Source organism: Acipenser ruthenus, chromosome 22 (genome assembly GCF_902713425.1).
Source record: "Acipenser ruthenus chromosome 22, fAciRut3.2 maternal haplotype, whole genome shotgun sequence".
Lineage (NCBI taxonomy): Eukaryota > Metazoa > Chordata > Actinopteri > Acipenseriformes > Acipenseridae > Acipenser > Acipenser ruthenus.
In genome coordinates this window covers 15,826,099-15,970,277 of record NC_081210.1, presented here as the reverse complement: position 1 = coordinate 15,970,277, position 144,179 = coordinate 15,826,099, and the positions used below count along the sequence as shown (strand labels likewise).

The 144,179-nt window shown below is 41.4% G+C and overlaps 1 protein-coding gene across 1 annotated transcript; it reads left to right on the top strand.

Annotated features, from left to right (window-relative positions):
* The first annotated feature begins 55,363 nt into the window (after positions 1–55,363).
* LOC117431200 (SH2 domain-containing protein 4A-like) lies at positions 55,364–117,861 on the top strand. The gene is made up of 7 exons (XM_034051915.3): positions 55,364–55,681; positions 56,956–57,297; positions 73,833–73,977; positions 74,729–74,801; positions 85,035–85,176; positions 107,287–107,518; positions 117,482–117,861. Exons 2-7 carry the CDS (start codon positions 57,117–57,119, stop codon positions 117,618–117,620), a joined length of 912 nt encoding a protein of 303 aa, XP_033907806.3. The 5' UTR covers positions 55,364–55,681; positions 56,956–57,116; the 3' UTR covers positions 117,621–117,861.
* Positions 117,862–144,179: the final 26,318 nt, after the last annotated feature.

The window sequence follows — 144,179 nt, the reverse complement described above, 5'->3', positions numbered from 1 at the left end:
CAGTCCACTTGATGTGTCTAACTAGTTGATTAAGCAGGTTAGTCCCCTTGATGTGTCTAACTAGTTGATTAAGCAGGTTAGTCCCCTTGATTGGTCTACAGTAAGTACAGCTGCTAATGCCAGAAGTGAATCATCACAGGTGGATCCTCTGCTAAATCAGACTAAACAAGATCCTGATTGAAGCAGCGTGCCAAATCAGATTCGTGATGATCCTGTTCAAGTGGATTAACTTAGCACTGTGAAGGATAAGACTAACTTAGTATACTTGCTCATCCTAAGCATTCACTGCCTAAAATGTTTTGCAGAGACAGCTGCATTTTTCTCTTGAAATTACTAGTACATCTGTACATTTCTTACAAGAATGGACAAAAAGCCTATTTATGTGCTAAATGTTTCCTAGAAGAATCCCTCAAAGCACAAACAACATGTGTTGATGTGCTGTGCTAAAGTGTCAATACTACTGATTCCATTCAAGTTGATTTCTTACCTACTGTATGCAGTTTATATACATGCGTTTTGTTTCATGAATAATTGTTTGGGCTACCCATCCTCCCTCCCTGTGTCACTGCTTCAGTGTCGTAGGATAAATCTGAAAGATAATCACTACTGTAGCTAAGTACAGTAAGTACTATACCTTCATTTTGCATTCAAATACTTTCCAACAGTAGTATGTTAATGCTGGGCTGGCCTTTTTCCTCCAGAGATTTTGATTGGGAAAACGTTTTGTGAATCGGTCCTTCCATTGTTCTAATAGCAGTGCTTCTGCCTCAGTGAGTCGATGGATGGTTCTTTCAGTATGTCCCTGGAATCCCTGTTGATGAGGTACAATATGTAATCAATATTAGTCAGCTAGCTTTAACAGTTCCATGATAATCGATCAATATTACCTGAACTGGGAGAACCCCTCACAGGCAGGCCGGAGATATGTCAAGTCTCAACTGTCTTGCCCAAACTATTAGTTTATACAAATACAGCTCTATGGCATTACATCACTCCATAAGTCTAGTTTTCATTCCTAAATGCATAAACGTGGCATATGTGGCATAAAGTTATGCCATATATGAAATCATTCTCTTTACCCCTCGGGGCCTTGCATTCACTCATGGAGTAATAACTTATACAGCATGCATTTCCCACAGAACATGCACACTAGCACAGGAAATATTGTTTTATCTTAACTTACAGGATGTATAAATCACCGCCTTTAATATTCATTTTAACCCTTCAGGACCCTATTTACAAATGTTTAACATCTCGTCATGTTTTTTCAAATTGTTTTTCTGAATAAAGAAACTTTGATATTCATGAAACTTTCCAAGATTGTGAAACATTAAAGGAAGGCCCTCTTCTATGCAGTAAAATAGTTATAAGAAGCTTTCTTTCTCATTATATAATTTTCCCGGGGGGTGGAGGGTGGGCTGTACCTGAGTCCGAGGAGCTCACCTGGTAAAATCAAAGCTGTCGACTGACTCATTCATAAGAACATAAGAACATAAGAAAGTTTACAAACGAGAGGAGGCCATTCAGCCCATCTTGCTCGTTTGGTTGTTAGTAGCTTATTGATCCCAGAATCTCATCAAGCAGCTTCTTGAAGGATCCCAGGGTGTCAGCTTCAACAACATTACTGGAGAGTTGGTTCCAGACCCTCACAATTCTCTGTGTAAAAAAGTGCCTCCTATTTTCTGTTCTGAATGCCCCTTTATCTAATCTCCATTTGTGACCCCTGGTCCTTGTTTCTTTTTTCAGGTCAAAAATGTCCCCTGGGTCGACATTGTCTGTACCTTTTAGGATTTTGAATGTTTGAATCAGATCGCCGCGTAGTCTTCTTTCTTCAAGACTGAATAGATTCAATTATTTTTGCCTGTCTGCATACGACATGCCTTTTAAACCCGGAATAATTCTGATTGCTCTTCTTTGCACTCTTTCTAGAGCAGCAATATCCTTTTTGTAACAAGGTGACCAGAACTAAACACAATATTCTAGGTGAGGTCTTACTAATGCATTGTAAAGTTTTAACATTACTTCCCTTGATTTAAATTCAACACTTCTCACAATATATATGAGCATCTTGTTGGCCTTTTTTATAGCTTCCCCACATTGTCTAGAAGACATTTCTGAGTCAACATAAACTCCTAGGTCTTTTTCATAGTTCCCTTCTTCAATTTCAGTATCTCCCATATGATATTTATAATGCACATTTTTATTGCCTGCATGCAATACTTTACACTTTTCTCTATTAAATTTCAGTTGCCATGTGTCTGCCCTGTTCTGAATGCTGTCTAGATCATTTTGAATGACCTTTGCTGCTGCAACAGTGTTTGCCACTCCTCCTATTTTTGTCTGGAAATTTAACGAGTTTGCTTACTATACCAGAATCTAAATCATTAATGTAAATTAGGAATAGCAGAGGACCTAATACTGATCCCTGTGGTACACCACTGGTTACCTCACTCCATTTTGAGGTTTCTCCTCTAATTTTGTCAAAAGCTTTCTGGAAATCTAAATAAACAATGTCGTATGCTTTGCAATTAACCATTTTCAATGTTGCATCCTCAAAAAAGTCAAGTAGGTTAGTTAGACACAATCTCTCTTTCCGAAAACCATGCTGACTGTCTCCCAGGATATTGTCACCACATAGGTAATTTTCCATTTTGGATCTTATTATAGTTTACATAAGTTTACATATAATAGAAGTCAGGCTTATTGGTCTGTAGTTACCTGGTTCGGTTTTGTCTCCCTTTTTGTGGATCGGTATTACGTTTGCTATTTTCCAGTCTGTCGGTACAACCCCTGTGTCAAGAGACTATTGCATGATCTTGGTTAGCGGTTTGTAAATAACTTCTTTCATTTCTTTGAGTACTATTGGGAGGATCTCATCCAGCCCAGGGGATTTGTTTATTTTAAGAGCTCCTAGTCCCTTTAACACTTCTGCTTCTGTTATGCTAAAGTTATTTAAAATTGGATAGGAACAGGTCAACATGTGGGGCATGTTGTCCGTGTCCTCCTTTGTAAAAAAACTGTTCAAAGTAATCATTTAATATATTTGCTATTTTTTTTTCTTCATCTATGATTTTGCCATTTGTGTCTCTTAGACATTTAACCTCCTCTTTGAATGTTCTCTTGCTGTTATAATATTAGAAAAACATTTTGGAATTGGTTAGCCCCCTTAGTAATATTGATTTCTATCTCTCTCTTGGCCTTTTTGACTTGTGTTTGCAGTTCCAAGTACTCTGTGTGCTTTGTTTTTGGTCCCTTTTAAACGCTCTGTAAAGTGCCTTTTTTCGCTGAATATTTTTTTTAATTGATCTATTAAACCATTTTGGCCATTTTGTTTTAGATTTAGATTTGTCTACTTTAGGGATGTAATTGTTTTGTGCCTCCCTTTTTCTGTGGATGTTTTCTCTATTTTACTCCAATCTACTTCTATTAGTCTCTGTTTCATTCCTTCGTAGTTTGCTTTTCTAAAATTGTAAACCTTAGCTTTAGTCATTACTTTTGGGGTTTTAAATAATACTTCAAATGAGACCATGTTGTGGTCTGAGTTTGCCAATGGCTCGCTGACCTCTGTTTTAGTTATTCTGTCTTCATTATTTGAAAAGACTAAATCAAGGCATGCCTCCCCTCTAGTCGGTGCCTTGATAAATTGCTTTAGGAAGCAGTCATTTGTCATTTCCACCATTTCAATTTCGTCCGTTGTGCCCCCCATCGGGTTTTCCCATTTTATATGGCGGAAGTTGAAATCCCCCATTAGTATGGCTTCTGCTTTTCTACACGCATTTCGAATGTCATTGTGTAACAGATTATTTTGCTCAGCGTCTGAATTTGGCGGTCTATAGCATGCTCCTATTATTATGCCCTTTGAATTTGTGTCCATTATTCTGACCCATATTGATTCTGCATTGTTTTCTTTGTCCTGATTTAACACCTGGGTTTGAAGACTATTTCTTATGTATAGCACTACCCCTCCGCCTCTTCTGTCCTGCCTGTCTTTCCTATATAGTGTGTACCCACTAATATTATATTCGTCTCCATCACTCTCAAGTTTCTGTAACACCTTATGTTCTTATGTTCTTATGTTCTTAAGTGCAGCCTGCCTCATTTGGACACCAATAAAATCAAATCTAAAAAAGCGAAAAAAAACTAAACAAAAACCCAGACATAATATTACATGAATACCAAAAAAAATATAAGAGAGCACTTTGTACTATTCATGTATCATTTGCCGAAAATTATTTGACTGCATATACTTTATATAGTAAATATATACATATTATACACATACATATATAATATACAGTAAATATAAGGTGTCCTACCAAAGGTAGCTTATGGTAGTCTATGAACAGAGCTGAAATCCAGCACTTTAGCTTGATATAAAACTATCCAGTCAAAATATTTAGTAGAGTACATTTTCAAAATGCTGGTCGTAAATCTACAACACGTTTCCCTTCTCTCCCACACTCCCCACTACATACATTTGTATTTTATAATAAACAAGTTGTCTTTGGAATGACAGCAGCTTGTTTACGCACTGCTTTTTCCATCCGGCTGAAGAAGGACTTGTAGTCCAAAACATCTTCATATAATAGATTTTTTTTTTTTTTTTATCAATTATTCACATTTGTGTACCTACATTGCCTTTTTCCTGTTTAATGTGCACCTTTGGTACACAGCAGTTTATCTTTTTCAAAGTATTATTATTATTATTATTATTATTATTATTATTATTATTATTATTATTATTATTATTATTATTATTATTATATTTTCCTATTTCTGGATTATCTGTATAGCATTGTTGTTAAATGGTTTGAACCAACTGTTTCCTTTACAGTTTCCTGATGTTTTTTATTGCCGTTTAAATAATGATAATAATAATCATTTAAAATGATCTTTTATTAATAACTTTAACAAAATTATAAATAATATTGTTTAAAATAAATGTGGTTACAATATAAAACAAGGCTACAAAGTTAACGGGTCTGCAGTCAGTAGCTATCCAACAGCGCTGGTTATACTTACAGTATTGTACTTAGCTTGATTTTTGATTCAGCGATCCTGAATTTCTAAGAGAACTATGTCAAAGCTGACTAGTTTCATCTGTTGTTGTACTGTTGTTGTCTGTAGCAGAAAAACTACTGGAGTGTATTTTGAGAAGTGCTAGTATGTTTAGCACACAGGCGGTACAACAGACTAGATGCACTTCTGTGATACTGGAACTCACTTTGACAGCGGATATGAGTAACCCCCTTTCTATCCAATGAACCGTCAGAGTTTTTAAAAAATAAACATCCCATTCACAAGTCCTTCAGTTTGAGTGCTTTGCTATTTAATGCGGTTCCATGACTAATTTTATATTCAGACGATGACCACTACACTCATTCAATCCTGGCATGCGCTAAACCGGTGCCACAGGAAATGAATTCCGGTATGCTAAGAGGGACAAGACAGGAGTGCGATTGAGTGGGATCAATAAGCTACAAACAACCAAACAAGCAAGATGAGCCAAATGGCCTCCTCTCGTTTGTAAACTTTCTTATGTTCTTATGTTCTAAATGGTCATGAAAAATGTGTGTTGCCGGAGTATCCCAGATATTTATCACATAGCCTGCACTTTCTCAATGTCTTCTTGAGAAAGACATCTAGTTGAAATTAATTGTCATTGTTTGTGAATTTAGCACCACTGACTGTTTAGTGGTTCTAGATGAAAATACCATTGCTGTATAACTACTAATAAAAAGTATCTTTATTCAGGAAGGGCAGGGAGGAAGTTTAAACTCAAAAGGACCAGTAAATGAAAATTTCAGCCCACGGGATTGTAAATACGAAATACTTAGAAATACATTTTATTTTAACAATAAGCCTAAATATACCAAATGTTTAGATAATGGAGATTTCCCGTTGTTTTGAAAAGCAGTATTTGGTGTTAGTGAGTGTAAGTATTCACTGGGGTTCATGGTAACTCAAAGATTCATGTCAATTTAAAATAAATGTCTGTGATTGCTATATGCACTACAGTATTTGTATACAGGAGTCCCAGACTCGCTATACAGACACGTCATGCCATACATTTGGATATGCCGAACACAACCTCTGTCCCTGTAACAGGGGTGTTCTGTTACGAGTCTGGGTATCTGCTGATAGACGAGAGAGACACAGGTTGGAGTTGAAAACGCCGCTCGGGCGTCCAGGTTTTATTAACAATTTACAGGCATTTCCAGTAGGTCGGTGAGCACCACTTGGGTACCAGCATTGGTAGCCCTAGTGCGGGAGGACATACACACCAAATGTACATGTATAGAAAAATACAAAACAAAACACAGTGGGTAAAACAGCTAAAAACCAAAGTTTGCCCTAAAGTGTTCAGCGCTGCTCTCACTAAAAGGGAGGTCCCACTCCAGGAACCTCTTTTAAATCCCCTAAAGTCCCTCTGCTACAGTAGATCCCAAGGATCCCAGTTAAACACGCAGTGGTCCTCGGTTTTGGTTCACTCACCCTGGATTTACAAGCAGTCAAGCGCTTCAAGCTAGTAGATGAAGAATAACAAAGGACTTTTCAGCATCTTTTTAAGGTATGTGGTCAGGGTTAATTGATAATCAATTAGTCAATCAACACCTAGCCACATACTGCACATGAAGTTCAATTAAGCAGGGAGGCAATTTTAACCTCCCAGCCCTGCCATATCTAACACAGACTTTATTTTAAACAAATTATATTTATAATCAAAAGAAACATTATTATTAACAGGTGCACATTATTATTAACAGGTGCAGGGCCTCGCCCTGCCACAGCCGCTCAGTCATATTAACCAATTAGGTGTGATACTAGGTCACTGGAATTTGCATGATCCAAAGAGAGACAATTGAAAAAAAATATATGAAAAAAAACGACTGTTATAATGACAGCAAAGACAGGACAGAAATAAACGGAAGAACAAATACAAGTAGCTACTAAGTCAGAAAAAGTAGGAACATGAGTAAAAGAGTGTCTATAAACTCTAGAGAGATTAAACTAACTGTGATTGAAAGGTTAGACAAGGGCGAGAAGCTTTCAGAAATACTGATGGACTCCAGTGGTTCCAAACGCAAGATGTGGACGACAACAATTACACTTCTCAATGTGAAGTCTTTCATTGCTTTTTTCAAAGAAAAGAAAGTCTGACATACCAACAGCCTTACTTGCAGCCATACATACACTAAAATGTTCTATGTAAATTAACAAAAATAAAACAATCTGTAATGTGTGTGCAGTATATGTAAGGTACTGTATAGTATCATAACGTGTCAATGTGTCACTGTGATCTCTTTTGTGTTAATTATTTACTAAGTAGGCTACGGTAAAAAATAAAATGATAAAATTATTTAGTTTGAATTTAAAATAATCTTCTATTATTTTTGCATTGTACAGTAATGTGTACAATGAAGCAGCATGATTTATTTTGTGTTACTGGTAGCCTACAGGCTAAAGTAAAAATGAAATTTTACTACTATACTGTACTACTGTACATATTTATATTTTTAAAACCAGACATCACGTTATTTCTGACAACTTGTCTGTCTCCTGACATGTCCGGTTCAGCGAGTTACTGCTGTAATAAAATGTCACTTGTTTCACCACTAAAATATGAGTGCCTATTGAAGCCATTTTGTATCCATTGGCATAGTAGTGTGTATGCATTACCTAAAGCAGTTTAGACTACATGCACACACCCTTCTTCCCTCCTCAGTGCTTTCTAGCCCTTCTGTGAAATAAACACCCACCATCCTGCTACTACATGGACCTGCTGCAGCAGAAGGGAGGCAGAAATGCCACATGTAAGATTTGAGTTAGCTCAGGCAAGCAAAGCATACATTTAAAAAAGAAAATGTGGTCCTTCTAACATCCACTGAGGGGCAGAGTTGCAGGGGAACGGGTTAATGGTACACGCATGTTTGCTATAATGTGTTTCTTTCAAAACTGCACATGAATGTAGCTTATAGAAGCCCTGTGTAAGAATCTGAAACTGTCTGAATACAGGAGGTGGGCATCATTGCACAATAAAAAACTGTAGTTTAGCTATTACCTGTTTAAGAGTCTGCTCATACCCAGACATATACTCAATAGCATAATCTAAACATGTCAGTCAGGGGTCAGACAAATCCAGAGGTGTGATACTGTGTATATGAATTACATATGTACAAAGAATCTACGTTGCAAAGCATGGAGTGTTAGGAGACAAAACTATACATAGCTGAAGGCACGTCATCTGTCATTTACAATCTGCCAAAACTGAAGTTGTTCATCCAATCAATAAAATATCCTCAAATGTTACTTTCTGTTAGATATACAGTACATAGTTTATAGTATAAAATTGTGCAGGATTCCATTTTTAAAATCCTTGCATAGAATGTAGCTGGTAGGCCTGTGCTTCTCCTAATACTATTCCTGTATTAAACTAGGTGTAAACATGCATTCAGTTAAAGTACTGCAACCATTTTTTCTCATTTATTTAAAACAAGAAAAGTAACAAAAAGGCCTTTCTCGCTAATCCTGTAACATTGCTACAGTAGTTTTATTTTCACATAAAAAAGAAAGAAAAAAAGAGGAATTTTCACACTCTTTGATAACAAGTACAAATAAGGCAGACCTCAGCAACCACAACATGTTGTTCTCCCAAGTGTCCAGCAGATGGCACATCATGCTTGTGTTCAGCATTGGAGTTGAGCAGAATTTGATCCTGGCTTTGTGTGTGTGCTATGTAATTTCACACAAACTCAGCCAGGACAGAAAATATTGCCTTTGAAACTCCTTATCATTCTGTTAGATGAATACACAGCACACGTGTTTCCAAGACTTCCAGAACGTTCAGGAGCAATCTGATGGATAATAAGAAATATAAAGACAATAATGAGCATTTCAACTTGAAAAGTGCCTTTAGAAAACCAACATAGGTTTTACATTATTGATACAAAAACAATTTATAACCATGTAAAGCAAACCAATCACGATTTTAAACATTCACTTAAAAAACAAAGTGTGACTGTTGTCATATGTGATTGTCTGTCCTTAATATATGTTTATATTCAAATATGTTTCTAATATCTAAACAATCAATGTACTGCTGTAATGCTTTATCCACAGGGTTTCTTCTCTACATTTCCGAAAAACACCTGCATTAGACAATGGCTTGGATTGCATGAAGCTTAGAAACTTCTCTCTCCATTGTCAAGAGAATATGATGTAGCACATCCAGTAGGAGGTGCAGACAGTGTCTGAAAAGGATGAGTACATTCCAACCGAAATGCCACGCAATCTTGTAGGTAGTGTTTTTTTTACAGGTCAAGTCTGAAATCCGTACCATATATTTACGTGACTTCTGTAGTTAGATCTCATCGCAGCTTCATAGTAACAAAAAAGGCAAGTAGCACTTTTTTAACAACGGAAAACTGCAAAAAAAAAGAGCCCTTGCAAGTTTCTTTGACCGAATCAAGAGAAGTACGCATACACAATGCCTGTGGGTTACAGACCTATTCACAATTGTTTCATGACATATACTGTGACAATGTGGGGTATATCAGCTTGCATGAAATCACGATGTATAAGAACATAAGAAAGGTTACAAACAAGAGGAGGCCTATCTTGCTCGTTTGATTGTTAGATCCCTGGTCCTTGTTTCTTTTTTCAGGTTGAAAAAGTGCCCTGGGTCAACATTACTTCCCTTGATTTAAATTCAACACTTTTCACTATATGTCCGAGCATTTTGTTGGCCTTTTTTATAGCTTCCCCACATTGTCTAGATGAAGACATTTCTGAGTCAACTAAACTCCTAGATCTTTTTCATAGATTCCTTCTTCAATTTCAGTACCTCCCATATGGTATTAATAATAGACATTTTTATTGCCTGCGTGCAGTACCTTACACTTTTCTCTATTAAATGCCATTTGCCATGTGTCTGCCCAGTTCTGAATGCTGTCTGGATCATTTTGAATGACCTTTGCTGCTGCAACGGTGTTTGCCACTCCTCCTATTTTTGTGTTGTCTGCAAATTTCACAAGTTTACTTACTATACCAGAATCTAAGTCATTAATGTAGATTAGGTATAGCAGAGGACCTAATACTGATCCCGTGGTACTCCACTGGTTAGCTTGCTCCATTCTTTAGAGAGACAATGTGGGGTATATCAGCTTGCATGAAATCATGCATGAATGTTACAAAAATGCCCAGGGCCAACATTGTGCAGGAAGTGTGGGCTTGTATGGTCACCTATGGAAGATGTTTTTGTTTTGAAACCCATGTAAACTGTTACAGTAATTCAATCCCATACTTGAAGAATCTATACATGAGAGCATAAGAAGAATGTAAGAACATGTCTGAACCAGAGCAGGCCACCTGGCCAGCTAAGCTAGTCCAGTTCCTACTAGCTGATTGATCTCACAACTTCAATGGACTGCAGGATTGATTTTTATTATTATTATTTTTCAGCAGGCTGCACATGCAGAAGCAGTGTGGAGTAGTGGTTAGGGCTCTGGACTCTTGACTGGAGGATCGTGGGTTCAATCCCCAGTGGAGGACACTGCTGCTGTACCCTTGAGCAAGGTACTTTACCTAGATTGCTCCAGTAAAAACCCAACTGTATAAATGGGTAACTGTATGTAAAAATAATGTGATATCTTGTAACAGTTGTAAGTCGCCCTGGAGAAGGGCGTCTGCTAAGAAATAAATAATAATAATAATAATAATATATCCACCCAATAATAATAGACTTTTATATCTGTGTAAAACTGTCGGGGGCAAGTTTGCCCCAGTTGTGTCGTTTAGCTACTTTTACATTCCATCTTTACACGGCTGATTTTTTGTTTGTTTTGTAAAACGAAGCCCCTTTTGTAGATATCTTTATGTGGCTAGTCATTCTAAATGTATTGAGACAGATTGTACTTCTTTGTTTAAAGTTGGTAAATAAAGATATGCCTTCCCTAGTTCATCACAATCCCTACACGTATGCAGAGCTTCATGAAGATCCATCTTCGTTTTACCCTCAAGAAGAAGAAGGATTGCACTGCCACCTCTTTTCATGGCTGTGCATTCCCCTCGACCCAGTTCAGTCCTGTACAGTCACGGCACTCTTCCTCCTTCCTTGACTGTTATTGTGGAAGGATCATTTCTCTAATTACATGCAAACCAAAACTGCTGAAATCTTCAACAATTTTCAACTATCTTTCCACAATTAGAACAACACACTGATGGTATTTCTAAATAATGTACAAGTCTTTCCAAACACTTTTATTTTGAGACATTCCAGCTTACCAGAAAAAGTTATATGCATTATGTAGTTGTGTGTATGTATATATATATACAGTGCCTTGCGAAAGTATTCTGCCCCCTTGAACTTTGCGACCTTTTGCCACATTTCAGGCTTCAAACATAAAGATATGAAACTGTAATTTTTTGTGAAGAATCAACAACAAGTGGGACACAATCATGAAGTGGAACGAAATTTATTGGATATTTCAAACTTTTTTAACAAATAAAAAACTGAAAAATTGGGCGTGCAAAATTATTCAGCCCCCTTAAGTTAATACTTTGTAGTGCCACCTTTTGCTGCGATTACAGCTGTAAGTCACTTGGGGTATGTCTCTATCAGTTTTGCACATCGAGAGACTGAAATTTTTGCCCATTCCTCCTTGCAAAACAGCTCGAGCTCAGTGAGGTTGGATGGAGAGCATTTGTCAACAGCAGTTTTCAGTTCTTTCCACAGATTCTCGATTGGATTCAGGTCTGGACTTTGACTTGGCCATTCTAACACCTGGATATGTTTATTTGTGAACCATTCCATTGTAGATTTTGCTTTATGTTTTGGATCATTGTCTTGTTGGAAGACAAATCTCCGTCCCAGTCTCAGGTCTTTTGCAGACTCCATCAGGTTTTCTTCCAGAATGGTCCTGTATATCTTCCCATCAATTTTAACCATGTTCCCTGTCCCTGCTGAAGAAAAGCAGGCCCAAACCATGATGCTGCCACCACCATGTTTGACAGTGGGGATGGTGTGTTCAGGGTGATGAGCTGTGTTGCTTTTACGCCAAACATAACATTTTGCATTGTTGCCAAAAAGTTCGATTTTGGTTTCATCTGACCAGGGCACCTTCTTCCACATGTTTGGTGTGTCTCCCAGGTGGCTTGTGGCAAACTGTAAACGACACTTTTTATGGATATCTTTAAGAAATGGCTTTCTTCTTGCCACTCTTCCATAAAGGCTAGATTTGTGCAGTATACGACTGATTGTTGTCCTATGGACAGAGTCTCCCACCTCAGCTGTAGATCTCTGCAGTTCATCCAGAGTGATCATGGGCCTCTTGGCTGCATCTCTGATCAGTCTTCTCCTTGTATGAGCTGAAGGTTTAGAGGGACGACCAGGTCTTGGTAGATTTGCAGTGGTCTGATACTCCTTCCATTTCAATATTATCGCTTGCACAGTGCTCCTTGGGATGTTTAAAGCTTGGGAAATCTTTTTGTATCCAAATCCGGCTTTAAACTTCTCCACAACAGTATCTCGGACCTGCCTGGTGTGTTCCTTGTTCTTCATGATGCTCTCTGTGCTTTAAACGGACCTCTGAGACTATCACAGTGCAGGTGCATTTATACGGAGACTTGATTACACCCAGGTGGATTCTATTTATCATCATTAGTCATTTAGGTCAACATTGGATCATTCAGAGATCCTCACTGAACTTCTGGAGAGAGTTTGCTGCACTGAAAGTAAAGGGGCTGAATAATTTTGCACGCCCAATTTTTCAGTTTTTTATTTGTTAAAAAAGTTTGGAATATCCAATAAATTTCGTTCCACTTCATGATTGTGTCCCACTTGTTGTTGATTCTTCACAAAAAATTACAGTTTCATATCTTTATGGTTGAAGCCTGAAATGTGGCAAAAGGTCGCAAAGTTCAAGGGGGCCGAATACTTTCGCAAGGCACTGTATATATATACTGTGAGAGAAGTTGCTGTTTGTCATTAGTAGGTGTGGGAAAACAGTAGGGGTTTTAAGCGCTTACTATATAGTATGATAGATAACAACGTGTTTCACATATAAATACAGTTGTCCCGCGTTATACCACCCCCCTTTATAACGCCCACGGTGTCCATATTAGGACAGCATCAGTTAACAGCGTCAGTTATCAGGAATTTCTTTGTCATCGATCTTTGGCGATCAGTTGTCATTTCTCAATCATTTTTTTTTTATGTCAGCCATTATTTGTATCAGGTATCATTTGTATTTTATGTCCGCCGTCACTCGAATTTCACTGAAAACCTCTGTCACTCAAATTTCGAGTCATGGAAAACCTCTGTCAATGAAATTCTCTGTCAACCATCAGACATTTTTTCTGTGACTTAACGTAACAGTCAATCACGTTTCTAAGTTTGCGTATCCTATGATTTAATTGGCTACTGCGACTGTCAATCAAGTGGCGATTGTTCAGATAAGTGTTCAATCCCATAACTGTCAAGGCAGTAGTTGTGAACCACTGTTTTAAATTCCAGCAATACATTTTACAGTCATATATAGTATTAAAATGTGAGCGTGTGTGTGTGTACTTACGATAGCTGAGCTTGACGGGCTCTCGATCGATTACGTACTGTACTTTCTTCCAAAAGCATAAACAAAAACACAGCTTCCATGCTGTCGCCACACAAACCTACCGAATGTCGTGTAATGATGGCCCAAGTTCAGTGGTTTGTTTAAACAGGGAGTCACTCACTTCAGTAACGAAAGGTGTCTGTGTGTGTACAACAAACAACCACACCGAGTGCCGTTTGTAAATACTGTTGTGGGGCCAACTGCAGTGCGTGCGTGCGTGTGTGTGTGTACGTAACCTAAGAGACCTGAAAGGAAGAGTGGGATTAAAAGAAGAGGGGAAATTGAGTGGAGATTTCCCAGACAAACTTTTTGTTTTAAATCCTTGTTTATCTTTTTGTTTAGATTTTTAGTTGGCAGAATAGTGATGGAAAATAAAATACAAAGTGTAAGTTTAGTTAAGTGAGGGTTTTTTTTATTTTCCTTTTTTATTAATTTCAGTATTTTATGTTCTCACCTTGTTATTTTAGAGGAAAAAACAAACACAATTAAAAATGTATTGCTTTATTCATGTATACACAATATTTCAACTGCAAAATCAAATGTCAATCCACATTTGTCTAATTACTGTTTTGTAAGCAGAAGAAAAGAAGAAAAAAGAAAGAAAAGTACGCTTATTAAACGTTTAGAACATTCTCATAAATCATAGGAAGGGGTGAACTTAATCGTAGTCGGTTCCTTTGTTGTGGTTAATGAGAGGAAACAAGGACTGTAGAAATGTGAGTGGAGTGTTTTGTTTATTTGTAACCTGTGGGTATTTGTCTTTGTCAGACGGTTAATACGAAGCCTGGAGCTGCAGCACGGAGCCAGCACTAAGCCCGGACACGCACTTGTAAATACACCACCACGGCTGAAAGCACCGCACCTGCACTAAGAGCACACAGAGTCTGGAGACGTGTTTTGTGTCTGTGTTGAGTGTCTGTGTTTTGTCTTATTTCAGGACTGCAAACCTTTTTGTTATATGCTGGCAATACCCATTGTTGTGTAGAGCCAGCCTTATTATTTAATGGTCTCAAACAAAGGAGGAGGCTGAATTAAATAACTGTTTGAACTGTAACTGTGTGTCTGTCGGTGTCTGGAGCACCTGCATCACCCCTACACCTACGCACTGCAACACATACGTTCACAGAGCTCATTTTTAAAAAATCACAATTTAGAAACATACAAATCACTGTATTTGCAAAGCTTGCTGCTGTGGCATTTAGAATTGCACTGAACTCCCTTGCGCACACAGAAGCACTTCTTTATTTGACAAAAATGAAGCCCCAGAATCAGCTGCTGCTGCTGTACGAAGAGAAAGTTTGTTTTCTTTGGGTACTTCGTCCAAATTGGAATGAACTATCAGACAATTGAAATTGAATTCGACTGTAAAGGCACTCCAGAGGTCCTCCAGCAGACAGAAGACCAAAGTTGTCTCTTCTTTTGTGTTTCATTCTTTGCTTGTTGGGTATTTTACATTTCGCAATTTGATTATATCGCTTTACTCAAAGACAGAAGAAGCTGTCTCTTCTTTTGTGTTTCGTTCTTTAATTGTTTGATATTTAAATTCCGCAATTTGCAAATAACCTTTCCTTTCGTTCTTGGATAATTTGTAAATGCTCAAATCGCAAAATGGTTATTTTTGTTGGTGATTGAACGAATCCTGACTGTGAGTGTAACATATATATCACATACAAAGTGTACTGAAATGTTCTGATATAAAGTATATGGTAGCACCATAAAGTATACAGAACACTGCAATTGGTATGTTTACATCTTTCTTATATTTGAATTCAATTCATATTATACAGTACATTTAAAATACATTTTATTCAGGAACACTATTGTAATCAGCTCAAAAATACTAGAAGAAACTTCAATGACAAAGGTTTCGAAATATCACCCATATTAGGTGTTTAATTGTTATGGAAAACAGCAAAACAGCAAACAGCAAAAAGGGATTGGTTTATCAACTTCAGTGTTACATATTCTCCAGGTTATTGGGAAACCCATGATAAAGTCAGCTCACTTATTATCACCATTTTTACTGGGTATGTTCACAACAAAATACCTTTTAAGCCAACCCACAAATGAAGCTCAGTATCAGAGGAATGCCATGCTTTAAAAAGACATATGTGGAAGACTGCACGTCCTTGACAGGTGTCCCTTGATTATCAGAACACACCCTGTGTGCCAGGCTCTCGGTCACAGCTCCCTGACTTGCATCTGTTTCCAAACAAAGCAAACTGTGTTGAAATCCTGCTGTGACACTATCACTCCCAAACTGGACTGCATTGCAATCCTGCTGTGACACTATCACTCCCAAACTGAACTGCATTGCAATCCTGCTGTGACACTATCACTCCCAAACTGAACTGCATTGCAATCCTGCTGTGACACTATCACTCCCAAACTGAACTGCATTGAAATCCTACTGTGACACTATCGCTCCCAAACTGAACTGCATTGCAATCCTGTTGTGACACTATCACTCCCAAACCTTGTTGTTTAACCCTTTATTTTGGTCCCTGTACCGTGTTATTTGTTCCTGTGTTCTTGTGTTTATTTAATGTATTCGTTTTAATAAACATGCACAACAGCATTTTAATTGCAGCTCTCTGTCTCGGAGTCTCATTCCAGCCAGTAACAGCCATGGGCCATACATAAAAAAAGAGTATGACTAATGCAGAACATGACAATCAGAAAACGCTTCAACAGCACAAATCATACAGTACATGTCACATGAACGTGCTTTTTATAATCTTACAAGTAACTGTAATGGATTACTCATGCAGAAGGATGGCTACACCTTGACAGAAAGAAAACTAGTGTAATATCTAATTCCATACATTTTGAATCTGAGGGTAATGCAACATGCTTGCGCCAATGTGCAAACAAGCAAAACACATATATTGATAAACCAAATAACACCTTCCAAGCTATTCAATTACCCTTTCATTGAGCTGCATAGCAGGTGTGCTGTATTCCTCACAAGGTGTTTCCAAGGGTAACCTAATTTTCTCCCTGATGAAGTGTGCCAACACTGAATGATACAGCAAACAGGCTTTGTTTGAAAAGAAGCCGTGGAAGAAAACCTACATTAGTTGTGCAGGGGCTGCAGTTCTTTGTCATTAAGGAATGGCCATGCTCCTTTTGTCTTTGGAGATTGTATAACTACTGTATGAATAGACAAATCTCATGTACCTGTTTGTTGTGCTAACGAGAGGCTCTGGGTAGAAGCCAGCCTACCAGTCATTGCCTCTTGCCCCTCTCAGAAACCTTCCATTCTATTTGTAAGAAGACACATCTCTCAGCAGGCAACCAAGACAGGGAACCAGAGCTCTGGGGGTTCAGGTAGTGGATGCAGGTGACTCAGAAGTCAAACCCAGTTTAACCAACTTTTAAAACAGTAACATTTTAAAACATAACATTTATCAACATAAATGGACATAACATTTATCAACATAAATGGAGATAACGGATGCAACCCCTGTTCCCTGAAAGAGAAAATAACCATCAAGTATGGGACATTGCCGTCAGGCAGTAGGGATTGGCTGAGCTTTATAGCAAAGCTGCCACTTAAGCCTGGTCCCCTGGGAGCTTACTATACGCAGCGCACAGAGACTCTCTTCCTCTTTTGCTCTTCAGGCCATGAAGGCTTCCGGAGCGACCTCGTGGCTTGATGGTTATTTTCTCTTTCAGGGAACCGGGGTTGCATCCGCAACCTATCGTTCCCTTTCAAGTCGAAAAAACTGCCCGGGTGCGGAAGGCCTGTAGATTCATATGCTAATTTAATAGCATCCACTATCCAATGGGAAAGACGTTGTTTATACAATGGCTGACCCAAAGTCCTAGAACCATGGCATATGAACAGCTGTTCTGTTCGCCTCACAGTCATTGTACGGTCAATATAACACCTCAATGCCCGCACGGGGCAGAGCATGTGTAACCGTTCTTCCTCTGGGGAAGAAAAAGGAGGAGGATGGAACGCCATCAACTCGACTGGTTGGTTCATATGAAACAGAGATATGACCTTGGGTAAAAAGGCCTTAGAACCGTCTCCTGCGAAACGAGTACATGATGAATGCACTGATAGTGCATGTAACTCGCTCACGACGCTTCATGACGGTAAACTGGTTGTCCTTGGAGGCCGCAAGCATCTTGCGCCTTTCAGGAACTGAGATGCCAGAAAATGGCAATCTGGTGATAAACCGTCAATGCGTACATGGCAAGCCGATATGGTGGCTAAATACACCTTAAGTGTAGAGGGAAGACGCCATTCGCCAGCAAGAGGGCCTCCTCTGGATAGCAGATCTGCTGCGTAATTGACTCTGCCCGGTAGGTGAACCGCATGCAGAGAGGTTAAACGCGGTTGTGCCAATAGCAACATCTGTGTTACCATCCGGTGAAGACCGGGGGGACCGCAAGCCGCCCTGGTGGTTGATATACGTCACAACTGTGGTGATGTCTGACCGCACTAACACATGCTTGCCTATAAGCACTGGCAAGAAGTGCCGAAGGGCGAGGTCCACCGCTCTGAGTTCCAGAGCATTAATGTGGGCTGACCTCCAGGGTCCTGACCACACTCCACGGGTCCCTGTCCCGTTCCAGACTGCTCCCCAACCTTGGTTGGAAGCGTCGGTCGTGATGACTTCCCTCTGGAAAATGGGACCCAAGCGTATGCCCTGGTGGATGTTCGACTGAACTTTCCACCAGCGTAGCGCTTCCCAGCAGGTTCGGGATACTCTCCGCGGATGCAACGCGAAGGCATTGAACCAGGCCTGCAGAGGTCTCTGGTGTAGTAAGCCCAAAGGAAGGGCTTGAGAGGCAGCAGCCATCAACCCCAGCATGCGCTGACACAGCTCCATGCTGACTGTTTCTCTAATCCTGAATAGGGAGAGACACCGCTCCATCGAGGCAACTCTTTGTGTCGATAGGGTCGCTTCCATGGACAGTGAGTTCAGATGCAGACCCAAGAATTCGGTCTGTTGGCTCGGCACGAGGCGGCTCTTTTCTGAATTGACCTTCAGACCTAGCCGCTGAAGATGGTCTGTAACCATCACTGTGTGTTGTGCCAACTGCTCCTTCAACTGCGCGCAGACGAGCCAGTCGTCCAGATACTTCAACAGTCGGACGCCTTGAGTCCGCAAGGGAGCTAGAATGGCATCCATAAGGTTTGAGGAGCTAGTGACAGGCCGAATGGAAGGACACAAAATTCGTATACCCTGCTCTGAAATGCGAAACGCAGATACTTCCTGTGACCCGGGCAGATGGGAACGTGAAAGTACGCATCTGTCAGGTCCACGGTGGTAAACCAGTCGCCGTGTCGGACTGACTGGATGATGTGCCTATGCGTAAGCATCCTGAACGATAACACCCGCAGGTATTTGTTCAGTACTCGCAGATCTAAAATAGGACGGAGCCCGCCGTCCTTTTTGGGCACCAGGAAGTATTTGGAATAGAACCCCTGGTCGATCAGAGCAGGGTCTACTTGTTGAATGGCACGCTTCCTGAGCAATGCCTGTATTTCCACATTCAGAGCTGAGGACTGAACCGAGTCCTTCACTGCAGTTACCACCACTCCCCGGAAGGGGGGAGGTTTTAACTGGAACTGAAGGGTGTACCCGGTGAGTATAGTTTTGTGCACCCAGATGTCGTAGGTGCAATGTTGCCAGAACTGGAGCTGTGGGACAGTGTAGGGGTGGGTTAACAGCTGCCTGGGATTTTCAGGGCTGTTTTGGCTGTGTTCGTTCGCGAGGGGCCTGGCCAGAGCCACGAGCGTGTGGCCTGCCGCCTCCTCTTGGGCGCCACCCTCCACGCTGCAGTCTTACAAACGCGGGTTGGCCGCGCGCTGATGCACCTGAAGGGGAGGTTTTATTGCCCCCGTGGGTGCGCCTGCTGCTGTGGTGGTGTCCTACGCCACTGGTGATCCTGTGGCCGCTTTGGCTGGAAAGGCTTATTCGGCCACATCCTAGCCAATTGCTGCGACGCCTCACGCGCCTTGGCGGAGCGTTGCAGCATCTCCTCCACCGCCGTGCCAAATGTGTGCCCCGGTGTGATTGGGGCATCCAGCAATGGAACCTTATCAGGCTCCTGTACCCTCGCCTGCGAGAGCCAGAGCTGCCTCCTTGCCACCACAAGGGATGCGATGCTCCTGCCCTGAGCTCGCGCGTTTAGCTGAGCCAGCTTCACCAGCAGCTGAACGACTGTACCAACTTCGGTCCTAAGGGCAAGGGACAGGCACTCAGGTAGGTCTCGAATGAGTGCCGTCTGGTAGACCGTTAGGAGGCTGGCCACATTTGACAGCCTGACTGCCTCTGTGGCTGCAGCGTACCCCTTTTTGAAGTGCACCTCCGTAATCCTGCATTGTTTGTTTGAGCATGCAGGATCCTTGGTCAGCCCAGATAGCGTTGGCGTCTTCACCAATGCAGCGAATGCAGCGCCTACCGGTGGGAATGATGCCAACCCAGTTTCGCTTGCCCCTTGCATAGTGAAGGCCGAAGCCTTGCAAGAAGTGGCAGGGGCAGAGGCCGGGGCCCCCCAGGTGGACTGCACCTCCTTGATAAAGTCTGGGAATGCCGGAAGCATCCTGGACTGGTGGGGCTGGACTGAAGGCGACTCAAAAAGAGAGCGCCGAGGTTGCTTGCCGGCTGGCCACTCGATCCCCATATGGCGAGTTGCTCACTCCACTAGTGGCCAAAGGGAGTCGTTGGTGTCCAAAACCTCCAACTCATACTCCTGCTCTGAGTGGTGAGACACCATTTCCGCCTCCACGCTATCCTCTTCGAGAAGAGGTTCCCCTTCAGACGCAACCCTGGAGATGACATCAGCGTCCCAAACCTCCTGGGATTGTTGCACAACCTGGGCGGGCAGGGGCTGCAGCGGAACCGTTGGCTGGTTGGCAACTGGTCCAACTAAATCATCTGTGGCCCAAGGCACCCTATTGGCCAGAGTCATGAGCAGAGACTGTTGGCCCATCATGACCTCCATGAACTGAGACATCTAAGACGCCTGAGCTGTCCCTATGGTACTTTTCGCGACGAGGGGAACGGGAGCGTCCCCTTCAGCACGGTGACCTGGAGCGGGATCGTGATGTCCGGCGGGAGCGTCCCCTGTAAGGAGAAGGGTCTCGCGGTTGTATTGACGGGCTGCAGGGTTGCCGAGCGCGTCCGCTGCCGGGGGATCTCTGACCAGCTGGGAGTCACCGCTGGCGGGGCAGACAGGGTGTGAGATGACCCTGAGGGGGGGAGTGATCCCCAACCAGCTGTAAACCACCACCCTGCTGTAAATCACCATCCTGCTGTAAACTCCCATCCTGCTGTAAACCACCACCCTGCTGTAAACTCCCATCATGCTGTAAACTCCCATCCTGCTGTAAACCAACACCCTGCTGTAAATCACCACCCTGCTGTAAACTCCCACCCTGCTGTAAACTCCCACCCTGCTGTAAACTCCTATCCTGCTGTAAACTCCTATCCTGCTGAGGCTGTGTGGTCCAGTGGGTAAAGAAAAGGTCTTGTAACAAGGAGGTCCCCGGTTCAAATCCCCCCTCAGCCACTGACTCATTGTGTGACCCTGAGCAAGTCACTTAACCTCCTTGTGCTCCGTCTTTCGGGTGAGACATAATTGTAAGTGACTCTGCAGCTGATGCATAGTTCACACACCCTAGTCTCTGTAAGTCGCCCTGGATAAAGGTGTCTGCTAAATAAACAAATAATAATAATAAAAAAAGCCCTCCCACCCTGCTGTAAACTCCCATCCTGCTGTAAACCAACACCCTGCTGTAAACTCCCACCCTGCTGTAAACTCCCACCCTGCTGTAAACTCCTATTCCGCTGAGGGTCCAGTGTGTAAAGAAAAGGTCTTGTAACAAGGAGGTCCCCGGTTCAAATCCCCCCTCAGCCACTGACTCATTGTGTGACCCTGAGCAAGTCACTTAACCTCCTTGTGCTCCGTCTTTCGGGTGAGACGTAATTGTAAGTGACTCTGCAGCTGATGCATAGTTCACACACCCTGGTCTCTGTAAGTCGCCCTGGATAAAGGTGTCTGCTAAATAAACAAATAATAATAATAAAAAAAGCCCTCCCACCCTGCTGTAAACTCCCATCCTGCTGTAAACTCCCATCCTGCTGTAAACCAACACCCTGCTGTAAACTCCCACCCTGCTGTAAACTCCCACCCTGCTGTAAACTCCTATCCTTCTGAGGCTGTGTGGTCCAGTGGGTAAAGAAAAGGTCTTGTAACCAGGAGGTCCCCGGTTCAAATCCCCCCTCAGCCACTGACTCATTGTGTGACCCTGAGCAAGTCACTTAACCTCCTTGTGCTCCGTCTTTCGGTTGAGACGTAATTGTAAGTGACTCTGCAGCTGATGCATAGTTCACACACCCTAGTCTCTGTAAGTCGCCCTGGATAAAGGTGTCTGCTAAATAAACAAATAATAATAATAAAAAAAACTCCCATCCTGCTGTAAACTCCCATCCTGCTGTAAATTACCACCCTGCTGTAAACTCCTATCCTGCTGTAAACTCCCATCCTGCTGTAAACTCCCACCCTGCTGTAAACTCGAATCTTGCTATAAACTCCCACCCTGCTGTAAACTCCAATCTTGCTATAAACTCCCACCCTGCTGTAAACTCCTATCCTGCTGTAAGCTCCCACCCTGCTGTAAACTCCCATCCTGTGGTTCCCCTTCAGACGCAACCCTGGAGATGACATCAGCGTCCCAAACCTCCTGGGATTGTTGCACAACCTGGGCGGGCAGGGGCTGCAGCGGAACCGTTGGCTGGTTGGCAACTGGTCCAACTAAATCATCTGTGGCCCAAGGCACCCTATTGGCCAGAGTCATGAGCAGGGACTGTTGGCCCATCATGACCTCCATGAACTGAGACATCTTAGAGGTGAGCTCTAAGACGCCTGAGCTGTCCCTATGGTACTTTTCGCGATGAGGGGAACGGGAGCGTCCCCTTCAGCACGGTGACCTGGAGCGGGATCGTGATGTCCGGCGGGAGCGTCCCCTGTAAGGAGAAGGGTCTCGCGGTTGTATTGACTCCCATCCTGCTGTAAATTACCACCCTGCTGTAAACTCCTATCCTGCTGTAAACTCCCATCCTGCTGTAAACTCCCACCCTGCTGTAAACTCCCATCCTGCTGTAAACTCCCACCCTGCTGTAAACTCCCATCCTGCTGTAAACTCCCACCCTGCTGTAAACTCCTATCCTGCTGTAAACTCCCACCCTGCTGTAAACTCGAATCTTGCTATAAACTCCCACCCTGCTGTAAACTCCTATCCTGCTGTAAGCTCCCACCCTGCTGTAAACTCCCATCCTGTGGTTTTCTTTTTGGGGATATTTACTATAATGTGTTAAGGGTCTGTGACAGGTAGCTGAGTGGGTGATAGGGAAATAAAAGAGACCAGTCCCGATTTTCAATTATAATACTGTACGGCTTTATTTGGCCACAACAGAAATAATAATGGAGCCGGGATACACAACGATGTGTAACCCGGCAACCACAAAGCAAAAGGAACAGGGGGAATTTCACAAAAACCAAAAACAACGAAGAAGGTAAATAACCAAACAAAAACAATCGTCCGTCCTTCCTCCTTCCCCCGAGGTAAAACAGGACGGGACCAGCGCAGCACTTCCGGGTTCCCTCCTCCTGTCTCGCTCCAGAGCGTCCCGTTAGTGCTGTAATGAGTAGAATAAAAACAAGGGGGTTAACAGGGAACCTCTGTGCCACACAACCGTCCTTCTTATTTCCCTTCCCCTCTTTATTTGTACTCCGTTTGGTTTGTTACTGTTTTCTCTCTCTCTCTCTCTCTCTCTCTCTCTCTCTCTCTCTCTCTCTCTCTCTCTCTCTCTCTCGCCGTCTCTTACCGTACCTTGCCAGAAGGAACAGAACCCCAGGCCACGCACCCTTTTGTACGCTCCGTCCCGCTCCCATTGGGCAGCGCGGGCAACCGCCGTTGACCAATGCGCGATTGCCACAGCGCTCCCCGTCTGGGTTGATGACGTTGCGCACCGTGGACCCGCCCCCCTTCCAAGATGGCCGGCTTCCACCTCTCTTGGGGATGTCTGCTCCTCCTCAGAAAGGAGATCTAAAACAAGAATTCACTCTCTCTTTGTCACAGAGTCATAGAGATGAGAAGCATGTTTATTATGAATACAAATACAATCAACTGTCAAGGGTAGCATAGTGTATGAGGGCAGAGTGGTTTTAATAGAGGTGAGAATTGCAGGCCAGGTTTCACGACACTGGCACACAATACCCCCCCCCCCCCCAAAACACACACACCCCACCCAACCGAAAACAAATGTTTCAGAGAACCATTCCATACAAAAAGCACATATGTTTATTCTGATGTTATTTGATCGTTTTTCTTAGCGTCTGAATGTAGGGAGGACATGGTAGTGAGGCTGTGATTGATTGATAGATGTCAATGAATGTTATCCGCTATGGTGTATAGGTTCAATTGGGCAGGTATACTGCTGTAACTACATGCATTCCAGTATGATCATTGTACTTAACATCCTTTCACCGGCAGCCGTCCAGACAGCAACCCTAGTGCACATTACATTGTATTTGTACCATATTAAATACGATACGTTCTGTCCCCAGCGTGAAAGGGTGTAACCTCAAAACCCCTTCAAAAGATGATTCATCTACTGCACATGCACTGAACAGCTCCCAGATGCTTCACTGCATAGGACAGGTGCAATATTCAAACATTTTGTTTAATTGCTAGCTTAAACAAGGTGTTTAGTCTAAATGCCAATGCTATATAGAATATCCACAAACTCTAATGTATTTTCTTGAAATCACTCACCAAATGTTAATATTACAAGGGCCTGAAATCATCTTCAAAAAAATCTACAAATTATATTAAAAATATAAGGTAAAAGTTTCGATATTGCCTTCATCAGTGCACGCTTTAGCTTTTTTTAACAGCAGTTTAGATTAGTTTCAGTTAAAGCAACATTTAAAGAAAGATATATAAAGGTATGTATACAATTTATATATATTAGGAGTAGAACGACTACTAATTTAACGAATGGCTGAGGTAAAAACAGTTGAAAAGGTTGACTAGTCGCCACACAAAAATGAAAAAGTGATGAGCTCTAATTGTAAATGTACTGTTTTACATTGTCAATGTACTGTTTTATATTGTCAATGTACGGCTCTGTGTGGACTATTTATTAATGTTTCTGTCCATGTGAAAATCACATGCTTCACAATAACAATTACTTAACAATCACAGGATGTGCCATTAGTCGACTATATATGCACACCAATCAATCCAATAACATAACGTTAAGAAGTCCTCAATGTAACAAGAGCCTTGGGGAGTTGATTGAAGCTGATTGTATAATATGACAGATGTTTCAGTGGCAGCTGCTCTGGCAAAGTGAAGGGGATTTGAAAACTAAACATACTAGCAAACATCCTGTTTCCTTAGAGCCAGGAGAGGGCGCTTGTATGTAAGCCTGCTCATAAACCTATCAGATGTGCAAATAACAAGCCCACTGGATGTATACAACACACCACTCTGTGAGTGATGCTCCAGATCTCTGGCTCATCCTTTAATCCATCATAGTCAGGCTTCTCCAGGAATGCATGCCAAGAGTCCATCTGACAATCAGCAAAGGGCAAACATCTCTGCACTTCACTCCTGGCGGGCTTGCTGTAGCCTGCTGTCTGCCATTTCAAAATACAGCTTTTCTACCCAGATACAATACAACTCATTTGAAAGAGAAATAATTCCTTATGTACACGATACAAAACGATTGTCAAGATACATTATATAAAGGGTACTGTACTGTTCCTGTAGGTATACACTGTTTCATGTTCTGTGGTAAGATTTTAAACAAGCTTTAAAATCTATTGCCTTACCTCTATTAGCAAAAGCAAAATCATCATTGGTCCCCACTTCCCTTTCTGGGGGAACTGCATTCGAAGCTGTTCAAGAAAAGGTAAATGTATCTACCATTGACCAGGTTTCTACACATCCTGCTCTGTGGAGAAAATGAGATGAAAATGTTGCTAAAGGTTTGGCTGTGTGTAGAATGAGGTGGTAGAAAACTTACTGACTTCTGAGCGGGTGATTGTAGGGAAGAGAAGAATGTTTTCCTTTTTTTTTCCTTTTTTTTTCATTTTCCAATTTTTCTCCCAATTTTTGGAATGTACAATTATATTACAGAGGACCACACAATTCTGAATTGCGTACAGGCTGGCATGCAGGCGCCCGGCCAGCCACATGGGTCGCTGGTGTGCAGTGAGCCAAGGGCTCCCCAGCTGACCTAACCCCTATCCCACCCAGGCAGCGCTTGGCCAGTTGTATGCCACCCCCTGGGAACTCCTGTCACGGTTGGCAGTGGCATAGCTTGGCTTCAAACCGGTGATCTCCAAGCTATAGGGTGCTTCCTGCACTCTGGGCGGAGTGCCTTTACTGGATGCGCCACTTGGGAGCCCCTTAAGACTGTTTTCTAGATCTTTTTTCATGTCGCCTGCACAATGGTGAAGTTGATGTATGAGATTGGCTTATTTACTCTCCATCTACTGGCAAAACGTTTACTGCTTTGCGTGTAAGCTTTTCTCCAGTAGATCGCATGCTTTTACAGAAGGATTTAATGATTGGAAACATCCCAACCGACACTCTGAGCATAAGAAGGGTACAGAACACCGAAACTGCATGCTGGCTTGGATAACACGTGCAAAATGAACTGAGATCCAGCATGCAGTGAAGCCGCTTGAATGCTGTGTCCCTCATGGCAATCGAATTAGAGTTGGTACAAAAAATGAACTTTGATGTCCTAATCTGTGACTTCAGTTTGCTTAAAGCTAGGGAAAAAAACAACACTTGCATAAAAAAGGTAAGATGTTTTTTTGAATTGCTTTTAAATTCAGAAAATTGCCCATAGCAAAGTTATTTATGTTTTATTCACCTATTAAACACACCATTAGCCATGTTACCTTACTAGTCATTGTGTAGATTTGTTAACGTATTTCATAGTTATCTCTACAACTATTGTTTGCTGTTACATCTTTATCAAAAACAAAAATGTATATCTTATTCATGTATTTGAAGAATACACCCCATTATAATTGGGGTTGTTTGTTGAACAAAAAGGGTGTTAATATGAAATATTACATTTATATGAAATATCAGACATCCACTAGTGTGCCTCAGGTCTCCTGAGGTAGCTGGTTTGAGTGCAACGCCTATTTTTGCTTTTCTGTAAAATAGTTTTTTAAGATGAATAGGCGAGGTGAAGTCTGCAGAAAGTTGGATAGTAATTTTAGCTGATGATCATAAATTCTGCTTCAGTGAGTACTGTTCTATCTATTTCCCACTACATCTGGCTTCAGCTGTAGTCCCTACTCATGACAAAACCCCTCTGTTTCTGCTCCTCTGTAGCACACTCATGTCTTTATTCTCTATCAGTGCTTGCATTGAATTGCTGATATATCTAATGTAGAGCAGTATTGAGCAGGCAGTGCTTCTGTAGCTAAACCTAATTCTTAATGTCTGGCTATGGTGCGTGTGTTGAGCCCTTTTTCTGTTAATTCTTTAAATTGTTAATTGTTAATTCTGTTAATTTTGTAAATGACAAGTATTAATTCATAACAAGAAAATGTAAGATATTTTTTCCTGTGAGGGTGAGGGGGCCTCAGGATATTCTGTGGCCTTTACCCCGTGAGTTATTAATCTGGCCCTGCTGCTGCAAGACAAAAGAACAAAACCAACTGAACATATTACACTGTCTTGCAAACTTTGCATTGGATACCTTTCAAATATCGGGTTATTTTAAGATTCTTCTGTTGACCTTCAAGGCTGTCCAGGGAACTGGGCTGAAATATTTATTGGACTTGGTGCATTCCTTCATGTCAGCTGTGTTCTTCAAGCTCAGAGCTGCTGGCTGTTCCCTTGACGAGGTGTGTCACTTTGGGAGGTAGGAGTTTCTCCACTAGTGCTCCTAAACTTTGGAACTCGTTGAAACTAGTGTGAGAGGCTCTCATTCTCCTGAGAAATGTAAAGCACTGTTGTTTTTCCTAGCTTTTGGTAACAGGGAGTATTTTTTTATGTAACTCATTTTGTAATGTGTGTAATCATGTTTTTATTTTAGTTATGACATTGTACTTTGTATTTTTCTTCCTGTAAAGAGCTTTGGGGTGACATTGCCATGAAAACAATAGAAAGTACATTCCAACAATGTACAATTGTTGCACTATTCAAATTATTTTATTAATGTTATTATTTGTTAGAATGTATTAAATTTAGAATATTTAGGTTACTATTTGATGTGTTATTTTATTCTAAATGTAGCAAAAATGATGGTACCCTGTTGTGTACTGTGCAGCTAATGTGGTACGGTAGCTTTAACCCTTTGTGGTCCATTTATTAAGTGCGCGTCAGGCACGCCAGGTATAATTAATTTTCACACGCGCAGTTAATTTTATACGCGCTGTTTAAAAGTATTTTTTTTCACAGTCAAACGGGTTTAAATGGCCCTGCATATCAACAAAGCACTCACTAGGCATCTCCAGCCCCGCCCCACCCTTTCATTTGCTATAGCGTTCACCTATGTAAGAAATAAATAATAATAATAATAATAGTCGTACATACCGATCGATCATCTCCGGAGCACTCGTTTTATCACCAAACTCCTCAATAATGCGATCCAAGTCATTATTTTATTACTATAACATCTCAAAAAAGCTCTGCAAATGTCTGTGTTTTCTGTGCGCTGATTCAGTCAGCCAACTTGTTTACTTACGTCCGCCCCCGTTATCTTATGCCTGATACCATGTATGACTATTCATGAGATACGCCTTTTTTTTTTTCTTTTTTTTTTCGACTTGTCTCGGCTCCTGTCGCTCCCACTCGGCAATTGAATGGTTTTCTCGGCTTTTTCCGGAGAAAAAACGACTAGACACCCGTTTATTGCGTTGCTATAATGATGTCGGACCCAGTCCGACAAAGGACCTGTGAGGAATAATTGCAATGTCGGACCCAGTCTGACAATGGACCGCAAAGGGTTAATTGGAAGACCGATGCACACTATGACGTTGCTGCTCACTGATTCAGTTAGGCTGTGTTTTCAGATGATCTTCTTCAGATCGGGTTTGGGTTAAGTGAATTTTCTGCATCACAATGGGGTCATTCGCAAGACAACCTCAAGCTGAACATGAAAAGATTTCGGTGTCCTAAAAATTTTTATTAACCCAAACCCGATGGGGTTGACCCAATCTAGATGGGATGTAACATATATACAGGGTTAGAAACTAACAAAATTGTGGTAGTAGTCCTAAGGACTAGTACCTTTTGAAACTTGCTAGTCCTTATGTAAACTTACTAGTCCTTATGTGAAGTTCCTGAGTCGGAATCAACAACAGCTGTTTCAAGCACTAACACACAACGGCACAAGGGCCAAAACAAAAGTTCTACAAAAACACTCACGATAATACAGGACAAGACATCAATCCTAATCATTACTATCTAACGCGGTGCTTTGCGATACTTTTGTATAAAAAGTGCTATATAAATGCAATAAATAAAAATAAATAAACACCCGTGATCACTCTATTTATACACTTGTGGTTTGAGCCTTAATTAATCATTTATTTAATTCACGGCTCCATCCACATTCCCACGTAGCATATCACTGCCATATCAGTACTATTTATAGAACTGTCCGAGAAAACCAACAGATATTTAGCAGAGCTTGATTGACTGCAGTGCACATTAAAGAGGCACAGAGGAACACCTGAATGCCAGAGCCACGGAAGGATGCCAGAGGACAGGACTGGGAAATGCTGTCAGACTGGGGAACGTTGTCAGACTGGGGAACATTGTCAGTTTAAGGAGGACTTGGTGATCAAGACTTTCGGGGGGAGGGGGTTCCGACCGCTGATCCAAGGGAAGTTTTTAACCCTTTGCCTGGTCCGACATTGCAATTATTCCTATCCGGTCCATTGTCGGACCCTGTCCAACATCATCAAAAAAACGCAAAAAACAGGTTTCTAGTCGTTTATTCTCCGGAAAAAGCCGAGAAAATCATTAAATGGCCGAGTGGGAGCGACAGGAGCCGAGACAAGCCGATAACAAACAAAAAAAACAAACAAAGGCGTATCTCATGAATAGTCATACATGCCCCTGGCATCAGATAGGGGCAGTCATAAGGAAACAAGCTGGCTGTTACTGAATCAGCGCATAGAGAATATCACGGACATTTGCAGAGCTTTTTTGAGATGTTATAGTAATAAAATAATGACTTGGATTGCATTATTGAGGAGTTTGGTGATAAAACGAGTGATCAGGAGATGATTGATCGGTATGTACGACTATTATTATTATTATTATTTATTTCTTAGCATATGTGAAAGCGATAGCGAACGAAAGGGTGGGGCGGGGCTGGAGATGCCTAGTGAGTGCTTTGTTGATATGCAGGGCCATTTAAACCCGTTTGACTGTGAAAAAAAATACTTTTAAACAGCGCGTCTAAAATTAACTGCGCGTGTGAAAATAAATTGGACCAGACGCGCCTTAATTTACTTTTATTGATTGTATTGCTGGGGCGGGATTGTGTATTGTGAGGGGAGTATATTATCACGATTGTTGTAATTTAGAGTTAATGGGTAACTAACTGAGTTGAATATTATCTAAATACCTAAATTGACTGCACATAAGCCTGTATTTTGATTCAAACTCTGATTCTATCTGTCAACTACATGTTTGTAGATTCACTTGTGTTTTTATACTAATGAGTGTTTTGGTTTGGTATTGATTTGGATTCACTTTATTGCTGTGTGTATTTCTAACTTGATTTAACGGATTCACTTTATTGTTTGCTGTGTGCATTTTTTAGATATTTCTATATAATTGTGTTATTAATGGTAGTCTGATTTATATGCAGCTTTATTTATTTATTTATTTATTTCCTGGTGCATCTTTTATTGTATAGAACTCCCAGCAATCCAGTATTTACGGACCTTCCCAGGTAATCAAAGGTGGTGGCAGCTACACGCTGCTCTCTGCAAATCCAGTTGTTACACTACCCTACCTTCAGAAAGGGTTTCATTACAATATTGAAACGATCTCGAGAGGTGGTGGGCTGTTTAAGAATCTTAGAGGACCTCTGTGATGGACAGGGCAGCAGTGTGGAGTAGTGGTTAGGGCTCTGGACTCTTGACCGGAGGGTTGTGGGTTCAATCCCCAGTGGGAGACACTGCTGTTGTACCCTTGAGCAAGGTACTTTACCTAGATTGATCCAGTAAAAACCCAACTGTATAAATGGGTAATTGTATGTAAAAATAATGTGATATCTGTATAATGTGAAATAATGTATAATGTGATATGTTGTAACAATTGTAAGTCGCCCTGGATAAGGGCGTCTGCTAAGAAATAAATAAAAAATAATAATAAATAAAACAGGTGGCAAGGATGCTGATTGGGCAGAGGGTAAAGGCTACCAGGAGGTCTCCTCCAACCAGATCTGAGAAGCGAGAGGGGGTCGGCCAATATATAAGAGCTGCAGGAATGATGCAATGGAGGAGTAGGAGATGATAGGCGAATGAACAGGCAGTGACTCAATCTAAATCCACAGCCCTCCTCAAGCTATTCCTATTGTCGTTGCAGCCTCCCTCTGGGCCCCCTATTAACAACCAACCTGATTCACCCCTCCACAATCTCCTCTCATCAGCTCAGGAATACATGGCCGCTGCCCTTGCACCTTCTACCCGCTCCTCCTATGCAACTGGCTGATTGTCCTTTACAACCTTCTGCAAGCAAAATCGGATTTCTCCTCTCATCTGCTCAAGAATACATGGCCGCCATCCTCGCCCATCTACCCACTTTACCTATGTAACCGGCTGGTTCGCTTACTCAACCTTCTGCATACCAATTACTACCAACTTTCTATTTTCCTAATCACACTCCTCTACTAAGGCTATTTCTCTCCTTTCAACGATCTAGTCATAGAATCTCTTTGCCTTGCTGCCTTCTTTGGTTCTCTCTGCTGTTCTGAATTCACTGTCCCTTCCCCTTCATAGTATTGCTAGTATGCCTGGAGTGGGGGTCATCTCTCCAACAAGACCACTAGAGGTTTCCTCCCAAAAAGGGGGATTTTTCCACTGAATGGTGAGATTAGTAATAAAAAAAATCTGGTGATGCAGTTGCACAGTGTCGGGGGGCTCTTTTGGGGATAAGTGAAGCTCAATTCCCAACCTCAGAAGCCCAGCCGTCACTGGCTTTGTCCTCCACGAGGAAGGTTCTCCGTGAGTCAAGGGGGACCCCCGGCCAAATGTATCTATCGCTGTCATCTTCCTGCTTTTATATCTGTCTGCCTCGTCTTTACTCACAAGCACAGGCAAGCAGGAAGTTGTCAATTAACCTCCACCAATCAACATCCTTTATTGTTGCTATGATTAGTTATACACAGATGGTACAAGACTTTTAGGAAGGGAGCAACCCACACAGAGATTCCCTAAAAAAACATTTGATCATAATAAAGTGATAATAACATGTTTTAATATGACACCAAATTATATTTTCAATATCGGCAATTTGGAGAAGAATCTTTGAGAGTTTGGGGTATCAGAAATATAATTATTGATTTAATAAATTCCAAATTAAATATCTGATATTACCCTTCATATCAATAATGAACATTTCTGAGATACGTAATGCTATTCTTTATATAAAAAATGAGAAATATTACAAGATATATATTGCTGATATCAGTCATTTAAAATACTGGTGAGTGTGTGTGTGTATATATATATATATATATATATATATATATATATATATATATATCATGATGTTTGAGTCTGCACAAGTCTGCGAAAGTGTGATGCTTTCTAGTGTCTAGTTTTTCAAGGGATAAATAGATATCTTATTCCTCGTACCACACCTGTTTGCTTTTGGTATGGTACCAAAGGGTTAAGCTCGATTATCAGAACCAGGTGTTCAGTATTTCTGTGACAGGTCATTTAGGATCCCCTCTCTTCACAGCTCCATGGAATGAATGATGACCCAACAGTAACTGATTCCAACATTTCAGTGTGTTACTGAGCCATGACAAAGATCTATGCTTTCAAAATGGCTTTGCACAGAAGAGTCAGACTCGCCTTAGATCCACTGGACCGTACATTGATACAGGAGCTGTGGAAAAAATAAAACAGAATTTTATAGATAAAATCATTTTCACGTTACAGTTATTTGTCTGTATTTAGTAGGCTATTGTGACAGAGAGCGAATGAATCCTAGTCAACCATCTCCCTCCCGACCTGTGAGGGTGCTGTATAACAGGAACAGTGTGCCCCGGACTGGATGCCCAGAAAAATAATTGTTACCATAATTTCTCATTAGCGGCAGTAACGGTAACGTACAGTCCCCCACTCTTTTTACAGTAAATACTGCCCATGCAGTAAAAATACAATAGGATAAAATTAAAAATATATCTTTACACTGCCTTAGTATTGTGAGGCTGTCATAATAATTGCACATACCGCAATCTACCCATTAAAAAAAATGATAGGAATTGTTTTTCAATCCCATTGCACTGAAGCAGTGTACAACAAGCTTGGCGGTTCTCAGTATTTAAACACTAAGCAAAGCCGATTCATTCATTCAAATCCATTCAAAACCAAAACAGAATTTGCTCCAGTGCACAGTTTGCACCCCTTGAAATAAAACAAAGAATTGGCATACTAATACAAAATATAAGCAAACAAGCCATATTTTCCTCAAAAGGAATAAACAGTTAATGATGCTTAACAACGGTATCTTTCGACTTTCATTCCAGCCGACAGGTGCAAAATCTGCACATCATTATTTTGTCACCGTCAGCTGCATACATCCCCTCATGCTCAAATTCTTTGCAGCGTTGTTTAATTGTTATGCGTGGTTTAGGCATTTTTTAAACAAACGTCTCTTTTTTTCCATCACAATTTTAATTCCCAAATGACTCACTCCAAATTATACATCTGTGTAAGTGCTAGTCAGAGCCTCCGCTTCCCTTCAGACCGTGTCTATGGTAACGGCTGAGCCTTGACATCTACGATTGTAAGTATTTATTGAAAGTATTTTTTGTATAAACCTCCTAATTTAAAAATGTCATTCTATGTTTGCTTTATAATGATTATTTGTTTATAATGATTATTTTATTTTATATTTGCATTTTGTTTTATTTAGTTTTATATGCTGCTATTCGTTTTAGTTTGTGCTGTTTCATATTTGTGAAAAACACGAGGCTCTAGTTATACATGATGTGCGCCACATTGTTACATATTCCACTGTGGGCCTTTTGTCAGGTGCGTGAGGTGTGGAAACAAAGACAATGTCCAAACAGTATTTCTCCCCAAAACGTCTGTGTTTTATTTTAATAAATAACAAAAAGGGCCGTCCCTCTACCAGTGATGGTATCGGGGGGACACGACGGACTTGAAAACCCAAAAACAAAAACAATGATTACAAATGACAATTCACGTCCGGTTCATGAAAGAGTGCTCTTCAAAGATCAGGCTGGTGGTGAGTGCTGGTGCTGTGAGGGGAGGGAAGTGCTCAGAGGAGCGGACTGGCTCTGGAGCTGCAGCCCCTGCCTCCTTAATCCTCCTCTGCAACACAAACAAACACGTAATACAAAAACAACACACAAAGCTCCGGCCGTCAATTACGTTTTCAGTGCAAGGGGCTGTACTCACATAGCTGTGTCCCCTTTGTACTACCCAACTCCTGCAGCTGATTGCATGGGAATCATTTTGAGTAGTAGACCCGTCTATGGGGAAGTGTACTACCAACCTTACACAGTGCCGTTTCTGGTCGGGAGGGAGATTTACAGTATTGATTCTTTTTCCCTTTTCACAGGCCAGTAGGGGGTGCTGTTTTCCCTCATTCAGAGATTTAAATCAGTTACAGCATACTTGTTGGTAAGGTTTTGTAAACAGCTGAACGGATTATCATCGCTTCAAAGGCATTGTGGAATTCTTGATTGCCAGTGATAAGCAGCGCTTGATTGCCTGTGAAAAGCAGCGCCTATCTTGTTGGCATTGTAATGCCCGGAGAGGTATGGTAAAGCATATTAAACAACTTTAAAACGATGATAACTACATAGTAAAATCATGAGAAAACTGCAAAATGACCATGGCAAACTTGTATAAGGGTAGAGAGAAAGCTATATCGACCAGAACAATGTTAAGATATTGTCCAGGATGGATACAGAGTTTGCTGCCTTTCCAATAGCTGCATACACCGTGCAACTACAGTAATACCTAATATATATCAATATGTGGAACTGTTTAGCTGCCCCTGTGATACAAAGCTCTCACTGGCTGAGAGAATTCATTCATTTCGCAATGAAGGACACTGCAGTGAAACCAGAGACCTTGCAGCCCATTGGGTTCCTCCCCCCGACACAATGGGAGACTTCAGAAGCCGAGACCTCACTCCAATTAAGAGAGCAGCTGTTCTAGAGGCTGTGTGCTGGAGACTTGGCACTGCAGTTTCTCTGCAGTACGTGGGTGATTTACTTTGGCCGCTGTTGACATGAAGTTAGAAAGAAAGAAGACACAATGCAGAACTAGGAAAGACTGCATATAGACTCCTGGTTTTAGGGTTCAAAATGATGTCACAATGCTAATTATCTAAAAGGGATCCGTTAAAGGGATCATTCCAGATCATTCCACAAATCCATGGATCCTATCTATTTTGCACTTCCATTTGCTACAGAGATCTCAAATGTGCAGTAAAGAAACACACATTCTACCAAACATGCATTTTCATTAGAAAACAGAAATCCAGTAATACACAAGGTTAAAGAACATTCCCAGTTCGCTTGCCTTTCAGGAAGTCTGGTACTGCTTTACTTCCTTTTTCATATCACCCCAGCAGTGCTTTCTGGGTCAAGCATGGCTGAAAGCATGTCAGTCAACAGGGGAAGCAGCTGATTGGTTATTTATAGGAAAGAAGCCAGTGAAGGGGTGGGGACAATTTCACCTTCCAGGTTAAATGGCCCAGGAAGCACAGTCTAAAATCATGGCTTGCAAACAGAGACTTCTTTAACCTAGTGTAGTACTGGATATTGTGTTTTAACACTAGAAGCCCCGCGGCATCATTTTGGTGATTTTTGGTTTTAAAATGTAATTTTCTCCAGGCTGCGTGTTCATGTACCTTTCTGTCCGTATGTATTAAATATTCTCACAAAGCATGAAACGTGGGAGTGCAGAAATAAAGGAGATATATTACATTATACCCAAAAACCCCTGGGAGCAGTCACATTGACGGCCACACAGAAAACAATTGTATTGTGATGATACAGAACGGTATTCTACTTTATTATTTTTATTTACCAGTCCGCAATGTGTTTAGCAATAATTAGATTAGTCTCTACTCTCTGCTTGAGTGAATTGTTTTTCAATCAGCCTTTTGAAAGGCTGTTGTCTGCTTGCCAGCTGCGCTGCTTTGGTCAGTCAATTAGCATCGGGACTAGTGAAAATAAATACCAGAGACAGTGGAATTTTACAATGCAACAAAATATGGAGTTGATGTTTGGATCAGATGGCACAGAAGTATTCCGTGAAATCTGGCTCCCGACGGTGGCCTTTTCAGGTGTTTTACAATGTATTGGACCTAGCAGCCATCAACTCCTCGGTACTTTACAAAGAATGCATGGAAAAGAATTTACCAAGGAGAGAATATATTTTACAGTTAGCACAGGAACTTCGCAAGAAGCATTTGGAACAGGGAGACTGCCAAGCGTGTACCCACAGCTGAAGCTGGCAACCCCGCTGAGAGCCGCAAGAGATGCCAATGCCAGGTTGGCAAGTGCAATAAAAATAAAACTTTGGACAGCTGTGCCCTTTTCAGAAAGGCAGCATGGAGAAGCACATTATCTGCGTTGATTATGAGCAGCCTTTTGCTCATCTGAAGAGACCGATTGCTGTTGAAAAGTTAAAAATGTATTGTTATTGTTTCAGTTTTATAAATATGTATGTTGTAAACCGATGTCTGTTCAGATGTTTATTTATTTACATTTTCTTATATATATATATATATATATATATATATATATATAAATATATATATATATATACAGTGCCTATAGAAAGTCTACACCCCCTTGAACGTTTTTCACATTTTGTTGTGTCAGTGCCTCAGAGTTTCATGCATTTAAATGAGGATTATTTTCCACTTATCTACACACCATACTCCACACTGTTAAGGGGGAAAAAAGTAAGATTATTATATATTAAAAATACAAAACTGAAAGATCATAATTGGATAAGTCTCCACCCCCCTGAGTTAATACTTGGTGGAAGCACCTTTGGCAGCAATTACAGCTGTGAGTCTGTTGGGATAGGTCTCTACCAACTTTGCACACCTAGATTTGGCAATATTTGACCATTCTTCTTTACAAAACTGTTCAAGCTCTGTCAAGTTCCTTGGGGAGCGTTGATGGACAGCAATCTTCAAGTAATGCCACAAATTTTCGGTTGGATTTAGGTCGGGGCTCTGACTGGGCCACTCAAGGACATTTAACTTTTTGTTCCTTAGCCACTCCAGTGTAGATTTGGCTGTGTGCTTTGGGTCATTGTCATGCTGAAAGGTGAACTTCCGTCCCAGTTTCAGCTTTCTTGCAGAGGGCAGCAGGTTTTCCTCAAGGACTCCACTGTACTTTGCTCCATTCATTTTCCCTTCTATCCTGACAAGTGCCCCAGTCCCTGCCGATGAGAAACATCCCCATAACATGATGCTGAACCACCATGCTTCACAGTAGGGATGGTGTTGTTTGGGTGATGCGCTGTGTTGGGTTTGTGCCAAACATAACGTTTTGAATTTAGGCCAAAAAGTTCAATTTTAGTTTCGTCAGACCACAAAACTTTTTGCCACATGGCTACAGAATCTCCTGAGTGTTTTTTTGCATACTTCAAACGGGATTCTAGGTGGTCTTTCTTGAGTAAAATACAGGACTGATTTGTGGAGTGATTGGGATATTGTTGTCACATGCACACTTTGACCAGTCTTGGCCATAAAAGTCTGTAGCTCTTGCAAAGTTGCCATTGACCTCTTGGTAGCCTCTCTGATCAGTCTCCTTCTTGCTTGGTCATCCAGGGATGACCGAGGGACGGCCTGATCTCGGCAGGGTCTTGGTGGTGCCATACACCTTCCACTTCTTAATAATCGTCTTGACCGTGCTCCAAGGGATATTCAAGGCCTTTGATATTTTTTTATACCCATCCCCTGATCTGTGCCTTTCAACAACTTTGTCCCGGAGTTCTTTTGAAAGCTCCTTGGTGCTCATGGTTGAGTCATTGCTTTGAAATGCACTACCCAGCAAAGGGAACCTACAGGAACTGTTGAATTTATCCTGAAATCATGTGAATCACTACAATTTAACACAGGTGGAGGCCACTTAACTTGGTGTGTGATTTTGAAGGCGATTGGTTACACCTGAGCTAATTTAGGATTGCTATTACAAGGGGGGTGGACACTTATCCGACCAAGTTATTTCAGTTTTTATTTTTAATTAATTTTCTACAAATTTTTAGAATATTTTTTTCACTTGGAAGTTGTGGGGTAGGATGTGTCGATCAATGTAAAAAAGACTATTTTAATGCATTTTAATTCCAGGCTATAAGGCAACAAAAGGTGAACATTTTGAAAGGGGTTGTAGACTTTCTATAGGCAGTGTATATGCTTCGGTTGTTTATGTGACGTACTCAATAAAAAAATTTAAAAAAATAATTACATCCGACTGTTTCTCCTTTCGTTATACTATTTACAGTGTTTTGAATACAGCCGTCAGAAAGACTGCTGTGGGGCTTCTAGGTATGAGTATATCTCCGGTCCTTATAGTGCTAAAACATGTGTTTCTTTCACAAATGCACAAATGACACTTAAAAAATGAATGGAATTGCATGGCAGAGAAAATGTATGCAACAATTATTTAATTGCCAGCCTCTCAAACCTGATGTGGAATAGCCCTGGAGGACCGGAGTTGTGTACCCCTGATCTGAACAGCGGTGGATCCAAATACATTAGAACCTCATTTATCCACACCCCATTCATCCACAGCTTAATTATCTGAGGCTCGCAACCCATTCATCCACAGCTTAATTATCTGAGGCTCGCACCCCATTCATCCACAGCTTAATTATCTGAGGCTTGCACCCCATTCATCCACATCTTAATTATCTGAGGCTCGCACCCCATTCATCCACAGCTTAATTATCTGAGGCTCGCACCCCATTCATCCACAGCTTAATTATCTGAGGCTCGCATCCACATCTTAATTACCTGAGGCTCGCACCCCATTCATTCACAGCTTAATTATCTGAGGCTCGCACCCCATTCATCCACAGCTTAATTATCTGAGGCTCGCACCCCATTCATCCACATCTTAATTATCTGAGGCTCGCACCCCCATTCCCCCACAGCTTAATCATCTGTGGCTCCCTGACGAGTTTTATCTCTGAAATACAGTACATTATTGCCAATGTAGACTTACCGCCGGCAGTGCACGCGCACACACACATAACGTTGCATGAGCCAGTCACACGCAATGACACCTCATTTATCTGCGGATTTCACAAATCTGTGAACCTCAGTATTAATTAAGCAGTGTGGAGTAGTAGGGCAGCAGTGTGGAGTAGTGGTTAGGGCTCTGGACTCTTGACCGGAGGGTCGTGGGTTCAATCCCAGATGGGGGACACTGTTGCTGTACCCTTGAGCAAGGTACTTTACCTAGATTGCTCCAGTAAAAACCCAACTGTATAAATGGGTAATTGTATGTAAAAAATAATGTAATTGTATGTAAAAAATAATGTGATATCGTGTAACAATTGTAAGTCGCCCTGGGTAAGGGTGTCTGCTAAAAAATAAATAGTAATAATACTACATGCAATTAAAATACAGTGACATCCAGTTATGCATGTTAGAGGGCCTGGTACTAAATACAACTACATAGTACCAGGAAGGAGCAGCAACGTCTATAGTTTTTGTTTTATTTTGTATCTAATCAATGGACTAGAGAGTTGTTTGCAGTCTTTCCTCTTGCCAGCTGTTATTTTTGTTCACTTTGTATCAGAACACACTGTATGATCATGCTACTAGATTGGTTTCATTTGAGATAACCTTAACCCTCTATTTATCTGTGTATTCTTCCTTAACCCTGTCATGTTTACATTGTTCTGTGTATATTGTTTTCTGTGTTATATGTGCAAGGTCCTTTATTTGCAGCAATTTCTACAACACCGTTCTGGTTTTTACAAAAGCTATTTGATCATGTATTACTCATTTCCAATCAGGCCCACTTAAGCACATAAAATGATAAACACTCATAAGGGCATGGAGATGTGCAATACCTGTATATGTTCTGTAAAAACTTCAACCATACGTGTTTGCAATAAACCCCTTTGAACTGAATTGAAAATCAATGTCTTTCCTTGTCAGTGAGTTCACTACCAATCTTTTCTGGTGTTGTGTGTTTTTGAGTCTGTCCCTGATGAAGAAAGTCGAACAGCTTCCCTCCCGCCTGCCAAGAAATCTTTATGAAGAGCCAGCCATGCGAAACTGGAGAAGCTCTCGCGGCTCGGTGGCCACGCTGGGGGCAGGTCTGTAAAGCTGCCCCCATCTCTTCTAGCTATGCTCTCTCTCTGTGGTTATCCCTAAGGGAGGCTCTTAGACCATTCCCAATGGTGAGGAATATGCAACTGAGATCAACACCACAGAAAATACAATCCTGATGAGTGAACAAACCGTTTGATAGGTTTGTGTGTCCAGTATTGAAAGTCTTTTTATCGTAAAATATACGGTACTGCACCTGTTTAAATAAATCGTGTTTGTTAAATGTTTAAAATAAGGTAACCCAGGAAAGGGTTCATGTTGAGCCTTGATTAGATGCTTTAATTTTCATATGAGAATGTGGGTGGAATGGAGGAAATGTGGGTCTTGATTGGTGGGCCAATCAATCATTTCATTGTTAAATTTAGTTTCAGTATTATACATGTGTATAAAAGGCTACAACTCCTGTAGAGCAGTGGTTCCCAAACCTGGTCCTGGAGAGCTACTGGGTCTTCTGGTTTTTATTTCAACGAGCTCTCACTTACAGTACTTAATTGCACCAATTATTAGCTTAATTCAAGATTAACAGGTGTTTCAGATCTTTAGCCATTGATGACATAGACACATATAAAACCTGATGATTTTGGGCTCTCTGGGACCAGGGTTGGAGTCCCCTGGTCTAAAACCTATATAGCTGACCAAACCTGAAATACAATGAGATACAATGAGATACAATGTAAATGATTCTTTCTTTCTTTCTTTCTTTCTTTCTTTCTTTCTTTCTTTCTTTCTTTCTTTCTTTTGTAACTGCTATTGTGGCATTTTTGGTTTCACAGTGATACAGTACACCTTATTATATAACAAGCTTCTTTTAACGCTATTTTGTCTGTTACTTACATATTGACAAGTAATACAAGTAATAAATATTGATTTATTTATTGCTTCATGTTGTGTCTTGTGGTCAACTCTGTCTTAGAGACTTTGCTTAACAGAACACTTCGCTTGCTTCCAGAGGGGTGTTCTCTTAGCCGGAGACGACTGTATCTCTAAATAATATGCCGATATCTGTAAACCATGTGGATTCTCTAAATGACCTTGTGAAAATGCTCTATGTTTTGAACAGACTTTCTGTCCATTGAGAGTTCTTTAAATGAACAGGAAGTTATTTAGAGATATCATTAAATGGACTAAGCTATTTTGTGGTCTCTGAAAACAATTTAGAGATCTCTTTAAATGGATAGGAAGTCATTTAGAGCTATCTTTAAATGATTTAGAGATATCTTTAAAAACCGTTTTAAAGATATCTCTAACCGTTTATTTAAATATATCTTAAATAGCATTTTAGATGTCTCTAAATTACAGTTTGATGTACCATTCTAGCAAAATCCAAATGGTTTACAGATATCTACATATTATTTAAAGATATCTGTAAATCAATTTGAGATATCTTTATTTCATTTTTAGAAATCTTTAATTGATATCTTAATTAAATATATTTTTTAGATATCTTAAAACAGCACAATGCAGAGATCTCAAAATGTTTTACAGATATGTGTAATTCAGTTTGAAATCTCAAATGTTTTAAAGATATCTTTAAATATTTTAAGATATCTTAAATTGCATTTTAAGACATCTCTAAATGACAATTTGGCTTGTCATACATTTGTGGGTTGCTGCCAAAAGCAGCAATAAAGTTAAACTGTATTGTTATAATGTGTTAAAAATCATTTGTTTTGTTTTGTTTTGTTTCATTTTCTACTCCGCTCACTCCACTGGCTCCCAATCACCGCTCGCATCCAGTTCAAGACTCTTGTACTAGCCTACAGATGCCTTGACCAGACTGCACCCAGCTACCTCCAGACCCTCATCTCTCCCTACACCCCCACTCGACCTCTCCGCTCCGCCTGCACTAGAAGACTGGCTCTACCTCCTCTACGCTCCCCTGCCTCCAGAACCCGCTCCTTCTCCACCCTCGCTCCGCAGTGGAATGACCTTCCTACAGATGTCAGGACTGCCCAGTCCCTGACCACATTCCGACGCCTCCTTAAGACTCACCTCTTCAGACAGCACCTGTAGAACTCCTCTGTTTTTCCCCTGGGTCACTTATCACCCTTCCTTAAATGCGCTTTACTTGCTCTTATTTGCCCCCTATTTTACTGCATTTAATCCTGTACTTCAGAGTACTGTAATCTGCCAAGTGTTTAATCTGTAGTATTTTGTATTTAATCATATCCTGATGTAACTATCACTGACACTGTTATCTGCTGTATTATTGAATTGTATTTTGTCACACTTGTACTTGCTTGAACCAAAGTCATTGTATTTATCTTGCTCTTAATTGTATTATTACTTGTACTGTGATACTTGAAATGTATTTGCTTACGATTGTAAGTCGCCCTGGATAAGGGCGTCTGCTAAGAAATAAATAATAATAATAATAATAATAATAATAATAATAATAATAATAATAATAATAATAATAAATACAAGTTCTCAATAGCTACTGCAATGGCAGTCTGATATCCTGCTTTTGCCAAACCCTCACAGCCTCAATGAGACCTCCCCTTTAAGAAAGCTCAAACAAAATACAACCAAATTGATCCCTGCCTTTAAACTCTGCTGCATGAAGCATTATATTACTTATTTGGTATTTCTGCAGTGTAGCACTGCTTTTCAAATGACTTGTATGTCCTGAAATACTCTTGAAATATACCATAGCTGGATACGACGTGTGCTACAGCTGACTCCTGTGGCTGTGCGGTTCAAACCTCTTGTCTGTGTAGCTGCATTAGCTGGGGATTGCTGTCCTGCGTATCTAAGCTTCTAAATGTATTCTTCAGGCTGAAAGGAAGCCTGAGCCATTGATGACCTCCTGTGAATATGCACAGAAAGGGGGGGCATTCATTCATCCCTTTGATTCAGGTTAAACCCTCCACACTCTACATTGCTGATTTAGGGAATTCCATTATATAACAGTGCAGTTTTTCAATTACAATGTAATACATACATTTGTACATATTTAAGGAGTTTGCCTTATACAATAAGCCCAATAAGCCCAATGTTAAAAATATCAGTGAAGTTCTGTAGGTTCTGTAAATAGAATTGTATTCAGCCAATACACCATTGGGGGAAAAGGCCCTTTTTATTACTACTTGAGCTATAACATCCACCTGCTGTAAGTAGTGACAGGGGAATGTTGCCGATACAGTGCCAAGCAGTTTCTTTCCCTGGTTATGTTTAACTAGGGGACTAAGAATACTGCTCAGCCCTATATTCGTTTCTAATTTGAAGGTAAGATAATAATATGGTATGTAAGGGAGTACATAACGTCTGAATACATCTACCCACACCGTATCTTTGTAAAATATATATTTTTTTAACTGCACCGTCTTTATGGATAGATTGGAATCTTAACTTGAATGGATCAGTTAAGCATAAACTATACACCTGTTATAAAGTCAGAATATCCCAATAAAAATCTTTGTTTTTATTTGTATTTTTCCTCAAATATAAATAAAGGCTTGACTCAAAGCTGCATGTCTTTTTAATCTCTTTGTGTATGTTATTAACCGGCCCTATGAGCCCATATGGAAACATATATTTTCAATATATTATAAATATATGCAATGTATACTGTTTTATATGTTACATATTTGCATCACATATCCATATATTGATGTACATATATGCTTAATATGTTTTAAATATAACAGGAACATGCATGATCAAAATTCATTTCGCAACTTGATTTGTACACCATAAAAAGAGTAAATAAGGAATAGTTTAAAAAAATTAATAAATACATAAAAAAATGATCCATTTATATTTTTATCATACACCATAAACATTTTGATAAATAGCATAAAATCACTTTCTGCTTAAAGCTGCTTTTTACCTGCAAAGCGTATATCAAACACACAGGTCATATAAGATACAAGATAGCTTAGTTACACAAGACACAATTAAAGCTACCTTAGCACCCATATCAACTCACTGTAACATTTTACCAAGGAACAGCCCTTGAACAAATATTAGATTTTCTATCAATTATACAATACACAGGGACATATTTTCAAAGCATTTACTCCAGTCTTTATTAACTCCTACTTATATATCTTGTGTTGTCCTTTCTGTAAAGGACAAATCTTAGGAATTATATTTATATGAAAAGTGTTATAGTGTAGCATTTTATATTCTGGTTACAGTGTCTAAACATATACATGTGTTATATTAATTGTGTGTATATTCTAATATTAATTTTAACATTTTTCTTAATTGGACAATGGATAATATATGAAAATATGTAGTCATCTGTATAAAACATTCACCAAATGAAGGGGTATATTTTCATTATAAAAAAAACATATTTAGAGTATAAAAATACATATTTAGATTATAGAAACACATATATTTAAAGTATAAAAAACACACAATTAAATTATAACATAACCATATATTTAAAGTATAAAACCACACCTTTAGATTACATACCTATCAACTTATGAAAATACAAAATCTGGAGGTATACCTTGTTTATGGCTTCCGCTGCCACTGAATGCGTGCCTGCCACAGGGCTCCCCTGGGTCCTACACCCTGAGACGGGATGGCAGTAACCACACACCGGCCGTGACGTTTGCAGACATTAAAGGTTTGCTGACATAAGGGGTTTAAATAAATACATAAATAATAATAATAATATCAAAAATAAATCCCTCTTTTACACTGTGTGCAATGCCTCTTTGTACATTTCTTTTCTTTTTTTTTTGTACAAATTAACCCCTGGGCATTATCAAATCCTTTTTTTCATTTTGTGTTCTAAATTACGTAAGAAGGTTAATTACAAATACATTTTCCTAGCTTTAGCATCAACAAAGTCCTTTGTCAAATCTGAGTATTCTAAATTCTTGGGAATTTTGCTCTTTTGACAGTATGGCTAAATTTCACAATCTTTTCTGAGTCATTGTCGAGCACAAAGACGTCTTGATCAATTCCATCCCCCCCCCCCCCCCCTTCAATTAGTTTTTAGTGTTTTGTGTTACCCAAAATGTACCCCATATCTAATCACACCCATATTTGTAATATTTTGTAAACAAATAAATCTCTGTCATCTATGGCAAGACTCATAGCAGCCTGTAATATTATTTAATTTTTTTCTTAGAAGAAAAATTATTTTGTAAACAAACATGTACTTAAAAGAGGGTATTTTAGATGTGGGTAGATGTAGTTTAATTGTCATTATTATTATTATATTATTCCATTCAGAAATAGGGTATTTTACTGGGTAAAAAAATAAAAAATCTAATTCACAGAATGATGAACGGTATTAGAAACAATCGTGCTGTATGTTCCAATGGTTAAAGAAACAGGCTTGTAACCAGGAGGTCCCTGGTTCAAATCCCACCTCAGCCACTAACTCATTGTGTGACCCTGAGCAAGTCACTTAACCTCCTTGTGCCCCGAGCTGATGCATAGTTCAAACACCCTAGTCTCTGTAAGTTGCCTTGGATAAAGGTGTCTGCTAAATAAACAAATAATAATATAATCGCTTAACACCAAAATTGCTATAGTATTAAGAAGCCTAAGATGGCAGATCTGAGTAGTCATCTTAGGTCATGAATCTGTGATTATAACCAAAGCCAAAGACCATTTTTTTTATCAACAACATGTGCAAAGCTTAACTTTCACAGTAAATGAAGAGGCTTGCGAACACAAAATATTATTTTACAATGTATTTACCTGTTAAGTCTACTATTGCCCACATACAGTACCTTTTTGACTTGCTGAACAAAGATTGATAACTGATAACTAATTGATAACTGTGTAAAAGTGAGCTGCGACATGTTTCCTCCCACTTTCCCACACGACACGCAAGAACCTTCTCTCCTGTGTATGTGGATGTGGATGAGTGTGGGCGGGTCATGTGAGTAGTCCAGACCCAATGAGAAACTATCAGCCTCTATGGTCGCTAAGGAATAAAAAAAAAAATAATAAAAAAAAAATGTCTATTGACGCCAGAGGTAAACCAGATTTGAATGTTGCTGGCGCTATGTGAGGTAAACCAGATTTGAATGTTGCTGGCGCTATGTGAGGTAAACCAGATTTGAATGTTGCTGGCGCTATGTGAGGTAAACCAGATTTGAATGTTGCTGGCGCTATGTGAGGTAAGCCAGATTTGAATGTTTCTGGCGCTATGTGAGGTAAACCCAGTTTGAACCCCTGAGCGTTTTATGTGCACGTAACAAGCATGTTAAATCTCACGGCAGTCTGGTTGAGCACGGGCCCCCCTAAGCGGTGGGCGCCCTAGCGGTCGCCTCGCTCGCATTGCCCTAAGGCCCTCAATGCATGTGGTGTAGCAGCCACTTCCTGCATGTCTCTGACTCATGAAGGTACAGTACAAGCTCGTCCAAAAGGAGCCTGTCTTTGGTTAAAGAGCAGCTTCAAAGTGCTATGAAATATCACAGTTAGTGGATTGTTCTTCTCTTTATATTCACTTTCTGTATCATTTTCCGATTCAGTCATCAAATCCTGGGGACTTTTTAAAGTTGAAAGCACCACTGTGGCCTCGATAGAGCCCTCAAATATGTCTTCTCTCTAAATTCAGCTGGTACACCAGATTGTAACTATTAACCTGTCATCTGCATCACTACCCCAGATCTTGTTTTTGGATTGAAATACACTATCCTAAAGGCATTGGAACAGATTAATACATGCAGAGAGTCTCAAACCACCAGCTTACTAAATATGTAGTACCACTAAATAAATAATCTTCCTATATTCAAACACATACAAACAACTATGGGAGCGGTCTTGGCAGTCACCATTGTAGAAATCCATTTGTAAAATGAAAAACAATGCCTCCCCTATCGATTGTATATGATGTGTCACTCTATTGTATATGCTCTCACACTCTATTGTATATGATGTGTCACTCTATTGTATATGCTCTCACACTCTATTGTATATGATGTGTCACTCTATTGTATATGCTCTCTCACTCTATTGTATATGATGTGTCACTCTATTGTATATGCTGTGTCACTCATCGATTGTATATGCTCTCTCACTCTATTGTATATGATGTGTCACTCTATTGTATATGCTGTGTCACTCATCGATTGTATATGCTCTCACACTCTATTGTATATGCTCTCTCACTCTATTGTATATGATGTGTCACTCTATTGTATATGCTGTGTCACTCATCGATTGTATATGCTCTCACACTCTATTGTATATGCTCTCTCACTCTATTGTATATGATGTGTCACTATTGTATATGCTCTCTCACTCTATTGTATATGCTGTGTCACTATTGTATATGCTCTCTCACTCTATTGTATATGATGTGTCACTCTATTGTATATGATCTCTCACTCTATTGTATATGCTCTCTCACTCTATTGTATATGATGTGTCACTCTATTGTATATGATGTGTCACTCTATTGTATATGCTGTGTCACTCATCTATTGTATATGCTCTCTCACTCTATTGTATATGATGTGTCACTCTATTGTATATGCTCTCTCACTCTATTGTATATGATGTGTCACTCTATTGTATATGCTCTCTCACTCTATTGTATATTATTATTATTATTATTTCTTAGCAGACGCCCTTATCCAGGGCGACTTACAATTGTTACAAGATATCACATTATTTTTACATACAATTACCCATTTATACAGTTGGGTTTTTACTGGAGCAATCTAGGTAAAGTACCTTGCTCAGGGGTACAGCAGCAGTGTCCCCCACTGGGGATTGAACCCACGACCCTCCGGTCAAGAGTCCAGAGCCCTAACCACTACTCCACATCAATCTATTGTATATGCTCTCTCACTCATCTATTGTATATGCTCTCTCACTCTATTGTATATGATGTGTCACTCTGTTGTATATGCTCTCTCTCTATTGTATATGCTCTCTCACTCATCGATTGTATATGCTCTCTCACTCTATTGTATATGGTGTCTTACTCATCTATTGTATATGATGTGTCACTCATCTATTGTATATGATGCGTCACTCATCTATTGTATATGATGCGTCACTCATCTGTTGTATATGATGTGTCACTCATCTGTTGTATATGATGTGTCACTCATCTATTGTATATGATGTGTCACTCATCTGTTGTATATGATGTGTCACTCATCTATTGTATATGATGCAAAGCAGCTGCCAATGAGCCACGCAGGGTTGCACACTTTTTCAAAATCAAATTACTGCCCCTTTAAGGCAGGGTCAGGCAATCAATTATCCGATTATCCTGCCCACATTCTCACATTCTCACATTCTCTTCCGCTCCATCATAGGCACCTTTACTTAAACAGGTTCAAAACAAAACAAATAGCAGTAGTTAAAAGATGAGCTCTCGCAACATAAACTCTTTGAAGGGAGTGCTTGTCTTGGCTGTGGCTAATAACATGCTGATGAAGTCGGCTTAGGTAAATAAAAGCATTCAAATCAATAGCTATGGGCGTTTTGCCAAATGGCATTACAATAAGAGGGTTGTTCAGATTGGAAATCATAAAGCCGTGGCACCAGTCGAAAAGTCTGTGTGATGTTCAGCCAAGTGTGTGCGTGGGGGGGGGGGGGGGTTGGGGGGTGTGTGTGTCTATGTGTGTGGGGGCGGGGGGGGGGGCTCTTTTGTACAGTGGTTAAGACATTTGCTTGCAGTGTGCAGGGTTGCCAGGTCACACAGGGCCTTGTATTATCCTTTAATTATCATTCATTGTAAAACTGCTTTTATAGCAGTATAAACAACAGATGTATTAGCCTACTGTAGACAGTAAGAAGACAGGGTCAGTTTAATAGAATATCCTACAAAGAAGGATGAATGCAATAATGTGTATGTAGGCTTTACTGAACAGTGGTAAGCCATAGCAAAGAAAACAGTTTGGAAAGTGCTTAGGTATTACATTCACAGGGGTGTCGTGGATATCCATTAGCAGGTGCTCCATTATCAGATGACACTACATTATTATAGTAGAGGCTAAGCGCTTTGGCATACACAGACTGCATCTCAATGCAAGGACAATGTGGTAGCTGAAAGCTGAAAGTAAACCTATATGATTTAATTCCTCATAATATGTATTCATTTTGCCTCTAGGATAAAGTGTGACAAAAGCATGCATTTCATTAGTGGCATTGCTAGACCACAGGACAGATGCTTTCCATTAATAGAAACCCTTCTGTAATCGTAGGGTAGATGTACATGGGAGCCTTTTGCCCTTCCCCACCTTTCAGGCTATAGGGTATATGATAGCCACAACTGTTCACAATACCTCACATGTGTGCAGTGCAGTGTGACATATCCAGCGAGGGATAATAATATATGGATTTCAGTTTTGTTTTCTGTCCCTCTTCATTCCAACTCTCAAAGGCTGTCACAGTATCATGCTGTTCACTATATAAAACAAACTATTACTTCAGGTAGGTTTTGCTGTTTGTGGTGCAGGATGTGGTTGGACTAGAACATATTGCACCATTTTTACATATTTAAGATGCCTGTTTACCTTATAAGGTCACTGAAATATCAGGTCTGTACACTTAGTGTTTCCTGTGAAATGTTATCGGTATATAAAAACACCAGCAACCTGCTGATAAAATGCCTTCATATCTGAACTGAAGTATTGTATCTGATCAAAATATTAAACATACAAAAAGCCACGCTTGAAAAAGTAGCAGCCCTTTAAACGGGACCAAATAAAGAATAAACCTGTAGTGAATGGTTAAGTTAAAGGAGAGACCATTGAGGCTTGTCTTTCCCTGCCTTCACTCTTAAGCACAAAGTCTTGTAGTAACTAATCTAATCTAATGTTTGTTCAAGGATAGTTCCATAATAGAATGTTATAATGAGATGGAACAGGTGCTACGCTAGCTTTAACTGTGTCTTGTGTAACTAAGCTATCTTATTATTTGTTTATTTAACAGACGCCTTTATCCAAGGCGACTTACAGAGACTAGGGTATGTGAACTATGCATCAGCTGCAGAGTCACTTACAACTCCGTCTCACCCGAAAGATGGAGCACAAGGAGGTTAAGTGACTTGCTCAGGGTCACACAATGAGTCAGTGGCTGAGGTGGGATTTGAACCGGGGACCTCCCGGTTACAAGCCTGGTTCTTTAACCACTGGACCACACAGCCTCCTTATATTTTATATGACCTGTGGGTGTTTGATATATGCTTTGCAGGTTTTTGTGTACATAGTGTAAAATGCAGCCTTCAGCAGAAAGTGATTTTATGCTATTTGTTTCTGGTGTCTGATAAAAATATGAGGTTGGGTGTGTATCTGTAGTTATTCTGTGCAGATTATTATACATTTGATACATCATATATTTTTAATAAAGACAAAAAATCTTGTAATTTCTTATTCCCATTATTTTTATGTTGGAATCAGTGCATTAACTCACATTGTGTATATAAATGTGCACAACATTTTAGCACATTTTTAACTTATTCTCCCTCTCCCTCTCCCTCTCCCTCTCCCTCTCTCTCTCTCTCTCTCTCTCTCTCTCTCTCTCTCTCTCTCTCTCTCTCTCTCTCTCTCTCTCTCTCTCTCTCTCTCTCTCTCTCTCTCTCTCTCTCTCTCTCTCTCTCTCTCTCTCTCTCTCTCTCTCTCTCTCTATATATATATATATATATATATATATAGTAAATATGGACTAGAGAGGAGGGCTATAGTGGAAAATGATTGACCCGAGGGAATTTTTGCTCCTACGATGAGGTTTTAACCAATCACAGGCCATTCATTTCCAAGCACTGACTATATACAGTCGGCGCAGTGTAATTAGGATACTGATAATTGGGATTGCTGTTTAAATGAGATAAAACTCCGGGTGACGGTTCTTCACAATGCTATTTACATCGTTTAATTGGAACGTCACTTCCTTTAATTGGGATACAGTATTTTCAAATGATGAACGGATAACGCTTTTCAGAGCAAGACAGGCTGCGTAGCACAGTGCAGTCAATGCAGGGAGTGCGTGATAACACTGTGAAGACAGGCCATGTAGCACAGTGCAGTCAGTGCAGGGAGTGCGTGATTACACTGTGCAGACAAGCTGCGTAGCACAGTGCAGTCAGTGCAGGGAGTGCGTGATTACACTGTGCAGACAGGCTGCGTAGCACTGTGCAGACAGGCTGCGTAGCACAGTGCAGTCAGTGCAGGGAGTGCGTGATTACACTGTGCAGACAGGCTGCGTAGCACAGTGCAGTCAGTGCAGGGAGTGCGTGATTACACTGTGCAGACAGGCTGCGTAGCACAGTGCAGTCAGTGCAGGGAGTGCGTGATTACACTGTGCAGACAGGCTGCGTAGCACAGTGCAGTCAGTGCAGGGAGTGCGTGATTACACTGTGCAGACAGGCTGCGTAGCACAGTGCAGTCAGTGCAGGGAGTGCGTGATTACACTGTGCAGACAGGCTGCGTAGCACAGTGCAGTCAGTGCAGGGAGTGCGTGATTACACTGTGCAGACAGGCTGCGTAGCACAGTGCAGTCAGTGCAGGGAGTGCGTGATTACACTGTGCAGACAGGCTGCGTAGCACAGTGCAGTCAGTGCAGGGAGTGCGTGATTACACTGTGCAGACAGGCCGCGTAGCACAGTGCAGTCAGTGCAGGGAGTGCGTGATTACACTGTGCAGACAGGCCGCGTAGCACAGTGCAGTCAGTGCAGGGAGTGCGTGATTACACTGTGCAGACAGGCCGCGTAGCACAGTGCAGTCAGTGCAGGGAGTGCGTGATTACACTGTGCAGACAGGCTGCGTAGCACAGTGCAGTCAGTGCAGGGAGTGCGTGATTACACTGTGCAGACAGGCTGCGTAGCACAGTGCAGTCAGTGCAGGGAGTGCGTGATTACACTGTGCAGACAGGCTGCGTAGCACTGTGCAGACAGGCCGCGTAGCACAGTGCAGTCAGTGCAGGGAGTGCGTGATTACACTGTGCAGACAGGCTGCGTAGCACAGTGCAGTCAGTGCAGGGAGTGCGTGATTACACTGTGCAGACAGGCTGCGTAGCACAGTGCAGTCAGTGCAGGGAGTGCGTGATTACACTGTGCAGACAGGCTGCGTAGCACAGTGCAGTCAGTGCAGGGAGTGCGTGATTACACTGTGCAGACAGGCTGCGTAGCACAGTGCAGTCAGTGCAGGGAGTGCGTGATTACACTGTGCAGACAGGCCGCGTAGCACAGTGCAGTCAGTGCAGGGAGTGCGTGATTACACTGTGCAGACAGGCCACGTAGCACAGTGCAGTCAGTGCAGGGAGTGCGTGATTACACTGTGCAGACAGGCCGCGTAGCACAGTGCAGTCAGTGCAGGGAGTGCGTGATTACAGTGTGCAGACAGGCCGCGTAGCACAGTGCAGTCAGTGCAGGGAGTGCGTGATTACACTGTGCAGACAGGCCGCGTAGCACAGTGCAGTCAGTGCAGGGAGTGCGTGATTACACTGTGCAGACAGGCTGCGTAGCACAGTGCAGTCAGTGCAGGGAGTGCGTGATTACACTGTGCAGACAGGCTGCGTAGCACAGTGCAGTCAGTGCAGGGAGTGCGTGATTACACTGTGCAGACAGGCTGCGTAGCACTGTGCAGACAGGCCGCGTAGCACAGTGCAGTCAGTGCAGGGAGTGCGTGATTACACTGTGCAGACAGGCTGCGTAGCACAGTGCAGTCAGTGCAGGGAGTGCGTGATTACACTGTGCAGACAGGCTGCGTAGCACAGTGCAGTCAGTGCAGGGAGTGCGTGATTACACTGTGCAGACAGGCTGCGTAGCACAGTGCAGTCAGTGCAGGGAGTGCGTGATTACACTGTGAAGACAGGCCGCGTAGCACAGTGCAGTCAGTGCAGGGAGTGCGTGATTACACTGTGAAGACAGGCCACGTAGCACAGTGCAGTCAGTGCAGGGAGTGCGTGATTACACTGTGCAGACAGGCCGCGTAGCACAGTGCAGTCAGTGCAGGGAGTGCGTGATTACACTGTGAAGACAGGCTGCGTAGCACAGTGCAGTCAGTGCAGGGAGTGCGTGATTACACTGTGAAGACAGGCCACGTAGCACAGTGCAGTCAGTGCAGGGAGTGCGTGATTACACTGTGAAGACAGGCCGCGTAGCACAGTGCAGTCAGTGCAGGGAGTGCGTGATTACACTGTGCAGACAGGCTGCGTAGCACAGTGCAGTCAGTGCAGGGAGTGCGTGATTACACTGTGAAGACAGGCCACGTAGCACAGTGCAGTCAGTGCAGGGAGTGCGTGATTACACTGTGCAGACAGGCTGCGTAGCACAGTGCAGTCAGTGCAGGGAGTGCGTGATTACACTGTGCAGACAGGCTGCGTAGCACAGTGCAGTCAGTGCAGGGAGTGCGTGATTACACTGTGAAGACAGGCCACGTAGCACAGTGCAGTCAGTGCAGGGAGTGCGTGATTACACTGTGCAGACAGGCCGCGTAGCACAGTGCAGTCAGTGCAGGGAGTGCGTGATTACACTGTGCAGACAGGCTGCGTAGCACAGTGCAGTCAGTGCAGGGAGTGCGTGATTACACTGTGCAGACAGGCTGCGTAGCACTGTGCAGACAGGCTGCGTAGCACAGTGCAGTCAGTGCAGGGAGTGCGTGATTACACTGTGAAGACAGGCCACGTAGCACAGTGCAGTCAGTGCAGGGAGTGCGTGATTACACTGTGCAGACAGGCCGCGTAGCACAGTGCAGTCAGTGCAGGGAGTGCGTGATTACACTGTGAAGACAGGCTGCGTAGCACAGTGCAGTCAGTGCAGGGAGTGCGTGATTACACTGTGAAGACAGGCCACGTAGCACAGTGCAGTCAGTGCAGGGAGTGCGTGATTACACTGTGAAGACAGGCCGCGTAGCACAGTGCAGTCAGTGCAGGGAGTGCGTGATTACACTGTGCAGACAGGCTGCGTAGCACAGTGCAGTCAGTGCAGGGAGTGCGTGATTACACTGTGAAGACAGGCCACGTAGCACAGTGCAGTCAGTGCAGGGAGTGCGTGATTACACTGTGCAGACAGGCCGCGTAGCACAGTGCAGTCAGTGCAGGGAGTGCGTGATTACACTGTGAAGACAGGCCACGTAGCACAGTGCAGTCAGTGCATGGAGTGCGTGATTACACTGTGAAGACGCTTATTCGGGATATTGTTCCTTCTCCGAGGCTTTCCGATAAAGCGGCGTCGACTGTATATACATTCATCTATCTTTATATGGCATACTAATTTGTTGAATACTAATCATTCATTTTGGTCATGCATGTTCCTATTTTGCTTATATTTAAAAACATATTACGAATATATGTACATCAATATATGGATACGCGATGCATATCTGTAACATTTAAAACTGTCACATTGCATATATTTATAATATATTGAAAATATGTGTTCTTTCCGTATGGGAAGTTTCTACGCATTTTATAAGGATAGTGTCCTAGATTTTGTCAAATGGACAAATGTGATTGATTTGAAATGATTAACATAGTTTTTTTTTTTTTTTAGGAACATCAATAAAGCAACATAATTTCAAATTTTCCTCATCTAATTTGTTTGTTGCATAGATTTATATTTTGTTAACAGCTAAAATTTCATGGAAATTGGCTCTAACACAAGTCATATAAAACAAAAGTTTGCAGTTATCTACTGTGTTAAATCTAGAAATAAGAGATGATTAATTCAACAGATTCTACATGTACTGCATACAGCTCATGCAGAACTATAGTAGACTTTTAAACACTTGGTATTTTTTCATTATTATTTTAAATAACGTGTCAACACCAGGACAGGTCCTTGGATGTTTGCGTCCTTTTTTTTTGGACATCCCAACAAACATTACACAAGATCCATTCCTAAATAAACATCACACAAGATCCATTCCTAAACAAACAACCCAGAACCACAATTCATATATATATATATATATATATATATATATATATATATATATATATATATATATATATATATATATATACTCTTATATATATACTCTTATATATATACTCTTATAATTAAGAGCTATACACAGTATTCTGCATGTTACTAGACCATCATTAATGCCACATTTTTACTTTAAATATGTTCTAGAAGAGCTATAGTAACACTTCATGCCTAGCACTTGAGGTAATTACACCCTGGGAACAGCAGAGCAAAAAGAGAAGAAAAGCACAGAGCAGAACTGGAAGAGCCGGCAAAGTCACTTCTCTTTTACAGGGAAGTAAAAGACTTTCATTGTGCACAACTGCATCCCTTTTTAAAACGCTGGCTTTAAAACACAGTGCAGCTCTATGCTTTGCTCTATGTTTTACAGGATGCTGGTCGTTAGTTAATCCCCCAGCTATTCGAGCCCAGCTCCATTTCCTGAGTAATTTATTGTTCCGCCTCACATTTGAATGAGAGGGCTCTTACTCAGAGCACATGGAATGCCCTGACGTCATTAGCCAGAACAGCTACAAAAGAATGAAAATACATCTGCTCTGCATTCTCTCCGGATAGGAACTCTGCTGATGTGTTTAAGTTGTTGTCTGGACTGCTGTGATTTCCGTAAGTGAGCATCTAACACTTGCACATTGACTATTTCCACAAGAGCTTGTCAGTTGTGTGTTTGTGTGTTAGACAGTGATTGTGAAGGAGAAGGCTCGTAGTGAGAATTATAAAGTAACTTAGCTGGAGCTGGCATCTCCCCTCTGTTTGACTGTCTTGTTTGTTGTACACTGGTCTAGTTCTAGTCTCATTATAGAAAAGAAATTCACAGCCACCGCTTTACAAGAGAAGAATGTGTTTGATAAGTTGCAAATACTAGGCCAATAAGTGCTAATGTATGGGCGTGGGGGTCTTGTGAAAGATGCTGGTATTTTATTCTACTGTTTGTTACCTTCAGACTGTGGTGGCATGTTGTGTTTGTTTGTGTGTCTGAGTATGTGTTGAGTGGATGGGTGGATGGCTAAGGGCAATGAGGTGGGGGGCTGGGTTATTGAACTAGCACACAAAACAGGCCACACAGTTTCCTGTCTAGGTATCTGTCTGTCTTTAAGCTTTCTCATGATAATCTTCTACAGTGATATGATAAAAGCACTGGGGTACACATAAAAGCAGATTCAGGAATAAAGTAGGTAAAAATGCACTTATGTGGTTCACAAAAAGTACACAAAGTTTATTTGTGCAAAGCTTGTCCTAAATTATTTATATTATATATATATATATATATATATATATATATATAAATGGCTATATTGTTTCAAATGTAAATTGAAATACCTTATGCTTGAAAAAAAGGCTTAATTTATATTGAAAAGTGTATATATAGTATACACTCAAAATTGACTAAAGCTGTCTTTATACCAATGTTGAAATTAAGGCAAGGTCCGAAGCCCAGGTAAAAAGCCCCAAAGATGAGTTTGAGACAGAGGCTGACCTTGAGTTCTATAACAATCACAGGACAGCATGGGAAAGCATGTACAGTGCATGGCAAAACAGGCAGTACTGCATGTGTGCGCACAGGAAGCTGCAAAAGAACTGTGCACATGCACTGCTGTAGAAACTGCATGCAATGCCTCAATTCCAGCTTTATAACAGTTATACTATGGAGAGGAGATCACTGCTGAGCAGCTCCATTCACTTCTACTACAGGGTCCTTATTATACTATGGAGAGGAGATCACTGCTGAGCAGCTCCATTCACCTCTACTACAGGGTACTTATTATATAGAGAGCATTGTCACATGTGGGTTTCCATTGCGTCATGCTTTCTTCTTGCCAAAACAACACAAAACACAAGCTACAGCATATAATTTCTGTTTCTAATTTTATCTTCTTTAGGTTCCCAGTCAATTCCAGACCTCATAATTTGAGGCTAAAAGGAATGAAAACCCTCTCCGAAAGCTTGGATAAAAAAAGGATCCTCACTTTAAGAAACCTGACTGGCCTCCTAAACTTTTACAGGATCTGTTTTAAAGAAAGGCCACACCACTACTCTGAAAATGCTGCAGCAGATTTTAAAGGAGATGTACATAGACCCTGATGTTCTGGAGGCTCTGAACGAGGAACAGAAAAAGATCTTGTTCTTGAAGATGAGGCAGGAACAGGTGAGACGGTGGACAGAAAGAGAAGAGAACTTCGAAAAGCAAAGAGAATGCTTAAACAGTCCGAAGCCGAAACAAGGTAAAGTAAAGGGATTTCCATTAGCTTTTCTCTGCTGTCAGATCTCCTGCTGTTAACTTGTTTTAAATGCTATCTACAAAGAATTGTACTAGATCCTGCGTGAGATTGTGTGGATCTGCGGGACGCGTGGGAAAGACTAGACTGCATCACATGCTTCTGTGAAACGTTTTGGCTGCTTTCTCTAGTTTGTAGTAGATGGTAATTTGTTAAGAGGAAAAAACAACGCTCATTCCAAAACAAGAAATGGCAGACTATCAGAAATGTGTATATTAGCTGATTATCTTTAACAACGCCCATTCCAAAACAAGAAATGCCAAACTATCAAACTGTATATACTAGCTGATTATCTTTAACAACGCTCACTCCAGAACAAGGTTGTTTAAGATATAATTTTTTTTTTTTAAACTTTGAAGACCAGCCTGGACTTAGACAGCAGTCTTTAAAATACAGCTGTGACTTTGTCATCCAAACCCGGACTGTCATAACATATACAAGTGAATTTCCTTCTAAAAAGCATTTAACTGATAATAAAAGAACAGTCTAAAAACACAGCTGTATCCTGTACTCTCCTGTGCAGTTTACTGTAGTGAATTGCAATGCACAACTATAGCATTTAATATATGGGAGAGATTTTCAACATTATGTAAGTAAACACTATTTTCACGACAGCACAAGCTGCAGCAGTGACTCCGGATGTGTGTGTGTGAGAGTACTGTCACTGTATTATGCTGTTGGTGTCATTGTATTATTATGTATTGTTGAACATTATCCTGAACTTCCTTTTTATGCTTCATAGAAGGAAGAGCTGACTTTCTTGGTAGAACTGAGGTTTCCTCTTTTCAGAATGGTATATATTATGTCACTTCCACCTAAGCAAGACAGGACAGAAACGGCGTACCGCTGGCAGGGTCAAATGCAATCTGGTGTTTCTGTTTACTACCCCCTTTACTCACTCTTTACCAGAACTCACACCGTGCTGACGGTCTCCGTTTGTTCCCATGCCCTCAGCTGGTGGGACCCACCTCTTCCAGTCAACTGCGTGTCTCACTCACAGCACTAGAAACACAGGTTCATCATTTGCTAAATATTAACTAGAATAATCAACAATTTATGCAAGCAAAGCGTAGTAAAACATTGTAAAACCCAGAGAGGTATGGTAAAGCATATAAAAAAAGAATGACAAAGCATGGTAATCTGTGGTAAATGTATAGTATAACAACGGGAAAAGCATGGGAAAACTGCACAGTTACTGTGGTAAGCTTTTATAAGGCTGTCCTGTGCATGGGTGCTTATAGTCAAACACTATCTGTTAGAGGGCCTGCCTTCGGTTTTGTAAACATGTTTGTTTCTATTAAAAATGGAAGTATTCAATGATTTTCAAAAGGCACTACCCTTTCAAAAACAGGAACATATTCTGACAAATACAGGACCTGAGCAACTTAAAACAGGATTGATTTGGAAAACATGAAAACAATGTACCAGTTTACTGGGCAGGACGACTGATATTATATTATAATAGGCAGTGCTCAGTGTGTTAGCCAATTGTAGCTAAGTGCTTCACTTTCTGAAGTAGATGTGTGAGTGGTGTGCAGCTCTCCTCTTCAGTGATAAGATATTGTACTCGTCGGCTGGGAGACTATGTGTCCCAGCATGTTAGTCAGCTGATATGAGCATTCTCAGACTTCTTATGGACTTATAAGGTAATAATTTTATGTCAGTAAGGGCCCACTCTACCCAAAACAGCATTCCTAACTGGACCGTCTCAGCATACTGGTTCCAGGAGTAGAGGCCCACAGAGGTACCAAGCGTCTGCAGCTCTTTGCATGTTTTCAGTAAAAAATGAATAGCATCTTTAAAGGGATGCTTTATACCCTCCGTCTGCTCAATTTGTTATTATGTGGGGTTAATATTATTCTCTTTTGCTCTTTTTGCTATGATCATTATTTATCAGGATTACTACCCAATGGCATTTTAAGTCACAGAGGCTGCTGCTTTAGAAATGTCCACTAGAGGTGTGCAACTCTAATTCCTGCCCCCTCTACAAGTGTGGCAACTGTGCGTTAGTGCAAGGAAAATGGCTATATAATATAGTTTCAGATGTCTTTTCAGAAACAGACCCAGTGGTTGAAAAAAAAATCTGGAACAGTTATGATTGAAAACACACATAATATGATCTTAAAATACCCAGATTAGCACTAACCTTGGATTACCTAATGTAACCTTAGTTATTGCAAATGAGTGCTCAGCGAGGTCTGGGAAACCACACATTTAAGATGTACCACATGGGTTTAAAATATTTGTATTTACATGTTAAAAAAGTTCTTACCTTATTAGACCATAATATCAGTTTAATAGGTCTGTGAGCAGGCAGAGCCCTAATAGTCCCAAAATAATGCAAAAGCATTGTATAAACACAGACATTGTGATTCAAAGATAACAGTGGAAAATATTTAAAGGACAATGTGGTGCCTGCTTTAGAAATGCTTGGTACCTCTGCTGAAAAATTCTACTTGTTTAAAAAAGGCTTTCGTACAGTATATGATGACTTTGAAACTTGTTTAAAATATAACCTCTTCTGAGAGCCTGTGCAAACCAAATGGAGCGAGACTTAACCTTTTGTGATGACAACAGCAGAAAAGTGTCATCCACCTTAAACCATTAGCTTTTGCGAATGCTTCAGGGAAATCCCTCTAGCCCAGTGTACAGGTATGATGAAGCTCCATCTCATTAGTGCTGACTGAACAATAGCAGGTATTTATGGTTCACAGGCAAGTGTAGTGACATTAATCAAACATGTGTTTACCTTATATATATGATATATTTGACAGTCTGGTTTTTAAGGAAGTACAGTGCATAGTAGGGTACATTTCAGAATTCTGTGGCTCAAAATAGCATTGCCATGGGGTTTAATGGTGAGTCATACAGTCAGGGGAGGTTCCAGAAAATAAAGGAGTGTTTTTCTCCTGTGCAAACCTAACCTAAACAGACAGGTAGATCCAGATCTTGCTGTTCAGTGATTCACTGTTCCTGTAAAAACAGCTCATTATTAACATGTGTGTGGTACAGCATTCTCTATGCTGTGGTAGGGTGGAGCACCAGTCTGTTGTGAAAACAAACGACTTGTTTGCTCTGGTTTCTAAATCCAGATCTGTCTAGTCCAGTGAGGAAATCAAGTGATGTGCCATTTGTATTGAGTTTAATTAAAGCAGTCTTGTCTTTAAAAAAAACAAAGACTCGAAAATCAGAGGAAGCTCTTTAAATTACATAACTAACACACATGTAAGTATGCCGTACTGTACTGACAGACTCCACAGTATATCCTCAGATACACTCAATAACTAAAGAAGGTCTGTGACAGGGCAGAGGCCTGTGTTGTGTTGAGTGGGCAGGGAAGGAATTACTCTCTCCCTGTCAACCACGTGAGAATGTGGCTGGAGGGAATCATTGAATAATTGATGATTAATTAGGGTCCAGCCACAGCTGCATATAAGCAGCTAGAAATCCTTTGTTGGGAGAGGGAGTTTGGGGGTGCTGGGTGCTGGGTGTGCTGTAGCGTATTGGGGCTAAATTGTGTATTAGTCAGTGAAGGCGAATGCCCAGCCTGAGAAGTGTTTTGTTTAAATCTTTTGTTTTGGACCTTGTGCTTTTTCCTTTGTTCATTTGGTAAATAAAAGTGTGCCACAGCACTGTTAAACTGCTGCTTCTGTCTCTGGCTCTGCTTCCTGACATTTACCAGCCTTGGCTGTGACGCTATCCTTTCACAAGGTCCTTAGCAAGTTTAATCACTATTGGACAAGCACTTCTCTAGATATACAGTATGTACAATTAGAAATCAGGTATGAGAAATCAATTGTGCATACCTCGAAACATAACCACACTTCTGTATGTGTAACAGTAGTAGTACAATCTTGATTTGAAGTTAATACACTGTTATTAAAGGATACTTCTGTTCGCACAATTTGAGCAGCTAGAAGCCCAAATTGCACAAGATGACATGTCTTCTATAAGACACCCTACATACAGTATGACTTATTAACATATAATAAGTGTGACAGACAGCCTCCCCCAGATTCAGATGCACTAAACAATGTTGGACATTTCTGTAGATATAGTGTGTGTGACATAAAGGCATACATACATGCATACATTATACTGTACATTAAGGGTGTGCGATAATACTGATAAACCGGTGTGACCAGGCTGGTTGGTGGGGACGTCAGGCCAGGAAGCAAGTAGACAGACAACAGTGCTGGGATATGAATGAATGTGCTGGTTTATTGAACAAAACAAAACACTTTACAGAAACAAAATGGCACAGTGGCCAAAACAAACAAACAAACAAAACAAACAGACACAGAGCCAACAAGTATCGTGCTGGTGTCAAGCCAGCACGGGTAGCAATTATTCTGATTTCCTTTTAGTTTTCTTTATTTTTATTCAACTGTCATTGGTCACATTGTGAACCTGATGAAGACACGTTGGGTGTTGAAGCGCATTGTTTGTTTGTCTGTTTTACGACCATGTTTTTAAACAAATAAAGCGATGTTTTTGATTAATACAAAAGAGCAGGAGTTAAGTATTGAATCCCTCTGAAGAAAAAAAAATGATGAGGAGTGTGACTATGAATGTTCCTACGGAAACTCTTTTGTTAAGCCATTAAAACTGAATGTTTGACTCAAAGATTTTTTAACTTTTGTATTACCATAGAGACTCTACCTTCACTATATATATATATATATATATATATATATATTGTAATAAAATTGCACCCACTCGGGTTCGTTGCCCCTTTAAAACAGACCCAGGACACAGAAATTGAGGTTTTTAAAAGCACAAACGCGCTATTTTAAATAAACACAAAACAAAATAACCAAAACAAACACCTAGCTCTTTTTTGAGCACTTAACTAAAACACAGAAAAGGAACTTAACTATCAAACAGGACAGCTAAGCTGTTTACCTGCAATACAAAACATACAAACAAACAAAACCACACAGGTTTACACTACCTTTACTTTTCCTACACTTGTGCACACTAACAAGCGGGCTCGCCACACAGCAGCCCAGAACAGACTCGCTGCTTTTCTTTTATACCCTGCACCTGGCTCTAATTTACAATAATCACCAGGTGCAGGGGATCATCACTAATAAAACAATTAAACAAAATGAAGACTTTTCAGCCTGTTACCTTCTGGGAGATGTAGTCCTTTTTTTCCCTAGGACTACACTCTAACATATAACCTAACACGGTGAAGTAATTGGTTGCTGACTTTGAGACTTGTGAATGGGTATAACACACTAGCTGATGTGAGAGAATTGCATCGCAAAATATTAAATATGTTTAAACATTGCGAGCCGACTGAAATAGGCCGATCCTGTAAAATCACTAACAAAGCTTAACACACTGCCCAATGTAACTGAAAAATCATGCTGCTATTGATTGCATCGTGCAGTGTGTCCAGTGAGGTGAGTTAGGAGTACAGAGAGCAGTAGGTGCTATATGAGATTTGTGGAGTACATCCACATCACAGCTGACACTGCTGGAGACGCAAGCGGAGAGGACAATCCATCCCAAACAAAGTGACCCTGAGTTTGAATATGCAGGGTCTTCTCCCTCTTGCCCTTCTCCTCCAAAGGTTTTCCTGCCTGTCCTCAACAAGAGCCAAGTGCCGCCACATCAGGAATTGTACCACAGCAACCATCGTGAGGCCAATGACAGGTCTCTGAAGGTGTGTGCTTTTATACAGCTCTTACCTTTTAGGGTTTGCCCAATGTTAAATATCTCGCCATTGACCTAGCCCTTTAACTCTTCTTACTCTGAGAGAAACAGCCCTTCCCGTAGGTGATCATATTAGGAGACAGCTTTGAATGGGAGTGTTTTGGAATGTTGTTGTTGCACTGAAGACAGACCTTGGTTAGAAAACAGAGTAAACTTATAAGAAAGTTTACAAACAAGAGGCGGCAAGTTGGCCCATCTTGCTCGTTTGGATGTTTTTATCAAGTCATCCGTTCATTGTAACTGCAATGTTATAATAATGCAGGTGACTTTGAGACTGGATAAAGTCAGACAAAAAACTAAAATGCTACTCAACAGGTTTGAAATTGCGCGTTGTTGAATTTTCCCGAAATACATGTTAATCACAATGTTGAAAAAACAGTACATGACTGGAGACGAAATAAAGACAAACTTAAAATGGTGAAAGAAAAACGAGCTGATAGAGAATGGAAAGTGTTTATGGCCTGATGTAGAAAACATTTTGTTTGAATGGAGTACTTTGAATGATTTTAATACATATTGTAATGTGTTCTACATGTCAGTGCAACGCAGTGGTACGCTTGTAAAGTATGTGTATGGTTCTGATTAACAAAACAAAATGAATGTATTTGTACAGCTGGAAATGTAATGCAATTGTACTGCACCGTATGCAACATTCAAATCTTTTGTTTACTGGTTTAGATGGTGCTTTTCTTTTAAATTTGAATTAATACAACTAATTTGTAAAAGCCAATGCAGCTGGAACTATTGTCTAAGTGTGGTCAAGGGTGGAAAGTAATGAAGTGGAACTACTGCGTTACACTAAAGTATTTGTTTTCGGGATCTATACTTTACTTAAGTACTTTATTTTTGGGATACTTTTACTTTTACTCTAGTACGTTTGTTTAGAAAATATTGCACTTTTTACTCCACTATATTTCCCAGAAGCATCTCAATACTCGTTCTTTCAGCACACTGACTCATGCGCTGGCCAGGATTCTGATTGGGTAAAGCAGAGCCGCATGCACAGTGTCTGCTCGCTTCGATGAGTACGGGGATGGCGCACCTATGGCACGTGTGGTGTGCAGAGTGTATTTGTTGGCACGATAAGTTTGCTGGTTGTTTTTTTTTCATCTGAATGTTGTGTTCGAATGTTTATGTCTGTTTCATGCTGTTGTGCTCTGGAGCCAGGAGGAAGCAGACACAAACAGTAAGTCTGTCTAGATGTAATTGTGGTCAGCTATGGATGTGTCAGCAGGACTCGCAGGGTCCGGGGAGGAAGAATTTTGCTTACCGTTATCTCCTGTACTATTCCTAATTCACACTCCAACACAATTTAAAATTGTCAGGGTCGGGGTCATAATCCAAGCGAAAATATATTCACTGTCACATACAGTACTTGTATCACAGACGATGTTTGATGCTCTGTTTTTTTAATGTAATCTTGACACTATGGGGGAAATGCAGGTGTCAAACTACGTTGAAAAAAACAAATAGCCTATCCACAAATGTACTCATATCAGAGGCATAATTTATTTTGAGACGTTTGTTGTTGTTTTTTTGAGAATTTTTTACAACCTACTTTTCCCCCACTGTATGAAGACAACCGCAACTATCTTTTTCCAAAAAAAAAAAAACACAACACACAATGCCACAAAGTATATTACCTACTATTAGTTATTTTTACAAAATGTAAAAGCAGTAGATATGTTTAAGTAAATATATCACAGTTGAAAAACATTAAGATACACCGGTAATAGTCGTGTGCAACTGCAAACTGCAAACTGCAAAAAAACTAATAATATGGCCAGGGTTATGATGCAGCGCGCCAAATGAGCAAACGTTTTATATGTATTGCATTGTGATTGTTTCTTTTAATGTAGTTTAGCATTAAAATTTTCAAACGTGATGAAATGTGATTCATGCATTTCACTATAGTGCAGCAATACTGCAATATTAAAACTTTGTTTTGTTGGTATGTGCTCAATAAAAACTTAATTACAAAAAGAAAGGAATGCATTCTACAGGCGGCCATTCTGCTGTTAATATCAATTAAGCCTTTTCCCCCTTATTCTAATAATAAATAGAGCACCCCCTGCTTCACCCAAAAGAACTCTAGTAGTAATCTCTGGATTTCCTTTAAAAGAGATAGTGGAGGTTTCACACACATTAGCCTGTGCCAGAGCATTAAAGCAACTAGATTATTAATTATCCAGACTATGCCTCTATAAAATCATTTTAACAAAAGCCATCACTATCTTTGTAATCTTCCCTTCACCTGATCTAGCACTCCCTCCCAGTTCTCTAATGCTACACCCTCTCTTCCCAGAAACACCCCAAGATACCTAAACACCTTCTGATTCCACGCAGTCCCCCAGGTAGATCAAGCAGTCTGCTACCCTCCCACTCTCCCATCAAAAAAGCATTGCTTTTACCCCAATTAACTCGGGCAGATGACATTTTTTCACAAACTTCCTGACAATGTTGATGCCTTTGTGTCTTGATTACTGGTCACTAGCACAGCTACATCATCTGCACAGGATACCACTTTAAATGACTGATTTGGGACATTTGGAAGAGAGGCCATTTAAGAGCTGTCTAATTGTCTCTATGAGGAGCTCAATGGAGAGAGAATATAGCATTCCAGAGAGACAGCATCCTTGGCGGATCCCTCTCTGTGCTGAAAAAGGAGAATTTAAACCATCATTTATTTTTAATACACTAAATATGCACTACAAAACCAAATGCTCTAAAAATATTAGGCAAATGTGTTTAAAGCTTTCTCATGGTCCATGGAAATTAAACCAGCTTTAAAACCAAAGAGCTTGGAGGTTCCTTTCCGAATCAGCTTGCTCTGAGTCGTCTTTTTCTCCAACTCAAAAAGAAGCATCCATCTGGGAAAGACTCTGAAACCTGGAGCGCACTAACACCCCCTGTACCGTTGCATACAACAGATCAGTCAGCTTGTGTTGTTTAATTTTTAGGCTTTCAGAAAGCTTGTTAAAACCAGCAGAGCTCCATGAAGCTCAGTAATGTCTTCCTTCAGCTCTCGCATTGCTGTATTAGTACTCTGTGTAGCGTGTTCAGTGTACTGCTGACAGAACAATTTCACCTGCACTTTAGCTATGTCCCACCAATGCTTTAATTATTATTATTTATTTCTTAGCAGACGCCCTTATCCAGGGCGACTTACAATCGTAAGCAAATACATTTCAAGTGTTACAATACAAGTAATACAATAAGAGCAAGAAATACAATAACTTTTGTTCAAGTGTGACAAACCACAATTCAATAATACAGCAGATAATAGTGATAGTTACACCAGGATATGATTAAATAGTGATAGTTACATCAGGATATGATTAAATACAAAATACTACAGGTTAAACACTTGGCAGATTACAGTATTCTGAAGTACAGGATTAAATGCAGTAAAATAGGGGGCAGATAAGATCAAAATAAAGCACATTTAAATGAAGGGTGATAGTGTCCCAGGATACAAACAGAGGAGTTCTACAGGTGCTGTTTGAAGAGGTGAGTCTGAAGGAGGCGCCGGAATGTGGTCAGGGACTGGGCAGTCCTGACATCTGTAGGAAGGTCATTCCACCACTGCGGAGCAAGGGTGGAGAAGGAGCGGGCTCTGGAGGCAGGGGAGCGTAGCGGAGGTAGAGCCAGTCTTCTAGTGCAGGCGGAGCGGAGAGGTCGAGTGAGGGTGTAGGGAGAGATGAGGGTCTGGAGGTAGCTTGGTGCAGTCTGGTCAAGGCATCTGTAGGCTAGTACAAGAGTCTTGAACTGGATGCGAGCGGTGATCAGGAGCCAGTGGAGCGAGCGGAGTAGTGGAGTAGCGTGGGCGAAGCGAGGCAGAGAGAACACCAGGCGGGCAGCAGAGTTCTGGATGAGCTGGAGCGGACGGGTGGCGGACGCAGGGAGGCCAGCCAGGAGAGAGTTGCAGTAGTCTAGGCGGGAGAGTACCAGGGCCTGGACCAGGAGCTGGGTAGCATAGTTGGTGAGGAAGGGTCGGATTCTTCGGATGTTGCTCAGGAAGAATCGGCAAGTGCGTGCCAGAGTGGAGATGTGCTGGGAATAAGAGGCAGGGGTCCAGGGTGACTCCTCTAATGAGGAGAAAGCATTTTTTTGACCTCTCCACCTTTCCCAAAACTTTTTTTAAAAATATTTTAAAAAGTGTGCATTCTGTAGTAGCTTGGTATTAAAATGCCAGTATGAGGTATTTATTTTTGACAAGGGAAGAATCATTTTCAAATAATACTATGGTCTGAAAAACCAACAGGATAAATAGAGCAATTAACCCTTTCAGTACCAAGCATTTTTCAGTGGGATGCTCCCCCAGGACCAGGTGTTTTTTTGGCTGTAGTTGACTCTCTTGCTATAAAAACTAATCTATTTTTTACAGTAGTATCTTGGAAATGGTGTCCTGTTAAGTATGTTTTATTCTGTATTCTGTTTAGAGATACATGTATAAAAACGTGTTATTCTATGACCCAAGGAAGCTTACAATACTTCCTGAAAGTTTTGTTGAAAAGTATTAATGGGCAACTTACAAGACATTGTTTCACCTGAGTGATTGCAATATCATAATACACATTTATTCGCAGGGTCTTTATAAGCAATAATGGACACATCTCGATTACTTTCTCAAAATAAATATTTATAAATAAAATATTAGTTTATCATTCCATTATTATTGTAAAAAGGAAAAAAATAACCTGATACATTTAGTTAATTAATTGGTGGCTGCTCATATCCATTTGTTTCTTGATATTTATAAATGTTGTAAAAACATATATATATTAAAATACATGACACAGAATAAATGTTCTAATATAACTATGTCAAATACATCGGATTTACAGCATTTTTCCATGTCTTTCTTACCTTACAAGTTTCTCTGAAGCAGACTGCGATGTATTTTCTCTCCGTACTGCCACAGGAAGAAAAAAGTTAACGTCAGTCCCTCACCTATCCACTGATATGTGTTTCAAGCCTGTACTGCAAAGTACTGTGGCCCTGTAAGTCATCAAAACAAAGTGCTTTTTATCGTGTTTACACGATCGCGGTCCTAGAAGCCATCTTCAGTATGTTTGTGTTAACACGATCCCGGTCCTTAAAGGGTTAATAAATACATTTAAATGGTGCTTAAAACTATAAAAATCTATCCAATCTGTCTAAGGATATCAGCCCTGGAGACCCGTTTGCCCAAGTGTATTGTCTAACATTGGGGTGCTGATTCCTCCACGTATCCACCATCTCATGAGCTGTTAAAACACTGAGCAGCTCTCCGACAGACCCGGGGTGTGGCTCTGAACTGTTTCTCTCCAGCTGGTCATTTACTGCACAGTTAAAATCCCCTGCTAATAAAATCACTTCCTCAGACTGACTTTGTGCTAAAACCCCAGTTAGGGTTGAAAGAACTGCACTCTTTCTTTTCCATCATTTGGTGCATAGACATAACACAGCATTCTGTGCCTATACACACAGCTGTAACTAGGGGTGGGCGAGCGGGGCAGCCGCCCAGGGCGCAAAGCCATGGGGGGCAGAAAAATGACTGCATTGCCATTCGAGTAATAATTCTGTTCTGCGGTTCTCAATGTTTTCACTTGTCAGCTGTCGGTGCACCCCTAACATAGTCTGAAGATCGCATGTGCCTCTGCACTAGAAAATGGAATGCGTCACTTCCTTAGAAATGGTCTTAATGACCACAAACCTGGTTCTATACAAACCAACACCATAGTGTCACCAGTTTGTTATTATAATGGCATATCTGTGTCGGTCGCGTCCCCTGCGGTGTGCATTGCTTATTTATCTATTCGCTCCTGCAGCCTTCAGGACCAGCACTGCTAGAAACGTAATGAAATGTAAAGGCACTTTTCATAACCTACGTAATAAAGGTAAACCAAAACATTACGATAGGATAGACAACAAGTAAGACATTAATTTATAAGAAAATGCAAGTAGATAAATGGCCCTTAAAATACACCATCCTGAACTACATGATGTAAATGTGGTACCAGCATTTATTTATTGAAATACAATTCAGAACAAATGCAGCTCAGCCTATACACACCTGCACTTTTAACAAACACCCTTTAACCACCTCACTCACTGTAAAGGAGTCAAAAATATAACTCTTAGAAAATAAAATGGCAACTCCAGCACTAAAATTGGTGCCATGACTTTAAAAAAGTCTCCCCCTCTCACTCTTGAATCCACTCCGCTTAATTTGTATCATCAGTATGATTTCTTGGAGCATATCCACACCAATTTTCTTTTGATTCAAGTAATCAAAAATATCTTCTCTTAGCTAAATCTCTTCCCCCCATTTATATTTAAAATTCCTACATTTAACATATGCATTGTAGGAAAAGAGGAGGAAACAGAAAAAAAATACAGAAGATAATAAACGAGTAAACAAAGAAAAAAAGCTGCCTGAGTGAACTTAAACATGACTAGTCTTAAGAGAAGACTGCACTTTACTCATTAAGTTCTTCAATCGGTCTCTTTCTTTCTTTTCCCCAGTACAGATGCATTGCGCAGAACTTAAAAACAGTTTCAAATCAGGGAAATCCTCAATTATGCTAACCCCTCGTCTGCCCTTGATCATTTCTAAAAAGCTTGAATGCTTTCAGCACTATACCCTGCCTCCCTCACTTGCTGACTAGCTGACAGCTCAGAGCTTACTGAAGAGGCAGTATCACTGTGACCTCCATCACTGTCCACGTGCTCACTGTAATCCCCTACACTGGCCACAGTGCTGTGTGTCACCCTGAGAGAGCAGCAGAGTCCTTTCTCACAGACACACCGCACTTCACTTCCTCAGCACCAACACTGCGCTTCACCAAGCTAGTATGTTCAGTTGTTGCTCGACTTTTTAAACTGCTTGCTTGTCTCTTCCATTTCCTCACACACTTCCATCCCCTCACCTGAAGCTATAAAAGCTGCAATTTCATCTTGTTCATCTTTCTGCGTCTGTTCAGATACTGGGCTTCTACTCTGCTTATCACCACTGGTACTTGCTGCAGTTTCCCGCTGTGCTGTCCGCTCTGCCTCTGTGGGTGTCTGTTCAACCTTGTTTAGAGATACTGTTTCTTCCTCTCCTTTATTCATTTCTGACAGTTCCTGAACCGCAGCTTCCTCATTATCCACACCAGCTGACTGCAGGTTCGGACACAATCTGGTCAGTCTCTCTAATCACTGGCCCATTTGCAGTGTGATTCGAAGGGCCGGCTTCCTGACTCGCTGGCTCAGCAGCGCTACCACTGGGTTCTGGGATTTCTTCTCCCTCACTATCTGTATCCTCAGCAGACCACTTGCAGTTCTTAGCTATGTGTCCTTCTTGCCCGCATTTAAAACATTTCAGTACATCAGTTGAAGCAAAAACTACATAATCACTTCCATCAATCCGAAACTTGAAAGCTATATTGAGTTCTGCATTTGGATTATTGAGAAGCATATGTAACTGTCTTCTGAAGGAAACAACTTGTTTCATTTCAGGAGACTTACAACCCAGAGGAATCATAGAAACATCAGGCTCAGCTCTTTTACTAAAAGTTCATTTTTTATAAAAAGGGGGACATTAGAAATGATACATTTTTTATCAGGTACAGCAAGAGAAACAGAAATTAATGCTCCACCAATCACTAATCAATGCTGGACGATTTTATCAACTATTTCTTCACTACTGAGAAAAACAATATCTCTATTCATATGTGAAGCTGACTTCATCCAACTAGTTTTCCCAGTTCAACAACACATTTTTCCACTGGAACGATGACATCTACTAAGATCTTTATCCCATGTTTACGCGTGGGATTTTCAAAAGTCGAGCAGGATCCTCTGGGGACTTCCCTGGTCTTGGCCATAGCGGCCGCACCTACTGACAAAGTCAGTGCTCAACTAACACAACACCTATATAACTCAAATAAACCAATATAAAAAGAAAAGAAATAAGGGAAAAACTCCCCACTTACTCAGAGCTACAAACACTCCCTCCCTGCTCCTCCACACCCACACTCCCGATAGGTAAAGCAGCAGATAGATAGATAGATAGATAGATAGATAGATAGATAGATAGATAGATAGATCTCTGAGTCTCTGCTGTCTTGTGAGTAGATGGTCAAACCAATCCTGTAGGTTATCAGGAGACGGTAATATGCAGACCTGCAGGGCAGCATCTGAGTCCTGCGAGTATTACCTGTACATAAGCACAGCTACAGCACGACTCTGCCAGCTCTGTGTATGGGTTTCTGGGAGTCCTGCGAGTATTATCTGTACATAAGCACAGCTGTTTTCTCTGTCTGGTCTTTGTATAGGTGTTTGTTTAACTAGAGATGAGGAATAAGCAGCTCAGATCTTACGTAATATTACTTGCCCTCTCCAAGCTTTTTTCATTTAAATGTAATACTAATTCAATACTCCCAATGCAATAGCTATCAGTGTTCTTTAATAAGCACAGTATCTTTCATAATGTATTTTAAAATTAAGTGTGTAGAGAATATACAGTACCATCCACATGACAGGATGAAAGTAAAATGCAGAATGACTGGTGGGGCATTTGTTATACTTTTTTACTCCTCTCAATGCTTTGAGAATAAGACCCTAAATATCAGCAGCCAGAGCCATTGTTGTCACCTTTCATGGGCAGATGCTCAGTTGAAGTTAAAATAAGTGGACAATCTTATTTAAAAAAAAAACAAAAAAAAAAAACTGCAGTTTCAACATTTGGCGAATATCGGTGCTTTGCTAAACACCCATCAGAAGATAAATAAAAATATAAGGAGAATACATATCAGCCAGAATATTTGTTGTTTATTTTAAACAGAACAAAGAAGAATTAGGGGAGGAATGATTGAAGTCTTTATGAAAGAGTCAACATAGGCTTGGTTTACATGCACTTGAAAATCGACTCTTCAGTCATGACTGTGATGTTGTCACACGAATATATCATGGAACAGCAAAAGGACGTCCTTTTGGCAGTGCGACTTTAAGGGCAGGGTCAATCGCTTTCTCACGATAAAAATAACTAAAAAACCATGTAAACCTGAGCAAGAATCGTGCTTGTGGCTCACGAGATTTCAGCAGTCAAGATCCAGTTCTTCTGACTCAATATCACATAATCTCCAGCAGAAAGGCCGAACAAAACAGACACCCCCCAACACACACACTGTACATTTATGGACGACTTCAACAGTAGAACCGCCGCGGTTATACTCATACCTACAACCGCCGGTACATTTTAAACACCATTAATGTTAAAATGAGAGACAAACTATCGGATACAACTCAAAAGTTTTATTCAAGCACATCATATCAAACTTCTGCACAGCCTAAACGCCATATTTAAATGAACAATAAAGGGTTTATTTTCTAACTTACCACATATAAAGCACTACTTCAGAAAATGAAAAACTAATAAAATAAACATTTCAAAAGAAACTAGTGTGTAAACAGGCATATGCACATACAAAACTGTAAAAACAAAAGAAGTTTTTAATCTAAAACGAAAGTAACATATGATTTATCTTGAGTGTGTGTCACTCGCAGCACAGAATCCAGGTTGAGCTGCTGCAGCTTGCAGCTTTGCAGTTTTCTGATTGAAATGTTTCTTCTGAAGCGCTGTGGTTAGCTTCAAGATGAAATCTCTCCTGCCTTGTACAAAATGAAGGAATTGATGGCTGCCAGGTCCAGTCGAGATAACAGGCTTGTATATATATACAGCAGTGTGGAGTAGTGGTTAGGGCTCTGGACTCTTGACCGGAGGGTTGTGGGTTCAATCCCCAGTGGGGGACACTGCTGCTGTACCCTTGAGCAAGGTACTTTACCTAGATTGCTCCAGTAAAAAGCCCTACTGTATAAATGGGTAATTGTATGTAAAAATAAATATGATATCTTGTAACAATTGTACGTCGCCCTGGATAAGGGTGTCTGCTAAGAAATAAATTATATATATATATATATATATATATATATATATATATATATATATATATATATAAAAAATGGAATATTGTAGGTTATATTCAAAATAAAAACATGTATTGTAAAAGGCGGTTCTAGTGTTAATGAAATGTAATATTTAGATGTTCCACAAACACACACACAAATATAAATTCTAAGTAGTAAAACTTGTAGAAATTATATTTTATAGAATTGTGTGTGTGTGTGTGTGTTGGAAAGGTAACCAGACAACAAGTAGCTAATGTGCAGCGTAATTCAGAGTCGTTCTTTTCCTACTTAGTCAGCAGACACGGACATTTAAATATCCCCTCCCCTAAATGACTATGAATTCAGTAATCTGCATTGGTACGGCCTATTTTTTTTCCTGCGTAGCAACGCATTTCCTGAAAAGTACGGCAAACAGGTCGTGAGGAAAACTGTCATGACTTGTGCATGTAAACATCGCCATAGTTAACCTTGACCAATACTTTAAGCACAGTACATAAACCAGAACCAGTGGACACAGTTGGAAATTAAGTAGAGATAGACTTAGGACAGAGGGAAGGAGACACTTCTTCATACAGAGAGTGAGAGGATGGAATGGGTATCCTAGTCATGATGCTGAAGGAGACACTTCTTCACACAGAGTGGTGAGGGTATGGAATGGGTATCCTAGTCATGGTGCTGAGGCAGAATCACTTGAATCCCTTAACATGACAAATTGCTAAGATCAATCAGACACTAGGAACCGGACGAACTTAGATGGCCAAATGTCCTCCTCTTGTTCTTATTTTCTTGTGACCTTGCCTTGACTGTGTTGCTTCTTGCAGCTTCCCCCAAGTCTGTGAGCTGGCTTCTGGGGAACGACGGGGACGTGCATGTCTGTGTCATTGGAGAAGCAGCAGGGGCCAAGCCCTACGACCTCATCCACTCGCAGGTAGACGACAAGAGAGAGACGAACAACCACAATGCAAGGTAAAAGTGTTTTACTGAAAGGTTCAAGACTTGAATATAGACTGGAAATGTTTCCATCAACCGCTGTGGCTCCATGTGTAGCCTACAGTCCTGCAAGGTTACAGAGTTCTCCTTTCTTCCCAGTCATACACCTCCTCCCCTACCACCAATATTACATCAATAGAATCGACAGCCCCGGATGATTGGTTTGGTGATGTTTGGAAACTTCATCCCTCACGACTTGTGGGACGTGTTGCTCACTAAAATAATTTGTAAATATATAACCATGGGGGTGACGATTACCTGCTCAGGTATACCAAGAGGTTAAGTGAACAATCAAGGGGTCCGAGTGGGATAAGATGGGAAACAAATGCCCTATCCCAATTGTAATTATCTATCTGTCCCAATGTGTGTATGAAGGTAGTGAATTTATCTAATTCTGTGCATGGGTCTGTTTCAATTATCTTAATGGTATCAGGTAAGTACTTTTGTTCTTAAAGCCATAAACACTCTAACACAAACCTTTTCCTGCTGTATTTATATTAAGTGAATATTAAGACACATTATTATAGAGTTAGATGGTGGTAGTTTTTAGATTCGGTATTGCATAAAGCCAAGTATAGCTTGAAAACTACAGGGCATGCCCAGTGCATGTAAACTATAGATCATGCCCTGTGCATGTAAACTATAGATCATGCCTTGTGCATGTAAACTATAGCGCATGCCCTGTGCATGTAAACTTCTCAAAACCTGCAATCTCTTCTTGTTACAGAGCTCCTGTTTCGGAAACCTTTCAAAAAACACTCAGCACTCCTCAGGAAGATGGAATACAGCTTAATTTTCAGGTTAGTCGTTATCGTTATTAATTACTTTTTCTTGCTGGTAGCAGGGACTGGATCGGTAATCTGTCGTGTGTCCCAATGTCTCTAGCTGAAGAAAATGTTCAGCTGGTATGTTTGGGGGTAATGGGTTTGTGACAGGGTAGCGTCACGGCCCAGGCTGGCTACCTGCAGGAATTAGACCCAGAGACAGAAAGCTGCACAAGGCTACTTTTAGGAGGTTCTGATTTTTTTTACTGGTTAAAAAATAATTGGTCCCAGATAATAGTGGAAATATGTTCTATTTAATATTTATCTAATATTAATTTAATAAAAACTTTTTTGGAAAAAGTTTTTTTTTTTTTCTGTTGTGAACTGTAATCATTCTTCTCATTTATAACCTCCACCAGCAGCAAGTAATAGCATGAGCATGCCTGTTTGTCTCTCACATACAGTCGTGTGCACATTTAATAGAACACCCCATTGCTTCTGTTGTGTTGATTTGTTGTGCATATGATATCAAACCACTGTCACTAAAAATCTTGGAAAATAGTCAAAATAGGCAAAGTAGTGATTGGCTAATTTAATTGATGACTTTAACAGGCCACTTATGCAATGTATGTAATATAGTAAGAGAAACGGAACACGTTAAGATGCTTGTTAACATGCCTAATTACAGCACAAAGTAGTCTAACATTTTCACATGACTGCCTACTGTTTCTACAACACTGATTACTGGAAATTGAAGCTTGTGTCAATACAGCCCCTAGCAAATATAAACAAACAGAACTGTCAACAAGGTGTCTGCACTCAGAAGGCTAAACTCAGACACCACAGAATGATATGTTACTATCAGACTGAACATGATTGTGTAACACTGCAGCTTTAATGGAATTATTGTGTTACTATAACGCGAGCCTGGAAGGGCTGATTTGGTCTTTGAGTCTCTGGTTTAATAGCAAAAGGTCTTGTCTACGCAAAAACTAAAAACAGCTTCATGTGTTGTTATGGCAACGCAGCAAGCATTCCTGTCAGAAATGCTGTGATTAATCTCACCGATTGAGCACTTCCGTGTCTAAAATGTGCAGTTAAAAACAAAAAGAAAAAACAAAAAGAAAAAACAAAAAAAACACGGCATCTGGTTCTATGTTAGGTTACAGAAATCTGTTTGCAAGAAATGCTTTCAGATAGTGCTGCACTTCCTTTGTCTCCTGGAGAAAAAAAGTGTCCCCACCATTTCAAGAGCGTCTCCCATGTTATTAACCATCCAGCTGCTTCCCCCATTGCCCAACATGCTTTCAGCCAGTAACACTGCTGAGGTGAAACGACTTAGGAAGTACCAGGCAAGGGAACCGAGACCTTTAAGCAAATGTAGACCAGATAATATCATGCTTTAAAATAACAAATACATGATTACTAGAACCACATTATCACATATTATACAGGTTTAAGTACAATTGTCAAAATCTGAGGCTATCGTATCATAGCAAAATGTAATCCAAAAGTCCACAGGAATCTAGGCGAGTCTGAAATGAGTTCGGTACATACTGGACTGGTGTCAGATCAAGGCAGTGACAGTGTTCACCATGTGGTGTCACAAGGCAGACATGAGCAGTGCGTAAGGGTCCCTATGCTTCTGAACGAGGACCTGTAGCAGGATGGCCAATAGTCAAGCAGGCAAAAAGCAGTCAAATACCGTATATTGCAAATTTTAGTGCTTTCATTCTTGTTAACCACAAAGAATACAAATAGTAACAAATTACTGCAAGCTTTTAGACTGGGAATATACAGCTTCCTCTGGTACCGCTACCCTGATTACCATTACTGCTGGACTAGCTTCTCATAGAAACTGTTCCTTCAGCCTGCCGCACCCGGCTAGGCTTTCTGCAGTCTCACCTGGACCCCAAGCTGAAACAATTGGGGATTTTTACCTTATCCATGCCGAACTGCAGCTAAATACAGTACAAAGTGACAGGGGACACTGCACCCTGCCACAGGACCTTAAACACTAAAGTCCATTTAAACACAAAGTTGAAACGAGACAAAATCCACTGCAGCTGTGGGGGTGTCCCAGAGCTCTTCACAGTGCCAGTGCAGCTGCACACTGTCTGAACAATCCCTTCACACCCTGCAGCTACCACCCTGCCTCTCTGTACTGAAACACAGCCTTGCATCTGAAATGGAAACTCCCACCCTGCAGCTGCCACCCTACCTCTCAGCACTGAAACACAGCCTTGCATCTGAAATGGAAACTCCCACACTCACACCCTGCCTCTCTGTACTGAAACACAGCCTTGCATCTGAAATAGAAACTCCCACACCCTGCAGCTGCCACCCTGCCTCTCTGTACTGAAACACAGCATTGCATCTGAAATGGAAACTCCCACCCTGCAGCTGCCACCCTGCCTCTCAGCACTGAAACACAGCCTTGCATCTGAAATGGAAAGTCCCACACTCACATGCATTCTGCTACAGCCCTTATTAAAGTTAACCATGGTGAATTTGCACAGTAATTTTGCCATTTAATATAGTTTTACCATGCATACATTTATTGTGCTTTACTTTTGTTAACCGTGCCTTACCATACAGTACATATGTGCCGTACTGCTCTTTGTAATTTTACATCACAGGAATTCTTTATGGTCTTCTTTTAGTAAATAATAATAATAATAATAATAATAATAATAATAATAATAATAATAATAATAATAATATGGCTACTACTACATTCATTTAGAGCATGCACCATTTCTTTTGGTTAATTTTTCCCCATTTTTAATGTACCAAACAAAGGATCTTCCAGAGAGCTACCGGCACCAATTAGACAGATTTTTCACTAGCATAGCACCTCACAACACCTGGTTTAGAATCCAGCTTAGGTCACAAGTGAAATAATTGTGGTGGTTCCTGCAAGGGAGTGGACATCAATCACAAAAGCACACGATTCGACTCACTTGGCAGTCCCTGCTTGACAGAGGCCCGGAGTGGCGGGGGGGGGGGGGGGGGTGTGTGTGTGTGTGTGTCTGTCCCGATCAAGATTGCAGAGAGGCTTCATGTGTCTTACTGTAGCCAAACCCATTGTCACAATGCACCAAAAACAACATTAACACGCTAACTGAATGTAAAAACAACACAGTGCTATTCATTGTCTTTTACTTTGAAAGTACATCATTAAAAGTAAGGATTAAGGTCAAGTTGTGATTTATTTTGGGCCTAAATGATATTGTCCCAGTTGAAACAGTCCTACACACTGACCAACCACTGTTAGCTAGATTAATGGCTGTCTAAAGAAGGTCACCTACAAACAGTCGACTCTGGAAACTGATTGCCTAAAGCCACTGTCACATCCGAACTGAGCACTGGATTGCTTATTATAGCCATGCAGATCACACCTTCATCAGGATTCGTTTATAAACATGACATCGGCAATTCCAAACATGTGATAATAATGTATTACAATACAATGCATGCAAAATCTTATTCCCTGTGCCTTGCTGGTATATTCGAGTTGCAGGGTTATGTCGCACAGATTGGAGTTATTGAGCAGTTTCGTCCATGCCTCTGTGGACTGGATTTGAGTATTTAAACAGTTTAGTTGCTCTGTTTTGGAAAAAGTTAAAACATTTAAATATTAAATTCTGTTCAGATTTTTAGCTGAAAATGTCTTCAGAATTGTGGTACAGTAGTATCAAGTTTAAAAGAGAAGGAGCAGGCTTAATTTAAAAAAAAAAGAAACAGAAGACTTAATTTGATGTTTTAGAGCTTCTTGCACACTTTTATTACTCCGATAAATCAAAATAAACACAAACCTAGCTCCACTTTGGAGCGCTAACTAAACACTTTTGCAGGACCCTGACTAACATGCAGGACAGCTATTTACCTGACATACAAAACATATAAACACTTTTGCACAAACACAGTTTAAACACAGTACCTTTTTCAATGCATCGGACACAGAGTTAGACTCTTCACACAGCAGCCTTGAACAGACTGGCTGCTCTCCTTTTATACCTGGCAGCTGACCTGAAATTTACAATAACGAGGCCAACTGCCAAAACAATAAAACAATTAACAAATAATAATTAAATCCAACAATAATACAATTAAATCAATTAAACAATTACATTAAACAAAAACAATTAGCCTGGCAGGCAGGCTTTTCACCCTGTCCCTGCCACAAAAGAAACAGTTTTTTACGCTTTTAAGGCCCCTATATATACATAAAAAAAATTCCCCAGAATGCCATGGGAGCAAACCAGGAGGAGGTACAACTGACTCTAAGGAGAAGGATACGCACACACACACGTAATCCTCCACTGTTACTAGAGCTAAGGATACGCACACACACGTAATTGTTTGGGGATACTAAGACACATGTAAACTGCACTGAAGCTGTCTATTCCATAAACAAATTATTGTATAGTATACACCCTGCTGCTGCTGCATAAATTACTGTACAGGCCTGTGTGGAGAAAACAAGCAACTGTCTTGCAATTCCTGCAAGCCAACTTAGAAATGTATTACCAAATGTGTGTTTAAAATGTGAATACATGGAGCTGTAACGTGCTTCTTTAACACTGCACATTGGACACCTATAAAGCTAATGGAAGGGCAAAAGGGGTAATATTTATTGGAATGGTTTTGTTAGCTGAAATCTAAGAGCTTGTACATACACGCCTACAGCCACACGCAGATAGAATGAACAGAAAAACAAAAATCAGTTTGTAGGTCAGCTGCCCACAAGTCATGTCAACGAAATAATCAAAAAAACTGAAACATGACAAAGCCCATATGCCCCAACAAGCGCCCTCGCGTTCGAAATTCAGAACAGTTATCCCTCATTCTGTTTTACACAGTGAAGTGTCATTAATGTGCAGCTTTAAACCTCCTGAAAAATGATTCATGACTGAGTATTAAAAGCCTTTCTAGCAGTTTTTTTTTTCTTTCACGGGACAGAAATTAAAGCTGTCTTGCTGGAAAAATCCTATCTCCACTGAGTGTAACACAAGTGGGAGTAACGCTGGTAGCTGTTCCCCTTGAGCAGATGGCTGAAAAACTTGAGCTTGGAATTAAATTGACTATGACGGTGTGAGGGCCAATCACAGATGGATGAAATTCTAGTGCAGTCCCCAGCGTCTCTGACAGGGAACACTCTTCCTCCTGTGTGCAGCTGCGCTAAAATGTGTTAGAAATGCAACCAATTCTAGGTACAGTGCTGCAGAAATGGGTATTTCAGAACAGGAGGCTTGTAACAATGCATATGAACAAGTATCTTTCTAAATCAGTAAGAAAAAGGCATTGTTTGGTTTGTGGGACTGGCAGCATTTTTCAAATAATTTTACCCCTGTTTTGCTACCCAATTTAAAATGCCAAATTGTCACCTAACCGATGCAATCCACTTACTGTATATGACAGGACTGAAGATCAACATGCTTTGTCAAGCCAATGCCTCTTCACCAGCTAAACCTTGACAGGCAATATTGGCAAGCTACAGTATGAGCTCTCAAGGCGAAACCCAGCCTGGCTACCTGGCACAGTCAGGCGGATTTTCCACCCTAACGCCAGAACGCTCCTTATGGACAACCAAACAAGATCTAAAACTCTGCGTGAACAGAATTCAAAACCAGTATTCTGATTTTCCGATGGGCATTGCTGGACATAATCTAGAAAGATTAGAGAAAGACCTGCTCCCATGTGTTTAGCACATGTGCTTCAGATATATGTTTATATAACTGCAGTCATGTCCAGTATTCAGTATCTGCAGCCATTACCTTTCACAGACAACATATTGACAGCACAGGGCCTTCAGAAACAGTTTATAGGAATCACAGCGTAGGTCAGGTGGCAGGAGCAAGGCTTCCCCTTTCAATGTTTAATCAGCTTGCTACTGTAATTATACCCCTAGTCAAGCTATCTTTTGCACTTTTCGCCCCACCATTTTGCCCTATCACCACCTTTGCAACTGCAGCTCCCTGTGGGGAGCAGGCAAAACCCAAACATGGAGGCTCCACTGCGTGAGGGAGTCCTCACCGCTTCGAGAGCAGTACTCAGCCAGACAGAAAGGCTGTCAAGCAATTAAAAAAAATAAACAAACAATTTGTAATCTCAGTTAATCTTGGTTTTAATCTTGGTTTAATTCATACAATTACTGTATCCATCGCATTCAAATTGTTTTTATTACTGATATTATTAATGTTATTATTATCATCATCCAAAAAACAGCCCATAATAAAAACCCTGTTTTCTTATTTCTGGATTCATATTGTTGGCCCCTCTTTAGGGTTTTATATTTATTTACACAAAATTTTACAGAAAAAATTTGCTACTAAATTGCTTGAACCAACTGCTCAATCACAACAGAGTCAGTTTATTCGCCTTACTGCATTTCAAATTAAACTGTATATTTTCTGATCAGTTTCCTTTAAAAAGGGTATCAGGGTATTTTTATAACTTGAAAATATCTAATTAAAACAAAGCACTCACTGAGTAACAGTTATATGTTCCTTAATTTTAAACAATATATTTTAAAATAAATGTGGTAATTGAAATACAATTAAGAGTCGGTAGCTATCCACTTTGCAACAGTGGAGAGTAGTCCAGTAAGCAGTACAACATACACATAAATAATACAGAAATAATCCCATGACGGAGCAGCACAGACATGCACAGGAATCCTCGTTATTACAAACTCGCTTTATATAGGAATGTCACATCCAATGTGGACATGGACTGAATGCCAACATCTAACTGAAATACCTTACAGGGCTACTTTCAAGTGGGACACCCTGTATCACACTGACATGCTGTAGCTTGATCACAGGCTTGCAGAGATCCTGAATTAAAATAAACAAAAGTACTCTGTTGAAACAGACCTGTTTCTGTGTTGTTCTGTTGTTGCTGTCTGTAGCAGAATAAGCTAGAAAGTGTATTTTGAGATATGAAGGTGTGTTTACAGCTCACAGGTTGTACAGCAGACTAGATGCATTCTGTGATACTGGAACAAACAGATACAAGTAACAGTCTTTCTATCCAATGAACTGTCAGAAAGTCCTTCACATGTAGTGCTTTGCTTCATAATGCAGTTCTGTGACTAACTTTCTATTCAAACAACGACTGCTCTTATTGTGTTGCATGCACTCGAGGAGTGCTGCAGGGAATGAATTGCGGTGTGCTGAGAGGGTCAAGACAGAGGACGATTAACACGTGTTAAAAAAAATTATCTAAAAATAAATGAACACGTTGCGATTAATTGACAGCCCTGATTTGTACATGATATTATGTTGCAATTGTTTACTCTCTTTTAAATCAAAATGGAATTATAGTTAATAATTGGTCATTTATTCTTCATTCCCCCCTTCTCCCATTCTGTTTTCTGAGTTACCTCTGTTCTATAGGAAATATCCCTTCCATATTGTAATATTATTTTACAGACTCTCCCTTAATCAGGAGTGGTGATGCTGCCGACTCTGAACATGTGACAACTTCAGTGCATGTTTTTGACTGGAGAGGTGGCTCACAGAACAAAGTACAGTGCCTTGCATAAGTATTCACCCTCCTTGGACTTTTCCACATTTTGTAGTGTTACAACCTGGAATTAAAATGGATTTAATTAGGATTTTTTGTCACTGATCTACACAAAATAGTCCATAATGTCAAAGTGGGGAAAAAAATCTACATATTTTTCAAAATTATTTACAAATAAAGACCGGAAAAGTCTTGATTGCATAAGTATTCACCCCTTTTGCTGTGACACCCCTAAATAAGCTCTGGTGCAACCAATTGCCTTCAGAAGTCACATAATTAGCTGAATGTAGTCCACCTGTGTGCAATTAAAGTGTCACATTAAATACACTCAGATACAAACAGGTGTATTTAATCTCAGATTAAATACACCTGTTTCTGGAAGGCCCCAGAGTTTGTTAGAGAGCATATCTAAACAAACAGCATCATGAAAACCAAGGAGCTATCAAAACAAGTCTGGGATAAAGTTCTGGAGAAGCACCAATCAGGGTTGGGTTATAAAAAAATATCCCAAACTTTGAACATCCCCCGGAGCACCGTTAAATCCATTATTAAAAAATGGAAAGAATATGGCACAATCGCGACTCTGCCTAGAGAAGGCCGTCCACCCAAACTCAGTGACCAGGTAAGGAGGGCATTAGTCAGAGAAGCAACCAAGAGGCCAATGGTAACTCTGAAGGAGCTGGAGAGATCCACAGCTGAGATGGGAGAAACTGTCCATGGGACAACTATAACCCGGACTCTCTACAAAGCAGGGCTTTATGGAAGAGTGGCGAGAAGAAAGCCATTGCTGAAAAAAAGCCATATCAAATCCCATACATGTGGAAAAAGGTTCTCTGGTCTGATGAGACCAAAATTGAACTTTCTGGCCTTAGCGCAAAACTCTATGTGTGGTGCAAAGCCGCCACTGCTCATCACCCTGAGAACACCATCCCCACGGTGAAGCATGGTGGTGGCAGCATCATGTTATGGGGATGCTTTTCATTGGCAGGGACTGGGAAACTGGTCAGGACTGAGGGCAAGATGGATGGAGCCAAATAAAGGGAAATTCTAGAGGAAAACCTGTTTCAGTCTACAAGAGACCTGGGACTGGGGCAGAGGTTCACCTTCCAGCAGGACAATGACCCTAAACACACAGCCAAAGCTACACTGGAGTGGTTTAAAAACAAGAACCTGAATGTCTTAGAATGGCCCAGTCAAAGCCCAGACCTCAATCTGATTGAGAATCTGTGGCAAGACTTGAAAATTGCTGTTCACCAACGGTCCCCATCCAACTTGACAGAGCTTGAGCAATAAGAATGGGCAAAAATTGCAGGATCCAGATGTGCAAAGCTGGTAGAGACTTACCCAAAAAGACTCACAGCTGTAATTGCTGCCAAAGCTGCTTCTACCAAGTATTGACTCAGGGGGGTGAATACTTATGCAACCAACAAATGTCTTTTTTTTGTTTAATTAACTTTTGCCCAGGACAACTGGAAGCTGCTAGAGACTGGAATATGCTGGCAGATGTTGGTCAACGGCTTATTTTTCCACCTGAGATTGCCACCACTAACCTTCGACCAGATATTGTCTTGTGGTCTGGATCAGCACGCCTTGTTCACCTGGTAGAGTTAACAGTGCCATGGGAGGACGCTGTAGATGAGGCGTATGAGAGGAAGAAACTGCGGTATGCTCAACTAGCCACTGAAGCGGAACAGCGAGGATGGAGAGTTCGGGTTTACCCAGTGGAAGTGGGTTGTCGAGGATTTGTGGCACACTCTACAACCCGGTTTCTCAGAGACGTCGGATTCAGTGGCCAAGAGTTGCGTCGCACAGTGAAGAACTTATCTGAAGCAGCAGAGAGGAGCAGAAACTGGCTGTGGTTGAGACGGAAAGATTCTGGCTGGGGACAGGTAAGTAAGCTGGGCTGAGTTGAGTGGGGGACGGAGGGGGGTGATGCTGGGACGCCAGAATCACCGTCGAGCCCTCTTGAGGTGTCGTGGGCTAGTCGACGAAACACTGAGGATGGAAGGTGCCCACTTGAAAACCCCAGAGATGTACCCTACTTAGCTCAATCCAGACGGTTGTCATGCTGATGCGCTGGGGAGGCCGCACTTTGGTTGATCCCCGGAGCCAGCATCGCAGCCGTTGTGTGTGCTGATGCGCCAGGGAGGCAAAATAAGCTGATCCCTGGAGCCAGCATTACACTTCAGCCATTAACACCAGACAGAAGGATATCTACATCATCATATGGAAGGAAACGTAAATGGATGGAGACGCATATGGATCACATTAGTTTACTGTAAAGCTACGTCTTAGTTGGTGCTTATCTTGGCGAGAGCCGAGTTCAAATCAGCATGAAGTTTTAACATCTACTCTCGTGTAATGGAAATCTTGTGTCACAATAAAAAATATTTTTCACCTTCAAAGTGTTAAGTATGTTGTGTAAATCAAATGGTAAAAATCCCAACTGTATATTTGTAAATGTTACCATTCTAATATTACAAAAGCTACCAAGAGTTAAAGTAAATCTTTTTTTTCCCATAAATAATCTCAGCAATATCTAAGAGGCACATATTTAAGCATTTGTAATATTCAAAATCCTCTACTACCCAATCAAGTTAAAGGAAATCTGAGATCGATTTTCTAATTACATTTCATTAAACTATGTGGCAGGGCTGAGGCCCTGCACATGGAAAGTGCTGCTACTGAATCGATGTGCAGCTTTCTTATTTTTGTTGTTGCTTTTATTGCTTGTAGACAGCAGAAAAGGAAGAGGACACTGCAGATCCAATGACAGAACTAAAGGACTCAGGGCTGTACTATCGACCACATCTCCAGCACAAGGAACCCCAGTCTCTGGCACTCAGACTATCGGCTAGAGACCGTCAGGAAGAAAAAGGTAAGTAACCCCAATTTAAAAGGTTGATAGTCATTGAACAAACACAGGGGTACTTTTCTGAAGGATAATTATAAAATAGTAACTAGAGAATGCTTAATGAGAAATGATACAACAGCAGAACACTGCTCTTCCTGTTTTCTATAGCGGTCAGCCATTCTGTTATTACTCAATAATGGAACGGCAAATAAAGCCCTGAGAGATGACTCTAATTAATGACACCTGAATCCACCGATTACTGAGACATTGAATGCAATGATTATTATGATGTCTCCCTGTGGCAATGTGCCCCACCCCTGTGTGCATTTGTGTGTTATATGTTGTATGTTGCGTGTGTTAATGTTCGTGTATAGAGATGGCTGCACGGGACATAAATGGGTGTGTGCAGCACGAGTTATTTAAGATGTAGAATTGTATTTAGGCACGAGGATGGCTTCATCACTTCACGTGCATTTAAAGTATTTAATATGTGAGCACGAGGTTGCACATAATTAATTCATGTGCTGGATTCAAGTGAATAATTAATTGGTAATTGAATCCCGGCACAACAGTATATATAGATGCACATTTTACTCACTCGGGGTTGGGTGTTCGGTGAGTAGTGAATGGGAGAGAGGAGGAGGAAGATAAAGTGAAATAATAATAATAATAATAAAAACAATAATAATAACAATAACAACAACAACAACAATTGCTATTGTGTGCAAGAGGCACGATACTTGTTTGTTTATTCTTACTCACCGTGTTTGTGTGTCTGTCCGTCCACCATCTGTGTAGTGTTAATCCGTTTGGTTTGTCTATTAATTTTGGCACAAGTGCCGTGTCCTGTCTTCTGTTTTGTTTAAACCTTTTTATTTTGTTCAATTAAAACACTAAGCGCTGCCGCGACTCAGTTTCAACACACTTCACTACTGTCTCTGTGTATTCCTTTCTGGTCTGATGTCAGTCACAAAGCCACCCTGTGACACTCCCTCACCTTTCCAATTGAGTACCAATCAATGGCAATTAACTTCTGCATCAAGTATTTTAACACTAGAACCGCCACAGTTATACTCATACCTAAAACCGCTGCCGGCAGCCATTATGACGGTTACATTTTAAACAACATCAATGTTAACATGAAAGACAAACTATTGGATACAACTCAAAAGTTTTATTCAAGCACATCATATCAAACATCTGCACAGCCAAAACGCTATATTTAAATGAACAATTAAACATAAAAGGGTTTATTTTCTAACTTGCCACATATAAAGCACTACTTCAAAAAATGAAAAACTATAATAAACATTTCAAAATAAACTAGTGCATAAACAGGTATATGCACATAGAAAACTGTAAAAACAAAAGTAGTTTTTAATTTAAAACGAAAGTAACACTCTTGTGTGTGTGCAGCACAGAATCCAGGTTGAGCTGCTGCAGCTTGCAGCTTTGCGGTTTTCTGATCGAAGTGTTTCTGCTGAAGCGCTGTGGCTAGCTTTAAGATGAATTCTCTCCTACTGATGTTTTCCCCTTTGCATTCCTTGTACAAAACAAAATAATTGATGGCTTACAGGTCCAGTAGAGATAACAACAGGCTAGGGAATATTGTAGGTTATATTCCAAATAGAAACATGTATTGTAAAAGGCAGTCAAAATGACTGTTTTGGCAGTTCTAGGTGGGTGGAATTATAACTTATTTTGTGATCCTGCCTTTTTAAAGCCGTCAGGGTATTTAATGCATGCATTTAGGAAAAGTCATAAACAGACAACCACATAACTTTCAGACACACAGAGTAATTTAAATTTGAAAACCTCAAACCATCAAAATGACTGCCGTGGCAGTTCTAGTGTTAAAAGCCAATTAATTTTGTACAATTAATTATTACCTAATTATTTTGGGAATTATTGTGATGGGGTTGTGCTTCTCGGGAAGCAAGCGAAGTGTTCTTATAGCCAAAGTGTTCTCAAAGACACAATATGAATCAATCAACAAATAAATACATATGTATTACTTGTCATGACGCACATGCATCAACATATGGAATTAACTGAAAAAGTAAAAGCAAAACAATAAGCAAGTGCATGTTAATAAACTATAATAATAAAGTAACAGACAAACTAACGTTAATAAAACTAAAGCAAAACAACACAGTCAAAAACCTTAAATTGCTATGTACTATGAAATGATCTGGCGATGTGTTTCGGGCTATCACAATGGCAGAAGCAAAAATTATGTGTGTAACTTAGGGTTAACTTAACGTTTATAAAACTGTCAAACTAAATAAACACAGCACCCCTACACACGTTACAAAATGCAACAGCAATATACAAGGCATGCACATTATTTAACAGAATGGTGAAGCAACTCACCAGAATGGGAAACACCAAATTGCTTGGCGACTTGTGTCTGCTTCAGGTTTTTTTCAGGAGCTCTAACAATTTCCAACTTTGTGTTGCAAGAGAAACAGTGGTGCATTTTGCCGTTTGTTTACATGCCATTTTGTAGCGATGAGGTGCACTCGTGGAAATCAGAATACAAAATAAGTCAATGATATGACACCTGGAAAGATTTAATAAACCAATCAGTATCCCTCAAGACACTCTCACGATGACAAGTCGCTTTTTTACAAAACAGTACTGTATCCATTGTGAACAAATCATTATCGGTGCCAAGAAGGTGTTCTTTTTTTTTTTTAATTTAGTAGTGGCCAATTAGTTTTTTATTATTTTCTTTTCAATTTAATAGTGTCCAATTATTTTGTTTAGCTCAGCTCACCGCTACCACTCCTGCACTAACTTGGGAGGGGCAAAGACAAGCACATGCTGTCCTCTGAAGCGTGTGCCGTTAGCCACCCGCTTTTTTACACACTGCAGACTCACCATGTAGCCACCCAGATCTACAGCGTCAGAGGACAACGCAGCCCTGGGCAGCTTACTGGCAAGCCGCAAGGCGCCCGGCCAGACCACAGGGGTCACTGGTGTGCAGTGAGCCAAGGACACCCTGGCCGACCTAACCCTCCCTCACCCCGGGCGGCGCTCGGCCAATTGTGTGCCGCCCCCTGGGAGCTCCCGTCCTCGGTCGGCAAAGGAATAGCCTGGACTCGAAGAATGTGTTCTTTTAAGAGAAGTTCCTGTTCCTTTAGCCAGAGCATTTACAATGGGAAAAATCTGTTACACCACAAGGGTGTTCCCTTAGGAGGTGTTCCTATCCGCGGAGACTTCTGTACATAATAAAGTATGATTAGCTAAGATCTGCTAAGTATGATGAGAGCAATCATAGAAGACAACAAATCTAAAAGATGTACTATTTATTATTTGAGTGTTATTTGGGGATTTTTGGTATTCTTTTTATGAAAATACAATTATTTGCATGGTAGAGGACATGTACAAACTGAATGACTAGCCAAGTTACCCGATATCAGTTAAAGTTTATTTCAATAAATGATATTCTTTTAGAAAAGTTGTTAGGAAATCCCCTTTTCAAAGTGAAAGTAAATTTATCTGAAAATAGTTGGATTCTGAGCCGAACGTTCCATCTGCCTGACCTCCTCACTCATGCAACACAGAATAGCACTTAGTTCCACTGTGTCAGAGACTGTGTCATACTGGTCCCTACTCCTTTCCCCCTGGATCAGCTCTCTATCTCTATATTTGAGATTGACAGTCCTCACTGCCTTGTTGGAGAAGGAGCTGATCAATGTATGTTTTACTTACATAAATATTCTCTGAAGAAATAGCAAAATTACTCAATTGTTTGTACTCGGGGAAAAAAAGATCATACTTGTTATGAATACTCGTTTGTACTCGTACTCTGACATACCCCAAATTAATATTACTGTCTACTGAACCGGTTTTAGAAGTCACAGTTCTTGAGAAAAACAATGGCATTTCGTGAGATAACACTGCACTAAGGGTGTGTCAAATTAAACATATTATGTGGCAAGAATCTGGAGAATTTGATGATAGATGTCCCTTTTAAAGGTGTATGAACTAAAAAAAACATGCTGCTACCTTTCATAAGCATATTTTGCTCAGATAAGACAGGAAGTGAACTCAGTGTTGTGACACAACAAAACGCCTGGGAAACAAAAAGAGAAAGTTACTAAGTGTTGGTTATTACTAGGGGTGTGCCGAGTAACAAGTATAAATTGGAGATTGTTCTGAGCATGAGTAATACACAAGTACAAATCCGGACTAGTTTTATGGGCACTTCTGGTTTTAGTCTGATTATCTGTACTGGTTTTGCAGATCATATGCACAAGTAGCCCTAATGGCTCCTATGTTAAGATGGGAGCTTTTTGGCCACTAAAAATGTTATTTGTAAGAAGCTGTTATCAGTACATTTGTTATAACCTGCCATCAACACGAAAAATAGGCTCTTATAAGATAGAAAGCTTTTTTTATTATCTTAAACAATGCAGAACACAATCTCCTATCAACATTTAAACAGCTCATCATTGGACAAACCGTTTTGAACTACTGAACAGATTGTAATTGCACTTGTTTTTACTACTGTGTATTCTGTAGTAGTTAATACTGTGTAATCTGTAGTAGATAATACTGTGTTATCTGTAGTAGTTAGACTGTGTAATCTGTAGTAGTTAGACTGTGTATTCTGTAGTAGTTAATACTGTGTTATCTGTAGTAGTTATGTCGCGCCCCCGAAATAAATATAGCCAGACTACGCCACATTATGTTTAAAGAAAATAAGGAATTCTGTTCTATTATAATTACCTTCTACTTTCATTGACACAGGTTCGAATTATCAACAAAGGGGGACCGCCACTAGCCCACATCAAAGAACACAGAGAAGTAGCAATATGCAATTCTTTATTAAAAACAGGAAATAGTCAAAACTTGGCATTAATATAGCACACCTCGTCACTAACAAGAAAAGTCAAAGTAATACAGTAAAATGTGCATGACCAGTCCTTATTCAATATTGCACTTGCCCTGGCTGGATTGTCGGTAGGGGACGTGGTTCCAATCTCCTGCCACCCCAAATTTCAAAACTGCTCAATTATCCCTTTCCCAACAGAGGGCGCCACTCCACCACCGAGTCCAAGCCAACAGACTAATAACACCAAGCCTTCCCCAGAGTCAATTGAGTGGAGAAAGAACGTTTCAATCTGCAACAGAGCAGGGCCTCCAGTCTCGATCTAAAATAAGATATTGCACACGACACAGGTTTCCTAATAAAAATAAAGCAAAAGATCAGTGCACTTCAGGACATTTCAATTAATCTGCTAATTTATACAACAAATTAAAATAGTATAATAAAACCAGAGAGATTACTATTAAGCAAATTACTAATTAAAATTAATCACAAACACATATCTATAACCATATATCAATACACATATCTAGATCTATGTATAAATACAGTATAATCTAGTAACAGATATAACCTAGCAGCATATACAACCTAGCAGCTTTATGTAGTTTAGCAACAGATACAGTCTAGCAGCGTTATATAATTTTAGCAGCAGATACAATTTAGCAGCATTGTCTAGTGTAGCAGCCAAGTATAATCTACCAGCATTTGTAGCAGTAAAATACAGCCCTGCATCAGTTTAATTCTGGCTGTAATGTAAAGCAGGGAACAGGGAAAAGACTCCGCTGATAAGTTATAATAAAAAGTAACAATAGCTCAATGAGAAGGTGTGTGACTACTGCAGTTCAAGCATAATGCACCACAACAAAACACTTAGCTGATGGATGACGACCCACAACTCCCAATCCAGCGTCTCGGGCAGCTCTCTCTCAAAGTGCTCGTGCTTTTCACTTCTCTCCAACCAACGCCGCTCAGCTGGTCGTCTTCAACTCCTCACGTCCCGATTTCTCTTCAGTCTCCTTCCCAATACACCAAGTGTCCCGTACTACTGCCAACAACACCCCAAATTCCTCACATCCTGGTCCCGTGCCGCTACCTGCAACACTCCGATCTCCTTGCTTTCTTTAGTCTTATATTCGTGTTGTTCTTTTCTCTATCCCCGCATTCTGCTTTCTCCCTATCTTGTTTCTTCCTCTTTCTTTTCTTTTCGTTCCACCTTGTTCTAACTTCGTTTATTCACTTTGTTTTCTGAACTCATTTTCTGAACTGCGTCTCTCTATATCCTCTTTTTTACTCCCTCTTTATAGTGAAGAGCTGATTAAATTATTGTCCACACCTGCGATCCAAACAGTGATTTCAAGCGGTAGACACCGGTGACGTTGCCATAGGAACAGGTAACACAGCGTGTGTACGAAAACGTAAAAAACAAAATAAATCAATACATCAATAACGTGCTTAAATTAAATCATTCCAACAACACAATGTGAAAAAAAGGAAAAATAAATAAAACATTCTAAATCACAACAATATAATTCAATAAATCACATACACTTTTGTCACCCGTGACAGTTAGACTGTGTATTCTGTAGTAGTTAATACTGTGTAATCTGTAGTAGTTAATACTGTGTAATCTGTAGTAGTGTATGTGCCACCTGCTATCTGTTGTGCTTGCTTTAAAAACTACAAAGTCTCAAAATTACCAGTTTTAATGCACAACTCTGCCTTGCTCAATCAGTTTCTCTGGGATCGAGTCTTGCTGTCCATTCCAGTGTCTGACAGGACAACATACCCTTGGGCACCTTTGAGCAAGTTTCTCTTGTTTGCTGTGCAATACTGGGATCTGTACAATGTATTTGAAACACGGTTTATCCTTTTTTGCTTTGCAATACTGGGATCTGTACAGAGTGTATTTGAAACACTGTTTCTCCTGTTTGCTGTGCAATACTGGGATCTGTACAGTGTATTTGAAACACGGTTTATCCTTTTTTGCTTTGCAATACTGGGATCTGTACAGAGTGTATTTGAAACACTGTTTCTCCTGTTTGCTGTGCAATACTGGGATCTGTACAGAGTGTATTTGAAACACTGTTTCTCCTGTTTGCTGTGCAATACTGGGATCTGTACAGAGTGTATTTGAAACACTGTTTCTCCTGTTTGCTGTGCAATACTGGGATCTGTACAGAGTGTATTTGAAACACTGTTTCTCCTGTTTGCTGTGCAATACTGGGATCTGTACAATGTATTTGAAACACGGTTTATCCTTTTTTGCTTTGCAAAACTGGGATCTGTACAGAGTGTATTTGAAACACTGTTTCTCATGTTTGCTGTGCAATACTGGGATCTGTACAGAGTATTTGAAACACTGAGGTGTATTGGCACCCTTTTTATGCTGGTAAGGGGTTAATGGCTATAGGTCGGTTTGAAGGTGAATGCTCTGTAGTAGCTGAGCTCGTCGCATGATGACTGTGAATGTGAGCTCAAGCAGCAGCTTGTTCAGAGTTCATATGAATCTGTAGAGCGCTGCTCGCTTATTACTCTCAGGCATCACATGATTTCAACTTGTCCTGATTAAAAGCAGGATGTGATTGCTGGGAATCCAAAGCAAGGCCTCAGTGTATGTCAGCTTAGAGTATCTGACATGAGGCTATACATGCTCACTGATTCTCTGTCAGTTACTGAATAGTTTGAAAGTGATTCTTAATGTTTTCAGTGCTCAGGACAAGAGCCCTCTGCGTTTTGGATCAAGAGACCTCGACATTATGCAGCTAAAAGTAAAAGCTGTAGCAGTGTGGAATCTACAAACACAGATGTGGGCTCTGAAAAAAAACAATTGCAATAAAATGAAACACTGCCTCTGCCTGGCCCTATTCTATAATTGTAATATTATGAAAAGTCATCAAGTTACAGAATTAAGAGGCAGGATAATAATGGATCTGATTGCCAGGTCTGGATATTTTTTAGGAGGCTATAAAAATAATGACAGTAAGAAATTATTTTTATTATAGCATTATTTCTTATAAACTTATTTGTAAGTGATTTGACACAATTGTTCTGAAAGACGTAGTGAATGATTTGGTCCAGGTGGGTGATGTGTGGAGAGTGAGGAGAGGTTTGCAGATTGACTTGGTCCAGGTGGGTGATGTGTGGAGAGTGAGGAGAGGTTTAGGGGAATGATTTGGTCCAGGTGGATGATGTGTGGAGAGTGAGGAGAGGTTTAGGGGAATGATTTGGTCCAGGTGGGTGATGTGTGGAGAGTGAGGAGAGGTTTAGGGGAATGAGTGGGCCCATATTGTCATTAAGCATTATTTTTGTCTGAAAGGACAAATAAGAAAGAATTTCAAACTACTCACAAACCCTTACATTGAATGTCTGGGTTGTTTATTTCGGATTTGGTGACTTTATTGGGTGCTTCTGAAAAAGTGAATAGCCTTGAGAATTCACCATTTGTCTTCTGACAGTGCGACTTAATATAAAATAATTATCTTGTCAAAACCTAATGAAAAGCACTCATATTTGCTCTGTAGTCATTTGTCTTTAACTTTATTTGATCTGTTTGACATTGTAATAACACATCACTAAAGTCTGACTCTGTAAAGGGGTGTCCGTTAATCCAGCAATTCGGGGACTTGTAGTCCAATTCACTGAACTCCTCAGAAGAGCTGGGCCTGAGTGAAGAGTTATTAGAAAATCAAAAGAAAACTGATTTCATATCAAACTGATGAATCAAAGGTAAGACAAGTAATTACAGATGCAATGCAAGTGGTTTCAATAGATTAGGTTCTGACAAGCTGTCAGATAATTTCATGTTAGTCCACACTGTCACAAGACATTGTTTTATTGTCATTGATTGTACTTAATAAGGTGCAAATTGCAAATGATCATTTAGTTAAAGGTTCATTCTGTTTTAATTAATACCAGCCAATGTAAAGCATGTTAAAGGGAATGCCTCGGGTCAGTGTTTCTCAAACTTTTTGATTGGTGACCCAAATGAACACAGGAATAATGAACCCACAACCCCAAATTATTCACTATTTTAACTTAAATTCTTCTTAACCAATCAAAAAGCGACGTTTCATTTATTTGTAACTACACTACACTATATAAGCATTCAGGCTTTGATAGTTTCACAGCTTGCTAAAATGTTTACTTTTCTCAGATGAATTATTAGTAAAAAATGGTATTAAATGTTGTAACGACGAGGCAGAGGGGGGCCCAGGTTTTTTCAGCTAGCCCATGTTTTTGAGTTAAGGGTCCCCTTCACGCAAACAACGGGACTGCAGCTGATAGTAGACATGCAGGCAGGAGAGCCCCATGGGGATTGATGGACTGTGTGGGTGCATTGAGATAATGGGGGGTGGGACGGGAATGCGTGCCTATGATTGGGGGAACGCACAAAACACAGCGAAATGTAAGCCTGGCAGAGGGATGGGCTGGGTGAAGAGTGAGTTTTGGAGCTGTGGGAGAGAACTTTTTTTTTTTCTTACCGATTCAGACACGCAGAGACTCTTAGCTTTGTGTTTGTTCGTTATTGTTTAGAACATAAGAACATAAGAAAGTTTACAAACGAGAGGAGGCCATTCAGCCCATCTTGCTCGTTTGGTTGTTAGTAGCTTATTGATCCCAGAATCTCATCAAGCAGCTTCTTGAAGGATCCCAGGGTGTCAGCTTCAACAACATTACTGGGGAGTTGGTTCCAGACCCTCACAATTCTCTGTGTAAAAAAGTGCCTCCTATTTTCTGTTCTGAATGCCCCTTTATCTAATCTCCATTTATGACCCCTGGTCCTTTTTTCTTTTTTCAAGTCAAAGAAGTCCCCCGGGTTGACATTGTCTATACCTTTTAGGATTTTGAATGTTTGAATCAGATCGCCGCGTAGTCTTCTTTGTTCAAGACTGAATAGATTCAATTCTTTTAGCCTGTCTGCATACGACATGCCTTTTAAACCCGGGATAATTCTGGTTGCTCTTCTTTGCACTCTTTCTAGAGCAGCAATATCCTTTTTGTAACGAGGTGACCAGAACTGAACACAATATTCTAGGTGAGGTCTTACTAATGCATTGTAGAGTTTTAACATTACTTCCCTTGATTTAAATTCAACACTTCTCACAATATATCCAAGCATCTTGTTAGCCTTTTTTATAGCTTCCCCACATTGTCTAGATGAAGACATTTCTGAGTCAACATAAACTCCTAGGTCTTTTTCATAGTTCCCTTCTTGAAAAAGACCTAGGAGTTTATGTTGACTATGTTGTTTATTACATTTATTTTATTGAACTGCTCGTTCTTGTAAAATAAACCGTGCATTTGAGACTAGAATTCTTGCCTGGATTGCTTTCTTTACCTCCACGTTACAATATCAATTTAAAATTGTGTTGCAACATAATGAATACCAGTTTTAATTTTCAATTTAAAATCAAGCATTGCAAACGTACCGACAACAGTCAGTTGTGCAGTTTTTTGTTTTTTGCAATATGCACTGTATCCAGGTAGGATACATTCATCTCCTTCTCTAAGACACTGACTGATTTTTTTAAGAACGTCTTGCTGTTTAGCTATAATTGATCAGCTTTCTTCTGGAAAAACTCATGTCGTTTCCCAATGCAATGTGGATGCCGTGTCTCAAGATGCCAACGGCTTAAGGCTTTCGTGAGCCAGTACTTCACAACAAATACACACGAGGACGCGGATCATCCTCGTCACCAATGTAAGAAAAAACAAAGTTAATATAAGCTTCAAGTAGGATTAGACTTTTTTTTAACAACTGTTTTCAAAATCACAAGTAACCACACATAAAATGTCACCTTATGCTTTATTTTTTTGGTTCATATTTACAGCAGAAGACTGGTGATAAAACAATACATTGTTTACATAATTACTAGTAATGATTTGTATGCAAATTATATTTATTTTGAAAATAAGCACAAGTTGTATAGTGAAATTAAATCTTAACAGTGTGCACTGAATGTCATTTTTTTTTTAGATTGTTTGGTGACCCATCAGAATCCTTGTCATTACCCATGTTTGGGTCACGACCCCCACTTTGGGAAACATGTCCTTAGGTCATCTGAGTATGTGCACACTACTGTAACTCTAAAACTGAATCCACAGCATGGATTGCCTTAGAAGTATTATAGCTAGGATATAGCTAGGAATAACTGCTTTAATTAATCTCAACCAGTCCATTTATTTGGTAAATGAGGAGAGTTGGACAGTCTCTCATTGATTTGGTGATTTTCAGTCTTTGACACGATTTAGGAAATTAAGCTGAGTGACCCAGTTTACAAATGATTCAGTGGGTCAAGGGTCACACAACACCAAGAAAAGGATCCGGCTGATCGCTGCAGGAAAGACCATTCTTGTGGATGTGAGCAGGTGAGACGGTGTCAGATTTCAATATGTAGGCGCTTGTTTGCTTCACTTGTTGGATGGATTTTGGAGTATTTTGTGACTTGCGACTGGGCGCAACAGATATATCACAGCAGCTTCTTTTTACACGCAAGTGGAAATGTGGCATTGGTTTGGCAAACAACAAGCCTAACCTGCGCCATTCTCTCTTCCAAATGACTGCTGACACAAAGAGCTACCCACCAGGAGTGTTTTATTTTTAGACATCCTGTGATTCAGCCTGCAGCCCTGACCTCTGAACCGTGTTAGAAATGAGGTTTGCTTTCAGAAGCTTTAAGATGGAAGAGTTTAACAAAGAGCTGGAGCCAGGTGTGATGTTGAAAGCTAGTGTGCTGCCTTCTCTCTACATGCAGGCATGCCATCACTTACCCAACAACCTCTCTACCTTTGGTGCTTGGATTTTTAAAGATTCAGTACATTTATAACTTTAAAGTCTGGAACGTTACACTATCAGTGCACTAGAGCGGACATTTTGAAAAGAGCTTTGAAAAAGACGTTATATTGTTTGGAACCCTGCTACTTACTGCATTTTTAAGTCTGCATTTTAAAAGCTTACAACAATATAAGACAAATATATTTGTCAAAATAATGTAAGTCCTTTAAAATAAAATAATTAAAATTTTCCAGGAAATTTTGTATCTGAAAAAAACATCAACAGTATATCTTGTTTTCTGTTGTTAAAATACATATTAGTTTCTCCAAGCCATCTGAAATTGTATGTGATTATGTATTTTACGTAACTCTTCCAATATTGCAAAAATGTTTGAAGATAGAGAATTAGTTTCATAGGAACTCCATTTGTTTACGCCATGTATTGTAACACTATGGATAATGAAACTCAGGGTACCTGTCTGTCTTTAAATTTGCCTGTGCCACTGTTCTGTGCACAGTGCGTGTAATGTGTCTTTCTTTTGTCTGTTGTCTGGGCTCTCAGCTGTCATTTCCCTGCAGCAGCAGCACAGGTAGCACAAGCGTGTCAGGAGCCCTGCTGTCTCTGTGTCACCTCAGACCCATCCCCCAGCTCATTCCAAGTACATTAGCATCTGCCACTGCGTCTGTGCTGCCCAGAGCCCCTGCACTGTCACACTTCAGAGCCGGCCACAAACATATCCTTAGTGAAGCTCGACTCCTGTCAAAACCCTGTCCTCGCGTTGGGCCTATTCTAATCATTCTGAGGGACTTTAGCAACATAACTAAATGTGAATTTGCTGGGGAAAGGATTCCTTTTGGAAAAACACATCTGTAATGAAACCTGAATTAACCAGCAGTCCCCAAATGGACTGTAGAACTGTATCTGCTCTAGACAGGTGGCTGCTTATTTGAGGTGCCTATTAATAGCAAACTATTATTATTATTATTATTATTATTATTATTATTATTATTATTATTATTATTATTATTATTATTATTATTTATTTCTTAGCAGACACCCTTATCCAGGACGACTTACAATTGTTACAAGATATCACATTATTTTCTATGTACAATTACATTATTTTTTTTACACATTACTTTTACATACAATTACCCATTTATACAGTTGGGTTTTTACTGGAGCAATCTTGGTAAAGTACCTTGCTCAAGGGTACAGCAGCAGTGTCCCCCACCTGAGATTAAACCCACAACCCTCTGGTCAAGAGTCCAGAACCCTAACCACTACTCCACACTGCTATTAAAAGCAACCACACGGTTTTACACAACACAACTTTCAGAGCGTGTCAATGACAAAACATGAACGTTTAAAGCACAACACGTTCTATTATATCAGCTTTTCATCTGGTTTTTATTTAGATTGAATGAGTCCTAATATGTTTCTCAGTGTTAGTGTCTCCCTCTTATCCCGTTACGAGTGTGTTTTCTCTTGCTTCGTTTGCGTACCTGACACAGCAAAGAGTGTGTGATTAGAGATAGCCTCACTTATAAAAACATGAATAATAATACACTTGATTAGAGATAGCCTCACTTATAAAAACATGAATAATAATACACTTGATTAGAGATAGCCTCACTTATAAAAACACGAATAATAATACACTTGATTAGAGATAGCCTCACTTATAAAAACATGAATAATAATACACTTGATTAGAGATAGCCTCACTTATAATAACACGAATAATAATACACTTGATTAGAGATAGCCTCACTTATAAAAACATGAATAATAATACACTTGATTAGAGATAGCCTCACTTATAAAAACATGAATAATACACTTGATTAGAGATAGCCTCACTTATAAAAACATGAATAATACACTTGATTAGAGATAGCCTCACTCATAAAAACACGAATAATAATACACTTGATTAGAGATAGCCTCACTTATAAAAACATGAATAATAATACACTTGATTAGAGATAGCCTCACTTATAAAAACACAAATAATAATACACTTGATTAGAGATAGCCTCACTTATAAAAACACGAATAATAATACACTTGATTAGAGATAGCCTCACTTATAAAAACATGAATAATAATACACTTGATTAGAGATAGCCTCACTTATAAAAACATGAATAATAATACACTTGATTAGAGATAGCCTCACTTATAAAAACACGAATAATAATACACTTGATTAGAGATAGCCTCACTTATAAAAACACGAATAATAATACACTTGATTAGAGATAGCCTCACTTATAAAAACACGAATAATAATACACTTGATTAGAGATAGCCTCACTTATAAAAACACGAATAATAATACACTTGATTAGAGATAGCCTCACTTATAAAAACACGAATAATAATACACTTGATTAGAGATAGCCTCACTTATAAAAACATGAATAATAATACACTTGATTAGAGATAGCCTCACTTATAAAAACACAAATAATAATACACTTGATTAGAGATAGCCTCACTTATAGCCTCACTCAATCATTACTGCTTCAGAATAGAACTGGTGCATTGCCTTTGCAGATAATTTAGCAATAGATTGCAATAGGGACTCTATGTGAATAATGGTGAGATTTATCCCAAGCTTTATATAATTTACCTGAATTTCATGCACTTATTAGTTGTGATACATCCTCCACATTCCCTGAGTTTGTTCAAGGCAGACATGAACTATTTGAGAAGGACAAAGTTATGGAAACACTACCCCCAACCAAAGAAACTCTGGAAATGCATTTTACACAATGAAATCATCAGCCTGGCTCCTGGCTAATGTACCATTTTACAAAACTCAATCACCATCAGCATCTAGAGGCTGGTCAGAAGTAGGGGTGCAAATCAGTAGCCTATCGGCATGGCACCGATATAAGGAGATGAAAATACAATCGGCGATTGGCAGTTTTTGTTATTTTAGCACATAATGTACACCAATATTCATGCTTGAATTTCTTCCAGCACTGATTTTAATGCTTGGTCAGGCACGCTTACTATACTAATGACGCAAGAAATGCTGTGTAATGTACGATCCTCCTGCAGTAAATATGTCTCAGAAGAGCGGTGTTTGTTTGTTTTTTTTAATATCTATTATAATTATTATTTTTATTATTATTATTACACAATGTACTTCAAAATTGCCTTTTGTAATTTGTGTTTGTCTGTTTTATCTGCATTGGTTGCGGGTGTATTCTGCGGCATTTTGAAGCAGACATTGATTACGTGTCGTCTTTTGTTAAGTAGCAAATTCAAGTTTGCCTGAATTTTGTCACCAGAAATTTAATATTTTTATTACATCTTTTTTTTTATTAAATTAACTATTTAAGTTGTACTGCATTTTTAGCAGTGTGTGCTTAAAATACAAATTTAACAAAAGTTGTTGTAGTTGACATTGTGTAGGCAAAATTTTTCTTTTCTACTGTACAGTGTAGGTAGAAGTTATAACACGCAATGTTTGACAGCAAGTGGCTATAAAAGTTAATGTCACATTATATATATTTTTTTTCTACAGAAGGACTTTTACTAGTACAAATGCAAAGTATTATTTTTGTGTGACTGTTGTAAAACAAATGTATAAATTGCTGTCCATCACACAATATAATACAACGTTATTCTTTGTATTCATTTTCTGGAGTAAATGCAACGCGTAAACAATACCTCTTCATTTTTGTCATATGGAACAAGTAAACAGTATCTGTTCATTTTTTAACATCTATAATTATAAAACAGTTTAAATATAGGCCATATGTCTTGTTCTAATAGTTTATAATAGTTTACCTGCACTGATCTATTATTATCGGTATCAGCCGATATGGGTAGATAACCATCGGCTATCAGTATCGGCCAAGAAAATCTTTATCGGTGCACCCCAGTCAGAATGTACCACCAGCCTGGGCATATTAGACTGGAATACCAGCAGCCCCGATGCATTCACAGAGGCATGTGGTCGGAAGACAAAGTGCAAAAGGGCTTAGTGTGGAGTAGTGGTTAGGGTTCTGGACTCTTGACTGGAGGGTCGTGGGTTCAATCCCAGGTGGGGGACACTGCTGCTGTACCCTTCAGCAAGGTACTTTACCTAGATTACTCCAGTAAAAACCCAGCTGTATAAATGGGTAATTGTATTGTATGTAAAAATAATGTGGTATCTTGTAACAATTGTAAGGCACCCTGGATAAGGGCGTCTGTTAAGAAATAAATAATAATATGCTGGACAGGCTGCAGACGGTGATTCTGCTCAAGGCAGATTAACTTGTTTAAATACTGTTTCCTGAACTTTTAAAAATATGTGTTTTATTTGTTAAAATAGTGCTGTAAAATGTAGAATCTGTCATCTCATGTTTGGAATAGCAAAATTTTCTGCTAACTCTGAATCCTGTAACACAAAATCGTTGATGTTATAGTTAATCTCTGTACTACCACGTGATGCAAGAGAAACTGAAACACGAATTCCATTACATTTAGTTGTAAAATATCTGCATAATAAGGGAAAAGTTACGGAAACACTCTCCCCCAGCTCTGGATCTGCATTACACATAACAATGCCCAAACAAAAGTATGGCTCCAGACCAAGGTGCACAGATGAAAATCAATCCCCATCTGTGTCTGGAGGCCGGTCAGATGCTAAACAATGCTGCAATCCTGCTTAACATAATGTAGTTTGGACTATTTAAGGCAAATTTACTTGTTTAGATGCTATTTCCTTTTGGTCTGGGATTGTAAAATCATCTGGTGTACTTGCAAACTATTCTTGAGCTCTTCTAAGTTACTGAGTGATTTATTGTTCTTAATTTAGTAACTCTTAATGTACACCTCACTGCGTCTGTGCTCTGTGTCTCTCTCCTGTAGCCATCTGTGTGCTTTTTCTTTTTATAACAGGTGTTTAATGAATAAATTACCAACACCTAGTCGGCAATTAGTTCAACGCGCACATTAGCAAAATAGAGGGATGTGAACAAGAAAAAAAGAACAGGAAAAGGCATTACACAGCAACCATTTGGAAGGCAGTCTTGTTCCATTCCTTTTTCAGGGGGTAATGTTAGGTTTTTTAATGTAAAGCACATTCCTAGAACCTCCTTTGAATGGTCTTGTTGCTGACTGAAACATCAAGCTCTTCTTGCTCCATTGCAATCGTTTTTATTTTTTAATGGCAAAAGGATAAAGTCAACGTGAATTGATTAACCATTTGCACAGTTTTTCCGGTGTTTTCCGGTGTTTATTGGCTATCCACTATTTTCATTTTTTTGTATCAGGGTTATTTTATCAGGTTTTAGCGGTTAAAACCAAAAATCAGAAGCCCTAAATATAGAATATCTCTCTATATAAAATACTGGGGTTCTTTAAATTTATAAAAATGTTCAAAGAACAAAAAATATTTACAATTTTTTTTTTCACAAAACATTTGTCTCTATTAGTCAATAAGTGTGTGTTTTCTGGATGCCATTGCACAACCACACAAGGCAAATTGGCGGTTGAGTTAGGATGGGAGTCCCCTGGCATTAATTTAATTACGGACAGCTGCCTGTGATTAGACAGGCAGGCATTTAAACAGGTCGGTAAGGTTAGTGTAATGTCTATATGAAGGCTAAGGCCTGAGAAGAGGCCCGTGTGGTCAGACCTGAGAAAAGGTCTTGTGTTTAATACTTATATGTGTGTAGTGTTGGTTTGTGGTGACCGGTAAACGGCTTAGCCGTCCAGTTTAGTTAGTGCTTCTAAGGGGAGTTAGGTTTTTGTTTGTTTTGTTTATAAATAAATATACAGACGCTGCCCTGTTTTAACCCTACCTGGTTTAAAATACTGCTCCTTATACAAAAAGAGTGTGAAAGGGCCCGAACGTGGCAAAGCAACCCCTACTTTGTCACAATATATATAAAATGTTGTTCTAAATATGTGTTGCCGTTTCTACAAATAGACCACTTTTCCCCATATGCATTGAAATAAAGGTGTTGTTGGATATAACATACCTTGCTTATAATTAACCTTTCTTCTGGTCCGAGTGTGGTACGTTATAGCAGAGTTTCACTTATATATCTATAACTGACATTCATAGAAACCTGTAATCTTTTTGTGTTCACTTGGGGTTGTCCTGTGAATAACCCCATCGTGATGCAGACGATTCACTTTACCTGAAGCCGATCCATTTAGGTCGTATTTACTTCTTATGGTCAAACCTGGACACATTTGCAGACTGGATTTGCTTTGGTGGTGTGATGCTGGTGCTGTTTTTAACAGCTGTCTTGATAGTCAGAATTCAATCCAGAATGTTTGTAGACAGTTGATTACTTATGTCTGTTTTTACAAGGTTCATTCTGAAAAAAACTTGTAATGGCAAACTTGGTAAGTGTAGGACAGCGTGGCTCTCTGCTAGGTGTGGACAAAAGTGCAATCTTGTGCCAGTATTTATCAGCCACCAGATCCCATCGAAGACCCATCCAGTCAGTCACTTGGTACTGCATACATTCCATTTCTAGGCTATCCAGCATATTTCCAAGAACAATCTGTGGTAAAAGCATTGCAAGCTGGATGATGTCTCCGAGCTCGCTGTGCTTTGGCTACTTGGTTGAAGAATACATACTAATTTCAGCACAGTATTGTTAATTGGCATATCCTAAATTAGTGCACAATAATGTTGCTAATAATGTTGCTGCTGATAAGCGTGCTTTGAAATCTTGGTTTCATTCCACACTGCTATACTAAAAAGGGATTGAGCCCAGACAAAAGAGCGCCCCCTACCGGCCACGAGCACCCACTGCAGCACCCAGAGATCCCCCATCCTGGTCCTGACCAGGCCTAGCCCTGGCCTGAGGGAGCTGACAGGAATGTGGAATTGTCTGCAGCATACAATCAATGCGTCTCCGCTGTATTAACCATTGCTTAATGAACTCTGAGCTGACACCTGTGGATGAGTGCACACACAGCTCCCCCAGGGGCTGCTTAAGATACAAATAAGCACAAATCACTTGGGTTTCTGGTGTCTGTAAAGTATTCTGACCTTCCCTCTTTAACTGCGCCAACAAAGGAGGCATAGCAAGAACATGAACAGCTGGGATGCAGTTGCTAGAGTTCAGAGTTTAAAAGGGTAGCTTCAGGGAATGACTGTGGTTTGGGACTCCACTCCTTTTTATGTGGACGTGGACTATCTCTTGGTTGCCTATTAATTAGTCTTGCTCCTTTTCAGGGGCTCGCAGATGCCATAAATCACCTTTCAGGGTAACATTTATTTTTGAGCTAGGTTCTTTATTGAAACATCATGAAACCTGTTAATTGTGCAACGGTTTTCAGGGGCTTGGCTACTTAATGCAATCATTTTCAATGCTTTGCTTCTGATCAGCAGCAGAGCAAATGTAGGCCAGTGAAGGAAAATCACAGCAAATGAAGCAGGTGTCAATCATACCTGACGCTTTTCTATCGTTGACTTTGATTACCACCCATAACTATTAAACACTCCGGCCCCAAATTATTAAGTGGAAAAACCGACCGCAAACAACAACGTAATGTGCGTGTTCAGTACGACCGCACTCAGTGTCAAAATAACGACCTATTTTATAAGACTAATTAGGTAAAGCAGGCGATTCCGCAATCAAACAATTTAAATACCCCTCACCGCAATTAGCGGTGGAGAATTACACACCTCTCACAATAAATAGTGGGTTTGGGTCAACCCTGCGTGTGTAGGCTACACATTCCAAAAGAAAATGAATGGCACACAAAGACCTGAGCCTGGTACTAGCCATGGTGATGAGGATGCTCAGAAGTGAAAACTGAAATTTACCAATATGGAAGTGGAGTTTTTGGTACAAGCAGTAGTTGTAGCACATGAAGATGTGTTACAAGCTCGAAATACATCACCAGGACAAATGAATAAAATATGGAATGTGTGGTGACTTCTTAATAAACAAATGTACCACTTCAGAGTTTGTAGTCTAGGTTGCTTATACATTACGACGCATCATCCAGTTACTGTGCTTCGCATATTACTTCAACTTCTTATTTCGGATAGAATAATTCCAGGCGTACAGACTTTTCAAACTTCAGAAACAATACGTTTAATTTACTTACATCCATGGCAGTCAAACGGGTGGATAATCATGTTCAACAACAATACAGTTGCATACGAACAGTCTTCAGTTTAACTACAACTTATATTTTCTTAAAGTCTTATGTAGTTACAACTCTTCTATTTCTTATGTTTGTCTGTATTTCTTACTCTATGTATGATTTTAAAGCACATCTGTATGCTATATATGGTCGAAAAACTGTACTTGCTCTAGCTACAAACTAACTGTGTCATCTGTCCCTTTGTCCCTTTTGTTTTACCGTTTTCTTTCCAACTCAAATTTAGCAATACTGCCTGAACCAGTATTGTGAAATACCAGAATGCCATATTAAAAAAAAAAAAAATCTGTGGGCATTACTGAAATAGCGGTGGAGGATGAGCCCTCATTGTATTTGAGACTTTTCTTTCATGCGCCTCGGAATATCGTTCCATCTTTTCTTAATCTCCTCCACCGTTCTTATAATAATGCCTACACTCTAGAAGAAAAGGCTCTCGTTAGAACCTTGCTTTGCTTTCTAAGAACATTTTTTACATGGATTCTATATTCTCTATTTGCAGACTTTCTGTTTTGTCATGTAAGCTATGAAACATGTATTGAAAATTGGAGTTTGAAAAGCAATACGGTACCGGTATTATAAACCGTAATTTACAAACTGACTTGATCAGAAGGGTCTGACTTGATCAAAATGAGCTATTTGCAAAATGTTATTAAATGTTTCTATGTCCTTGAAAACGATGTCTCCTTCTTGCTGCAGACAAGTCTCCCACATCACCTTGCCTTTTATATAGCCTACTGTCTGACTGCGGCAAATTAACACCTGCTTTTCAGAGTTCTTAAAATAATCAAGCAAATACGAGGCCCGCAATTACTGGCAGGTTTAATAAATTAGATGGAATATTTAATAGACCTCATTTTCAAAATCCCCTCCCAATTTTTTGTGGTTTCGTTCAGAAATGCCCCAGAATTACATATGCATATACAGAATTACATATGCATCAAGGGCTAAAGCTTAATTGTGTGTTTATGTCATTGCGTGTGTTTGATAAATTCCATCCAAGAATTCAGAACCCTCAGCACCTGTTTTATGGTCGTAAAACATGTGCAATCCATTTATTAATTTTATTTTAGTGTTTCTCAGTTTGACTTTGGATACCAGTATCTCCGCCACCTCAATCATGATGTGCTGTCAGCTCAGCTAGTTTGAAACGACACATAAACTGAAAGTGCTGAACCCTGTTGTATTACTAAAAGAGGGTGTGTGCAGAATACTCGTTACTCGTATTCAATAAATCCATTCATGTTGATTTTAAAACAAAAAAAGCTGTCCCACACAGTCTACGGCCTCGGTACACCAGGATGACAGTAACAATATCAACGCCCCGGATGAGAGGAAAATAATCTTCCAATCGCCTTTTAAACACTCATTGTGGAAGTGAATTGCCATTGATTGGTAGTCAGTTGCAAATGTGAGACAGCTTCTTTTGTTTTGAAATGATCACGTTATGAATGAGATTCCAATACAGAACCCCAGTCAAAGATGTACTCTAAAAGGTCAATGATTTATTGAGGTATTTTGTGAGTCCCTGGGGAAAAAAAAAACATCTAAAAGGAGCAATCCTAATTTACCTATTATAATCAGCATGATATTTAAAAACTACCGTTTAACAGAAAAGCAAAACTGTCAATATAAGAATAATCAATAACACGTGTTTGTGCAAACCCCACAAAAGCACCTGATACACGCCCAGCATGAAAATACCAGCCTTATTAATGTGGTTTATTACTGTATTCAGTTTGAATGAAAAGGATGCCCTCTTTCTTTATTTGTATTGTGATCCCTGAGCTGAAACAGAGCAGCTTCAATGTGGCATCTATAACCAGCTGCTGTGGTAGCAGTCTGAGTGACCTGACCATGAGTTTGTAAGGGGCTTGTGTGTTCCTGCTTCTAACACTGCCTGTGTGTAATGCAAACTAACAGAAATGTAAAACAACAATACAGTAAACAGAAACCAAAAGATTATATTTTATTATATTTTAGTGCAAGTCGAAAATGCGACATCAAAAGGTTTGAAGATGATCTGTTCAAGGAAACCAATAAATACTGTGGTTCCAAGTGGACTAAATGGAAGCCAAATCCCCCTCCTTATCATTCTGCATTCATTTATTTTACCCAGCATAAGCAGCTCTTCAGTCATCTTTACAGGCTGTCCAGCATGGACCAGCTGAAACCAGCACTCCCCCAGGTGCCTAGTGTAAGCAGTGCTGGTCTTGCTGGAATTACCATCCGGGCTGCACGTTCACTTTGTGTTATGTTCTTTGTGTGTACACTGACAAAGTCACTAGCCATTGCTTCACTTACTTTCTCATGAGTTTTAGGTTACAATTTTGAAGTTATGACTCTGTATTTACATTGTATTATTATTTGTTTAATACAGCAGGCCGAGATTTCAAGATTGTGCCAGCAGCTCGGAGACCAATGCTCAGCTCTGACAGTGAAGAAGCCAATCAGTCTCCAGACAACCCCACGGCCCAAGGCCGGGTAGCTGAACTGCGGAAGAATTTCAACCATTTACAAGTAACCAGTGGAAAAAACACTCTGTCTCGCGTGAAGCCACCCCTTCCAGCAAAACCAACCACCTTTCAGTTAATGTCTTCAGCTGGATTCAGGTAATTCCAGAGTGATAGCGCAAGCAAGGACTTTATGTACCTTACAAGGTCTGGCTCACAACAGACAGCTGTACAAGGGAACAAATGTGTGTATCTGTGGATTTACTGCCTTCACAGAGAAAGAATATGCAATAATGAGGGCCAAGCACTGTGGAGAAATGGATGCCAACTATGGGGGATGGAGGCCAACTGGGGCTTCTTGTCTTGTCCTGTCCATACTGGGCCCATTTCACAAAGCTTAACACATCATTTATTTAAAGAAAGTCTATTTTATGAATAACATTAATTGTTCTAGACTGTTGCTAGAAGTTTCATGAGTATTACTTTACATTTGATGTCTTCTATGTTGAATCTCGTGGTGTATTTTTCAGCATCATTCGGTTACAAATCCTATTTCCTATACCAGCGCAGCTGAATGACAGCTGAGGAATGTCTGATTTGTGACCCACGATCTGTGAATAAAAATATCAAAACAATCTGTATGATTGTGGCAAAGTGCCCCGCCCCTGTGTGCATTTGTGTGTTCTGTGTATGTATGTATGCGTGCGTATGTTAATGTTGGTGTATAGGCATTGGTACACGGGATATAAGCGGTCTGTGTTTCACGTGTGTGTAAATTGTATATTTGTAGTTAGGCACGGGGATGGCACATCACATCACGTGCAAGTAAAAAGTAACATGTGAGCACGGGGAATTGCACTTTAATTAATTCACGTGCAGTTGTACCGAGATTCCAATTGAATGATTGACTAGCAATCGAATCTCGGTACAACTGCATAAAAGCTGCATGTTTTCACTCACTGGTGGTTAGGTGTTCGGTGAGTGGAGAACGGGATAGGAGACGGAGGTAGTAATTGTTAGTAAAATAAGTAGTAAAAGAAACTCACCGTGTTTGTTTGTCTCCGTGCACCGTTTGTTAAGTGTAGTACGTTTTGTATGTCTGTTTATTTTGGCGTATAGTGCCGTGTCCAGTGTTTTTGTCTGTTCCAACCTTTTATTTTCTGTTCTGTTTATTAAATGCTGAACGCGATCACGCGTTCAGCCTCACCAAAACCCCATCTCTCTGTCGTTTGTGTTCCTGTTTCTGGTCTGACGCCACCCACTCCGGCCGTCTTTGTGACACGTGGTGTCCTGCGTGGGATCGACAGCGCCTCCAGGACTCAGGCCAGAGCAGGAACCGCAGTTTTGGATTTAAAAAATAAATAAAATAAAATAAAAAAAAATTGCAGAAGACGCCATCAAAGTGCGGGACTGGATGCTGGAAAATGCTGGGCTGGAGGCCCAGTCTATACCAGTAGTCGTCCAGTTCCTGCAGTTTATGGACAGAGAGCGATGGGAGGCATATGCGAGGGAACAGACCGTAAGCACCTGGGAGGAAGGTGTGGGGTTGGTCCTCAGCTACCTGGAGGCAGTTATAAGTGGAACAGCAGCCCAGGTAGCAGGTCCACCAGCAGAGGAAGAATGCCTGCTGTCCCCGTCTCCACCAGCAGAGGAAGAATGCCTGCTGGTTTTGCCTCCACAGCCCAAGTGGGAGGAGCCCGAACGTCCTACGCCTGAGTGGGAGGAGCCCGAACGTCCTACGCCTGAGTGGGAGGAGCCCGAACGTCCTACGCCTGAGTGGGAGGAGCCCGAACGTCCTACGCCTGAGTGGGAGGAGCCCGAACGTCCTACGCCTGAGTGGGAGGAGCCCGAACGTCCACAGCCCAACAGGGAGGAGTCGGTGCGTCCACAGCCCAACAGGGAGGAGTCGGGGCGTCCACAGCCCAAAAGGGAGGAGTCGGTGCGTCCACAGCCCGAAGAGAGGGAAGTCGGGGCTTCCACAGCCCTAGGACCCAAGCTGCCAGCAGAGGGTGAATACCTGCTGGTCCCACCTCCACCAGCAGAGGGTGAATGCCTGCTGGTTCCACCTCCACCGCAGTGGGAGGACTGCTTGCCCCTCCCAACTCCACCAGCAGAGGGTGAATACCTGCTGGTTCCACCTTCACCGCAGTGGGAGGACTGCTGGCCCCTCCCACCTCCACCAGCAGAGGGTGAATACCTGCTGGTTCCACCACCGCCAGGAGCAGAGGAGCTGGAGCTGCCTCTGCCTCCACCACCGCCAGGAGCAGAGGAGCTGGAGCTGCCTCTGCCTCCACCACCGCCAGGAGCAGAGGAGCTGGAGCTGCCTCTGCCTCCACCACCGCCAGGAGCAGAGGAGCTGGAGCTGCCTCTGCCTCCACCACCGCCAGGAGCAGAGGAGCTGGAGCTACCTCTGCCTCCACCACCGCAAGGAGCAGAGGAGCTGGAGCTGCCTCTGCCTCCACCACCGCCAGGAGCAGAGGAGCTGGAGCTGCCTCTGCCTCCACCACCGCCAGGAGCAGAGGAGCTGGAGCTACCTCTGCCTCCGCCACCGCCTGGAGCAGAGGAGCAGGAGCTGCCTCTGCTGCCCGTACCTCCACAGGGAGTACGGTGGCCGGAGCCCCAGAAAGGGGAGCTGCCGGCCACGAAGAAGGGGGACGAGGTCTGGAGACCACTTTCCCCAGCAGCAGTTTCGCTGCAGGAGTTCTTGTGGCCGGAGCCCCACAGGAGGGAGCTGCCGACTACGAAGAAGGGGGAGGTCGGGGGACCACCTGCCCCCGCAGCTTTTTCGCTGCAGGACGGGACCAGCATGCTGTCAGCCGTGCCACTACCGGCAGGGGTGCTGACAGCATGGCCAGCATTGGGCCCACTGAAGCCTCCCTTCCCAGCCCGAGACTTTGTCCTGGACTGCTGGATATTTAAGGGGGGAGGTGGCCGTTGAGGCCATGTGTGCTGCGCACAAGGGGGGGTATATGTGGCAAAGTGCCCCGCCCCTGTGTGCATTTGTGTGTTCTGTGTATGTATGTATGCGTGCGTATGTTAATGTTGGTGTATAGGCATTGGTACACGGGATATAAGCGGTCTGTGTTTCACGTGTGTGTAAATTGTATATTTGTAGTTAGGCACGGGGATGGCACATCACATCACGTGCAAGTAAAAAGTAACATGTGAGCACGGGGAATTGCACTTTAATTAATTCACGTGCAGTTGTACCGAGATTCCAATTGAATGATTGACTAGCAATCGAATCTCGGTACAACTGCATAAAAGCTGCATGTTTTCACTCACTGGTGGTTAGGTGTTCGGTGAGTGGAGAACGGGATAGGAGACGGAGGTAGTAATTGTTAGTAAAATAAGTAGTAAAAGAAACTCACCGTGTTTGTTTGTCTCCGTGCACCGTTTGTTAAGTGTAGTACGTTTTGTATGTCTGTTTATTTTGGCGTATAGTGCCGTGTCCAGTGTTTTTGTCTGTTCCAACCTTTTATTTTCTGTTCTGTTTATTAAATGCTGAACGCGATCACGCGTTCAGCCTCACCAAAACCCCATCTCTCTGTCGTTTGTGTTCCTGTTTCTGGTCTGACGCCACCCACTCCGGCCGTCTTTGTGACAATGATGTTGAAAAATACATTATCTAAAATAAATGATATGTCAATGCCTGTAATCCACAGGAGAAATGATTGCTCAAGTGATGTGTTTCTTTTAGAAACTACACTTTAAAGGGTTGGAAATTGGGGCCATTGTCTTGTTCTGGTGTTTTTGTGCTATTGATAATATCATTCACTTCAGATGTGCAGATCTAATTTAAAGCACATAAGAGGATGTTCTGTTCTGTCTGTAATTTCACTTCAGTGTTCCCTTCCAATCTGCAAAGAGACTGGATATGTTGTTGTATTGTAAGCACCCTCCCTGTGTTTCTAAATGCCTGCTTTTATTGCAACCAAAGCGGTTGCTGCTTGCGACAGTTTTGATGCGAATGCGCTGGTGGAAGGATTAGCACACCGTTATTATTGAAAGCCTTCTTGTAATAATGGCGGAGGGTCTTTTCTGTTTTGCACTCTCTCTCTTTCTACTCCTGGGGGTAAAGGTCACCTCCCCAGGGAAGCACCAAATACATTCTGACCACCAAAGAACAGGCCCAGCTTTCAGGAAGTGTGAGCAAATTAAACCAGCTGTGCACAGCGGCAGTCACCGTGGAGACAAGAGAGGCAGAAACTGAATACTATATAGTGAGCCCTGAACACAAGGGACAACACAAGTCTGATCTGAAACGAGGTAAAGGGACAATACATAAGCACTGTGCAATGCATGCTCCTTAATTACAAATAAAGACTGCAGACATGTGCAGGTATAAAAGTAATGATAAAGATTTTCAAATCCATTTCCTGATATCATATGAAAGCAACAAAGCGGATTTTCATGGCAGTGAAAAAGGTCTAATTACAAAGTTGTTTACACTAATTTAAAGCACAAAAATGGCATTTGTTTTCACCCCTTTCAAGGACATGAAGCTATTAAACCAATTGAATGTTGATTCTGAACAGAGTCTGTTGCTCTAATATTAGGATTTGTACATGTTTTCTCTATTGCATATTCTAGCTGGCTGCCATTTTGCTATACGATGAAGCAGGTGGGGACAGCAGAGTTGAAAGGTCACAATATTTGAAATATGAATTAAAATTGACAAAACCAACAGGCTTTTAAGAAGTCATTTAGAACAAGCAATAAATAAAATGACACAAATAAAAACATCAGGTGTCAGAATGATTACAAGCACTATAAAGTATTTTTCTTCATTTAAGGCACTTCTACAGTGCAAAACTGCTCAGGTCTAGCTTCATCTGAGCAGCTACTGCACAGAACAATGTATGTGCCCTGTACCTGCCATTTAAATGTGAGGAATGCTCTGGTACTCTTATTTTCTCAGTAATTCCCTTTGAGAAAGCTTATGTTGTTTGGCATTGATTAAATAGAATAAAACATGTTGGTTACCCAACACAAAACAAGCAGCCCTCGGTTGAGTCACAATCAATACCAGTCTTACAGTGGATTTAATATAGCACCTGTTGAGATCAACCTGATAGATTTAACATATGTTATTATTTGTCATACCTTTCATTCATCCATTTGACATGACATCGTTCTGATTTCACTTTGCTTGTTTCCTTAGAATTGTGCAATCTCTGCAGTGAATTGTGGGATTGTAGTCCTGGGCAAGATGTAACCTCTGATTAAACTTGACAAAGAAAATCCAGTTTGCCCAGCAGAAGCTCAAGTTGGGTCTAGAAAGGTCACGTGTACGTGACAAATCAGTGGCATTTGCTAGTTGATGTTTTCATTGTCAGTTTATGGCATTGGTACAGCAGTAAAAATATCAGCACCCAGGGTGAAAGGCTTTTAAATCACTCAGTGAGGAAGTTATTTGACATTGATTGGTACTCATCTGTAAGGCGAGGATGGCAGCTTTTCATGCACATTAATTAATAAGTTTGTTTGGTTTGATTTAAACCTGCTGACACATTTTTTTAAAGGGAATTACTGAGTAGTAAACATGAATGATACATAACATTACCAACTGTCTAGGGTTATACAAGAATGATACGTTGCGTGCAATACAAGGTAACAGTGCCACACTGTCAGTGACCAACACACCTGTCTGCCAAGTGTCTAGGGTTATACTACTGCTACAGAGAGCTGGGAAGAGCCAGGTTGCCAGGTTCAACCCTTTTAAGTGTTTGTTTTGCTGCCACACCTGAACATCTATTAGTGGCCAGGTGTTACACAAAATTAGAACTGGAAATATCTTAAAAGGAAACAACAAATTGTAAATAATTTTTTTGTTGGTTTTATTTTGTAAATATTTTATTGTACTCATTGTACACTTTTATAATCTAGAAATGGAAGAATGGGTTAGAGTTAGCTATAGAAATATAAACTGTACTGCCACCACATGCTGCCTTTCAAACACCATATAGCGTTGTTATATATTTTACTTATGCACTCCAGCAACCAAATAAAAACATGTTTGTGTACCTTGTGCTTTAAAGAAATGTTTCTTTTATTTGTCTTAATATTTTGGTGAGAGTCTCATGAGAGGCGAAGGACAACGGCACCCAGGTATCATGAGAGCCTCCCCTCACAGCTCTGTAAACTCAATCCTGCCCTGAACACTCCCTGCCTCATGAGAGCCTCCCCTCACAGCTCTGTAAACTCAATCCTGCCCTGAACACTCCCTGCCTCATGAGAGCCTCCCCTCACAGCTCTGTAAACTCAATCCTGCCCTGAACACTCCCTGCCTCATGAGAGCCTCCCCTCACAGCTCTGTAAACTCAATCCTGCCCTGAACACTCCCTGCCTCATGAGAGCCTCCCCTCACAGCTCTGTAAACTCAATCCTGCCCTGAACACTCCCTGCCTCATGAGAGCCTCCCCTCACAGCTCTGTAAACTCAATCCTGCCCTGAACACTCCCTGCCTCATGAGAGCCTCCCCTCACAGCTCTGTAAACTCAATCCTGTCCTGAACACTCCCTGCCTCATGAGAGCCTCCCCTCACAGCTCTGTAAACTCAATCCTGCCCTGAACACTCCCTGCCTCATGAGAGCCTCCCCTCACAGCTCTGTAAACTCAATCCTGCCCTGAACACTCCCTGTCTCATGAGAGCCTCCCCTCACAGCTCTGTAAACTCAATCCTGCCCTGAACACTCCCTGCCTCATGAGAGCCTCCCCTCACAGCTCTGTAAACTTAATCCTGCCCTGAACACTCCCTGACTCATGAGAGCCTCCCCTCACAGCTCTGTAAACTCAATCCTGCCTTGAACACTCCCTGTCTCATGAGAGCCTCCCCTCACAGCTCTGTAAACTCAATCCTGCCCTGAACACTCCCTGCCTCATGAGAGCCTCCCCTCACAGCTCTGTAAACTTAATCCTGCCCTGAACACTCCCTGACTCATGAGAGCCTCCCCTCACAGCTCTGTAAACTCAATCCTGCCTTGAACACTCCCTGCCTCATGAGAGCCTCCCCTCACAGCTCTGTAAACTCAATCCTGCCCTGAACACTCCCTGCCTCATGAGAGCCTCCCCTCACAGCTCTGTAAACTTAATCCTGCCCTGAACACTCCCTGACTCATGAGAGCCTCCCCTCACAGCTCTGTAAACTCAATCCTGCCCTGAACACTCCCTGCCTCATGAGAGCCTCCCCTCACAGCTCTGTAAACTTAATCCTGCCCTGAACACTCCCTGCCTCATGAGAGCCTCCCCTCACAGCTCTGTAAACTCAATCCTGCCCTGAACACTCCCTGCCTCATGAGAGCCTCCCCTCACAGCTCTGTAAACTCAATCCTGCCTTGAACACTCCCTGTCTCATGAGAGCCTCCCCTCACAGCTCTGTAAACTCAATCCTGCCCTGAACACTCCCTGCCTCATGAGAGCCTCCCCTCACAGCTCTGTAAACTCAATCCTGCCTTGAACACTCCCTGCCTCATGAGAGCCTCCCCTCACAGCTCTGTAAACTCAATTCTGCCCTGAACACTCCCTGCCTCATGAGAGCCTCCCCTCACAGCTCTGTAAACTTAATCCTGCCCTGAACACTCCCTGCCTCATGAGAGCCTCCCCTCACAGCTCTGTAAACTCAATCCTGCCTTGAACACTCCCTGCCTCATGAGAGCCTCCCCTCACAGCTCTGTAAACTTAATCCTGCCCTGAACACTCCCTGCCTCATGAGAGCCTCCCCTCACAGCTCTGTAAACTCAATCCTGCCCTGAACACTCCCTGCCTCATGAGAGCCTCCCCTCACAGCTCTGTAAACTTAATCCTGCCCTGAACACTCCCTACCTCATGAGAGCCTCCCCTCACAGCTCTGTAAACTTAATCCTGCCCTGAACACTCCCTGCCTGCCATTCACGCTTGGGCCTCTCATGCGGAGACGGACGGTTTTTCAATTGCGGGTCCACTGGTGGCTAGTTTGAAAGCAAACATTTTCACTGAAGGACTCCAGAAGGGAATGGCATGAGAGGATAGTGACTCCAGACCTCTTGATCATCTACTGTAGCCCAATCAAATAAAGGGTATTTTTAATCTTTTCTGCTGCATATAGTCTGTTCAACAGAACTAGATCAGCGTGCGAGTGTAGCGAGTTAGGTGAACTAAAACAACCAACTCAGAAATAGGTGTAGCTGTTTAACTGCCTTTTTGTTTGTTTCAAATGGAAATGTGAGCGCTGTGGTGTAAATGGGAGGGTCAGTACTCCCCCTAGTGGACAATAGTTAAACAAAATTCATCACAAATACAGATAACAGGATCTATTAACAAAGGATTAACTCATGAGTCATTTAGAGTATGTTTTTTCAAAGGTTCTTTCCTTGTGAATGACACCCAATGTTATTACTTCAAGTGAAATGTCATTTTAAATACAAAATAATTATAATATACATGCTGGTCAAGGAACACCACACCCCCTTTCTTAATGGGCTTGCAGAAAGTTCTGCTATGTTGAACAGACTACACTAAAAATCAATTTTACCTGCAAGTTCTTGTAAATATAGTTGTTTTGTTCATGTTATTATCTGTCTCAGTCAGTTATGCATTTAGTAGACTTGGTAAGTTTGCATGTATTACTTTAGACAAGTGTTTTTTTTCTAAACCTGAATACGATGCTGTCATTACCTGGAAGTCGGAACTTGATGAGCATACTCACTTAAAAAGGATCAAACAAGTGAAAATAAACACAACACCTGCTGATCCCTGTGTGCGTGTGTATTCAGTGTAGATGAGGACATTACAGTGGAGGGAATGCTAAGTTCCTTGGGCAAAATAGCATCCTGAGGCATATGAGCAGAACAGAAATAGAGCAAGCATGACAGGACTGTTCCTCAAATGAACAGCACGGAAAGGCAAGCGCTACGTTATAGCTGTACGGTCACAATTCTGTCAGCCCCTGTGAGTTTGTCTATGTATCAAGGTGCTTATTTGTGTGCTATGGGGCTTCAATAAATACAACTGAGTCAACATTTCAATGAATCCCAATGCATTCCAATGGGAGATTTGGACAACTAGGAATATGTCTTTTATTTTAGATTATACTAACCATAGTAACATGTTTAGAATAAAGTATATTATATTGAATATAGAGCAACTCCAATATATTATACATTGTCTTTCAGTGAGCACTTTTTTTTTCTCAACCACTACCTATATATACAGAAAACAAAACTAGCCCTATACAAAATCCTATCCTATAAGCAAACAGAAAAAATGGATGCAGTCAATAAAGCTATGTTACATTTACATTTACAAGATAATAACCATCAGAAAGATTGAAATATTTTGTTTTTAACTACAGGACTGTAGATAAAAACATCTAACCTCTAACCAACAAAACTACAAGGGCTTTTTTTTTCATTTTTATTTTTTTATTTTTTTATCTTTGGGAACAAATGTGCTATATGTCCTATCATACAGGTAGGTGTCCATTTATTTGCCAAAGTGTGTTTACTACCAGATCTAGGCTTTTTTTGTCATGCCTACCAGTTTGATATTCTAGATTACGCAAATGTGATGAAACATTTAACTAATATTCATGAAAAAGTGCTTTCCAGTGTCAAATGCAAATTGCCGACCTGCCGACTGTATTCTAGCAGTGGCGTGCTGTCTGTGTTTGCAAGAACTTTTATACAGTCTGCTATTTAGTACAACAACAGGTACTCCTCCCGTTTCCACAAGCTTGAACAATGGACTGACATCAGAGCAGAACTCCATACCACACGCGATTGTTTCAACCCTGTTCTTTTTGCAGTTCAATGCGGAACCAATCCGAGTAAAAGTATACTTGTTACTCGGCACACCCCAAATGTTTTGTAAAGAACATTCTTGATCAGAAGTGCTGACACCCTTTCAGAACATCTAAATAAAAAGCTTGCATGACTTCCTTTGTGTTAATTGCATATTTTATCTAGTCCATAATACCGACATACCTAGACAAGATTATTCATTTGACACAAATGATTTAAATTAGCAACATGTGCATTTTGTTTTATTAATGTGTTTTTATTTATAATTTTAGAGCCCCCAATTTTTAACCCCCGATTTTCTCCCAAATTTAGGATGTCTAATTATTTTTTACCCTCAATGCAGCAATTCCCCACACAGCTCAGGAGAAAGAAGGTTCAGTGGGCGTCCTCCGATCCCACGACCAAGCCAGCTTCCTCTTTTAGACCCAGGAACTCAAGTGCAGATGTCAGTGAGTAACCGGCCTCTGGAAGACAAAGGCTAGCCCTGCAGGTGTCTGTCTGAGCTCACCAGGTGCCTGGCTGGCAGAGCCCACTGTAGCATGATGAGGGGAAACAGTTCCTTTGGGTTTGCCTGTCGGTTTCACCACAGCTAATTTTACACTCCCTCAGGAATCTCCAGCAAAGACCGGTGACTTCGCACAGCCAAGTCATAAACCTGTGCTCCCCTGACTGTATGACTCACCCTGCACACCACGCCACATGCAGAATATTTTGTTATTCCTCAAGCCATATGTAAATTAAATGTATTTATATCTTTGTATGTATCTTCTTCAATATCAGTCAAATATTGTTGTATTTTGTGCATGTTGTTGAAAACAATAAACTATAATATACAACTGCATATTAAAACTTAGGCAACATTTCTGAATAATTGTAGCTCCCACTATATATATATATATATATATATATATATATATATATACTAAAAGAGTGTCCCAACACTAAATGACTGTGGCTTTCCTCATAGTTAACCCAATTAAACCTCCTCCTGATGCTGCTCAGGATGACAGGATAAAACGCTTCAGAATGTCAGGAACAGACGGCTATAGTGCGCACACCACAGATACCAGGATGTGAAAGAAAGGCCCTGTTGTATGCTGAGAGACAGCAGCACTGTTCTCTTCTTGCGGATGTCTGAAAACGGGTCTGTCAAGGGCCAGAGCTCGAGCCTGACTGAACTAAAGCAGCCAGGCAATTTAACAATTAAACACAGTATTACAGCAAGAAAAGATCAATTGAGTGCAGAACAGAAAGAACTCCATGTGACAGACCCCAGTGTGTGCGTGACAGACAAAGCCCAGGGCCAGTGCACGCCTGCTGTGTGTCTCAGTACACGTTTCATTTGACTTAGGGCAGAAGGCTGCATGTGAGAAGAAAACTATTAACCCTTTCCAAACTTGGAGATCCTATCTGATAGAACTAAGAAAAATAATGAAGTTAATAATGAGAACAAAAAATAAACAAAACTGTTGAGCAGCATTTTGTTCAACACCAGAAAAAGAAGTTTGTGCACAATTCAACTGTGAGTAAGGTAAGCTTTGAAATTGCAAGATTTCAAAATCGCACTGGTACTATCACCAGGTGACATTGAATGAGAAAATGTGCTGATAGATATTTTAAAACATAACTATGTGTGTTACCAAGCAGAATAATGTGTGCAATAAACACATATAATTGAAGTTAATCAAGTCCTGCAGCTCTAAATCAACTGGCAACCCTCACAACTTTGGTCCACTATTGTTTTCCTTAAAGAATTGTTGTATTCCTTTGCCTTGTCTTTTTCTACATTTTGAAAGCTGAACTCTTTTATAAATTACCAGAGTCTGCTTTGTGATTGGAGAGAAAATACAGGCAAAAAAGAGTTTAAACAAAACAACTTTTACATCGTTCATTGCTTCTACTGTCCTGTGGGTGCTTCAAAACAATATTGATAATCCATGGCTGATATTTAGCCATGTGTTTAAGATAAACCACAAGAAGGCGCAAGTGAGATGGAGCCCCCTGTTTAAATGTAGGTGTGACCCCAAATACTGCATCATCATGATATCATGTGCTACAGTCTCTGCATAGGCTACTCTACATTCAAGAGCTTTTTTTCTCACAATGCCATGCAAATGAAGGGAAAGGCACTAACACATGACAGGGTATATGCGGTGTGACGTCAGGCACGAGTCGAAGCCTCTTCTCTGCCTCAATCACATAAACCTAATCAACACCACTGGAACACTGCTAGCCAGGTTTTAAAGGTGCCAGTATCATGCAATCTTAGTGCTAAACAATGATTGTAAATGTAGCAATGAGCGCAAAGGCAAAAGCAAGGGCAGATCTTCTGAATGAAATAATGAAATAAATCCATGTCATGGCATGCCACCATTAGAGACCTCATAGACTTTCTGAATGAAATAAATCCATGTCATGGCATGCCACCATGAGAAACACCTCACAGACTTTCTGAATGAAATAAATCCATGTCATGGCATGCCACCATGAGAAACACCTTGGATGCATTTTTCTTTCATTTCTTTATACCATTAAAATGGTTGCCTTTACCCTCGGACCTGTATTTTTAAGTGATTGCAGCAAATAAAATGATTCCTTAAAATATTTCCTGCTGTACACTTCCATTCACTGAATAGGTCTGAAATATGAAGTTTTGAAAGAAGCACAATAGCACACATGCATTTCCTTTTTAACTACACCAGGTTTACAGTAGCAGGTTCTAGCAAGCTCTCCGTGCACATACAGGGCACAGCACTGCCATTCACCAACTGGCTGCTTCACACTAATACATGACATGCTTTGCAGCCAGATACTTTTATTTATTTTTTCATTTTAATTTACAGTGCTCCATTATTTAACCCCTTATCGTCTCCCCAATTTAGAATGTCCAGTTATATTTCCTCTGTTCCCCACACAGCTCATGAGAAAATAATGTTCAGTGGGAGTCCTCTGATCCCACGACCCAAAAACCAGACTCTGAAGGACAACAGCCTCCTAAAAATACAGTTTGAAATGGAGGGGAAGAGTACAAACAGAAGTGTAAATATGAATTGTCATTATGCAGCAAATAAATAAACTAGCTGTTCAATACAGTATGCAACACATTTAACTATACAGTATGTAACACATTTAACTATACAGTATGTAACACTTTTAACTATACAGTATGTAACATTTAACTAAATATATGTCCATGGTAAACAAGGTAAACTGTTGGAAATCGCTTAATAAAAGCTGTATATTTCAGCATAATGCAGCATGTTAAGTTTTGAAGACAGCTACTGGAGCAGGGAGAGAGGGAGGTGTGATAGCAGTTGATGCTGAGGCTGACATGAGAATGTATATATATATATATATATATATATATATATATATATATATATATATATATATATATATATGTATATAGATATATATATATATCATGAAGAAAATCTTGGGGTCCCGACCAAGTTCTTCAGTGCGCATTGTGCTAGTGTTGCAAATCTACCTGTGTTTCTGTATCGTGTTGCATCCACAATGTTGTCAGGGAATGTTTTGAATAGTGGCGTGTTTATTTTTGTTTACCATGTATTGACCTAGTTCATAACCCTCCTTAGACATCAGAGCATTACAGAAACTCCTTTCCCAACATACACTGTAACAGATGGATGTACCCCAGACCCCACATGGCTTTTCTCATCAATCAGTTTTTTTTTTTTTTTTTTTGCGACAAGCTAAAATACCAGTCAGTTAGCTCTCGTTTCATACTTCTGTCTACACTAATTCCTGCTGAGGTTTGAATGGAACATTGGCATACCATTTACCTTGCATCAAAGTCTATTACTGTAACAGCTGTACAAGTTTAAGATGGTCATTCAGCTCAATATTTAAAAACACTCCTATATTTCATTTGTTACCTGATCATTTCATCCCCAAATGAAACATGGTTAACATTGTAATGAACTGACTGAACCACAACCCTCTTCCTACCAGTTGCTTGCTAAATGTCTTGTATCCCTGAATGGATAAGGATCTGCTTCAAATATAGGCAAATGTATCCCATTTCTAGGAATGACTGGGGGTGAGCACTTATTCAATCCCAATCAAGCCCTAAGTATTGTGGTGTCTCTGAACAGATAATAATAGGAACATTTACAAAGACAGGAGGCTGTTCAGCACATCAATGCTCATCTGGTTCCTAGTAGCTAATTGATCTTAAAGCGACCCAGGGATTCAGCATTAACATGGCTGGGTACCATTCCATACCCACCACTCTGGTGGCGGTTGACCATTTAAAGCCTTGCGGCAGTTCCAATATTTTATGATTTAGCTTGGCGTTACCAAATACGACTAATGGAGGCGGAGTATGGCGACAGCTCCAGGGTCTAGGTAAAATCAACAACACATGCCACCCACCAGCTCCGGGGTCTAGGTAAAATCAACAACACATGCCACCCACCAGCTCCGGGGTCTAGGTAAAATCAACAACACATGCCACCCACCAGTTCCGGGGTCTAGGTAAAATCAACAACACATGCCACCCACCAGCTCCGGGGTCTAGGTAAAATCAACAACACATGCCACCCACCAGCTCCGGGGTCTAGGTAAAATCAACAACACATGCCACCCACCAGCTCCGGGGTCTAGGTAAAATCAACAACACATGCCACCCACCAGCTCCGGGATCTAGGTAAAATCAACAACACATGCCACCCACATGCACAGATATTTTCATGTAGGTGCTGAATTGGGTTTTAATACTTTATGCTTGATAACTTGCATGGCAAAATCTGGATTAATATTTAACTTTAGTATTATGATCATTTTTAGAATCGGAGATTGCTGTTTATTTATTTATTACATTTATATAGCGCTTTTTATACAAAAGTATCGCAAAGCACTGTACAGTACATAGCAGAAATATTTAAATAACAGTATACAAATAATACAAAAGTAGCAATTTTAAAGTTACATTAAAACCCACTAAGATAAGAAAGCCATTTTATAAAAATGTGTTTTAAGTCTTGACTTGAAAAACTGTAACGGTCCCAGCTTCTCTGACAAACGAAGGCAGAGCATTCCATAATTTAGAAACTCTACAAGAAAATTCCCTGCTTCCCGTGTTGCTTTTGCTGACCCTAGGAATAACCAGCAGCCCCGCATCCTGTGATCTCAGAGTGCGGTTTGGAAGATACAGGGTCAGTAACTCCTGCAAATAACTAGGTGCAAATACATTCAGGGCCTTGCAGTTAACAGCGAAATCTTAAAATCAATTCCGTACTGCACAGGGATCCAGTATAAAGAGGCTAAAACAGGGGTAATATGTTCACTTTTCCAGGTTTTAGTCAGAATTCTAGCGGCGGAATTCTGAACAAGCTGCAAGCAGGACACCAGAAAAAAATGCATTACAATAATCAATTCTAGATGAAACAAAGGCATGCATTAGTCTCTCGGCATCAGATACAGAAATAATTGGTCTAAGTTTGGCTATATTTCTCAAATGGTAAAAAGTAACTACCCTAATGTGAGTCTCAAATGATAGATCAGGTTCAAAGATGACCTCCAAACTCTTAATTTCTAATTTAAATTTTGATGAGAGACTGCAAGGGTCGAGCTCATGTAATCCCACATTTCATTTTAGTTGGTTCTGTGATCTCACTAGCATAACCTCTGTTTTATCTGAATCCAACAACAGAAAATTCTATGACATCCAATGCTTAATGTCTGTAAGGCAAGTAGCTAATAACACCCAGGTAGAAGAAATTCCAGGCTTTAGGGACAAATAATGTCACCTAACGGTAGCATATATAATGAAAACAGCAAGGGATCTAGAATGGAGCCCCGTGGAACACCACAGACAACTTCCGATAATGCCGATTTTACCTCCCCAATAGAGACGAACTGAAACCTATCAGACAGATAAGATTTGAACCAGGATAGGACAAGGCCAGACAGTCCCACGGTGCTTTCAAGATGATTCAGTGGGATGGAATGGTCTACAGTATTAGCAGCACTTAGATCTAGAAGAATTAAAACTGATGGAAAGCCCGAGTCAGAGCTTATCAGCAGATCATTCACAGATCATTCGGATAATTCAGGGCTGTCTCGTGCAGCATGAAAACCAGACTGAAACTTCTCGAATATACCATTAAGAGTTAGAAATTTTTGTACTTGAATTGCAACAACTCTCTCTAGAACCTTATCTAAGAATGGTAGGTTGGAGGTTGGAGAACTATACCAGAGGAAAGTGAACCATTTTTAATTTTTAAAATGTGGGTATTAATAACACCAAGAACATCTTTTAATAGTTTTGTAGGAATAGGATCAAGAGAGCATGTAGTAGCTCTCATATGTTGAACCAGCTCTGTCAGTTCCTGTAAGGTAATCAAAGAAAAAGACCCCTGCATAACTCCATAGGAATTCAGGTCAAAGCAGTGAACTCCAGATAAGCGTCATATCCTTGTGGCGTTTTCAAATAGCAGCTCCCCTGACATGCCTACTGCTGCTTGTTTCTTACTGTCTACACACACTCAGCATGGCTGTTACGGGTGCTGTGATTTCAATTTCCATAATAAATATCAAAGCAATAATGAATATGTTGAATAAAGATGTTGCAGAAATACATACAGCAAAGGAACAGTAATGAATGTGTGTGTGTGTGTGCGTGTGTGTGTGCGTGTGTGTGTTAGGGTTTGGGTTGGAGCAATCATGAATTCAAGCGTCAGCTTGTATATTTCATTTAATCTGGGGAAGTTGTGCTTTGGTACGTGACTCATCAACTATTGCAGCCTTGGTGCTGGGTTCTGTGCCACACGTCTGATGCAAGAAAATCTGCATTGATTCAACAGAAAGGATGTAGAAAAAGGTGAGGTTTGAGGCAGTGGGTTTTCCTGAGTAGCTAATCATTCTACCCTCCACCACCCCTGACACACTTATTTATGTAAGTGTAATAATGGACAGACAAACAGGTGGACAGGTTCCATCATACATACCTAGAATGTGATACTGTCAATAATGTGTGGTAAAGAATGAGGTAAATTAGAGAAACTGGAAAAGCAAGTAAAACTGTGACGTAAATACATGCGCTTATATATATATATATATATATATATATATATATATATATATATATATATGTACAGTATATGTCTATGTCTATGTACATACACACACACACAGCTTAATCAGCAGCAAATGAAAGATTTCAAATTCCAGGGTTAAACAGGACAATGCCTGGTTACTACACCTGATTGGGATTTAGAAAATTCAGATAGAAGCTGATTTAACCCCAAAAAAAAAAAAAAAGTAATTTTGCATCAAAATCAGCATAAATGAACATGAACAAGATAAGGAATAGTATCAGCTTTAGATGTTTTTCACCTTGGAAGAAGAAGCAATCCATTACCTACAGGGTTAATCCTTTCCAGTTCTCTCCGCATTAACTGGAAAGGAATGAAGTGTCAAGCGTGTTCTCACCACAGCAAACCTCTGGAAATCTCCCCCCCCCACCCCCCACACACAAAACCTCCTACTGCCGTGACCAAATTATTTTCTATCCTCTCAGGACCTAGCTTGCCAGATAAAATCTGAAACCCACCCCTGATTCACTTCAAAAACACGCAGCTGTAGTGATCCTTACCCTCTCCACGTTTTAGTGTAGGCTTCTTTTCCACTAGTCACCCAATTAGTTTACAGTGTTGAGCTTCACATAAGCCAATACAGCAAAATACTTGTGTGTCCCAAGCCATGTTATAAGGGGAGTGCTTTATAATGAGACTGCTCAAGAGAAAACAAGTGGAAAACCCAGGATGTGAAGAAAACCACTGCCAGCCCTTCTAGCATTGCCAAACTGGTTAAAAATCTCTTGCTTTATTTATAGTTCGTTGTATCCATGGAAACCAGAAAGGTCATGGTAGCTAGGCCTTCACCCTGCTCAGGGGATTATAATTTCACAGTAGTTTGCAGTGTAGAAAGTGTGTAAGAAAGGTGGGCTTGAAAAAAATAAACAAATAAAAAAATAAACAAATAAATAACAAATAGTTTTTCTTTCAGTTTCAAAAAAGATATATTATTAGCAACACTTATTTAAGCTTAAATACAGGATTTGATAACAGAACCAAATTTTAAGTCAGAAAGGAACACCTTGGGTAATGAATCTTGGACAAGTTAGAGTTGTTTTTTTTTTTTTTTTTTAATTAAGTTGTCATTCCCCTTAAAGAAATTTGAAAATACCATTGGAGTTCCATTATGGAAAATCGCATATACCACAGCATTACGCAATAAAGAACATACTGTATATTGTATAATGGCACTTTGGCATTGGTTTGTATGTTTGTTTTGCCATTAGCACTGTATGTCAAATGTGTGAAAGCATTCTACCAATAATTGCATTGGTATTGCCCCTTACTACAGAATCATTGCTCAGTCATTGATCATTGGGGTGCCACTGTTGCCATTGAAGATCTTCTTGCTGTGATAATTCAATAATTATGTCTTCAAAATAAAACCTGCTTGGAATCTAGCAGCAGCAGCCAATGTTGTCTCTATGTTGTCTTAAGATTTCAAACAAAAGCACATTTTCTCAAAGTGCAAGCATGATTATGAAGTACCTCTTCTCTCTGAAGTTTCACAGGGCGGGAGCCGGGGTTATAAGAATAGCTTGTTAGATTGTAGCTTGGACCTCAAGAGACCTCTACAGAAAACATATAAAAGGGTTGTCTTGCTTGATGAGGAGAGGAGTGACCTCCAAGACCTGTGCAGCAGATAGAACAGGTAGCGGGTGCAAACCTGAATCCTTCAGGGGTGGAATAGGTAGCAGATGCAAACCTGAAAATGAAAAGTAGTTTCCCTGGCTATTGGAGAGCCACTCGCAGTGGGAGCGGAGACCCTCCCTCAGGGAATCTGAAGACAGATAGAAAGTAGAAGGTTAGTTGGGACATTGAGCACTAAACACAGAGCAGGTTAAGACCCGAGCGGAAATAGGAAGAGAGAGAACTGAGCCTCTGATTTTGAGGTAAGTAATAGCATGAGCTGCGAAAGGATAGGTGTGGCCAGGGTCCCCACTGACTCGTACGATGAGAACCCCCCTTATCCGAAGGCAGAGGTGGCATAGCCTGACCTAAGGTCAGGGCAATAAGACCACTTGCCCTCCAGCGGGGACTGATGACAGAGGCACATGGTAAAAAAGGAGGAGGAGGGGAGGAGGAGGGAAAAGCAAAACACTTGTGTGGCGGAGTGTCCCGCCCCTATTTATTATTATTTGTATTACTGTTTGCGGCGCGGATAACAGTGCTGCGTATTTCTTATTATTTATAATTTAAAAACCCGTGAGGATGCGTGGCTGATCAGCTACTGATTTAACTAGCTGACAGTCACGCATCCTTACCAAACGCGTGCAGACTGTGGCCGAGGGGTATTAAGATAATTAACAGCTAGTTAACCCCTCGATCAGAGTATAAGAACCTGCAGCTGTCTGTGCTGTGGGGTGGTTGTTGTGTGTAGAGAGGAGAGTACGGGGAGATAGAGAGGGGACAGAATTTAAAATAACAATTGCTAAAACGTGCTGGATTAGCCAGCACGACACTTACTTGTTTGTCTGTCTGATTCGTTTGGCCCTCGTGCCCTTTTGTTTTGTTGTTTTGTTCAAATCATTTGTTTTGTTTGTTAATAAATTCAGCTGAATGCCGTTGCGTTCAGTTTCACCCGCCCATCCATTGTTTTGGTTCAGTTACTTCCTGGTCCGTGACGTCACCACACCTCACCACTGCAAGCCATCCTGCCACATATGGTGTCCTGCGTGGGACAAACAACGCCTCCAGGAGCCAGACCAGGAAAAGGACGTTTTTTTTTTGTTTTTTTCAAAAAGTATTTTTTGTGTGTGTGTTTTGGAGAAGAGAAAAAAAAACAATGCAACCGCAGCAACAGCAGGAGGATGGTTGGGAGGTGTACATTGTAAACCTTATGGCGGAGTTGTGCCCTGGCTATGGGGCATATGGGCACACGGGGGCCATATGCCCCACGCAATTCGAAGAGGTGAAGCACGAGCACCCAGCACCCAGAAGGGGGGAGCCCGTGCATCCAGCGCCCAGAAGGGGGGAGCCCGTGCATCCAGCGCCCAGAGGGGGGGAGCCCGTGCATCCAGCGCCCAGAGGGGGGGAGCCTGTGCATCCAGCGCCCAGAGGGGGGGAGCCCGTGCATCCAGCGCCCAGAGGGGGGAGCCATTGCTGCCATCTCCAACGCCAGAGGGTGAGGAGCCCTCGCCACTGTCTCCAGCACCAGGAGCAGAGCAGCAGGAGCTGCCTCTGTCTCCACCACCGCTAGGGGCAGAGCAGCAGGAGCCACCTCCACCAGCAGAGGGTGAATGCCTGCTGTTTCTGCCTCAACCGCCGTGGGAAGACTGCTTGCCCCTCCCACCTCCACCCGCAGAGGGTGAATTCCTGCTGGTTCTGCCTCAACCGCCGTGGGAGGATTGCTTGCCCATCCCACCTCCACCAGCAGAGGGTGAATGCCTGCTGTTTCTGCCTCAACCGCCGTGGAAGAACAGCTTGCCGCTCCCAGCTCCACCAGCAGAGGGTGAATTCCTGCTGGTTCCGCCTCAACCGCCGTGGGAGGACTGCTTGCCCCTCCCACCTCCACCAGCAGAGGGTGAATGTCTGCTGGTTCTGCCTCAACCGCCGTGGGAGAACAGCTTGCCGCTCCCACCTCCACCAGCAGAGGGTGAATACCTGCTGGTTCTGCCTCAACCGCCACGGGAGGACTGCTTGCCCCTCCCACCTCCACCAGCAGAGGGTGAATGCCTGCTGGTTCTATCTCCACCTCCACCAGCAGAGGGTGAATACCTGCTGGTTCCACATCCACCGTCATGGGAAGGACTGCTCCTGCCCTGCCTCGCACCGCCCAAGAATGCCTGCTTCGCACAGCCCAAGGATGCCTGCTTCGCACCGCCCAAGGATGCTTGCTTCGCATCGCCTGGGGCTGCCTATTGCTCCGCATCGCCTGGGGCTGCCTGTTGCTCTGCATCACCTGGGGCTGCCTGTTACTCTGCATCGCCTGGAGAGCCACCAGTTACAGGGTACGAGGGAGAAGTGGAGCTCCAGCTGCCGCCTCCATGGCCAGGGGTCCCCTCCCGAGGGTCCGCTGCTGCTGCCGTCGCCTCCCAAGGGTCCTGATTTGCCTGGGGTCGCTACCAGTCCTGCCATGCGGCAGGAAATACTATGGCTGGAACCCCATGAAGGGGAGCTGCCGGCCACGAAGAAGGGGGGGGAGGTCAGGAGACCAGCTCCCCCAGCCGCACTTTCGCGGCAGAAAATACTGTGGCTAGAGCCCCATGAAGGGCAGCTGCCGGCCACGAAGAAGGGGGGGAGGTCAGAAGACCAGCTCCCCCAGCCGCACTTTCGCGGCAGGAAATACTGTGGCTGGAGCCCCATGAAGAGCAGCTGCCAGCCATGAAGAAAGGGGGGGAAGTCAGGAGACCAGCTCCCCCCGCAGCAATTTCTCTGCAGGAGAATGGGTGGCCGGAGCCCCACGGAGGGGAGCTGCCAGCCATGAAGAAGGTGGGGCAGGTCTGGAGACCACCCCCAAAATTTTTCTGGCCAGAGGAGCCGGCCTTTGCGTGGTCCACTGGGACGCTACAGTTGTTGGGGTGGGAGGAGGACATCCCGCCGTGGCCGCCCCCGGAGACACCTTGCTTCCCCTGTTCCTGGGCCGGGACTGCTAGCCGGGACTTTAGGGAATAAGGGGGGGAGGTGGCCGAAAAGGCCATGTGTGCTACTCACAAGGGGGGGCATGTGTGGCGGAGTGTCCCGCCCCTATGTATTATTATTTGTATTTTTGTTTGCGGCTCGGATAACAGCATTGCATATTTCTTATTATTTATAATTTAAAAACCCGTGAGGATGCGTGGCTGATCAACTACTGATTATTTAACTAGCTGACAGTCACGCATCCTTACCAAACGCGTGCAGACTGTGGCCGAGGGGTAATAAGATAATTAACAGCTAGTTAACCCCTCGGCCAGAGTATAAGAACCTGCAGCTGTCCGTGCTGCGGGGTGGTTGTTATGTGTAGAGAGGAGAGTACGGGGAGATAGAGAGGGGACAGAATTTAAAATAACAATTGCTAAAACGTGCTGGATTAGCCAGCACGACACTTACTTGTTTGTCTGTCTGGTTTGTTTGGCCCTTGCGCCTTTTTGTTTTGTGTTTTGTTATTGTTTAAATCTTTTGTTTTGTTTATTTATTTATTAAACACGCTGAGTGCCGTAGCATTCAGCTTCACCCGCCCATCCACTGTTTTGGTTCAGTTACTTCCTGGTCCGTGACGTCACCACACCTCACCACTGCAAGCCATCCTGCCACAACTTGACAAGGGAGATCAGGGTGATTAGGCTTTAAGTAGGTAGTAGATTATGATTTACAAGAGCCCTATCTCATCCCCTCCCCCAAATCAAAAATAAAGGTTAGCATATGGTTGATTAGAAATGTTGCATTATTTGCCAAGGGTTGGATGTGAGTGGGGGCAAATTCCTAACAGGAAACTTCATGAGCCACCATGCCTTTAATAACATCCTCCCCATGTATTACGAAAAGCACTATTGACTTTGTAATCGTAAACCCAAGCTCATACTTGTATATTTAATCCATGAAGGATGGGCTTTTAAATATGCTAAGTGGCTCATCATGCAAACACAATTGAAATGCAGGTGCTAGGTTCAGCAGCAAAATCTCATTGATTCAACAGAAAGGTAGAAAAAGCTGAATTCACCAAACATTTGACATGTTTCAGTTAATGGGCTGTATGTACTAATATTACGTACATGAAATGGCATAATCGGCAAATGATGACTAAATGCAGTTTTTTGAGAACAGAAACATATTTGGCGCTTGTGCAGAAATACAGTGTGGACTGTACCTGACTGACAGTTTTCACAGCTATTTTACTGTGGTACAGTAGCAGTGAAGTAGTGACATTGCGACATTGAAGCAACAACAAATATATTTTATTACTTACTTAATATAATAATAATACTAATGAAATTCATAAACCTAGAATTAAACTGTTGTAGGAAATAACGATTCATATTTTTACATGTTTATTTATTTTTACACATTTGTTTTTGTTTCAAATCTTAGTAGTAACCCTCTCTCTTCCCTCATCATGCAGTAACGTTACATTGATTTAAATTAAAACAACCAGAAAGCAGAAACGCTGTGCTGCCATTAACTGCAATGAATTTCTGAAGAAAGGTTACATTTCTTTTTTTAGATTTCCCTCAGATGATGAGTGGCAAGTAGAGCTACGCACAGGTGGTGTTTGTACTTTGCCTTCGCTTGGAGATGTAGGCTTTTTAAATGTATTTATGTGATCTCCAAATACATCAATCCTATTATGTAAATATATATTTCAGGTTTTTATTCACCGTGAAACTAATCGTAACGCTAACCTTTAACCCTAATCCTACATAATTCGTTAGGTAATGTCCACACTTTATTTCTGCGCATGCGCCAAACACGTTACTGTTCTCAAATAACAAATTTTTTCTTAATAATGACGTCTAGTCATAATTTGCCAATTATGCTGTTTCGTTACAGACATATTGGGCTACAGTGAAATAAACTCCAATAGTTTGAGAAATTTTAATAACGTATCACAAAACAGCAAAATCTGACATGGCTCCATTGACTCTCCATAGAAAATTTTCACTGGAGCACTCTCTAAATCCCATAATTCTCTGAGCGGCGGGTGACGGAAGTAGAGACGGAGTTGGCAATCTTGCTGGTTTAGAACATCTTTGACAATACTTACTTTCACAAACACAGCACAGTAAACTAAAATAAAAACGTGTCAGTCAGTAATACAAGGTGAATGAGCATTTACATATATCCTGTACACAGAGGCTGCAGAGCGCCACTTAATGTGAGGGCAGCAATAAATAACTTAGTGAAACGTTTAACCCCTTGCTATTGGACGTACCTGGTACATTCTCAAAAACACTCAGTGCTGCCTAACTTACCAGGTACGTCCTCATTTAAAAATATATATATTTTAAATGAATGCTGGATTTCCATTATTTCACTTGTGAAGCTCATTCTTACTAATAATATGGGCTCTATATTTTCAATTTCATTATGTTACACGGATGACATTTCTTTGATGTGATGTGACACAGTTTTTAACCTGCTTGAATAATAGCGCTCTGACATACCCAGTGAATTTAAAACAAACTGCGTGAAGCTTTCGTTTCGTGTTCAATGAGGATCGATAATAAAAAAAATATTTATTTTGATTAGGAGCTTTATTACTGTCTTGCTTTTCATGAATTAAAATTCCAGATTAAAACACTAGGCTGATTGTCTACCTTTACTTGTAAGCCTGTGTTTCTTCATTATTTTCATCAATTAAATACTTTACATTTGAAAATGGTCTCATATTAAGAAAAGCATAAAGGAATATAATTTTTTTCCCTGTTGGCAACACTGGTACCTCAGTATAACAAAAAAAATATGCAAATTGCCCGATAAACAATAAACTGCAGGAATAATAATACACACTGTAACTGCAGGTTAACACCACACAGCAGTGAAATCACTGTAACAGCAGGTTAACACCACACAGTTTAACAATAGAATCACTTTTAAAAAGTTCTAACTTTAGTGAAGAATGAGCAATATGTTAAATCCTTGATCTCAATTGTAAAAACAATTATTTACATTTATGTTTCATGTTCATGACTTATTTTCTTACTGTTAATGAAGATTGCATTATAAATGTTTCATTAATAGATGATAATTAAAGAGGTTTTTATGGACAAAACATGATGCATTTTGAGACCTTGTGAAATGAACCTTATGCCTTGTCCATTAAAACCTGTTTAAACTGACATAAAGGGCTGCTACGTTACGTTAAGTCACGTATGTTGTCTCGTGTGAACCATCCTTCAGTCTCACTTCATTTCTTACCTTACAATTATGCACCACCATCAGGTAAGACATAGAACATACAACTCTTCCCAGATGACACAAGAGACATCCATTATCATGATCCATCAGTGCTGTAGCAATGGATCTAGATGTACACTTCAACACACACACACCCACTTCAGGTCGCAGAACCGTATCAACTTTACAAAAAAAGAACTATATGTGCAGCCCATGCCTGGTATGAAGAGATGGCTGCCAAGTGCACTTTGAGGGTCGTCAACCGTAGACCAGACTGGGAGGGACCAGAGGTAATCCAGGATGCTCGCCACTTCACAGGACAGGAGGTCCAGCTCCGTGCCCTGACACCAAATGGAAAATCTCTTCAATTTGTAGGCGTAGCACTGGTGGGTTGGTTGCTTCAGAGAGGCCTGAATGACATGCAGATAATATTATTTTTCCCCTTTAATTCTGGCTGGACGGTCTTTAAGCTCCTCCTACCCACCCGGGTGGTATCCTCCTCGGCACAGGCCTGTGACGTTAGATCTTACACGCTGGAAGCAAAAATCGATGTGCCACATGCCAGGGGAGGTCGGTGGATTGTTTGATGGGCATCATATACCACTTCTAGAACTACAGCGAAGTATACTCCTGAGGAAAATAAATATTATTTATTGAATTAAAAATGAAATGCACTGCAACTTATTTGATTGCAGTAGAAAAAACGCCATTTACTAAACTTAGCTTTCAGATTGGGGTAATGAAAATTATATATGATACTTGGTGCATTTAAAATTGTAAATAAAATAATGAAATCACTGAAACAATAAATGGTTACATGTACAGTAAAAAAAAACAAAAAAAAAAAACATAAGAGCTGTCTGTGTTACACGCTCTCAGACCAGGACTCCACTAACTAACACTAAGGCAAAAAGTTAGTTTGGAGCCCTGTCTACGATGCTGCTTGATAAAAAAAATAAATAAAAAAACAGCATTTTCTGAATAAATAAATATGTATTATTCAGTTAAATTGTGTTGTTTCTTTCTGTGACCAATACTTAGCTTTATATATGAATCCTAAGCAAAATGACACAACATCCTACACTTTGGCCTTGACTTACGATTAAGTCAAGGCCAGATTTATCTAACTGGAGGCCATTTTGGCTGTGTCCTTTTTGGTGCCAATTTAGAGCCCTGTATATATTGTGACTGAGTTTAAGAAAGCTGCATGGTATCAGTAGTCACACAAGGCCAAATTAGAACACTGACAGAAACATTTTAAATATACCCTCCCATATTGTAATATTAATGAGGTCATTTGAATTTTGAAGGAGACTCTCTCTCCCTAATAGAAAACTACATGTAAACTCACATTTCCCAAAAGGTACGGCCAAAATAGCATGTCAAAAAGGTGAGGCTTGTTTTTATTTTTACATGTAAACCAAACCAATGTGTCCTTGGACACTGATGTGTCAGAATTAAATTAAATTTAATTATGTTATTTGAGTATTGAATTATTTGTTATTTGTAATATGCCAAATGCTTTGTTTTAGATTATTTACCCAGAACTGATCAATACACTTCAGTAACTGTTTGAATAATTGATTGAAAGAGACAAATAATAGGACTATCCAAACAAACATTTGATCCTGTTTTTTGTTGTCATGATCCACAAGAGACCAGGTTATTCAATAAAATCAAAACTGTATTTAAACAACAAACAGACAATACAGTACAGTGTTAAAAAATACAAGAGCAGGGAAAGAGAACCTGCCACACCCTCCCTGACCGGGCTGCGCGTGTGAGGCACCTGCCACACCCTTCTTGACCGGGCTGCGCGTGTGAGGCACCCGCCACACCCTCCCTGACCGGGCTGCACGTGTGAGGCACCTGCCACACCCTCCCGGACCGGGCTGAGTGTGTGAGGCACCTGCCACACAACTCCCTGATCGGGCTGCGCGTGTGAGGCACCTGCCACACCCTCCCTGACCGGGCTGCGCATGTGAGGCACCTGCTACACCCTCCCTGACCGGGCTGCACGTGTGAGGCACCTGCCACACCCTCCCGGACCAGGCTGTGTGTGTGAGGCACCTGAATGTGTTCCAAACAAATCTTCCAACAACACAGGCAACACATCAGGCAGCAATGCTAAGTTATAAACCCTATAGCCTGTTCATGAATAAAACATCTGGGTTGGCAGCTAGATAGGTAGATTTCTACCACACTAGATCAATCTTCTGACTACATGTCCTGGCTTTTGCATTTGGGAACAACAATTGTCCTGGGCCTTGAATGTGCTGCTACCTTAAATGAGGTCAGTTACATTATCAAACGAGTTTTCAATCCTCAACGCCCTGTTCAGAAGAAGAGTCCTCATTACAAATTCATCTGGATTCTAACAAGCCCCAGGCTTCAATCTGGAGCCTGAAAAATGCCCTTTTTAACCAGCTGTGCTGGTCCTGACGTGTTGTAATCCAAGGGCATGACAGGGTGATATCTTTACTGGCAGTGCAGTGGCACGAATGGCAGAATGTTACCACAGTGGGACCTTTATCATAATTTTAACCCTTTAAGGACAGGGATGGTGTAAACACGATCATACTGCAGTTTCTTTGGATAGGGTAGGGGAGGGATTGAATCTCACTCCCTGATAGTTTTTTTTTTTTTCATGTGAGGTCACCGAGATGGTGTCAGGAGGTGAGTGGTGTGTGGTGGGGGGGTGTGCTGGCTCCCTGGCTAATCCACTGCAATACACAAGACACAAAAACAAACAAACAGTGCTCTGGCTTGTTAATATCTTCAGCGTAAGGGCCCGTACTCACGTAGCTACAGCCCCTTTGTATTGCCAATTTTAAAGACCGGAGAAAGTTTTCAGCAGAACGCAGAAGCAAAACACATCACAGGAACTTGTTTAGAGATAAGAAAGAACTGGAAAAACACTGTAAATCTGATGTATTTGACTTATAATTATATATATATGTCTTTACAACATTTATAAATATCAAGAAATGAGTGGATATAAACAGATAATGATAATATCAGTAGGAGAGATTTCATCTTGAAGCTAGCCACAGCACTGTGGCAGAAACATTTCGATCAGAAAACTGCAAAGCTGCAGGCTGCAGCAGCTCAACCTGGATTCTGTGCTGCACCGAGTAACACACGCAAGAGAAAACATATGTTACTTTCATTTTAAATTAAAAAATACATTCATTTTTTTTTGTTTTGTATGTACATATTCTATTATAAGATAGAATGAACCCATCCAATACTGCCTCCTGTATGATAGTGCCTCCTGGAGGCATTATAAGATAGAATAAACCCATCCGATACTGCCTCCCGTATGATCGTGCCTCCCGGAGGCATTATAAGATAGAATAAACCCATCCGATACTGCCTCCCGTATGATAGTGCCTCCATAGGCATTATAAGATAGAATAAACCCATCCGAAACTGCCTCCCATATGATTTGTGTGTGCGTGCAGGGGATGCAATGTGTGTGTGTGTGTGTGCGTGCAGGGGATGCAATGTGTGTGTGTGTATGTATGAGTGCAGGGGGTGCAATGTGTGTGTGTGTGTGTGTGTGTGTGTATTCCTGCATTCATGGGATGCAGTGTGTGTGTGTGTGTGCAGGGGTTGCAATGTGTGTGTCTGTGTGTGTGTATTCCTGCATTCATGGGATGCAGTGTGTGTGTGTGTGTGCAGGGGTTGCAATGTGTGTGTGTGTGCGTGCAGGGGTTGCAATGTGTGTGTGTGCGTGCAGGGGTTGCAATGTGTGTGTGTGCGTGCAGGAGATGCAATGTGTGTGTGTGTGTGTGTGTGTGCAGGGGTTGCAATGTGTGTGTGTGCGTGCAGGGGATGCAATGTGTGTGTGTGTGTGCGTGCAGGGGTTGCAATGTGGGTGTGTGTGCGTGCAGGGGTTGTAATGTGTGTGTGTGTGCAGGGGTTGCAATGTGTGTGTGTGTGTGCGTGCATGCAGGGGATGCAATGTGTGTGGCATGCATTCAGGGGTTGCCTGTATGGGTGAATGTGTGTGGGGGGGATCTGTGTAAGTGTTAGAGAAGTGTGTGTATGGAGAGATAGAGACATAGAGAGAGAGTGTATAGGGAAAAGGAAACAGCAATTGTAATCATTTATTTTCATTTTCGACTCTCAGTTCCCTTCCCCTACTTTGTGATTTTATTTTGTTAATTATTGTACATAAATAAACGGGTTGAGCCTTAATCTACTCACGGTTGCAGTCTCGTTTCTGTCCTACAAAGAACCCGAAACACTACAATAATATTAAAATCCAACATGTTTGGAGTCGGAATGTAATGCAAATCATATATTTGTAATATAAACCCTAAGTAGAACATGCATGATGTAGCGTTATATGCACCAAAATTGTATAAAACTGTGATGATTTACTAAAGGTAATACTATGAAAATGTAATCAATAAACGTTAAAGTTGTATAGTGCTGCCCACCCCGCCCTGCAGAAACAAATGTATTGTAATTACTGCAAGTCGAGAGATGCGCCATATGAACCTACCTTTATGAAGCTACTTTGATTTAGCCTTAACAAATCAAAACACTTCCAAATCAGTTGTTTCCATTTCAAAATGTAATCTGACAAACCATTAGGATTCAAACTGCTAGTTTTCCCTTAAATTTCAAAACAGCCAATCAGGATAATAATAATAATAAAAAAAGATGGATACAATGTTTGAAATAAAACAGCAAATAAAGTTTTAAAATCATTGGATGACTGACTTTCATCAAGAAGAGATTGTAGAAACTGAAATTTGTTTATTAATATTAATCACTATGTTTAATTTTCAATACTAAAATTGTTTAATACTTCTTGGACGTAGTCTGCATGTTATTTAGAGACACTCATCAAAACCTTAATTTATATAAATAAAGCGTTAGCGCTGAATATGCATCTCCTTATTCCTCATCTTTCTCTGCTTGTACCTAGTATTATTATTATTATTATTATTATTATTATTATTATTATTATTATTTCTTAGCAGACGCCCTTATCCAGGGCGACTTACAATCGTAAGCAAATGCATTTCAAGTGTTACAATACAAGTAATACAATAAGAGCAAGAAATACAATAACTTTTGTTCAAGTGTGACAAACCACAATTCAATAATACAGCAGATAATAGTGATAGTTACATCAGGATATGATTAAATAGTGATAGTTACATCAGGATGTGATTAAATACAAAGTACTACAGGTTAAAAACTTGGCAGATTACAGTATTCTGAAGTACAGGATTAAATGCAGTAAAATAGGGGGCAAATAAGAGCAGAATAAAGCACATTTACATGAAGGGTTATAGTGTCCCAGGATACAAACAGAGGAGTTCTACAGGTGCTGTTTGAAGAGGTGAGTCTTAAGGAGGCGCCGGAATGTGGTCAGGGACTGGGCAGTCCTGACATCTGTAGGAAGGTCATTCCACCACTGCGGAGCAAGGGTGGAGAAGGAGCGGGCTCTGGAGACAGGGGAGCGTAGCGGAGGTAGAGCTAGTCTTCTAGTGCAGGCGGAGCGGAGAGGTCGAGTGGGGGTGTAGGGAGAGATGAGGGTCTGGAGGTAGCTGGGTGCAGTCTGGTCAAGGCATCTGTAGGCTAGTACAAGAGTCTTGAACTGGATGCGAGCGGTGATCAGGAGCCAGTGGAGCGAGCGGAGTAGTGGAGTAGCGTGGGCGAAGCGAGGCAGAGAGAACACCAGGCGGGCAGCAGAGTTCTGGATGAGCTGGAGCGGACGGGTGGCGGACGCAGGGAGGCCAGCCAGGAGGGAGTTGCAGTAGTCTAGGCGGGAGAGTACCAGGGCCTGGACCAGGAGCTGGGTAGCATAGTTGGTGTGGAAGGGTCAGATTCTTCGGATGTTGCTCAGGAAGAATCGGCAAGTGCGTGCCAGAGTGGAGATGTGCTGGGAATAAGAGAGGCAGGGGTCCAGGGTGACTCCAAGGTTCTTAGCTGAGGAAGAGGGAGAGAGTGTGGTAGATTCCAGAGGAACAGAGATAGAGAGATCAGAGGAGGGGGAGGAGGAGGGAAAGAAAAGGAGGTCAGATTTAGAGAGGTTGAGTTTGAGGTGATGCGAGTGCATCCAGGAGGAAATAGCAGACAGACAGGTAGAGATACGGGAGGAGATGGTGGAGTTAGAGGTGGGGAAGGAGAGGAAAATCTGAGCATCATCAGCATAGAAATGGTATGAGAAACGATAGGATGCGATGAGGGGGCCCAGGGAGCGGGTGTAGAGAGAGAACAGGAGAGGACCCAAGACTGACCCTTGGGGGACTCCAGTTAAGAGAGGGTGAGGTGTGGAGGTTGCTCCACGCCAGGTTACCTGGTAAGTGCGGTTGGAGAGGTAGGAGGAGAACCAGGCCAGAGCAGTGCCAGAGATCCCCAGGTCAGCAAGAGATGATAGTAGAATAGAGTGATCAACAGTGTCAAAGGCAGCAGAGAGGTCGAGGAGAATTAGGACAGAGGAGAGAGAGGCAGCTCGGGCACACTTAAGTGAGTTGGTGACAGACAGGAGGGCGGTTTCAGTGGAGTGAGCAGAGCGGAAGCCAGATTGGAGAGGGTCAAGCAGAGAGTGGTTGGACAGGAAAGCAGACAGCTGGCGGTGTACAGTCCGCTCGAGGGTTTTGGAGAGGAAGGGTAGGAGGGAGACAGTAATATATTGAGGGCTTCTGTTGTTCGTGTTTTCATCGTGTTTAACTGTAACTCCCCTTTTAAAATGACCCTGAGCACTGTTTAATGCGTTTTGGTTTCTGAATTAAAACAGAGAAATTTGTTAATTGTGAAATTAATTCTTGATGGATAGGCAAAAAGTTGGAAGAAAGCACCGAAAACCAGAAGCCCTAGTGTGCGTGTGTGAGTGTGCATTTGGGTATGCGTGTCTGTGTCTGTGTGTGTATAGCTCTCGACACAGAGTAGAGAGACAAGATCTCTCTGAGAAAAATAGAGGTGGTCCGTTTTTATTTACTTTCAACTGAATGTACATTTTAAAAAATGCAAAAGCAGCACAGATCTAAAGATCAGTCCATTAATTTTCCTGAAAAACACTGTTCAACACTACCTCCCCTGTTCTTCCGCTCTGCGCATGTCTTCAGAGTTCTGCGCATGTGCAGCTAGCAAAAACACACTCACCCGGGAAGGCACTATGGTTACGACACAGGCCTTTACTAAGTAACCACAGGATAGAATTGAATTCCAACGCAATTAACAACTAATGTTGAGATTCTGGGATCAATAAGCTACTAACAACCAAACGAGCAAGATGGGCTGAATGGCCTCCTCTCGTTTGTAAACTTTCTTATGTTCTTATCTTGGCTGACATTTTGTGCAGCCTGTCAAATGCTGCGTGGGCGGTCTTAACGGGATACAGGTCAGTTACAAAACACCAACTACACCAAATTGTTCTTCTTTAACATGGTCATTCTTATACAAAGCACACAAAAAAAACCCACCATGTGCAACGCCTAATTGATAGCTCTCATCAGTCGACAATTCATGCCTGTTTTAGATAATGACACAAACTGTTTTGTTCCAGTTAATGATACAAAACGTATTTGTCCTGCAGTAAACTATATGCATGTGTTGAAATGTAAAGAATGACTAAATGTACAGTATTAGCAGTGCGGAGTAGTGGTTAGGGCTCTGGGCTCTTGACCGGAGGGTCGTGGGTTCAATCCCAGGTGGGGGGACACTGCTGCTGTACCCTTGAGCAAGGTACTTTACCTAGATTGCTCCAGTAAAAACCCAACTGTATAAATGGGTAATTGTATGTAAAACATAATGTGATATCTTGTAACCATTGTAAGTCGCCCTGGATAAGGGTGTCTGCTAAGAAATAAATAATAATAATATTAAAACACTGCTCTTTAATTCACTGTTAGTTTTCTTTCTTTATTTCTCGCACTCGTAATGTGCTGTCATAGTCAAATATTTTATATCACAAATTATGCCTGCACGGCAATCATTAATTAAAGTGGGTTCATCTGTATTTAATAATAAAAATAATACATTTTTGAATATTTAGCAACAGTATCTATTTGTGTTTTTTCAGTTCTTGCACTGCTCTGAACAGCTACAGGGTTTCTTTGTTTTTTTTTTGGTTTATATATGGCAGATTTCATAATTCCAGCATGGTAGTTTAGCTTTTTTATTTCTTGCTGTTGTTCAGTCAGCATTCGAAAATACAAATTCAGAATGCTATCTTGACTAATTACAACCCTTCACCCTGAATCGTCTTTCAAACGGAATTCCAACTTGCTCTCGAATTAGTTAAGTAAAGTCAAATACATGCAACAAATTTGTTCCCAACTGTGATTTGCGGAAAATATATTTTCAAATGATGCACTGTGACAGTCTGGCTCGCAGTGGTGTGGTGGATGACGTCACGGACCAGGAAGTAACTGACTCCAAAACAGTGGATGGGCGGGTGAAACCGAGTGCAAAAGCACTCGGCGTATTTAATAATAAACAAACAGATTTAAACAAAATACAAACAAAAGGGCACGAGGGCCAAACGAATAAATAAACAAACAAGTAAGTGCCGTGCTGGATAATCCAGCACGTATTAGCAATTGTTTTTAAATGTTATACCTTCTCTCCGCTCCCCGTACTCTCTACTCCAACACCCCAACATCAAGTGCAGAGAGCTGCAGGTTTATATACTCTGGCCGAGGGATTAACTAGTTAGTAATTATCTTATTATCCCCCGGCCAGAGTCTGCACGCGTTTGGTAAGGATGCATGACTGTCAGCTATTTAAAGTAATCAGTAGCTGATCAGCCATGCATCCTCACGGGGTTTTTAAATATAATAACAAAAGACGCGGCGCTTTTACCCGCGCCGCAAACAAAAATACAAATAATAATAAATAGGGGCGGGACACTCCGCCACACATGCCCCCCCTTGTGCGCAGCACACATGGCCTTTTCGGCCACCTCCCCCCTTAGTCCCCAAAGTCCCGGTCAGCAGTCCCGGCGCAGGAACAGGGGCAGCAACGGGCCAAAGGTGGCGGCCACGGTGGGATGTCCTCCTCCCACCCAAACAGCCGTAGTGTTCCAATGGCCCGCGCACCGGCCAGCTCCTCTGGCCAAAAAATTTTTGGGGGTGGTCTCCAGACCTGCCCCCCCTTCTTCATGGCCGACAGCTCCCCTCCGTGGGGCTCTGGCCACCCTTTCTCCTGCAGCGAAATTGCTGCGGGGGAAGCTGGTCTCCTGACCTCCCCCCCCTTCTTCATGGCTGACAGCTGCCCTTCACGGGGCTCCAGCCACAGTATTTCCTGCCGCGAAAGTGCGGCTGGGGGAGCTGGTCTCCTGACCTCCCCCCCCTTTTCCATGGCTGGCAGCTCCCCTTCGTGGGGCTCTGACCACATGATCTCCGGCCGCGAAAGTGCGGCTGGGGGAGCTGGTCTCCTGACCTCCCCCCCTTTCTTCATGGCCGGCAGCTCCCCTCCGTGGGGCTCCGACCACAGTGTAGTGACCCCAGGCGAAGCAGGATCCCTGGCGACCCCAGGCAAAGCAGGATCCCTGGCGACCCCAGGCGAAGCAGGATCCCTGGCGACCCCAGGCGAAGCAGGATCCCTGGCGACCCCAGGCGAAGCAGGATCCCTGGCGACCCCAGGCGAAGCAGGATCCCTGGCGACCCCAGGCGATGTGGAACAGGCAGCCCCAGGCGATGCGAGGCAGGCATCCCTGGGTGGTGCGAGGCAGGGCAGGAGCAGTCCTTCCCATGACGGTGGATGTGGAACCAGCAGGTATTCACCCTCTGCTGGTGGAGGTGGGAGGGGAAAGCAGTCCTCCCACAGCGGCTGAGACGGAACCAGCAGGTATTCACCCTCTGCTGGTGGAGCTGGGAGTGGCAAGCAGTCCTCCCACGGCGGCTGAGGCGGAACCAGCAGGTATTCATCCTCTGCTGGTGGAGGTGGGAGGGGCAAGCAGTCCTCCCACGACGGTTGAGGCAGAACCAGCAGGCATTCATCCTCTGCTGGTGGAGGTGGGAGGGGCAAGCAGTCCTCCCACGACGGTGGAGGCGGAACCAGCAGGCATTCACCCTCTGCTGGTGGAGGTGGGAGGGGCAAGCAGTCCTCCCACGACGGTGGATGTGGAACCAGCAGGCATTCACCCTCTGCTGGTGGAGGTGGCGGAGGCAGAGGCAGCTCTTGCTGCTCTGCTCCTGGTGATGGTGGAGACAGAAGCAGCTCCTGCTGCCCTGCTCCTGGTGGTGGTGGAGACAGAGGCAGCTCCTGCTGCTCTGCTCCTGGTGGTGGTGGAGGCAGAGGCGATGGGGCGGATGCTGGCCACTCAGAGGGAGGCTGTGGCGGTGCTGGCTCCCTCTGCTGTGGCGGCTGGGCTGGTGTGTGCCGTGCTCCCTTCAGCAGCATAAATAGAGGCTGCTGGGGAACACCAGCATCCTGCCCTTCTCCCCCCCAGAAAAATTCAGGGGGTTGAGCCTGTAACTCCTCCCCTTCTGGCTCTTGGGACTGCAGCTTGGGTCCTAAGGCTGTGGAAGCGCAGACTTCCACCTCTTGGGCTATGGACGCACCGACTCCCCCCTCTTTGGGCTGTGGACGCACCGACTCCTCCCTCTTGGGCTGTGGACGCACCGACTCCTCCCTCTTGGGCTGTGGACGCACCGACTCCCCCCTCTTGGGCGTAGGACGTTCGGGCTCCTCCCACTCGGGCGTAGGACGTTCGGGCTCCTCCCACTCGGGCGTAGGACGTTCGGGCTCCTCCCACTCGGGCGTAGGACGTTCAGGCTCCTCCCACTCGGGCGTAGGACGTTCGGGCTCCTCCCCAGGCTGTGGAGGCGAAACCAGCAGGCATTCTCCCTCTGCTGGTGGAGACAGTAGCGATGGCTCCTCTCCCTCTGATGCTGGAGACGGTAGCGATGGCTCCTCTCCCTCTGATGCTGGAGATGGCAGCGATGGCTCCTCTCCCTCTGATGCTGGAGACGGTAGCGATGGCTCCTCTCCCTCTGATGCTGGAGACGGCAGCGATGGCTCCTCTCCCTCTGGCGCTGGAGACGGCAGCGATGGCTCCTCTCCCTCTGGCGCTGGAGACGGCAGCGATGGCTCCTCTCCCTCTGATGCTGGAGACGGCAGCGATGGCTCCTCTCCCTCTGGCGCTGGAGACGGCAGCGATGGCTCCTCTCCCTCTGGCGCTGGAGACGGCAGCGATGGCTCCTCTCCCTCTGGCGCTGGAGACGGCAGCGATGGCTCCTCTCCCTCTGGCGCTGGAGACGGCAGCGATGGCTCCTCTCCCTCTGGCGCTGGAGACGGCAGCGATGGCTCCTCTCCCTCTGGCGCTGGAGACGGCAGCGATGGCTCCTCTCCCTCTGCTGGTGGAGACGGTAGCGATGGCTCCTCTCCCTTTTGTGCTGGAGATGGCAGCAGCAGGGTCTCTCCCATATCCGCAGCCAGGTAGTTGAACACCATGGCTGCGATGTCTGGGAGGGAAGCTGGGTGGTGTTGCTGTTCCCAGGCCTCCCAGCGCTCCCCATCTCTTGCCCACAGGAGGTTGATCACTGCAGGGAGGGCTTCCTCATAATCCCTCCCCGGCTCCACCAGCCAGTCCCAGACTCCCTCAGAGGAGAGTGCATTCGTCCTCTTTGGAGGATGCAGGTCCTCCCTCACTGGACGCTCTGGCTCCTCTTTCTCCTGCCATGGAGGGGGTTGGTCGGGTGCTATGTGACCCACCTCCCCAACAGCGAAGCACCACTCCTCACCTTTCAAGCAGGTGGGGCAGACGTCCAGCATGGTTGAGCTACAGTGGGACCTGCGACCGGCCCCACGCTGCTGTAGCTGCTGCTTCCTCCGTCCGCTTCTTCCCATATTTTTTTTTTTTTTTTTTTTTTTTTTTTCCCAAAAAACACACAAAACACTTTGAAAAAAAAACGAACAAAAAAACGAGCTTTTCTTTCCTGGTCCGGCTATTGGAGGCGTTTGTTTTGTCCCACGCAGGACACCATATGTGACAGTCTGGCTCGCAGTGGTGTGGTGGATGACGTCACGGACCAGGAAGTAACTGACTCCAAAACAGTGGATGGGCGGGTGAAACCGAGTGCAAAAGCACTCGGCGTATTTAATAATAAACAAACAGATTTAAACAAAATACAAACAAAAGGGCACGAGGGC

Excerpts from the sequence above, each read along its gene's own strand:
- LOC117431200 (XM_034051915.3), top strand. The coding sequence starts at position 57,117 with ATGCTGCAGCAGATTTTAAAGGAGATGTACATAGACCCTGATGTTCTG. Across the intron at positions 85,177-107,286 it reads AGACCGTCAGGAAGAAAAAG|CAGGCCGAGATTTCAAGATT; the intron begins GTAAGTAACCCC and ends TGTTTAATACAG. Across the intron at positions 107,519-117,481 it reads ATGTCTTCAGCTGGATTCAG|CAATTCCCCACACAGCTCAG; the intron begins GTAATTCCAGAG and ends CCCTCAATGCAG.